Raw genomic sequence first — 144,179 nt, 5'->3', positions numbered from 1 at the left:
ACTGCTTTAAAACGGTCTTCGGTGATCCAGTTGACCAGTAGGTATCCCTCAACCTGGCCTAGATGCAATTCCCAGCATTCGGGATGGCTGACGTCGAATTCGCGGATCTGACCAAGTTTTGCCATGCTGTGCCGGTCCTGTAGATGCTGCTTCGGTAGAAGGAAATTGGAGGAAGATACTCATTTCCTAGTGACTTCAGCTAGTGATTTCAGCTAGTGATTTCAGCTCAGAGTGAAGCAGCATCCCACCTTCATCACCACTATTGTGTAGTGGGTTCTGGACCGCATGGAAGACAGCAGGCAGATGAGTACAGCAACAGCTCTTTATTGTGGGTAGGACTGTACTGGACAAAGGGGGTTACCTGTACCTCTTATATACCTTGCCAGGTACGCTCTCGGCCAATCCGTTCATCTGAATCTCCCGCCGAAAGCTAACCAGCCAATACGGTAATGGTACAGTGCCACCTGGTGGTATTTGCTGAGCTGCTGCCCAAACCCCATACATAACAGTTACCACCGGTTGAAAAGCCCTGATTTAGTAGATGTATGTATGTATGTATGTATTCATTAAAATAAACCAGCTCAGGCTGGTTTATTTTAACGCCAGATCCGTCGTTAACAAGGCTCCCCTCATTCATGATTTGATTAAGGAGGAATGTGCGAATCTGGTGTGCATTACGGAGACTTTGCTGGAGGGAGGGGTGCCTCTGACCGAGTTATGTCCTCCAGGTTTCCGGGTGCTACACCAGCCACGGGCTCAGGGCAGGGGTGGTGGGGTGGCGGTGGTTGTTCGGGAGACTCTATGCCCGCGGGAGGCCACCATTGTCCAGATGGCCGGGACTGAATCCCTCCTCTTGAGATGTGGTCCTCGGGCTCAGTTGGGCTTGTTGCTCACATACCTGGCGCCCAGCTGTGTGGCAACAGCCCTGCCTGAGCTGCTCGACACTCTCTCAGGGTTGGCGGTGGAGTTCCCCAGGCTTATAGTTCTGGGTGACTTCAACCTGCCTTCACTGGGAGGGTCGTCTGAGTTAGCTCGGGAGTTCATGGCCTCCATGATGGCCATGGGCCTGACCCAAGTTATTGAGGGCCTGATCATACTCTCGACCTGGTGTTCCTATCTGGACAGTGGTTGGATGATCTGGGAGGGGGTTCACCAACCATTGCTCCCCTGTCATGGTCAGATCATTACCTCCTGCGGCTGGTCTTCCGTTATGCCACCCCCCGCCGCTGGGCTGCGGAACCGACCAGGTGGTCCCGCCCCAGGCGCCTAAGGCGCTTGGGCCTATACCCATCACCCTTACCCACAGCCCAGTCGATGCCCTGGTGGATGCCTGGGAAAGGGCGGCCGCCGGGGCACTTGACTGTGTTGTACCCTTGCGACCTCTGACCCGGTGCAGATCCCGTTGGGCTCCATGGTTCTCTGCAGAGCTCCGGGAGATGAAGCATCGGAGACGGGGTCTAGAGAGCGGTTGGAGGTCCAGCCGATCCGAATCTGACCGATTGCAGTTAAGAACCTTTATAATGTCTTATCTTGCGGCAATAAGGACGGCGAAGTCTAACTACTTCGCTGCCTTTATCGCGTCCGCAGATAATCGCCCGGCCGCCCTGTTTAGGGTAACTCGCTCCCTCCTTAATCAGGAGGTGAGGGAGGATCCCTTACGGGGACGAGCCGAGGAGTTTAGTCATCATCTGGCAGACAAAATCGCTCAGATCTGGACCGGTCTGGACTCTGACTGGGCAGAGTCTGATGTGGAGGAATCGGACGGTCTTGAGCATGTTATCTGGACTGAGTTAGATCCTGTTTCCCCTGATGATGTGGACAGGATCATGGGGAGGCTGAGCACCACCACCTGTTTGTTGGATCCGTGCCCCTCCTGGCTAGCTTATGCGGCCCGGGAGGAGACACGAGGCTGGTTCCACGCAGTAATAACTGCTTCTTTGAAGGAGGGTGTCTTCCCTGCCACCTTGAAGGAGGTGGTGGTGAGACCCCTCCTCAAGAAGCCTGCCCTGGACCCGGCTGTTTTAAATAACTATCGTCCAGTCTCCAACCTTCGCTTTTTGGCGAAGGTTGTTGAGAGTGTGGTGGCGCATCAGCTTCCTCTGTTCCTGGAGGAAACTGATTATCTGGACCCGTACCAATCGGGTTTCAGGCCCGGATACAGCACGGAGACGGCATTGGTCGCGCTGGTGAATGATCTCTGGAGGGCTCAGGACAGGGGTTGCTCCTCTGTCCTGGTCCTATTAGATCTCTCAGCGGCTTTTGATACCATCGACCATGGTATCCTACTGCGGCGTCTCAGGGGGTTGGGAGTGGGAGGCACCGTTTTACGGTGGTTCTCCTCCTATCTCCTGGGCCGTTCGCAGTCGGTGTTGACGGGAGGGCAGAGATCCGCCCCGAGGCCTCTCATTTGTGGAGTTCCTCAGGGGTTGGTTCTCTCGCCCCTCCTGTTCAACATCTATATGAAGCAGCTGGGTGAGATCATTCGTGGTTTCGGGGTGGGGTATCATCAGTACGCTGATGATACCCAACTTTTTCTTTCCACCCCGAACCAACCCAGCGATGCCCTCGCCGTGATGTCCCGTTGCCTGGAGGCGGTCCAGGTCTAGATGGGGAGAAACAGGCTTCGTCTCAATCCCGCCAAGACTGAGTGGCTGTGCATATCGGCATCTCGGGTCAACCAGACTATTCCATCTCTAACGATGGGGGATGAGGTGTTACCCCCCGTTGATAGGGCTCGCAACTTGGGCGTCCTCCTGGATTCATGACTCAATTTTGAAGACCATATAGGAGCCGTGACCAGGGGGGCTTTTGCCCAGGTTCGCCTGGTGCGCCAGTTGCAACCCTATCTGGACCGAGATGCCCTACGCACAGTCACTCATGCGCTCGTGACCTCCCGTTTAGACTACTGCAATGCTCTCTACATGGGGCTGCCCTTGAGGACCACTCGGAGGCTTCAGCTGGTGCAGAATGCGGCCGCGCGAGTTGTGATGGGGGTTTCCCGATACTCCCATGTAACACCTCTACTCCGCGAGCTGCATTGGCTCCCGGTTGCCCTCCGGGTGAGATTCAAGGTGCTGGTGATGACCTATAAAGCCCTAAATGGCTTGGGTCCGGGTTATCTGAGGGAATACCTGCTGCCGGCATCAAGTTCCCTTCGTCCAGTGCGCTCCCACAGGGAGGGTCTTCTCAGGGTGCCACCGGTAAGAGATTGCCGGCGGATGACACCCAGGGATAGGGCCTTCTCAGTGGGGGCGCCTGCCCTTTGGAACCAGCTGCCAGTGGAGCTGAGGACTGCCCCCGACCTCCGTTCATTCCGCCGGGACCTGAAGACCTGGCTCTTCGAGCTCTCTGGCCCAGGCTGAGAATTATTTTTAATTTTAACTGGGGTTTTATTTATGCAGGGACAAATATAATTTTTTTTAAAATTTGTTTTTAACTTTTGTATCTTGGTTTTTTAATCACCCTGTAAACCGCCCTGAGTCCTTCGGGAAAGGGCGGTATATAAATGTAATAAAATAAATAAATTAATTCATTCTTTCATTCATTAGATTTATTTATTAAATGTATTTGTTTATTTATTATATTTTAACTGGCTTGCTTTGAATATTGCCTGCTCTTTGAGAAGCCTTTAAAACTGCACTTTTCAAAAACAATGAGTAGAGAGGAAAGACACAATTGCAGCTTCTCCAATTTACTCTTTAAAGCTGTTTTTGCCCTAAGTTTCAGGAGAGTGAAACAGATGAAAAATATTTCTTCTCGGTTCAGTACAGCCCTGGTTTAAATAAGCACAGGAACGCTTTGTTAGCCCCAAATCACACCAACAGACACTGGGTGAACAGTTGCAAAGGTAGTAGCTGCCTCCAGGATCAGCCGTCTTTGCAACACCAAGACAGCATAAAACTTGCCTGGGTGCAATCTCTGTACAATATTGACAATGCACCATTAGCTCCCTGGATGTAAAATCAATGAATCCTGTTTCAAACCACACCAGCACATTTGGGAAGAAGAGGTGTAAGGATAACAGCTGCTGTTAGCTCTCTTTGAAGGATTATAACTGCAAAAGATTTTACCCGATGAAGCCCTTGTGCTCCTAATTGCATCACTTTGCTTCCTGGATTAACAAAATATTGGTCTGGGTTGAGAGGTTGATGCTACTGGATGACTCCATTGAGCTGGGCACGTACTTTTGAGGGGCACTTCCGATGGGTCACCTTGTTTATTTTTATGTACAAGGATTGAGGGAGTACTTTTTATCAACCTTTTCATTGTTTATTTAATGAATGTCAATGATATATTTCTAACCCCCCCCCCCGAGTCATTGGAGCTGAGTGGTCTAGACTCTAGAAATTTGACATATATCTTGTGATCGTGGTTTTACTTGGTTTTATTGTCATTTTGTTGGGTGTGGAATATTTATTTTTGATGACGTTGATGTTTTTATGCTATAAGCTGTCCAAAGTCGCTTTGAAATGAGCTGGATGGCAAACAAAACAAAACAAATACTAATTTTAACTCTTCCTTGGTTGTAATTGTTTTGTTTTCCTTTAATTGCTGTAGGCTATCCTGATAAATCACAGTGCTTTGTCCATGTGACTTGAAGGCATGCACATGCAACTTGATAATTAAAAAAAAATAAACAAATGAATTTGTATACTTACACAACACAGTTCCAAACCTATGATATTCTAGGCATCTTTTCTGCATTTCTTTTTACATCTAAAAATAGAAACATATCACCTCTGGGAAGAATGCCCACTTACTCAGTGGTTTCAGTTGAAAATTGCTGAAAAAAATGGGGAAATTATAAAATTGATCATTAATCCTTTCGATTTACTGTTTATATTTCCTAATGCATAAAAAATAATCCAATACAATACAATTAAGTTTTCTAGAAAATTCAAGTACATTTCATTAGATCGGTGGTAAATATAAGTTTGGGAAATTGCTCTGGCTAGAAAATTAACAGAGCCTTCAAAATTCTAAAATGAATAACAATTTCAGTGAGGGTTAACCACCATTTATTAAGTATATTAATAATGTATACCCTAATATATTGTCATCTGTACAAATATTGTTTTGGGCAAACATATTGAATATAGATATTTACAGGGATTGAGTATCTCCTCAAGATTGTGTTTATGCATTTCCCAATTAGTATTATTTTTAAAAAATGTGTTGGCTTGTTATTTTATATTTATTTTTGTGAAAACAGAGGAAACAAAGTATCACATGACTTCCTTTTTAGCAAACTATGCTTCATTTTATCTGATACTTAAAGATAATTAGCGCTAACCATAAGGCTTTGGCTACAGAGTTGCATACTTCAGCGGGTAAAATAGCGATGCACATAAATCAAGCATTTTGCCTTGGCGTGCTATGCAAACCATCTGTGTTACATCATTCGTGCATCCAGGCTTGTACAGTCAACCCAGCCTTATCTGCCACTGCAAGTATTTATGCTATGACTTTATAAATGCAAATAACTGTGGCCCTTAAGACTTGGCTACTGTGAAAACTCCCCAGGGTGTCTGCAGGGAATGTAGAAAAAGCTAAGATGATTGTCAGAATGTTTAATCAGAAGTAAGTAATAGTTGGATGGGACCTTGGAGGTCTTCTAGTCCAAACCCTGCTCAAGAAGGAAACCCTATATGATTTCCGACAAATAGTCAAATGTCTTACAAACCTCTAGTGATGGAGCACCCAAAACTTCTAGAGGCAAGTCGTTCCACTGATTAGTTGCTCTCACTGTCAGGAAATTTCAGTTCTGTGTTTGTTTTCTCCTCAATGCTTTTCCTATTTTTTTATGCACTTTGCACGTACAACCCAAAGAGACAAGCCTTCAATTATACCATCATAACCTCTTTTTTTTAGCAGATTCTGTACAAGACTGCTGCTTGTGGGCCTAATTTTATTGGGATATAGAAAACATTTAACAAAGGAAACAAAATCATGGGTTTAACCAGATTAACCTCTTTCCAGAAAATCTTTACAGTACAACTAAATGCTGCTGGGGGGAAAAAAATCCTAACAGAGAATGTTCTTCCAAAAAAATAATTCTAAGGATCCTTTAAAAGAACTTATATGACAAACTGTGACGTTTAAATCTATAGAATTTGTTTAAGAAGGTTCCATCTCAACACTGGTGCAGGATGATGTGATCACATGTCATAACCGGGGGCTTCTAATGCAAGTATTTTCTGTATAAGCCCGGGGTGTTCGGCAATATGTGCATGGATTTGAAAACAACATTCCAAGGTTGTTTCAAGATATAGCAAGGAATCAAGCCTTGTGCCTGTTCAGATGAGGTATACTGTATGCTCATGGAAGGGGATTTCTGACTTTTCTGCCTCCTGTGTCCTGTGATTTTGCAGCAGTGGGTTTGCTTAGCAAATAAAAATAAAAGCAAAGTTTTCCTCTGTCCAGTCATTTCCGACTCTGAGGGGCAGTGCCCATCTCCGTTTCTTAGCTGAGGGAGCCAGTGTTGTTGTCCAGCATAATTATATGCCAAGGCTCACGGAACACTGGTGTCTTCCCACAGAAGTGGTACCTATTTATCTACTCACATTTGCATGCTTTAAAACTGCCACGTGGGCAGGAAGTGGAGCAAGCTCACCCCACTGTGCAGCATTCGGATCTCGAACCTGGGGTCTCAGCTGACAAGCCCAGTTTCTTTAACCACTTAGTGATTTTTTAAAAATAAAAATAAAAATCACTAAATGCAGAACTACCAGCACCACAGCTTTAGGAGTCTAGAAAACTAGGTAAATTTGCTACTTCAGAACCACACAGCAAAATGACAGTGATGGATTACTTTATTGTTCTGTAAAAGAGAAATAAGTGGATTTTTAGGCACAGATACACATAGAGAGGATAAAAAGCCAGCAAGGTGTAGACTTGAGATGTTCCACAGGGGAGACCTGGACAACTCCATCCTCAACCACGAAAGCTCCCTCAGTGAATTCAGGCCAATCACTCTCAGCCCAGTTTACCAGACAGGTGATTGGAGGGGCTCAATTTATTCTGCCTTGAGATTCTGAACAAAAGGCAAGATTTAAATCTAACAACAAAGAGATAGTTTAAATCACTCTGTTGCTGGAAGACAAGTAGTGGACACGGATTGGTTGATCAATCTCAGCAATTGTTTAAGACAGTGCTGATTGGCTGGCAATTCTTCTGTGTGACCTCTAGATTGCAAAGTGATAAACATGTCCATGCATATAGCATCCTCATGTATGAATAGACATGAAAACAGTCAAAACTGTCTACATCAATTACAGCTGCACTTTCAAGAGAATTCAAAAATACTGAATGGAAAAGCTGGTCAACAGAAAATGCTCCCAGACAAGAGAACAAAGGCATTTTACTACTGAACCTTCTGAATTTTTTATTTGCTGTATTTATAGAACACTACCAACTCTGTACTCAAGGCAAAATACAGAACTCAAATTAAAAACAGCTGTTGAACTAGAATAAAGCCAATACATTTTAACAATACATGAGAACAAGAGCGAGGACATTTATTACGGTGTGGAATGCTTAAGGGCACTTCCTAAAAAGCTTTTACTGTGCAGTTTTCCTGCCTCCAATCAATCATAGAAATTTATGAGGGCTGAAAGGATCCTGATACCTTTATCTTTTGTTTGGAACCCACCTGCATTTTCCCACTGCTTTTACTGTCTTTTTAGCTTCTCTTCAAATATTTATTTTAGGAAGCCAGGCAGAATAACTCGCAATGGCTTCTGAATGATAGCATTGGGGGCTTTCTGAAAGCACCTATAGCCTGGCTTCACACATCACACTAGGCCATATTTTAATTTGCTTGTTAGTATGATATACAGTATAAACCAGCCACTCGGGCATATAAAGCATGGTTAAGGTTTAGTGTATTGGCAAGTCCAACCATAAAAACCAGTGATTTATTGCTTAACGTGCTTATATGAAATTAGTCATATTTTTTCCTGACTAGGTAAAGCATAATACAAGCTTTGGTTTTTGTCTGTTCCATAAGTTCCATAACTGTACTGTTCCATAGCTCCATATGATAGATCACTTCTTTTTTATAGACAAATTATGAAACTCCTTACAGAATCATCCAGATGATACTGCCGTAATAGGACTGAATCACAAAAACTTTGAGAAGTGTGTCATTAAGCAAAGCAAACCTTACCTTCTGAATCCTTCTGACGAAACATAAGGGGGAATGCCTTCCTGCCTCTCAAGTGCTTCTGACTTACCGGTTTTCCTCAGGGTCTGAACCGTATATCCACAAGAAGGATCCATACAGATTTCTTATCTGTGTTTGGCCTGCTAGGGTTTTATTTTTTGAATTATACTTCCGCTTTTGTAGAGTAACACGTAAAAGTATGCTGAAAGGTCCTGAACTCAGCCTTTCTAATCTTTCTTTACAGTTTCTAGGTGCAAGGAAGGCCTTGCAGTAGGGGAAATGGTGGCCCTCCATTTGCTAAACTATAATTCCCCACATCTTTGACAGTTATGCTCTCTGGGTTACTGGGAGAAAACCTAATAAGGGAAAAATCATGAGAGATCCAAATATGCTCTCCAAATAGGAATGGAATCATATTCCTCCCATTTTTTCCATTCATTTACCCAGAAGAAACTATTGTTGATGGGTTCCGAAAGCCCCCCCGACAAGATCCAAAAGAATCAGCAGGATAGTATTCCTGCTCTCTTCTCAAAGACAGTTTCATTTCAAAACGTGATCAAGCTAGTTTCTTTTCCAAATCTAGCCCTGAAATTGGACTGAAATGGCTGAAGAAAAGTAGTTTCATCTAAATGGACCTGAAGCTACTAAGGAACCATGTTTAGATTATTGATAATGAGGCATTTTAAAACGTTTTAAACTGAATTTCCTTATTTCCAAAATAAATGAATATGAAATTCTGTCACTCCTGACCAAATGAGCTCAGTTTTACCACAAGCTCAATACTTCAAATCCAAACTGAGCAGAGAGGGAAAAATATGGGGCCTCAGACTTTCATTTCTGTGAAATTGGAAGATTTGAAACAGGATTCCACGTGCATTCATCTAAGTAGAATATTCTCTATGACCAAGAATTCTGATTTATCAGGATCCTGGAGCAAACACAATTAAAATGTCTAGTTCAGGACTTACTACTCAGTACAGCAGAAGTGAAGAGGCGAAAAGATCATCAGCATTAAAAGATTTTTCTTTGTTTCTTTACTTAACTTGCTGAAAAGTTATCAGCGTCACCTTGGATATGATTTATGTTTTAGATTCTTTTCTTAACTTAGTCCAACCTGCTTCACTCTCTCCCCTCCTTCCCCCCCCTTTTCTCCTGCATTTAACAATAGGGGCAATTCGGCAATTCCTGTAAAGGAATATATGCCCTTCCTCTTGACCTTCCATTTCATTTTGTCCAGAATTTGTACCCGTGTACCTAATAATTGTATTATCACTAAATATTTCCACACTAGGAATTTATAGAGCATTTTTAAAGGTGATACATCATTAACAGAGACAGGTTTTATATAGCCACAGCAATGTCTGGGTGACATTATGAATTACAAGTGGGGATATATTCATTGGTTGTTTAGTTTTTAAACATTACACAAATATTTCACCTACCTTTGCTTTTCAAAAACAGTTATTTGGTATGCTCTTTACTGACTTCCCTTCTTGATGTCTTAAATCTTTTGTGGCACAGGTGGGGTTATTGTCTCTCCTGCTAACTGCATTCCTAAAGGAACCTGTCAACCACAATATACTGGAAATCTACTAGATTTGTTATTGAACACGTGTTTACCAGTAGTAGTCTTTCAAAAGGCCTGTCGATCTGTCTGAAAAATAAACAGAAAAGGGATGGGCCAGTCAATTTAAAAGATGTATTGGTAGTTTCATCCCAAATGAGCATGTTACAAGTTTTCTGCTGATTCTTCCAACAGGTGGATTCGCATGGCCATGCTTTCTATTTATGTACTACTAAAACTCTCATTATCATGATCTTTACTTGGGCAACAATTTTGAACCAAGGCATCTCAGATGGCTAACTAGCAGAATATGTCCAAAATCTGGGTTCATTGACTCCCAAGGAAATGAAATTTGGGGAGGTTGTGGCTGCTTTGGGGTGCTGCTGTGGTCAGGCAGGTGCAGTGGTCACATGATGTTCATTTTGAACATACCATGAGAGTTTCCCAGCCACTCTCACAATCCTTCCCTCCCTCCCGCACCCAGCAGCAGCCACTCAGTTGCCAGAAAGGAAAGGGAAAAAAGGGGGGGAGGAAGGGAAGGAAGAAAGATTTCTGATGCTCTGTGCTAATTTTCCACAAGAAAACTCATTGGGGAAGCCAGAAACAGCTCCTGCTCCCACAGGTTTTTTGCCCACTGGTGGCCGTTCTGTCTCTTTGTTTAGGTAAGGAAATATCTTGAAACAATGACCCAATACTACACAGGTTGTCTGGTTGTATTTATTACTTTGAGAGGGAAGCAATTCAATTTTGCCTACTCTAAGGCCATTAACTACTTCTGACTACTATGGCTGCTCACAGCCAGCTACATCATTCCCTTGGAACACATTTATAGAGTATAGCAGGGAACTGAGGTCCTGCCAATTTCCTCTTTTAACCAAGTGAAGGAAGCCACTGCCCTTAAATTGTTCAGGAGTGAAACTATAAAGATAAGGCCACTCACAGGGATTGTTACTAAAGCAGATTAGACTCAGCTGTCTATATTTTTCTGCCAACTTAAAGACTAGAAGAATGTGCATTAAAATGGCCATAAAGATCCTTCAGACACTTATTTAATGATCTTAACAATACCACTTGCGTACATATGTGTAGTACCAAATTCATGTGGAGACTTATTGTTAGTGATATTCTCAAGATCATCACATCAGCAAATTTTGTAAACGCTGCCACAGATTAATGCCAAGTTTAACTAGATATGGTTGGACACAGAAATTTCAGCACAAAATAAAAAAAAGTTATAATTCACTGGCACTGCCAAGAACTCTTGCTACAACCGCAACACCTGTCAACAGTAGCTTTTGGTAGCTTTTCCAGGGTTTTCAGGAAAACTATCACTGGTGGATTAAGTGAGTTACTTCAATGAGCAATATAATTATAGGTAAAGGTAAAGGTTCCCCCGCGTGCTAGTCGTTTCCAATTCTAGGGGCCGGTGCTCATCTCCGTTTCAAAGCCGAAGAGCCAGCATTTTTCCGAGGATGTCTCCATGGTCATGTGGCCGGCATGACTAGACGCCAAAGGCGCATGGAACGCTGTTACCTTTCCACCGTAGTGGTCCCTATTTTTCTACTTGCATTTTTACGTGCCTTCGAACTGCTAGGTTGGCAGAAGCTGGGACGAGTAACAGGCGCTCACTCTGCTATGCAGCACTCGGGTTTCAACCCACCAAACTGCCGATCTTCTGATCGACAAGCTCAGCGTCCTAACCCACTGAGCCACCGCGTCCCTCAATATAATTATAGTATTGTTGAATTCTATAAGCTTGTCTCAAATGAAACATTGGAACTAATACGATGTTCTATTAGTCTCACTTAACATATGCCTTACTTATTTTTATCTTTGGTTGCTCTTTGAGATTTTGTCTCCTTTTACTCTTAATACAAATGAGTTGAAATGTAATGCTAACTTGGTCATACCACTGAGTAAATGTCTTTGGTTTCCCCAGACATGAAACTGGTAGCCATGTTTTTGTCAAGCATCTGGGTTAAAACCAGAACTCTCCCAAGAATATGCAACAACAATTATATTGGTTTCAGCTTCGAGGTGTTTTTTTTTTGTGAAACTCTAAATCACTTGAGGTTGTTGCTTCTCTTATTACTGCACCATCAATTTAAATATGATATTTAGGTAATCTGGCTTATCTAAAAAAATCTGGGGGAAAAATCTTACGAATTAGAAAAGGTGAAAAAGTAAACAAAAAGTCTGTTTAGAGCAAAAAAGCAGAAATAATAACTTATAAATGCATAAATGAAATATTTCAGCCCCCAAATTTTGGTTGAATGCACATTAGTGCATGCTTTGTTATAGCAACAGTATTACTAGAGACTGCATAATGTTTTTAAAAAATAGAATACCTTTGACTGTATATTGTAGCTGGTCTGTTTTTTCTACTAAAGTAGCCTCATGCCCTACCAGGCTTGCTAAAAATTTTCCTCCTTGAATTAGTAACTGAAGAATATTTTATTAAAATTAAAAGGATGATAACCTTCGTGCAATTTTATCAATAAGCTTCATTTTTAAATGATATACAGTATACTAGATATCAATGTAGGTGATTGAAAATACTCAGTTTCTCTAGGTTCCAAAGGGGAAGTTAGAACAGGATGAAAGTCAACAAAGATGGCCAAATTGAGAAATGACTTCTTCAGGAAAGGATAAATAATCTTGTCAGAGACATTGACTTAACATTCTCCCTCAAATAAGCATTGAGATGTCCTGATGGCCTGTCCATTGCCTGAAGGAGCTATGAGAGACATGGAACAAGCTTACAGGTGGTAGAGCTCTTACCAAAGAGAACTCCAGCTCCTTGTTTATTTTCCACAAGCTCAAACAAATCCCAAATCATAATGCAAAATGCAATCGTGTTCACCTCACTTTACATTGGCAAAGTAGCATCAAAAGTAAATATCATTGACTTCATCCATAAGAAAATATGCAAGGCAATCTAATAACCTGCAGGCACCTTGGTACACCTGTCTTTCCTTTTAACGATTTAACTCTTGAATGGAGCACCTGGTCAGGAACCAAGGGAAGTATTGATGCTTCACTACTCTTATTGCCTTTGAGTAGGTTTGGACCATGAGTTTATACTAGTGCTTCATTGTATTCATTAGTTTCCCCCCCCCCGTTACCACTCTTCCACAGTTTCTCAGGAAAACAGAAAGTCTTTTGTGAAGGATGACTAGAGAGACCAAATGACAACTGCACGGCAAGATATCTGACAATTTGAACAGTTGGGCAAAGAGGAGTGGAATCTAGGTTGAAAAAATAAATTTGCAAATCCTTTTTCTCTTGCAGAAACCTCGCCAGCATGTCTCATCATATCTTCCTCTGATGCTTGTTATTCCAACATCATGACTCCTCAGTTTGTACCCAAGGAGTTCAACCTAAAGACATCAAATAGTCCAGAACTCCCTTTTGGGGGGGGGAATTTTGAAACGATCCTTTCTAGCATTTTACAGATACGCACCAAAGCAGATATCTGGACTTCTCTATAAACTGAACATTGCAGGCTGTTTTTGCATAGCACTTTATTTCCTTTCCTGCTCTGCCACAGAGCAGTCCTCACACCTAACTTTTTCCTCTACTGGTTCTTTTCTACTTTCTGCCTGTGTCACCGCCTTTCTCATTAACCATTTTGGAGATAAGACAGCCACAATCTTAGATCTGGATGTCGGCCCTTCAACCAACTCAATGTCCAATGTGTGTTAGTCTTTGGGCAATAGTGACCAGCACACGCATCTTCTGTCCTCTTGTGGCCAACTGAGTTGATGGCACCCCAGGGCATCTTACTGCCTTTCACCAGCCTCCTTGCAGTTTGAAGTTTCTAAGGATTACTCAGTGCCTTATTCAGGCCAGACTGAAACTGAAATACCTCTTTTCTGGCCTGTCATTCTTTCAAGTACTCCATCTGTCCATTCTTCACAAATCTAACAATTCCTTCACCATCCTCAATCAAAAGGCATCCACCGATTTCACTTACAGTAATCTTCCTGGCAGTCTTGGATTTACATCTTGCGTGTCCAATTATGATTCTGTTATCCTGCTAAGAAAAACCGTGCGTAAACATCTCTCAAACAAACAAATATACCAGCTAAAAATTCTGTAGTCAATTGAGCATCATCATCTCTCTATTTAACAATCAATCACCTCTTGGTCATAGATCTATGTAAGCAAGATCTCAGACCAAAGTAAGTAGTTGATTGTTCTTTATAGAAAGAGGCACCTGGCAAGGATATCCCAAGGTCACTGGCCCCAATGTATCCTCTACTATCACTTATTCTTAAAAGTAAACCTAATTAGGGGGGAAAAAGGTGGCAAGTGGCACTACAGAAGACTAATGGGCTTCGTGAGGTAAGCTATTTTTCTCCGTGGCACACATAAGAAATATTTGTATAGCAAGAGATATTTAGTCAGCAGAGGCAATACATCTTTAATTTAACCCTTCTACTTGTATAGAGAGCCAGGGAGATAGCCTGGAAATAAATATTCAGAAACAATTACGTGAACAAAGAGTACAGAAGCATCTTTAAATTTTCATTTCTTTGAAAAGGGAAGTAATATTAAGAGACTCAGGATGACTCATCCCCGACTCGCTTGGTCTCAGACTTGCACAAGTATATTACTGTAGCCTATTTCAATAAAGCACGTGGAGTGTGTCTCATCTGGTCTGCTTCAAAAGCGTGACATCACGCATGCTTAGAAAAAGTTACTTAGCAAGCTTTACAGATTGCATCATTGTATTGTATTGCATCATTGTACCACTCTTACCTGTGAGCCTTTTATCTGTATCCCAACTTGTAATAATTAAAATACGCCAGCATGTAATTTAATTTAACATCTGGGATAGAGTTTGGGGGGGGGAGAGCTAGGCACAAGAGCAATGGTCAAACACTCGTAATGATTCCCATAAAAATATTTTTTAGCAAAGGGTCACTTATCAGGGTCCACAGATTATTGAGCGGAGATGGTACCAAACTATCCCTAGGTTTTGTCTGTTAGGAATGACGCCCTTTTTTTGGCAGAAAGACAATTATTTGTGTACCCAAGTTACTGACCAGAGATATCACATTGGTTTCTAGGGATCCCATCTTGCTTAAAAATATCTCTTAAAAAGTCTACTGTCTGAAGTTATGACCAAGTCTCTGGTAAGATGTGATATCAAACCATTATCACGTAATATAGTCTGTACCTCCTGTCTCTTAGCAAAAGCCCCCAGGTAGCTTGAACCTCAGAACAAATCTAAAGTCCTGGAAGAAAAGAAATTGCACAACTGTTGGCCAGTTCCAGGAACCTGTCTGCTAGCAGGTTGTGGATTTCTGATAAACTGAAAAGACAAGAATGGGGTACATGTTTCTCTGTAACTCTGTATGAAATCCTTTTTGACATTTTATTCTGAACTTAGCTTATTGTCCAAGACTCCTAAAGAACCCACTATCTCCTAATTGGCTGCCATTAAAACAATATATAAGCGAGAGAAAACGTAACAGTTTAACAAGAGGAGGGCACCTGCATAGGAGGCCTTTCATGTTTAGCCAATATAATCAGTACTTAGGGATGCTTGGAATTGTCATTCAACATCACTGAGATGGACACAGATTGACTACGTTTATGTAAATGTGCTGCTATTATACATTCTTGGGTCTTTGAAGGAATCCTATGCATGATTATTCAAAAGTATGTACTACTATACTTAATAGGCCTGCTATTAAGAGTCCATTGAGTTGGGCAGCCAGTAAATTTGAATAAATAAATTAATAAATTCTGGTTCTAACGAAGAACATCTAGTAGGTCTCCAAAAGATTGTTAACCTATATATAAATTTATCTGGATCTCATTACTGCAGTTACTTTTGAATAAACACATATCTATCAAAATCACTATCTCATTTTGTCACAATGACATCTATGACGTATGAAGCCTTGTTCTTTCCAGACAGAAAGAAACAAAAATCTACATTTCAGAAAATTAAAAAAAAAATCACAGAAAATTTTACACAGCAGATGTGACTAGTAATATTAGAAGAATTGATCAAAACAGTAAGGCTAGGAAACAAGGAAATCTTGAGAAAATTTCCTGAGATTAGATCAAATTTAACTATGTTAATATAAATACATACAGAATAAAACCACAAATTACTTAGAATGTATTATGGCACAAACTTTGGGTATATTTGCACCAGACAGAAGTTTCAGATTATGCTACGTCTGAATAAAATTGGTACAAAATGTTATGTCAAACATTAATTTTCTGTTAAAAATGTATTTGGCTATAATTTAAATATTACAAGACACCAGTCTGTACTAAGACAAATTCTATTTTTGTACAGCAGATTTTAAGGTGCTTTTTTTCTATATTTCCTGAACATTTTGCTAGAACAGTATTGCCCAGTGAATTCCATATTAAAGACATCTAATTATATGTATGAAAAGTAATTGAAAGACTTCTTTCAGCCTAGCAATGCAAAATATTTGAACTCTGTTCCTAACAGCATGTCTCTCTTTCATCATCTTGATTATTCTTTTTCAAGGCTGCCAGATTGAATAGTTCCCCAGTTTGTGGCTTGGAAAGATCACATTCATGATTCAGATACTCATGAGTTCAGCTATACTTACAAGCTCTGACTAGAGCAAAAAAAACCAACCCACATATGTGGCCTAATCTGTATCTGTTCTCAGGGCAATGTAGGAAGGTAAATACCACAAGAATATTGTTATGAAATGACATACAGGAGATGCCGGAAATTCACAAAAGAGCACAAAAATAATGGTGATTACACCCAACTTCTTGTTGTTGGGGAAAAAAACCAGTTCAATATGTTTAAAAACATCAGAGTTCCTGTCAATCGTTTTACCATGGCAATGCATACTAGGATGGCATTCTCTGTGTTGTATGTGCTGTACCTAGAAGACCACTGGCAGATGCAGTTCATGAAATGTTGCATGTGCGTACTGTAGTGTGCCCCCTAATTACAGATAGCGTTGCACTGTGGGCTAGATGTCACTTTAGGATGGCCCTCTAGACTTTCCATGTGGAGTGCACTGCAAAAATCCAGACAAGGGGGAAGTAAGGAATGAATGACCATCAGCTGAGCTTTCCCACCTGGTGAAACTGGCAGAGGATGGAAGTGTGCAACAGCCTTCTGAGTCACAGATTCTATATGTTTTTCAGGTAGGAACTGTGAATTTCAGAGACTACACAAACTGTACAGCGGAGAAGTGTTGTTGTTTTTCCCCCCAGTCCTAACTAGAGATGCCAGAGCATAATCTTGCTCTGCCCGTTTGCATTTCTCAGCTGCCTCTCCCCTATCTGACCAGCTGCTTTGGATGGAAGCAAGTTTGTGTCATCTCTTTTGGTTTATCTACCTGACCCACTTAATCCCTTGCCTACCTAACCTACGGTAGGACCACAATGTTCAAATACCATCCCTTTCTCTCAGTTAAAATTATGCAGTTATTTCCTTCAATTAAAAAAAACAAAACCTTGATTTTGGAATATAGCTGCATAATAGGTAAAGGTAAAGGTTCCCCCGCACATGCGTGCTAGTCGTTTCCGACTCTAGGGGCCGGTGCTCATCTCCGTTTCAAAGCCGAAGAGCCAGCGCTTGTCCGAGGACATCTCCGTGGTCATGTGGCCGGCATGACTAGACACCAAAGGCGCACGGAACGCTGTTACCTTCCCACCGGAGTGGTCCCTATTTTTCTACTTGCATTTTTACGTGCTTTTGAACTGCTAGGTTGGCAGAAGCTGGGACGAGTAACAGGCGCTCACTCTGTTACGCGGCACTTGGGATTCGACCCGCCAAACTGCCGACCTTCCGATCGACAAGCTCAGCGTCCTAACCCACTGAGCCACCGCGTCCCTTAGCTGCATAATAGTAAGAACCATATAGACAGATCTATGGGGCCACTGCAAAATTGTAAGGTTTTGCAAAGGATTTAAAGGGCTGCTTTGCAATGTGCAGGGGCATCAAAGCACTGAGGCACATCCTCAGGGACTGATGAAGCTTCTTTGAAGACTCTCACATTGCACCTACATAGGATTCCATGCATACTGTAGCTACTTTGCTTTGCTGGTATTTCCACCTAATATTTTTTGTATTTCTCTCTCTCTCTGTCTGTACCTGTACATACAGTTTCGCACAGCCTATGAAATTATTCTTCCAAAGGATGTAGCTCTCTCAACCCCCTCAAGAAAGTGGTATTCATGCCAATATGCATTGCAAACTATCTTGAGCGTATTTTATAAGGATCTGCCGACTAATAAAGCTATGAGTCTTTCAGAAACAATTGAGGAGCTCCCAAATGTTTGAAGTGGGAACATAGCTTCTCTTCAAAGCAAGGTTTTATTATTTCTTTTATGGGCTTTTTGCTTTCTGGTGAACTTCAAAAAAGATGCAGCTGCTTTAGTGATTAAGGATCGTATTAAAGATGTGGCTGCTTTTACAAATGGGACCATTAAATAAAACCAAGGGGTACACAAGCCTAAAAAAAGTTACACCTTCTTTAAAAAGTTGCTACACTTGCGCTTCTGCATCTTCCAAAACAGCTCTTCATAGTCATTTTGGAAATGAATCCAGCAGCATTCTGTTCCTTAGTAGCCAGCAAGGCTCTAGCAAGATTGCTATTACAATTGCCCTCCCATTCATTTATACAGAGAAGTGTGCCATTTCTGAGTCTGAAGGTTACTGTTAGGATGATTAGAAGCCAGTCAGTTTCATCCACTACCGATTTGTCTAATCTCTTTTAAAGCAACGAAATTGGTGACTTTTGTAACAAGAATGGCAGCATATTTCATAGTTTAATTATACACTGCATGGATCACTGACAGTTTAGCTTCATTTGATGATGAGGAATAACATTTCTCCCTGTCTGCTTTCTCTATACCATGTGTGTAATTTGGTACTCCTGTATTGTCTCCTCCATAACTCACCAAGATTATCACAGCTTCTTACGGTCTGTTAGGCATGCCAAAGTACTGATAAAATCTGGGCAAGGTGGATACCCAAGTCAAACGTAACTCCGTTAGATTTCTAAAAATAAAGCTGGCATGAGAATGTGTGAGTTATTTTTCACGACTGTCACTTTCATGCACTTTTAAACCCATAGAATACATCGTGGGACTGATGAAATTCATTCATTGGTTGTTGCTGTTTTATTTTCCTGAAGGATTAATAAAATGATATCGCATATAGTGAGCCTTTCTCTTCTTGACACTTTTTATTATTATGTACAACTTTATTACCTCCTCACTTAACAATGGTGATTGAGACCTAGTTAAGTGAGGAGGTCACTAAGTGATGTAATCATAAAGCTTGGTGATGTCATATGACCATGAGGCTTAGCAATGGTGATTCTGGCACTTCCGGTTGGCATCATTAAGTGAAGCTTGTGCTGTCATTAAGTGAGGATTCACACGGTTGCCACTGGCAACCTCCTGCTGGCTTCCCCATTGATTTGGCTGGTAGGAAGTTGGCAAAGAAGGTCACAATGGCATAAGCAGCAATTGTGTGACCGTAGGATTCTGCAACATCGTAACTGCAAGTCGGTTGCTGAGTACCCAGATTGTGATTCTGTGATCACCAGGAAACTGCAACCATCATAAGAATGAGGAATGGTCACCAAATGATTGGTTGTTAAGTGAGGACCCCCTGTAACCTCTATGTTTAGTTTGTGAAATGGTTTATCAGATTGCAAGACAACAATGTAATCAGCATAGAATGGGTGCGTATGAGTGCAATTTAATATTTTAGCCAAGAGACTAAAATTTGAGATCAAGGAGAGCCAGGATACATGCACTACTCCATTCCAATCTCACCACTGGTCATCAATAAATGCAATCCAAGCTATTTGAGTATCTGGTATTTATCTTTAATATCTTTCAAATCTTATGAAATCTTTTGCCTTCAAGTCATTTGCCTAACATGGATAGACAGAACCCAAAGACAAGGAAAACATAGTTGTACAGTTCTGATGTTCTCCATATTTCATGCATTAACATTATACTAATTTATTACTTGCTCTTAATTACTCTTCTGTCACTCGTATTTTAGTCCCCGATGGATTCAATATTTAGGGTTCCTTTTTTCACTTCTCACACAAGAATTAGTTTGAAGCTCTTCTGAGCAGATTTGTAAAATTCCTGATCAACATGTTCTCAGTTATTATAAGGTGCATCTGTCTTCTGCAGTCTTTCATACTGTCGAATGAAGAAAAGATCACTTTTTATTGCTACTGAATGGTTTTATTTTTGCATTTAAGCAAGTAAAATGTTCACTTCAAGATAAATAAATAAAAGCACCTGAAGCAGGCACCATGGATTTGTGATATATATATTTTTTTGGTTATCATACTTTTTAGAAGTTTGGGTAAAGCTAGAATATATACTTTAGCAATCAGTTGGGGAACGCTGTGCAGATACCATTAACTGTTACGGTGTAATCTTGTGCACATTCACTTGTACGTAAATACCACTGAATCAATGTTTATTTCTTGATATCAGCACTTACCACTTGCAGCCTTAAGCCCAAGAAAGACGTGTCTCTTCTTATTCAGCCCTAGTTAAAGCACTAGCCTACTTCGATAGAAAACAACCCAAAACAAATTCATCCATATTATAGTTCATATTCCCTGGGAACATGACAAATGTAGCATTTCTATTTTGGAATCTTTGGAAAACAGGCCATATCAAAGTCATCCCTGACCATTAAACACCGTCTCTAGGCAACCTTAAGGGGATGCGATGTATTTGTTAAAGTAACAGCTGCCACAAGAGAACTTTTCCTTCTCCTGACCATGAAATGGTGGGGTGTAATTATGAAAGGTAGTCATCAGCCCAACTTGGACAGCTGTAAGAGGAAGAAAGTTGTGAATGACAATACATAACCATTGTAACTAGTAGCAATTATCACCAGCTTCACAGGCAATAAACCTTTCAACCACCGTGGCAGGGGAAATAGGATTCCAATTAGAATTTTGAGTTGCAGCAATAAAGTATTCAAGAATTAGCAAGAATCCTGGCTTCTAAAAGAAGCAGGGCTTTTTTTTCTCATAGAACGCTCAGAATGGAGTTCCGGCACCTTTTTGGGATGGAACCTTGTAGGGTAGGCAAGGCGAGTTGTATGACATGTGTGAGTTCTGGCACCTTTTTCTTTTACAAAAAAAGCACTGAAAAGAAGCATAAGGAACTCAGTTTTAAGCATGTTCAAAATTAAGCTTTTGGTTGTTCTTGTTCAATAATCAATTAACTCTAGCTTACTATTTTGGTTTTATACAAGTATGTTTTACAACAATGTATACAAAATAAGCACCCTTGCTGAGGCTTAAACGGTCTTGACTAATTAAACTTACAATAAAAACAAAACAAAACTTTGCCACTTGTAATAAAAAACCAAACAAAACAAGCCTACCAACAAATAAATACAGTACACAGAAATGGCATGCTGGTGTCTTCCCGTGAACAGTTTTGTTGAAGAGTCAAAATGTTGTGGGAAGTTTTCATTTTGTGCCCGGTGTTCCAAATTCTTGCACAGTTTCCACTTATTCTAATAATGTTTTCTCTGAAATACTTTCCACCAAAATATACAGTGGGTTTTGCCTTTTTGTTATTACTGACTAAAATATGTATACATTAAATAGTTTTTTTTAAAAAAATACATTTTTTAAATTTTATTTCCAGCCACTCTTTTCTGTTGTCCAAAAAGTGTGGGAAAAGATATCCTGCATACAATCAATTTACCACAGTGTGACCAGTTTGAAGACTAAATAATATTGGGTAAGTAGATAACAGGCATTAAAATCTCTCCCTGGAAAAATAATCAAAATTATAATCTCAATCTCCCTCCTTCCCTCCCCCAAAATATATTCCACTTCCCATATGTAATGTTTCATTTGTATAAAACGTTGAGCGTTTCTTTGCTACATTAGACTGTTTTAGGAATATTTTATTATATTATTGCAACAGAAAAAACTGCAACACATTTCTCAGAAGAGAACTGTACTATGATCCAACTAAGGATCTTCCAGAGGTTTTACATAGATATTCTGAACAGTTTTAAACTAGTTTAAGGGGGGCAGGGGGGGGAAATGTGACATAATCAGTTTTAGAACCTGGGTTAGATCTACTACACTGTTCCAGCTAAATTTAATTTTGTATTTGGAAAACTTTTAAGTATTGGAATTTAATTTATTGGAATGCATGGTTATTTTCATATCCTTTATAGCAAGAATATACTATTTATTCAATTTCATATTGGACTTCTAAAAATTCCTATACTGGTTTAATTTGTACTAACTACTGGTGTCTTACAATAGAACAATAAAAAATATTGTAAAAAAATCAAAGTTAAAGTTACAATAGCTCAGTTTGCACTTACCTACCATCTTCAAAATATTCTTCAAAAAAGCTCTTTCCACTAGCTTCTGGAAGGCCACTTTGGAAAATAATCTGTTTTAAAGAGATGGCATGATTCCGAATAATGCAACAAATATTTGGAATTTATCTTTATGTGAAGAAGTATAGATTTATGGAGCAAAAAGCAATTACTTTTTTACAATAAAATACAAACTTAGATTGATCATACGTGTTTGTTCTCAGCTTATGAACTGACTCTCTACCGAAGGAATGAAAAGATTGATCAATAATACTCTATATGGTCAAGATTTAATGCTGTGTTCACAACTGGCCTATTTTTATATGCATGGTTTTGGATCATGCTCTTTTTCCTTTATTTTCCCTTGTGTTTTGGGGTGTTTTTGCTGTGTTTTGTATATCTAAAGCAAATTTATTTCTAAAGCAAAAAATAAATAACATGTGCTGGATTTCTCTTCCAAACATAATCATAATATGGTCTTACAGTGACAGTTAACACCTTTCTTTAAAATGACATAGCTTAATAGACAAACATTGCTTTTTTAAAATATAGCCTACAGTACATAACACCTGATACTATGCATGTCACACCTAAAATTTATAAATTCCTTAGTAGCTTTTTTATTTAGTAACTTGTTTTTTTAAATTTAATGTTTCTGTTTATGGAGATAATGTTTGAGTATTTGACAGTCTATAACTGCATAGACTAGTATTGATGATTATGGAACAGGAGAAAAAATGCTTTTTCAAATTAATTTATAGGTAGTCCCCAATTAATGATTGTAATTGGGACCAGCAACTGTGTTACTAAGTAAGGTGGACATAAACCAAAAAAACTATAATCACATGACTGCACCAACTTACAAGGGCAGTCCCCAGTTGCAGTTGTTAAGCAAATCACATGTGGTTGTTGAGTGCAACTCCACATGAACGTGAGTTACGACTTCTTGCCAGCTTCCCCATTGATTTTGCTTGTCAGAAGCCAGCTGTGAATGTCACATGGTGATCATGTGATGGTGGGACATTGCAATTGTCATAAGTATGCACTGACTGCCAAGTACACAAAGCTCAATCATATAACAGTAGGACTGCAAGCGCCACAACTTTGAGGCCTGGTTGTAAGTCTCATTCAGTGCTTCTTGTAACTTTGAACGGTTGCTGAACGAGTGGTTGCTAAGCAAGGATTATTTGTATGACACTTTCACGATATCAGTATGCTGCATATGAGACATAAAGGTAGATTCATGTCTTGTTTCAGGAATATGTACCTTTGTAAAGAAAAATAACTTTGGAGTAGCAAGTTAATTTCTAGAGTGCTACTTCCAAACAAATATTTTGGAGCTGTGCCAGCATACAAAAATCAATGGTAATATTAATCTTCTTCAATTAGCATAATTCACAGAAAAGAATGCTATATTACAAAGTATATGACAATCATCTTGTCAGCTGTCATTATTAGTTTTTATGGATAATGATTTAAGTAAAATATTTTCTTGTATCTTTAAAACGGATGAGTAAATGTTGTATATTATAAGTGTAACTGTTGTTATTTATTGGGATTTTTAAAATTCTTTATGAACTTCATACTGTTGAATATGCTAAGGCTGTGAGTTAATTTTATTATGGATGTTCTATTATGTTGTAAATTGCTAAGGAGGAAGAGGAGGAGGAGGAAGAAATAATAAAATCTGACTGGTCTACACTCATTGGTGGAGCAGTGGGCTAATGCCTCCTTAAGTAACACCAGCCGCCTGCAATTAGTGCAGGTTCGCATCCCACCAGGCTCAAGGTTGACTCAGACTTCCATCCTTCCGAGGTAGGTAAAATGAGGACCCAGATTGTTGGGGGCAATAAGCTGACTTTGTAATAATGCTGCTTGGGGGGCCCCCGAAAGCCCTAATAAGCAGGCATATACATAGAATGAAGGCTATTGCTAAGCACATTGATTTGTGCTTAGATTGTAAGCCGCCCTGAGTCTTCGGAGAAGGGCAGGATATAAATGGGATTAAAATAAAAAAAATAAAAATTTGTTGCCAAGCAGTTTAACAACAAATTGCACGGAGGTGAAATTGAAGAGTGGGTAACATCTGGCAAAAGTGGCAGCACCAGGCAATTACAGGCCAATTACCTACTAACCAACTACTTTCAAATTGTTAACTGGTATAGTAGGCTGATGCAGTCCAACAGCACTTAGTTGAAAACAAGCTCTTTCCACCAGAAAGGAAACTGCCTAAACAGCAGAAGAGCAAAAGATGGACTCTTAATTGACAAGATGATTCTGGAAAACTGGAAAAAAAAGGAAGAACAAACCTGAATGTAGCATGGACTGATTACCAGCAGGCCACCTCCAGTTTAAACATCTCGCTGACTGTGCAATGACCCATACTAATAATACTCTTTTCACCTGAGTAGAAAAGAAACTGCCCAAACAGCAGGGAACAAAAGATCAACTCTAATTGACAAGATGATTCTGCAAAACTGCAAGAGAGGGAAAACCAACTTGAATGTAACTTGGATTCATTACAAGAAAGCGTTTGACTCCTTGTCACATGACTGGATAATCAAGTGCCTAGGAATAACAGGAGTCAGTAGAAGCATCTTTGTGCAAAGATCAAGGGCATAATGGAAGACCACTAGCTGGTCAACAGTGATAGACTGGGAAAGGCTATTATCAAGACAAAAATCTTTCAAGGAGACTCACTCTCATTACTACTGTTCATTGTTGCACTGATTCCTCTTCAACAATACTGAACAAGCCAGCCCATGGCTATCAAACATCAAAAACATCTGACAGGCTATCCCACCTCCTTTACATGAAGCTGTATGGAAAAACACCATTCAAAATACAATCACTGTTCAACACTGTTCGTATATGCCAGCCATTTATTTTGCTTGTGAGAAGCCTGCAAAGAGAAAGATGGCGGAGTAGCCAGCAGGAAATCATAGGTCCAAGGCCAGCAGGCAGGTGAGTGTCTGCTGCTGGTTGTGGGAGTGAATGATGGGGTGCAGATTGTGAATGGTACATAGAAATGAGTGAGAGGTGCCATACTGGATGCTAAGGGTGCATAGGTGTGTGCAAGAGATGCTATGTGAGTTGGGGAGGGCATGTGGGTTGGCAGTGTCAGGAAAGGTGCACATGTGTGTGAGAGATGCCATGTGGGTCAGGGAAGGTGTGTGTGTGGAGGGGGGAATGACCACTGAGTCATAATTTCAGATATTTCCTTACCAAATTGCTCAATTCCTTCAATGATGGCTGAACTTCTAATGTATTGGAAAAGTTCTTAAATATTCAGGGAGATATTTAGAGATATTTCCATTGAAATGGAAATGGGCTGGTCACCTAGCAAGAAGAACTGATGGCAGGTGGACCCAGGCAGTCATAGAATGGATCCCACTTGATAAAAAGTGTCTATGAAAAAGACCTAAAACAAGATGGATCAAAGACATCAGCAAGTATCGCAGGCCCAAATGGCAAAAGAAAGCTCAGGACCGTACAGGTTGGAAACATGCGGAAGAGGCCTTCATCCTGGAGTGGATAGACAATGGCTAAAATGATGATAAGGATGACTCAGAGACATATAAGCCTTGAAAGTAGCCCGGGTTGAACTGTATAGCACATCAAACATCAGCAGTTGGCCACAGGAATTGTTTTATGACATTTTATATTACGTCATAAAATGTTTTACAATAATTTGCTGTTATAAAATATTTTATAAAATTTGCCAAAAAATTAAATTCCACAGGAGTCAGTATTGGATTATGGATGCATTCTGTAAATTAACCCATTTGAGCTAAATTGATTGAAAAAGTTTTGCCCTGTGATGCACCATTTCGCCCAGTTAAAAGTTTACAGAAAAGAGAGTTTTAGTAATATATAGTTACATGCCAAGTCAGAAATAATAGCCACTTGCTCTCCTGTAGATGATGTAGTGGATGTATAATTCATTTTCTATACCATGCCTTGTTATTGTGTGTGTCTGTGTCTTGTGTGTGTGTGTGTGTGTGTGTCTGTGTCTTATGTGTGTGTGTGTGTGTGTGTGTGTGTGTGTGCATTCTGCTTAAAAATGTTCATTACCTTAAGCAGGGAAAAGATAAGTCTGAACATAACCCTAATTGTTTAATTAGTACCAAATGCTGATTCATTTCATTGTAATTGTCATGATAGACTTTAAAATGTCAAATCAGTAAAGTTATTATACATTTTAGCCTTGAAGCATTTAATTAGACTATCAAAATATATTGCTAAAAAGCAATGACCAGAAACAGGATTAAAGCCATTTTTAAAAAATTGGCATTGTAATGTTAAGATTTACATGTTTTATTTTAAACCTTAATTCTATGGTTTTGGATTGTTTTTTAAATGGAAAAACATTTCATAAGAAGAGTTTGTATCCCATAAATAAGACATGTAGGTCTGATGATTTCCAATAACCAGTCATGTATTGCCTCTTGGTGGCCAGTATAACTAAAAACACCTCACAGAATATAAACTCTGCAAAAATAAAGAAATCACTACACCAACAGGCTATCATCCAGTAGTCTTGTTTGAAGTTACTAATTCCCTGTTAGGGAAAAATCAATATTAAGATTTCTTGCTGAGCCATTCTGCTCAATTTGCACAGCAGTTTGCAAAAATCACTCGGATTCAGCAGAACCTTGATTCCTCACGGGCAGGAATCTTAGCAGTTACTGGATTCTCTTGTTACATTCCTGGGACGCCTTCTGAACTTGAACTCTGAGAAAGCAGACACAGTGCTCCCTTGAAGATTATCATCTGCCAGTTGCAGCTTGATTGATGCCTAGCCTGCCTCAAGCTGGTAATGTGGATCTGGGACAATGTCAACATCTCTTTTGGTGAGGGAATCTTACCATTAGTTCTTAAAACAATGATACATCACTTCCTGATAAATGCCCCCTCCCCCAACATAGAGTCAGAAGGAAAAATCAGGTCCTGTTCCAAGCCGGGAATAAAAAAATGGAGAGTGCTTAGGAAAGAATGCTTCTGTTCATTGAAGAACAGAACCAACAGCACCGTGTGGTTCTGGGACAGCTGACCAACGGATGGATCTTTATGGGGCTCTGAGACTTTGAAGTGGAAATGTTTCTGGGTTGTGGGCTTTGTGTCTTTTGCTAGTCTGAAGAAGTTGTAGGATTAATCCTATTATGGCTTAAAGGTCATGTTCCTGTCCTTGGAAACGGGTGGGGAATGTAGATTTTAGGAGTCTTTGTTTTTCTAATCCCAGGGAGGCTGAAGGCATTTTGCTTATGAATGGTGTGCCCCAAATCTGCATTTCTAAAAGGTGGCCCGCTCACTTTCTGCCTGGGAAAACTTGAGCTGTTTCTGCTCCACCCCCAAGATTTTTCTCCCCATTATTCCTTTGGGGAAATATAATATTCTGTCTTTTTAATATTACCCAAAATATTTCCTTCTCTTGGAAGGTGGGTGGGTGCTGACTTCCAGCAACAGGTTGCATATAATTATCACCTGATCTCCAACCTTTCCTTTTTTGGAAAAGTTATTGACATGGCAGTCACAGATCATCTGTAGAGCACCCTGGATGAAGTAGATCAGGGGTGTCAAACTGCTAGCCCGTGGGCTGGTTGCATCATACGGAGGCCACGCCCAACTCCTGCAATGCAAAAAAAAAGTCACGATACGTCACGACACGTCATGTGATGCGGCGCGTTTGACACCTGTGAAGTAGATTATCTGAACCCTTTTCAGTCAGGGTTCATGCCTGGGTATAGGATGGAGATAACATTGATCACAGTGATGATTTCCATCAAGATCTGGAGGAGGAGAATGCGTTTTTCCTAATCTTCTTAGTTATTTTGGAGGCCTTTAATAGAAGGTGAAGATTTGTATGATCTGAAGAGAAACCATAAGGTGTGTTGGGCCCTTCAACAAATGTGTTGAGTTTTGAAATTCTGCTCAAAGAGTAAAGCCTCCACTCTTGCATTAAAAATCTACATGAACCCAAATAAGAAGTATAAAGTTGCTTGGAAAGACTTTATAAGTCTCTGTATTTTAGACTAAATTAATTGACCTAATTCTCAGTGAGCACTTGAAAGGATATTTATAATTTCCTCAATATTGGTTTTCATAACAGCAGGAGGAGAAAGAAGAAGAGATTGTAACTCAACACAAATAAGCACCAGGAAAAGTCTGAAGCAGCTGTGGATTGATGACTTGGTCCAGGAACAAGGCACTAGGGCTGTAGATGTCACTGATTCATTCCCATTATGTAATTATTGTGACTGCCTGGTCATTTTGCCTCCACTCTTGCATTAAAAATCTACATGAACCCAAATAAGAAGTATAAAGTTGCTTGGAAAGACTTTATAAGTCTCTGTATTTTAGACTAAATTAATTGACCTAATTCTCAGTGAGCACTTGAAAGGATATTTATAATTTCCTCAATATTGGTTTTCATAACAGCAGGAGGAGAAAGAAGAAGAGATTGTAACTCAACACAAATAAGCACCAGGAAAAGTCTGAAGCAGCTGTGGATTGATGACTTGGTCCAGGAACAAGGCACTAGGGCTGTAGATGTCACTGATTCATTCCCATTATGTAATTATTGTGACTGCCTGGTCATTTTGCAAGATGAGTTAGTACTGGAGTGGGAGGGAGAGAACACAGAAAGTGAGAATGATTCAACATCTTCTGTCGTATTAAAACCTTGTATTAAAAATCAGGATAAGAAAGGCCTTCTTTATCAACCGCCTGATTATGTCTCTGAAGAATTCCTGGCTAGGCAATGTATGGTAACAGCAGACACTGTCTACTTAATTTATGAGGAATTGAATGTAATTAATGATAAATTGGACTCTGGGTCTACTACAGCCATGCAAAAGTAACCCCATAATGACTAACAAACATCAAACATACTACCAACAATTCAAGAGACATTCAGTACTTTCTCCACCATCCCAAATGACCATCATTTCTAATAATAGACTGAATGCTAATATTTGGGATACTGACAGAAAAATAATCCTTTCCTTCAGCTTATTGTTGCGTATTTCTCTCTGAGGTGAACTTGAAAACCATGGACTGAGTACAGTTTTACTTACGTGTTATTTATTTATCTTCAGCTTTTATTATTTATACAAATAACACAAGGCAGCAAGCCTATCTAAATGCATCTTCCTACTACTACTTTCCACCCGGTTGGGCTGAGAGAGAGCAACTGGCCCAAGGTCAACCAGCTGGCTTTCATTTAATATATGCACAGTTCTATCTATGCTACTTAAAATGAGAAATTATTTAGCTTTATTTCATTTTTTCCCCCAATCAAGTTCTCAGACATACTAATTACACCTCAGCTGTCTCTCCAGGTCTGGGCATGTTGCCAACTGTAATCTTGCAAAACAAAACTTGGATAAGAACTGGCCTTTCTGCCTGAAGATGATGTCCTTGGACAGCTGAGAGCAGACTGCTTTTGTGAATGACTTAACCCTTCACTTTCTTCAGTTTTAATGAAAGAAACTGATATCATGGGTTCTTTTGTCTTTCTGTCCGAGAATGAATAAGTCATTGTTCTTCAGAGACTGGAGGAGCTAAAAGAAGATCTCGCTATTTTACTCAGCAGTGGACATGATACTGCTGTTTCTTGCTGAGACTCCTAAGAAATGCAAAGCATATCCTGATCTGGCTGAACTTAGTCCTTGGCTTACAATCACAATTGGGCTCCAAATATCTGTTGTTAAATGAGACATTTGTTCCGTGAGTTTTGCCCCATTTTATGACCTTTCCTTTCACAGTTGTTAAGTGAATCACTGCAGTTGTTAAATTAGTAACAAAGTTGTTCAGCGATTCTGGCTTCCCCATTGAATTTGCTTGTCAGAAGGTCACAAAAGGTGATCACATGACCCTGGGACATTGCAAGAGTCATAAATATGAACCAGTTGTCAAGCATCTGAGTTTTGATCATGTGACCATCGAAATGCTGCATTTTATTTTTTTTAATCTCATTTATATCCCGCCCTTCTCCGAAGACTCAGGGCGGCTTATAATCTAAGCACAAACCAATGTGCTTAGCAATAGCCTATGTATATGCCTGCTTATTAGGGCTTTCGCCCCCCCCCCCAGCGGCATTATTACAAAGTCAGCTTATTGCCCCCAACAATCTGGGTCCTCATTTTACCTACCTCGGAAGGATGGAAGGCTGAGTCAACCTTGAGCCTGGTGGGATGCGAACCTGCACTAATTGCAGGCAGCTGGTGTTACTTAAGGAGGCATTAGCTCACTGCTCCACCAAGGAGCGTGAAAAACAGTTATAAGTCACTTTGCCATGTGCCATTGTAACTTTGAACGGTCACTAAATGAACTGTTGTAAGTCAAGGACTACCTGTAATATGAATTCTTGCTCTCATTAATGAATGAATTCTTGCTCTCATCCTGTTACCAGTCAAGCTGGTAAAATTTCTATTTTTCATAAACCCTGAACAGCTCCAATTAATAATTATTGGGACTGTTTTGAAATTTGGCTCAGTGACCTAATAGTGCAGCATCCCAATTTTACTTTGCTTCGACTTGTGATTTTAATGTCAGAATGGGGCCAAATGGTAAGGCTTTATTACAACAGTTAGATGCCCCATATTCTTCATATTGCCTTTACCAATTCCTGAACAGTGAGTATTGCCCATTCTGGACGTCCCTGTTCCCACTGCAGGCTCAATTCATTTAACTACAAATGTAGTCAATATATACTGTAACAGACAATCATATTGATTGTCAAAACCCACCATTTTGGCCACACAGACTAAGCCCCTTCTCCATTTTCTCTGCAAACTGATTAGAATTTCATGAGCTCCTGCAGCAATATTGACCAAGTTTCATGATATCAGTTGCCTATTCCAGATAAGCAGCAGAAAGTGAGACTTAGCTACTACAGCCAATTATGCTGGAAGCTGTATCCAGTGCTATCAGATCTTGAAAATAAGTTCTACAGCTGACTTGTTTTATTTTTCAGCTGGTGTTTCTTCCTAGCTCCTTTGTCTGGAAACTTATTATGAAAACACAGTTTAGTTGATTCCATATCACAGCATGCTATGTGGAATCAGTTCAATCAAAGAGCTTTGGCATTACATTTAACCTCCCTGAGGTTGCTTAATTGGGTCAACAGAACCCTAATTGTTGTTCCCACAACACACAAATCCATTGACCCACTTAGAAATATAGTGAAAGAGAAAACAATTCAGAATGCTGGTGTTCTGTACCAGCCTGCTACCGGCCCTGCAGAAAAGGCAGGGACAACCCCTCCACAAACGGCAAGAGGCTGGAACTACGCCTGCCAAATTTATAGCTACAAAAACAAACAAGACACGAACCAAGAAACCGGAGCTTTAAGAAACATGAACCATCCGAGCGGTTGCCTTCAGCAAACCAGCCCTCCCAGACATTCCCCTTATATAGAGTTCAGGGCGTGGCTTCTCTCTGCCTCCTTCCGAGAAGCCCCATTGCCTTCCTCTGTTTACTCCTAATTGACTGCCTCCTGCGTCGGGTGTCCTTAAACAGGGCCAGCTGTGGGTCATCTTCATCCACACTGTCAGGCTCACACAGCTGGGTCTCCATGGTGACCAAGTGGGAGGGGCCTGGCTGAGGGCTATCATCAGCAAGATCTTCAACCCCCTCAGCAAGGTCTTCAACACCCCCTCCTCCTCTGAGTCGTCCGACCCAACTGCCGAACCCACAGGCTGACCCTGAATGACAACAGCTGGTTCTGACCTTCAGAGTTTGGAACCTGGATAGCCAAAGAGTTTGGGAGACGGATAACCAAAGAAGCACAGAATCCCCCTCAACTAAGGTTAGTCTTGTTATGATTAAAGTTGAAAACCTTTTTGAAAAGCTATGACATTAAAACTATTTTTAACATAATGCGTCAAATCTGTCAATGTCCTTAATTTCTCAATGTTATACCAATCTAATAGTTGGTTTATTTAGTAAACATTGGTAGAATTAATCATAAACATGTATGCAGAGATTATCAATACAGCCAATTTAAAGTATCTCATAATATGCAAAAAAGACTTTAAATAGTGATTTTCTTCCATCATTCCACATCAGACCCTATACCAAAAGGTTGCCTATATCAAAAGGAAGAGAAATAAGTCCATTTTTTCCCCATAACGTACCATAAAAACCAAAATGTGAGCATCCAGCGGAGGATGGGAGAGGTGATAGGTAAATAACGATGCCATCAACCAAACTCTGCATCTTATATATAACGAACACATTTTATCATTTGGGTTTCATTAGTTTTCTGCAGAGCCAAAACTCAAGTATTAAATATTTTAACTAATGAATATATTGGAGTATGTATGCCTCCAAGTCAGTCTTAACTTTTAGTATGTGCCTGGACATGTCTCTGAAGGTTTTTATGGCATGTTTTTTTTAGAAATGATTTGCCACAGCCTTCTTCCAAGGACTGAAAGAGACTGGTCCAAGGTTACTTAGCTGGCTTTGCACCTAAGTCAGGACCAGAACTCACAGACTTCCAGTTTCTATCCTTAACCACTACATTAAAGTGACTCTAATTAATACAGCCAATTTTATGTATTTATGTAGCTACCCAACTCTTTAAGATTAAAATCTACAGCAGTCTAGCACGTTTCATTCACCAATCTAATCATTGTTCACATCAAAGCTCCTTCCTGTGCAACTTTCCAAATGCACAGAATCATAAGAGATTCCCATTCCTATCTTGCTAATTATACAAGCAGATGCTCATACCTGCTACTAAAATCACCACACAGCCATCTCACCTCTAACTCAATTGGATTTTCTACAGAGAAGCCAGGAATATAACATCATATGTACACTTTTACCCAGTGCTTTTTTTGTAAAAGAAAAAGGTGCCAGAACTCACACATGTCATACAACCTGCCTTGCCTAACCTACAAGGTTCCATCCAAAAAAGGTGCCGGAACTCCGTTCTGAGCGTTCTATGAGGAAAAAAAGCCCTGCTTTTACCGGAATAAATGTTACAGTAGGTTGCCTCATGGCTGTCTACTCCATGGAGTATTAATCCAAAGATGCTCTTTCACGTGGCAACTGGACTTTCTTGTTTTTCTTTGAAGATGTTTCGCTTCTTGTCCAAGAAGCTTCTTCAGCTCTGACTGGATAGTGGGGAATGGAAGGATTTATACTCTTTAGACAGCTGGTCATTTGCATTCTTTTAAAGCAGGGGTGTCAAACTGGCAGCCCGCGGACTGAAGGCGTCATGTGCAAGCCACGCCCACCCCAGCTCCACAAAGGCAAAAGTCGCAACACATCACAATGTATCACATGACACAATTGAGTTTGACACCCGTATTTTAGAGAGTTGTTGAGGCCACCTGAAGGCTTATCTGTGTCGTCAGGGTCACCCGAATAATCCGAATGGGTGTGGAGCTTTCTTAGAACTGTTGAAAGGACTGTGTTGTAGACTAGAGATAGATGATGTCGTATCCCTCCCCTCTGTTGAGAGAGGGCTGTTCAATTTCGACGTAGATGGCCTCTTTGACGAAACATCTTAAAAAAAAACCAGAAGAAAGTCCAGTTGCCTTGTGAAAAAGCATCTTTAGGGCTTCCGGGTGGCAAGGCTCCGTTGCCGGCAGCCATTTCGGCTGTCAGCCCCGTTGTTTCCGTAGAACCGCCAAAAAACAGTGACGATCAGCTGTTTTGGTGGCTCGGAAGCCCGCTCCTTGGGAGAAGAGGAGGGGGTGAGCGCCCAGGCAGGAGTAGAGCTCTCCCAGACTGCCAGAGTTCAAACTCTGGTGGTTGAAGGATTGAGCCCCCCCGCAGCCTGAGTTTGCTCCGGACTTCGGGACGCCTCTGCTCCAGGGCTTTGGAGCAGAGCAGGACGCAGCAACCATCCCTGCCAGCGAGAGTGAACCTTGGATTACTTGGATGCAGGCAGAGCTGTACAGGAGAATGTTGTCAAAGGAAGTATATGAACTTTAACTCAGTAGATTTTGTGGAGACTTTTAAAAGTGAAAGTGCGCAACAGAATTGAGTGGGCAAAAATGGCTGCCAAATCATCTAAAGTTCCTAGAAGCGCGGGGGCTTCGTCAGTTCAGCAATCTTCCTTACAGGCTTTAATGCCCCCCCCGGGCACCTGCACCCGCACCAGCTTTGACAATAAAAGATTTGCAGGATGTTTTGCAAGAGGCTTTGAAAAAGCAGTCCCAGCAATTAACCCAGCAATTAGCTGAGCTCATTGAGGAGAAGAATACAGAAGTGAGGGCAGACATCTTATTAGCATTTCAAGGCATGGCTGTTTGTATCAAACGTTTGGATGAGAGAGTGGAAGAACTTAGCCAAAATAATGTGAGATTAGATGCCAAAATGACGGATGCTGAAACTGTGATGGATAAGATTGATGATGATTTAACATTGGTGCAGTACCGCAAGATGGAATTTGCTGTGAGAATCAGAGGTTTGAAAGAGGATCCTAAGGAAAATTTGAAAAAAGTGGTTTCAGAAGCCCTTGAAGAGGTTTTGGGGCGCTCAGCAGAAAATATTATGGTGGATATACTGTAGATAAAATATTTCGTGTCAATTCCTGGATTGCAAGACAAAGGAAACTACCTAGAGATGTGGTGGTTTATTTTACAAAGAGAGCAATTAGAAATGAGGTTATTCAAGCCTTTTATAACAGCAAATTTGCAATTGCAGAGCAAGAAGTTTTAATTTTAAAAGAGATCCCTCCAAGAATTTTAAGAAGGAAAGAATTTGCTTTTCTGGCAGAAGAATTAAGAAGACGGGATATCCAGTTCAGATGGGAGATCCCAGTAGGTATGGTGGTGATGTATGCAGGCACGAGATATCGTCTTCTCATAGTGTTACAGGCACGTGATTTCTATGCTAACATTTTAAAGGCAGTTCCTATAACACTTCTGGAATCTAAAAGGAAGAATGGTGAAGGAGAGCGTCAACCACAAAGTGAGAGTACACAAGGTGCTGAAGGAGTTACGCAGCTGAAAGATGGAGAATTCCAGAAAGTTATAGGAGTGGATCAGATTTTAGTATCAACGGAGGAGGTCAGAGACCAAAGAATGACACGCGCTGCAGCTAGACGAATGAGACAAGAGCAAGAACAGCAGAGAGTTATGACGGCACCTCAAAAACTTACTTACAGTGAAGCAGTGGGAGGAGCGCAGCCAAAGAGAGTGCAGGTGATTTTGGAAGAGGCGCTCCAAAAGCTTCAGGTCGCAAAAGATGGCGACAAAGCTTCTAACCTGGAATGTTAATGGTCTAAACTCACCACATAAGAGAAAGAATTTCAATATTTAAAGCAATTTAAAAATGACATTATTTACTTACAGGAAACACATATTCGAGCAGCTGATCAAAAGTACTTGGTAAACTTTAGGTTGGGCACACAGTTTATTGCTTCTGTGACTGATAAGAAAAATGGAGTTGTTATTTATGTTAAGAATACCTTAACAGCGAGTTTAATTGAAGCAGATAAACAAAGAAGATATGTTATAATTGAATTACTAATAGAAGGCAAGAAAATGCTTTTGGTTGGACTATACGCTCCTAATCAACAGCAAGGAGATTTTTACAATTTACTACACAGCAAGATTATTCAGTGGGATTATAAATCTTGTATTTTTATGGGAGATTGGAATGGCGTTTTGGATGTACAAATGGACAAGGGAGGTCTTTTTAAAAGCACCCCAAGTCATGCTAGACTGCCTAAATCTTTTTTTGAGATGAAGGATGACTTGGAATTGAGAGATGTTTGGAGAGAAAGGAACTTGCAAGAAAAAGACTTCACTTTTTTTTCCGATAGGCATCAATCTTTCTCCAGGATCGACTTTGTATTAATTACTAATGATTTTTTTCCTAGGATTAAGAGGATCAAGATTTGTCCAAGAACTATATCTGATAATAGTCCAGTATGGTTAGAGATAGAAAAAGATAATGGAGATAGATGGTCTTGGCGTTTAAATGAAAATTTGTTTAGATACCAAGAAAATGTGGAAGAGTGTAAAAAACAGATGAAAGAATTTTTTAAAATTAATATGCATAAAGGTACTTCTATTGAGATGGTTTGGGATGCAAGTAAAGCTTATATGAGAGGTGTATTAATATATTTGAATAATTTTTTTTAATTTTATTTTATTTTAATTCCATTTATATAGACGTAAACTGGAATTTAAGAGGAAAGAATTAGAGGATGAAATTAAGGAAAAAGAAAAGGCTTTAATTTTGAATCCATCTGATGGGAAGATCAAAGAGGTAATTACTTTATTAAGGGGTCAGTTTGATACCTTAATGGCAGATCAAGTGGCAACTAACTTACGGTATGCTAAACATAACACTTTTTGCAATGCTAATAAACCGGGTAGATGGTTAGCTTACTTGTTAAGGAAGAAGCAAAGAGCTTGTAATATAGATAGAATAGAACATAAGGGTAAAGTAGTGTATCAACAGAATCTTATTAAAAAGACTTTTGTTGATTTTTATTCTAAGTTGTATGCTAGAGATATTAGAGATTTAGATATAGATGAATATTTGATAAATGCCAATATTCCTGTTCTTACGCAAGAACAAAAGGAAGGGAGGAACCAATTGATAACTGATGAAGAAATTTTTTAGCAATTAAACAATTAAAAGTGGGTAAAGCGCCGGGAACTGACGGTTTGACTGCCGTTTACTATAAGAATTTACAGTTAGAAATGGTGGAACCTTTAAGGGAACTGTTTAAGACAATTCAATTGGGAGGAGGGGTGCCTCCATCGTGGAAAACTGCTTTTATTTCGTTGATCCCGAAGGAAGATCAGGATGCTACCCAAGCTAAAAACTACAGACCAATATCGCTTTTAAATACTGATTATATTTGCAAAAATCTTAGCTAACAGATTAATGAAGGTAATGCAACAAGTGATTCATAGTGATCAAACTGGATTTATAAGTGGTAGACAAATGAAGAATAATGTGATACACATTGTAGATCTATTGGAATTTTTGGAAAGAAATAATCAGATCCCCGCAGCGCTGATCTTTTTGGATGCTGAAAAAGCCTTTGATCAATTGGATTGGCAATTTTTGAGGAAAGTATTAGAGAAAATGGAATTTGGGGAAAAATTTTTACAACCTATTAGAGCAATATATCAAAAGCAAACAGCCCGTATAATAGTAAATAACAGTTTGACGGAACCATGTAATATTGAAAAGGGTACAAGGCAGGGGTGTCCACTGTCACCTTTATTATTTGTTTTAACATTGGAAATATTACTGATTAAAATACGAGATTCGAATAAAATCAGGGGAATCCAAATAAGAGATCAGGATTATAGACTGAGGGCGTTTGCGGACGACCTGGTTATTACAGTAACTCAGCCGGATTATTCAGTTGTAGAATTGATGGAGATAATAATGTTATATGGGAAAGTTTCTGGATTTAAGATAAACATACAAAAAACCAAAATATTGTCTAAGAATATGACTGTATTACAAAAGGCTGTTTTAGAAGAGCTAACGGGATTTGAAATAGTTAAAAAGATTAAATATTTGGGGATATATCTGTCAGCCTCAAATGTGAAGTTATATAAAAATAATTATGAAATGTTATGGGGAAAAATACAAAAAGAATTAGATGGAAAAAATTACAATTATCTTTATTGGGAAGAATTGCAGCAGTGAAAATGAATGTTTTGCCAAAAATTTTATTTTTATTTCAAATGATACCTATACTTAAAAAGGATTTAAATTTGGAGGAATGGCAAAAAGGAATTAATAAATTTGTTTGGGCAGGGAAAAAGCCACGAGTTAAATTTAAGATAATGCAAGATACGCGTGAAAGAGGCGGTCTTAAAATGCCTAATTTTAAATTATATTATGAGGCTGCTGCTTTGTCATCGATAAGTGACTGGTTTAATTTAACACAAGGGAGATTATTAAATCTTGAGGGTCATGATTTGTTATTTGGTTGGCATGCATATTTATTGTATGATAAGAAGGTGGATAATGTGTTTAAGATACATATTTTAAGGTATGCTCTGTTGCGAGTTTGGAAAAAGTATAGGCATAAGTTAAATTACAAGATACCAATTTGGGCAATACCTAAACATGCAATAGAAAATATAAATGTGGGATTTAAACATGATGAGACTACATATAAGGAAATCTTAAGTTTAGAAAGGAATGTATGGCAATGAAAGCCATATAATATTTTAAAAGAAGAAAAGATTGTACAAACTTGGTTCCAGTATGGGCAATTACAGGCAAGATGGAAAGAGGACCAGAAAGTTGGTTTCTCGATGATTGATGAAAATTTGGTAAAACAAATTAGAGATCAAGGTCAAGCACATATAAAAAGGATATATAATGCATTGATTGAAATTGATTCAGAAATGGAACTTGTTAAAGATTGTATGATAAAGTGGGCCCAGAATTTTCAAGAAGTTATAACAATGGACATTTGGGAAAAGATTTGGGTTAGAAATGTAAAATTTACACAGGCCCAAAATTTAAGAGAGAATTTTTATAAAATGTTTTATAGGTGGCACTTAGATCCTAAAAAATTAGCAAGTATGTATCCGAACTGCCAGCCCAAATGTTGGAGGTGTGGCTGTGAGGATGCAACGTATTTTCATATATGGTGGACTTGTAAAAAGGTTAAAGCTTTTTGGATTAAAATTTGGTGGAATATGCAAAAGATATTTAAGAAAAGGATAAAGTTTTCTCCGCAATTGTTTTTATTGGGTATTATTACAGATACTACTGTTATAGATACAAAGTTGATGTTGAATTTAATTATGGCAGCGAGACTTTTAGTAGCACAATATTGGAAGAAGGAAGAACTGCCAACTATAGAAGAGTGGACTTTGAAAGTTTCTAATTTGGCGGAAATGGCAAAGATTTCAGCATATTTGAAAGACCAATCGCAACAGAGATATATTGTGGAATGGAGAAGGTGGATTGAATATATTCAGAATAAATATGGGACTAAAAAAGTATCATTTAGCATTTGAATAAGTAGCGGATCTTTATGACGTATAATTAGTTAGTAGTTATTTTATTAATATTTTGACTATGGAGAGTTAAAGTGTGATAGAATTTGATGTTTTATTATTGTTGTTAGCATATTTTAGTTTATGCTTGTTTGTATTATTATACCCTGTATTCAGCTCTGGGAAGTCGGGGAGGGGGGAGGGGAGGGTTGAGGGGGGTTGGGGCGAGGGGAGGGGGAGGAGGGGTTTTTTTGTATTCAAAAATGTATTGTAAAACTTTTCAATAAAAAAAGCAACTTTAGGACAACTATGACCTGGATGACAGAGAAAACTCCACAGACAATGGAACGTTAAGTTCTCAGTCTACAGTAGTCAACTGAGTAGGATGCTCAATTCTCAACCTACTCCAAATGCTGATCTTTGTCCTCTAATCTTCAGACCAGGCCAGCGGACGATTATCGGAACTGAACCCCCGATATATGTGGAGAGCACCAACTTAGGAACCCGTGCTTCTACTCAGAATTTGGCAGCAGCCTGTGGGGCACGCAATTGGTCAAGACTGCTAAAAAGTCCATGGAAGAGGAAATCTGTTAACTCGGGGCTGAACAGCAGAGTCCTTGGTGCTCTCTTGAGCTTGATTGTTTACTTACACACGTTTCATTACCCAACTAGAACCGATGGCGTTAATCCAACTGGGCAATGAAACACGTGTCAACTGCAACCAAGTTCCAGAGAGCACCAAGGACCCCCCCCCCCCAGATTTCTAGAGCGCTTCGCTCAAACACGAACAGGACCAGTAGATGGAAGTCAGCACATTCGAACTGACAAAATAACTACAAAACCTTTAGGAAGAAGCGAGCTACGTCATCCGTCCAGATTTTACATAGACCTTTGCTTATTTCCCGGCTCCCTAGATCCGCCGCCGCCGCCGTTTCCACCTCCTGCTCTGCCCCGTTTCCCCTCTAGCGGGCGCGCCAAGCCTCACGCAATTGTCCCGCGTAATCCGGGAGAGCCGCCATGGTACTCCCCGGAAGCCCCGCCCCTTCTCTTCCCTAGCTCCACCTCCCCCCCCCCAGCAGTGGGAGGAGCGACGACGACGACGTCCCGTCGCGGGCTTGGCCGCTCTCTAAATCCGCGAGCCTCGGCTCGGCTTATTCGCCCGAGGGAGTCGGAGGCGGAGTTTCTTTGGGTGACTTTCGGGGCATGTTCCGACCTACCGTCCTTAAGTTCTTGAGGCCGAAACCGCTGCGTTTTTGCAGCTCGCTTTGTGGGATCAGGTGAGAGCGGTTCCCAGGGGGCAGCAGGGCTCCCTAAAGGGGAGCGGGAGGGGAGAGAAAGGGGGTCTCAAGCGGATGAGTTGCCCTCCCCCCCCCCAAGAAGAAGCCGTGCCCGAGTATTTATTTCTGTTTTCTTCCTCGGGAGAGAGACCAGCCGGCTAAGCGCCGTTGCTTCTTTCCGTGTTAGGATTCTGTGCGTTGTATGCCAACCGATTTCCCCGAATTGGTGCTTTCCAAATATATGGGATTACAATGCTGATCGCCGCCAGCTTCCTTGGTTTTTTAAGATGTCGGATTTTATTTATTTATTTTTTTATTTTATTTTAATTCCATTTATATCCCGCCCTTCTCCGAAGACTCAGGGCGGCTTACAAGCTTAGCAGTGCTTGCCTGCAGGTACATGTTTCCCTTTGCAGGTGCTGTCATTTTTATTTTCCATAATACCGTGGAGTAAAGGGGAAGAAGTTCTGCTGGATGCCGGAAGGGTGTTTTTAAGAGATGGCTTAAAAGTAACTCATAGGGGCGAGTAGGGGGTTACTTATTTGTATTGGTAGATAAGACAAGCAAAAACAGCGCTAACAGTTGCACTGCTTCTGCGTATTCCAGGGATTTAATGTGAGATTCTTTGAGATTTTCACTATTTAAAGTGTGGTTGCCTGTTGGAAAGTTTTCCGGTCAGGTGTATATGTACTAAATATGTGTTTTAGAGTGTGGAATTGTAGAATCCAGATCTTCTTGGACTCTACTCAAGTGTTAGTATTTCACCACACTGAAACATTTGGTGATATTGTTACCCTGGACCAGTTTAGCTCTGTCGAAGCAAAAGGGGCAATAGAAAGATGAGATTCAGGAATAGTTCATTCTTTACTTTAAAATCTCGTCTTTTTCTCCCATCAGTTTTTGGCTGCTGTATTTCAATGAACCTACAAATACATCCAGGGATCAAAAAGTTATCTCTATTACTTATTTGACAGTACATGTTTGAAAATTTGATCTCAGCAGTGCTCCTGAGTAGTTAAGTCAGTCAGAGCCTGATTCTCAGTCCTGTTGTGAAAGCTATATTTGTCCACTTTAGGATGAGGTGCCTTATTGTCTGCATGGTACACCATGCAAACCGATAACTCTAGAAACAAAATACAGTAATCTCTTTTCATAGAGGGCATAAAAAGGTAAAGGTAAAGGTTCCCCCGCACATGCGTGCTAGTCGTTTCCGACTCTAGGGGCCGGTGCTCATCTCCGTTTCAAAGCCGAAGAGCCAGCGCTTGTCCGAGGACGTCTCCGTGGTCATGTGGCCGGCATGACTAGACGCCAAAGGCGCACGGAACGCTGTTACCTTCCCACCGTAGTGGTCCCTATTTGTCTACTTGCATTTTTACGTGCTTTCGAACTGCTAGGTGGGCAGAAGCTGGGACGAGTAACAGGCGCTCACTCTGTTACGCGGCACTCGGGATTCGACCCGCCAAACTGCCGACCTTCCGATCGACAAGTTCAGCGTCCTAACCCACTGAGCCACCGCGTCCCTTAGAGGGCATACAGTCAGATAAATAAAATGCATCTTGCTGTGAAACAGTAAATAACACGGTGTGCTTTAGATGGCCATTCTGTTAGAATTACAGTATGTTCCTGGTGGGCGTACTGTACTAAATATGAAGCATTCAGTGACTTATCTTTGTTCCATCTATGCATACTGTATATTCCAGGGACAATTTTGCAGTTTTTACAACACTATTTCTGGACTATGGACTGGCCACGGGTTTATAATTGTACATGCTTAAAATCTCATAAATGTGGAAGTATACTGAAAAGATCAGTTTACATTCCAATTCCAAAGAAAGGCAGTGCCAAAGAATGTTCAAACTATCACACCATTGCACTCATTTCTCATGCTAGTAAAGTTATGCTTAAAATCCTACAAGCTAGACTCCAGCAGTATGTGGATCGAGAACTTCCAGAAGTACAGGCAGGATTTCGAAGAGGCAGAGGAACTAGAGATCAAATTGCCAACATACGCTGGATCATGGAGAAAGCTAGAGAGTTCCAGAAAAACATCTACTTCTGCTTCATTGACTATGCTAAAGCCTTTGATTGCATGGATCATAACAAACTGGCAAGTTCTTAAAGAGATGGGCGTACCAGACCATCTTATTTGTCTCTTGAGAAACCTATATGTGGGCCAAGAAGCAACAGTGAGAACTGGACACGGAACCACTGATTGGTTCAAAATTGGGAAAGGAGTCCAGCAAGGCTGTATACTGTCGCCCTGCCTATTATATGCAGAGCACATCATGAGAAAGGCAGGGTTAGAGGAATCAAAAGTTGGAATTAAGATTGCTGGAAGAAATATCAACAACCTAAGATATGCAGATGATACCACTCTAATGGCAGAAAGTGAAGAAGAACTAAAGAGCCTCTTGTTGCGGGTGAAGAAGGAGAGTGCAAAACTTGGGTTGAAACTTAACATTAAGAAAACCAAGATCATGGCATCCGGCCCTCTCAATTCCTGGCAAATAGATGGGGAAGAAATGGAGGTAGTGACAGATTTTATTTTCCTGGGCTCCAAGATCACTGCAGATGGGGACTGTAGCCAAGAAATTAAAAAACGCTTGCTCCTTGGGAGGAAAGCCATGGCAAATCTAGACAGCACACTAAAAAGCAGAGACATCACCCTGTCAACAAAAGTGCGTATAGTCAAGGCTATGGTCTTCCCAGTTGCAATGTATGTCAGTGAAAGCTGGACCATAAAAAAGGCTGAGCGCCAAAGAATTGAGGCCTTTGAACTATGGTGCTGGAGAAGACTCCTGCGAGTTCCTTGGACTGCAAGGCGATCAAACCGGTCAGTCCTAGAGGAGATCAACCCTGACTGCTCTTTAGAAGGCCAGATCCTGAAGCTAAAACTCAAATACTTTGGCCACCTAATGAGGAGGAAGGACTCACTGGAGAAGAGCCTAATGCTGGGAAAGATTGAGGGCAATAGAAGAAGGGGATGACAGAGAATGAGGTGGCTGGATGGAGTCACTGAAGCAGTAGGCGTGAGCTTAAATGGACTCCAGTAGAGGACAGGAAGACCTGGAGGAACGTTGTCCATAGGGTCGCGATGGGTCGGACACGACTTCGCAGCTAACAACAACAATACTGACCTAGCCATATTTAGGGTTGTCCACTCAGTCATTTAAATATATCAATGTGCATATCTGCATAGAATCTGTATTGATATACAGATTGCAGCTAGCATATATTTTACAATCACAAAATAGATATCTGAACTGGTTTCTGAACCAGTTCCTATGGAGACATGTAATACTGTAAACTCTTGTGCAAGTTATGCACTAGATGTAAATTGATTCTTATGCAATCATTAGGTATATATTCGTACATAATTTTACATGCACTGTGATTAAGGTGTGAACATATATAGTATGATGTGTTCTTTTTATACTGTTCAGCCAAGTCAGCTGTTAGCATAATTTGAGGGCTACAAACTGGGTATCTGTTTTGTTTCACATATGAAAAAAATTATGGTATCCAGAAAGTTCAGTTGAATTGGCTGCAGCTTGAAGAAACAAAAATCTTTTGCCCTTTCATTGTTTTGTTAAAACCTAACAATTTCTAGTGTTGTGACAATAAAGGGAACTCAGAGCGAGCCTCTTGGGCTGGAAAATTGGCTACCTTCTTAAAGTTGTTCAGATTTGCTACTCCTGGCTTTCGCTAAACATGTTTGTTGACCTCAACCTGAATTTTTCCCCCTGTGCCATAGCTTTGGCACAGTGTCAAAGATATGCAGCTTATATAAAAATTTTGCAGATGTGGCAAAAGCTAGCAAAAACAGGTAAATAAAAATAATTTAATATAGGACAAATTTATCACATTCAGCAGTGTGGCAGGGAACTCAGATGATCTTGGGCAAAACTAGGATGGAAGAGTGATTGTCCTGATCTTTAGTTATGCTGACCATGGTAACCTTCTGTATATAAAGATTTGGAGTATGGTCACCATGCAGCACTGGTACCCCCTTCCTAGGCAACTGATAACAGTCTGTGGTAGTGGGTGAAGAGAAAATAAGTCCACCTTGCTATTTTATGACTACAGTAGAGTTCAATCCTTTCCACCCTTACTTTTCAATTTCTGTATGGAGCTGCTAGGTAAATATCAATGCACAGATAAAGCCTTTTCACCTCTGGTTGGAGAGGTCTTGCAGTTGAGATACCTGATTTGGTGTCCAGAGACCATTAGTATAGCATTGGGCAAAGTCCACTTTCCATAGTGATTGTTGGTGGAAACCTTTGAGCTGTTAGCTTTTGCCCTGTATGTTTCTGGCAATTTAAACAACTGGTACATGCCTGAGCGCTATGAAAGATGCAGGTCACACTGTAGTTTGGCATTTTCATTTGTGTCACCCAACAAAATTAGTAAAAGAAAAGAAGAGGGAGAGTTTTGGAGATGCGGTCTGGGGTAGAGATAGTTCTGGGAATGAAAGGAGAGGAAACTAGAAGGAAATGAGGTGATGGGACAAGGTAACCAACTATGGATGAAAGCAAAGAAGAGAAATCCTACATATCTATTGCAAAAACATATTACAAGAATAAGGGACGCGGTGGCTCAGTGGGTTAAGACGCTGAGCTTGTCGATCAGAAGGTCGGCAGCTTGGCGGGTCGAATCCCGAGTACCGCGTAGCAGAGTGAGCGCCTGCTACTCGTCCCAGCTTCTGCCAACCTAGCAGTTCGAAAGCATGTAAAAATGCAAGTAGAAAAATAGGGACCACTATGGTGGGAAGGTAACAGCGTTCCGTGCGCCTTTGGCGTCCAGTCATGCCGGCCACATGACCACGGAGACGTCCTCGGACAAGCGCTGGCTCTTCGGCTTTGAAACGGAGATGAGCACCGGCCCCTAGAGTCGGAAACGACTAGCACGCATGTGCGGGGGAACCTTTACCTTTACCTATTACAAGAATAAAAATTCCTCAGCACTGGTGACCTGAGACAGGCTAATTTAGAGGCATGGCTCAACTCTGTGCTTTGCCTTAATAATTTCAACCCAATTTATAATGCCTGAATGTGTAAGGACTAGGTCACTAGGGAAACTGATGGGCAAAATCAAGATACTGACAACTGTGTAGTAGTGATGTAAGCCTCTCCTTTCCCTGTTCACAAAAGAGAGAAAAGAAAAAGGAAGTAGGAGTGGGGCAAGTTTGGGAGGGCTTCTTAGAGCAGGGCTTTTCAACCGGTGGTACACGTACCACCTGTGGTACTTTGCCATGTGGCAGGTGGTATGCAACTGCCAGCCAAGTGTAGTAGGGGAGGGGAATGAGCCTAAGCAAGCCAAGCCTGAGGGAGAGGCAGCTGCAGCTGCATGACTGTTGGACTTGGCAGAAGCCCTAAGAGCTGGCAGGGCTCCAGCTGATTGGTGCTTCCCGAAGCAGCTGGGAACTGGATGTGAACTGAAGAAAAAAAAGGGGGGAGGAGGAGAGGAGAAGCTATAAGAGGAGGTTGTTTGGGCGGGGGAAGGGAAAAAAGGACAACAGGAAAGGTTTAATCCCTTTTAATTGAGTCTGGCTTTTAGAAAGTTTTCTTTGAATAAAAAGGCTTACCGTAATTTAAAGCTTTTCATAATTGGCAGAGCCTTTCAGTCTCGGATTGCAACATTGTGACAGCCTGGGGCAGCTTAAAAAGAAAAAAAATGGAATTTGTGTTTCTTTATTGCTTTGCACTTGATTCCTGTGTCTTTAAGAGTAGAGGGAACGGATTGGTGTGTGTGTGTGTGTGTGTGTGTGTGTGTGTGTGTGTGTGCATTCTTACTACACTGTGAAAGAGCTCAGAAGGGACCAGCTAGCTCAGGAGTCTACAAAGTTAGCAACTTTAAAGCCTGCGGACTTCAACTCCCAGAACTCTTCAACCAGCCATGAGGGCTGAGGAATTCTGGGAGTTGAAGTGCACAAGTCTTAAAAGTGCCAGGTTGGAAGACCCCTGAACTAGCTGGAAGTGGTGCATATTAATTGTTGTTGTTAGTTGCGAAGTCGTGTCCGACCCATCGCGACCCTATGGACAATGTTCCTCCAGGCTTTCCTGTCCTCTACCATCTTCTGGAGTCCATTTAAGCTCACGCCTACTGCTTCAGTGACTCCATCCAGCCACCTCATTCTCTGTCGTCCCCTTCTTCTATTGCCCTCAATCTTTCCCAGCATTAGGCTCTTCTCCAGTGAGTCCTTCCTCCTCATTAGGTGGCCAAAGTATTTGAGTTTTAGCTTCAGGATCTGGCCTTCTAAAGAGCAGTCAGGGTTGATCTCCTCTAGGACTGACCGGTTTGATCGCCTTGCAGTCCAAGGGACTCGCAGGAGTCTTCTCCAGCACCAGAGTTCAAAGGCCTCAATTCTTTTGCGCTCAGCCTTTCTTATGGTCCAACTTTCACTGCCATTGCAACTGGGAAGACCATAGCCTTGACTATACGCACTTTTGTTGACAGGGTGATGTCTCTGCTTTTTAGTGTGCTGTCTAGATTTGCCATGGCTTTCCTCCCGAGGAGCAAGCGTCTTTTAATTTCTTGACTACAGTCCCCATCTGCAGTGATCTTGGAGCCCAGGAAAATAAAATCTGTCACTACCTCCATTTCTTCCCCATCTATTTGCCAGGAATTGAGAGGGCCGGATGCCATGATCTTGGTTTTCTTAATGTTTAGTTTCAACCCAACTTTTGCACTCTCCTTCTTCACTCGCAACAAGAGACTCTTCAGTTCCTCTTCACTTTCTGCCATTAGAGTGGTATCATCTGCATATCTTAGGTTGTTGATATTTCTTCCAGCAATCTTAATTCCAACTTTAGATTCATCTAGCCCTGCCTTTCTCATGATGTGCTCTGCATATAAGTTAAATAGGCAAGGCGACAGTATACAGCCTTGCCGGACTCCTTTCCCAATTTTGAACCAATCAGTGGTTCCGTGTCCAGTTCTCACTGTTGCTTCTTGGCCCGCATATAGGTTTCTCAAGAGACAAATAAGATGTTCTGGTACTCCCATCTCTTTAAGAACTTGCCACAGTTTGTTATGATCCACACAATCAAAGGCTTTAGCATAGTCAATGAAGCAGAAGTAGATGTTTTTCTGGAACTCTCTAGCTTTCTCCATGATCCAGCGTATGTTGGCTATTTGATCTCTAGTTCCTCTGCCTCTTCGAAATCCTGCCTGTACTTCTGGTAGTTCTCTATCCACATACTGCTGGAGTCTAGCTTGTAGGATTTTAAGCATAACTTTACTAGCATGAGAAATGAGTGCAATGGTGCGATAGTTTGAACATTCTTTGGCACTGCCTTTCTTTGGAATTGGAATGTAAACTGATCTTTTCCAATCCTGTGGCCACTGTTGAGTTTTCCAAATTTGCTGGCAAATTGAGTGTAGCACTTTTACTGCATCGTCTTTTAAGATTTTGAATAGCTCAGCTGGAATACTGTCACCTCCACTAGCTTTGTTGTTGCTCAGCTTTTCTAAGGCCCACTTCACTTCACATTCTAGGATGTCTGGCTCGAGGTCAGTGACCACCTCATTGTGATTATCAGGGACATTAAGCTCATTCTTGTATAGTTCTTCTGTGTAATTTTGCCATCTCTTCTTAATCTCTTCTGCCTCTGTTAGGTCCCTGCCATTTTGGTCCTTTATCATGCCCATTTTTGCATTGAACGTTCCCTTCATCTCCCCAATTTTCTTGAAAAGATCTCTGGTCCTCCCTATTCTATTGTTTTCTTCTATTTCTTTGCACTGTTCATTTAAGAAGGCATTCTTATCTCTTCTAGCTATTCTCTGGAATTCTGCATTCAATTGGGCGTATCTTTCTTTTTCTCTCTTGCCTTTTGCTTCCCTCCTTTCCTCAGCTATTTGCAAAGCTTCCTCAGACAGCCATTTTGCTTTCTTGCATTTCTTTTTCTTTGGGATGGTTTTGGTTGCTACCTCTTGTACAATGTTGCGAACCTCTGTCCATAGTTCTTCAGGCATCCTGTCTATCAGATCTAATTCCTTAAATCTATTTGTCACCTCTACTGTATATTCAATGGGGATATGATTTAATTCATACCTGATTGGCCTGGTGCTTTTCCCTACTTTCTTCAGTTTAAGCCTAAACTTTGCAACGAGAAGCTCATGGTCTGAGCCACAGTCAGCTCCTGGTCTTGTTTTTACTGACTGTATAGAGCTTCTCCATCTTTGGCTGCAGAGCATATAGTCAATCTGATTTCTGTGTTGACCGTCTGGTGATGTCCATGTGTAGAGCCGTCTCTTGGGTTGTTGGAAAAGAGTGTTTGCTATGACCATCGTATTCTCTTGACAAAATTCTATCAGCCTGTGCCCTGCTTCATTTTGTACTCCAAGGCCAAACTTGCCTGTTATTCCGGTTATCTTTTGGCTTCCTACTTTAGCATTATTCCGGTTATCTTTTGGCTTCCTACTTTAGCATATTAATAAACATGGATAAATTTGTCAGTGCAAAGGGAAAATGATTCAGCAAAGGAACAGCCACCAAAGAAATTAAAACTGGTACTTTTTAAAAAAAATTCTACAGTTTGCAATATTGTATTAGATTATAGAATAATCTAATTATAGAATAAAATACAAAAATACAAAAGCACAGTAGGACACAGTGGGGAGGAAAAAAGGGGAAAAATGAGGGGGAGAAGGGAAAAAGAACAGATTTCCTCTGTTGCAGTAGAAGGAAGCATTAACATTGAATCTCAACTTTTTACTTTTCTATAACATTATAAACTAGCCATTTCTATAACAACAAATGAATCCAATCAGTAAAACCCAAAATCCCCCCCCCTTTTTTTTTAGTCATCAAGTTTTTGACACCTTGCTAAGCACTGGTGGTACTCAAATATTGTCATGTCCTAAAAGTGGTGCCATCTGTGAAAAGGTTGAAAAGCCTTGTCTTAGAGTACATTATCCTAGATATGAGCTTACAAATATTACAACTTATTACTCCAATATAACTAAATTTGGCATTCTGATTAATGAGTAACGCTGCTATCCAAGCAGCCAAAGTCCTGTTTCCCAGATGTTTCTCATGAAACATTGTTTTGCACTGTTTCTTTGTTTATTATTAAACAAGGTTGTTTAATGACAAACCATAATACTTGCATTATTTTTGACTCTAGAGACTTTCCTGCCAATGTATGGAGTCAAACATTGCTGCCTTCTGTATAACTAGTGATTACACAACACATATGTGAGCATATACATATAGCGCTGTTTGTGTATGTGAATAGCTAGCTAGAGATATGTAACATCAGGTAGGAGAAGAAATAGTTTTGTCCTTTGCTTTCGAAAGCCAAGTAAGTTGTGTTCTATTTGTGGTTGATTTTTAAACCTTACAGTGTCCAGATTCTTTTTAGTAGCATCGCAGTGATGTTCACAGCATAATGTTTAACAGAAGAATGAATAAGAACCAACTTAATGAGTTTTATTACTTCTTTGTAGTAAATTGATCTTTGGGACTGTGAATGAAGCACATCAGAATAGTAATGGGGGACTTTAATTACCCTGATATCAACTGGGAGACAAACTCTGCACCAAGTGGAAGATCAAACAGATTCCTGTCAAACCTAGCAGACAACTTTCTCTCCCAAAAGGTAGAGAAGGGAACTAGGGGATTAGCCATATTGGATTTAATTCTCACTAACAGAGATGAAATGATAGAAGGTGTCGAAGCCACAGGAACTTTGGGGGGAAGTGATCATGCAATATTGGAATTCAACATTCTGGAGGCACAAGCAATAGAACACAGCCAAACTAGAGTCTTGGACTTTAAAAGAGCTAATTTCAACAAACTTAGAGAGACCATGGGAAGAATTCCATGGATGAGAATCCTAAAGGGGAAAACAACTCAAGAAGCTTGGGAAATTTTGAAAAGTGAGATAATAAAGGCCCAGTCTAGTACAATACCAACAAAGAAGAAAAATAACAGCTCTCAAAAGAAACCAGCATGGCTGCATAAAGAACTCTCTGATAAATTGAAAGATAAAAAGGACAAGTATAAGAATTGGAAAGAGGGGCACATAACTAAGTCAGAATATCAGCAAATAGCCCGTGCCTGCAAAGATGAAGTGAGGAAAGCTAAGGCTCAAAATGAACTAAAGCTTGCGACCAAAGTCAAAAATAACGAAAAATGCTTCTTTCAACATATAAAAAACAAGAAAAAAGTTAAGGAAATGATTGGTCCATTAGTGGGGGAAAGTGGCAAGAAGGTGACAAGCAATAGGGAGAAAGCAGAACTATTTAATTCATTTTTTGCATCTGTCTTTACACAAAGGGAAAAAACAGTCCAACCTACCCAAACCAGTGCCATAAAAAACAGAATAGAAACGCAAGTTAAGATAGGCAAGAAAATGGTACGTGAGCACCTGTCCAGCCTAGACGAGTTCAAATCACCAGGACCAGATGGATTACACCCCAAGGTTCTCAAGGAACTGGCAGACATGATCTCAGAACCACTGAACTATATTTTTCAAAGATCCTGGAGCACTGGGGAACTACCAGAGGACTGGAAAAGAGCTGATGTAGTTCCCATCTTCAAAAAAGGGAAAAAATAGATCCAGGAAACTACAGACCTATCAGCCTGACCTCAATACCTGGGAAGATTCTGGAAAAGATAATCAAACAACAAATCAGCGAACACCTTGATGCAAACAAAGTCATCACTAAAAGTCAACATGGGTTTGTCAAAAACAGATCGTGCCAGACAAATCTTATTACATTCTTTGACCAAGTGACAAAACTAGTGGACCAGAGGAATGCTGTAGATATAATTTACTTGGACTTCAGTAAGGCATTTGATAAAGTAGATCACAACCTACTACTTGATAAGATAGAAAAATGTGGGTTAGACAGCATTACCACCAGATGGATTCGTAGCTGGCTGACCGGCCGTACTCAGCATGTGGTCCTCAATGGAACCGCATCTACATGGAAGGAAGTGTGTAGTGGGGTGCCCCAGGGCTCTGTTCTGGGCCCAGTGCTCTTCAATATCTTCATTAATGATTTGGATGAGGGGATAGATGGGGAACTCATCAAATTTGCAGACGACACCAAGCTGGCAGGAATAGCCAATACTCCAGAAGATACGCTTAAGATACAGAAGGATCTGGACAGACTCGAACACTGGGCACTATCTAACAAAATGAAATTCAATGGTGAAAAAAGTAAGGTTCTACATTTAGGCAGGAAAAATCAAATGCATAGGTATAGTATAGGTGGTACCTTGCTCAATAGTAGTAACTGTGAGAGGGATCTCGGAGTCTTAGTAGACAATCACTTCAATATGAGCCAGCAGTGTGCTGCAGCTGCCAAAAAAGCCAACACAGTGCTAGGCTGCATTAACAGAGGGATAGAATCAAGATCAAGTGAAGTACTAATACCACTTTACAATGCTTTGGTAAGGCCACACCTGGAATACTGCATCCAGTTTTGGTCACCACGATGTAAAAAAGATGTCGAGACTCTAGAAAGGGTACAGAGAAGAGCAACAAAGATGATTAGGGGGCTGGAGGCTAAAACATATAGGGAACGGTTGCTGGCATTGGGTATGTGTAGTTTAATGAAGAGAAAAGTGAGGGGTGACATGATAGCAGTGTTCCAATATCTCAGGGGCTACCACAAAGAAGAGGGAGTCAGGCTATTCTCCAAAGCACCTGAAAGCAGGACAAGAAGCAACAGATGGAAACTAGTCAAGGAGAGAAGCAACCTAGAACTAAGGAGAAACTTCCTGACAATTAGAACAATTAACCAGTGGAACAACCTGCCTCCAGAGGTGGTGAATGCTCCAACACTGGAGGTTTTTAAGAAGAGACTGGACAGCCATTTGCCTGAAATGGTATAAGGTTTCCTGCCTGAGCAGGGGGTTGGACTAGATGACCTCCAAGGTCACTTCCAACTTTATTATTATTATTATTATTATTATTATTATTATTATTATTATTATTATTATTATTATTAGCATGTGACAAGTCATTCAGTTTTTATTTTATTTTATTTATTATTTGTCTTATTTTTTTCCTTTTTTTCTTTTCACAGTAAAGTGCATGGTGTTCATTTTCCTGTGCTGCAATTACATACAACTAATTCTACCATGCAATTTAGTCAGGAAGATTTTGAGAAAGCCAAAGAGCAGGTGAATCTTTTGCAAGATGAGCCAAGCGATAACATTAAGTTGAAGCTTTATGGATTGTATAAACAGGTATTCAACCATTTACCTTCTTAAATGTGTGAATTTGTTTTTGGAATCTCTCTCTCTCTCTCTCTCTCACACACACACACACGTTTTTATACTTTTGATAATTTTTCCTGAAATATAGCAGAAGGTTTCATATTAGTTTTAGAATAGACATAATTTGAATAAAAATAAATATTAATTTATACTTTGTAGTCTAGTTGCAGTTTTAGTTTCACTTGATCATTATCTAACTATTTTAAACTTGATTTGTTTTAACACAGGCTACTGTGGGCCCATGTAATGTTCCCAAACCAGGTATGTTAGATTTTGTCAACAAAGCCAAATGGGATGCTTGGAACTCACTTGGCAGTATGACACAGGTAAGCATACTTCTCAAAAACCTTGGTTTAACACTTTGGGTGGGGGAAGTCCTTTAAAACCAAATATCCATTATATCCATATTAATATAATAATGTAAGTTACATAATTTGAGATATGTAATCTGCATGATCCCCTTCATGGATTACTGCCTTGTCGTGGCGAAGGGGCTTGCGTAATTCAATGAAGCTATGAGCTATGCCGTGCAGGGCCACCCAAGACGGACAGGTCATAGCAGAGAGTTCTGACAAAACGTGATCCACTGGAGAAGGAAATGGCAAACCACTCCAGTATCTTTGCCATGAAAACCCTATGGACAGTACCAAAAGGCAAAACGATATGACGCTGGAAGATGAGCCCCTCAGGTCGGAAGGCGTCCAATATGCTACTGGGGAAGAGCAGAGGGCTAGTACTAGTAGCGCCAGAAAGAATGAAGCGACTGGGCCAAAGCCGAAAGGACGCTCAGCTGTGGATGTGTCTGGTGGTGAAAGGAAAGTCCGATGCTGTAAAGATTTTTTCTCCATAGGAACCTGGAATGTAAGATCCATGAATCAAGGAAAGCTGGACGTGGTCAAACAAGAGATGACAAGACTGAACATCGACATCTTAGGTATCAGCGAACTAAAATGGACAGGAATGGGTGAATTTAATTCAGATGACCATCAGGTATACTACTGCGGGCAAGAATCCCTCAGAAGAAATGGAGTAGCCTTCATAGTCAATAAAAGAGTAGGAAAAGCAATACTGGGATACAATCCTCAAAATGACAGAATGATCTCAGTTCGAATCCAAGGCAAACCATTCAATATCACAGTAGTCCAAGTCTATGCCCCAACCACCAGTGCTGAAGAGGATGAAATTGACCAGTTCTATGAAGCTCTACAGCACCTTATAGAACTAACACCAAAAAATGATGTTCTTATCATCATGGGGGATTGGAATGCTAAAGTAGGAAGCCAAAAGATAACCGGAATAACAGGCAAGTTTGGCCTTGGAGTACAAAATGAAGCAGGGCACAGGCTGATAGAATTTTGTCAAGAGAATACGATGGTCATAGCAAACACTCTTTTCCAACAACCCAAGAGACGGCTCTACACATGGACATCACCAGACGGTCAACACAGAAATCAGATTGACTATATGCTCTGCAGCCAAAGATGGAGAAGCTCTATACAGTCGGTAAAAACAAGACCAGGAGCTGACTGTGGCTCAGACCATGAGCTTCTCCTTGCAAAGTTTAGGCTTAAACTGAAGAAAGTAGGGAAAAGCACTAGGCCAGTCAGGTATGAATTAAATCATATCCCTGTTGAATATACAGTAGAGGTGACAAATAGATTTAAGGAATTAGATCTGATAGACAGAGTGCCTGAAGAACTATGGACAGAGGTTCGCGACATTGTACAACAGGTAGCAACCAAAACCATCCCAAAGAAAAAGAAATGCAAGAAAGCAAAATGGCTGTCTGAGGAAGCTTTGCAAATAGCTGAGGAAAGGAGGGAAGCGAAAGGCAAGGGAGAAAAACATAGATATGCCCAATTGAATGCAGAATTCCAGAGAATAGCTAGAAGAGATAAGAATGCCTTCTTAAATGAACAGTGCAAAGAAATAGAAGAAAACAATAGAATAGGGAGGACCAGAGATCTTTTCAAGAAAATTGGAGAGATGAAGGGAACGTTTAATGCAAAAATGGGCATGATAAAGGACCAAAATGGCAGGGACCTAACAGAGGCAGAAGAGATTAAGAAGAGGTGGCAAAATTACACAGAAGAACTATACAAGAATGAGCTTAACGTCCCAGATAATCACAATGATGTGGTCACTGACCTCGAGCCAGACATCCTAGAATGTGAGGTGAAGTGGGCCTTAGAAAAGCTGAGCAACAACAAAGCTAGTGGAGGTGACAGTATTCCAGCTGAGCTATTCAAAATCTTAAAAGACAGTGCAGTAAAAGTGCTACACTCAATTTGCCAGCAAATTTGGAAAACTCAACAGTGGCCACAGGATTGGAAAAGATCAGTTTACATTCCAATTCCAAAGAAAGGCAGTGCCAAAGAATGTTCAAACTATCGCACCATTGCACTCATTTCTCATGCTAGTAAAGTCATGCTTAAAATCCTACAAGCTAGACTTCAGCAGTATGTGGATCGAGAACTACCAGAAGTACAGGCAGGATTTCGAAGAGGCAGAGGAACTAGAGATCAAATTGCCAACATACGCTGGATCATGGAGAAAGCTAGAGAGTTCCAGAAAAACATCTACTTCTGCTTCATTGACTATGCTAAAGCCTTTGATTGTGTGGATCATAACAAACTGTGGCAAGTTCTTAAAGAGATGGGAGTACCAGACCATCTTATTTGTCTCTTGAGAAACCTATATGCGGGTCAAGAAGCAACAGTGAGAACTGGACACGGAACCACTGATTGGTTCAAAATTGGGAAAGGAGTCCGGCAAGGCTGTATACTGTCGCCCTGCCTATTTAACTTATATGCAGAGCACATCATGAGAAAGGCAGGGCTAGATGAATCAAAAGTTGGAATTAAGATTGCCGGAAGAAATATCAACAACCTAAGATACGCAGATGATACCACTCTAATGGCAGAAAGTGAAGAAGAACTAAAGAGCCTCTTGTTGCGGGTGAAGAAGGAGAGTGCAAAACTTGGGTTGAAACTTAACATTAAGAAAACCAAGATCATGGCAACTGGCCCTCTCAATTCCTGGCAAATAGATGGGGAAGAAATGGAGGTAGTGACAGATTTTGTTTTCCTGGGCTCCAAGATCACTGCAAATGGGGACTGTAGCCAAGAAATTAAAAGACGCTTGCTCCTGGGGAGGAAAGCCATGGCAAATCTAGACAGCACACTAAAAAGCAGAGACATCACCCTGTCAACAAAAGTGCGTATAGTCAAGGCTATGGTCTTCCCAGTTGCAATGTATGGCAGTGAAAGTTGGACCATAAGAAAGGCTGAGCGCCAAAGAATTGAGGCCTTTGAACTGTGGTGCTGGAGAAGACTCCTGCGAGTCCCTTGGACTGCAAGGCGATCAAACCGGTCAGTCCTAGAGGAGATCAACCCTGACTGCTCTTTAGAAGGCCAGATCCTGAAGCTAAAACTCAAATACTTTGGCCACCTAATGAGAAGGAAGGACTCACTGGAGAAGAGCCTCATGCTGGGAAAGATGGAGGGCAAGAGAAGAAGGGGACGACGGAGAATGAGGTGGCTGGATGGAGTCATTGAAGCAGTAGGCGTGAGCTTAAATGGACTCCAGAATATGGTAGAGGACAGGAAGGCCTGGAGGAATGTTGTCCATAGGGTCGCGATGGGTCGGACACGACTTCGCAGCTAACAACAACAAATCTGCATGATTGCAAATAGTATAAATAGATGCCGATGATATTGCTACATCAGTTACTTAATTATGCAAATGATGAATTATGTATGTGGCTTCAAGATTTTAGTCTTAAATTTTAAAATAGCTTTCTCTGGTACAAGTTTTTTTTACTCGATATCAAAAGTTGTGGAGAAATCCCATTTTAAATATTTTGTTTAATAATCTTGGAAAATATTATAAATACCATTTACATTATTTCATATATTTTTATATGAAGATGTCCATGGAACACACATTGTTAGTTGTTATAAAAAATGCAAAATTACAGGAAGCAAAAGGAAAACGTTAATTTCTATGGCGCCTTTAATAAAAAGACCACCACCGGAGGGGGGGGGGAAGGAACGTCTTGTTTTATTCAAGGTAGTATTGTAAGATCTTTCATAAGTAACGAAGATTCATAACTGATCTAAAGTGAATGAATTCTGTTAAATTAGAAACAAAATTAATCTAGAGTATTTCTTGATGAGGATTCATCTGTATTGCACATCAAAAGACAGCATGCAGTTTTTCTGTAATTTCCAAGTGGTCTTCAAGGGGAATTCAGTGTAGAGCACATTAGAGCAGTCCACTTATGAGATGGCGAGTGTTCTGCTTCAGGAACATTTGTTGATTGTTTTTGTACTATAAATTACATTTGACGGTGATTTTGAGCCAGTCACTCTCTCTCTCAACCCAACTTACCTCACAGGGTTGTTTTGGGGAAAATAGGAGGAGGAAGGAATATTAGATATTTTCACTGCTTTGAATTATTTATAAAGTAATAAAATCAGGATAAAATCAAGTAAATAAATAATAAATAAGGTAGCAAATTTTATGCCAGCATATTTTTCTGCTGTCTTAAGTACTAGCACATAATACTTTGAAGAATCCTGGGACTGTGGTATAATTATGCTGCAAACAGGCAGAGGGAGAATTTGATGTCACCGTATGCCATCAGAATAGCCCCCGCCCCCCAATTTCCATTGCAGCATCTATTGGTAAGTAGGGGACGCGGTGGCTCAGTGGGTTAGGACGCTGAGCTTATCGATCAGAAGGTCGGCAGTTTGGCGGGTCGAATCCCAAGTGCCTCATAACAGTTACTCGTCCCAGCTTCTGCTAACCTAGCAGTTTGAAAGCACGTAAAAAATACAAGTAGAAAAATAGGGACCACTACGGTGGGAAGGTAACAGCGTTCTGTAAGCCTTTGGCATCTAGTCATGCCGGCCACATGACCACAGAGACGTCCTCGGACAAACGCTGGCTCTTCGGCTTTGAAACGGAGATGAGCACCGGCCTCTAGAGTCGGAAACGACTAGCACACATGTGCGGGGGAACCTTTACCTTTTTTATTTATTGGTAATATGCACTTTCTTCAGGAATGTAAACCACTGTGTAGAATTATTAGTAAAAAAGTACTCAGCTCAAAGTCAAATTCAAAATGTAATAAATAATAAATTAAAAAACATCAATTCCCTGGCACATACTGAGATTAAATAATTCCATTTAGTAGCTCCACAACTACTAGGAATTCATAATATTGTAGAGAAGAAGAAATGTTGAAATTTGCCACTGAAATTAATAGGATGTTAAAATGCTCAATTTTGCTATACCATGTCAAATACCTGTTTTAATTGTTTCATTATGATCAGTGCAAATTGTATTTTTAATAACAACATTGCACGTATTTTAAAATAATTTAAAGTATTTGTATTCTAATTCTGAAAAAGCCATAGAAATAATAGCATTCAACATATACCAACAAAGAATTTTCCAAAGATAAATTAATAAAAAAATTAAAAACACAGCAAATAGATTTGTACTTTTTTGACATTTAAAAGGTTGAAGATAAAATGTGGCATTTTAATTTTGAATCCTTCACTTTGTTTATTTTTATTCATTTTATTTATTCAACCTCTATAGCTGGCCCATGCAACCAAGAGACTCTGGCAGCTTACAGTTCTAAAATTATAAAACAGTTTAAACAATTTAAAAAACACAAAAAGAATAGAAATAAAATAAACAAAATAAGTATAAACAGCAGTCAGGATGACTAATCGATTAATAGCAACACCAAGTAATGGGTTTACATTTTCTATCTTGATATCATTTATATCAGGGGTGTCAAACTGCCAAACCGCGATCCGGATGCGTCAGGCTGAATATTTATATATTCTATTTTAACTACTGACTTCTCATTACAGGACAATGCCAGGCAGAGCTACATTGAGCTTGCATCGAGTTTGGTTCCTGCAGAAACTTCTCCAGTCAGTGAAATTCCCCCTGGTAGCAAATCCATCTATGAGACACTTGAGGTTACTACTAAAGACAACATCACAAAGATCATGTTAAACCGGCCAAAGAAGAAAAATGCTATCAGTATCAAGGTAAAGCTTGTAGATTTTGTAGTTTGGGGGAGCAAATAAAAACAGAGAAGGGAAGCAATTTTTTTTAAAAAAACCAAAAACACCCATCTATGGATCATTTAAAATATGAATTTTAAATGATTTAAATAATTTCACAAAATGCTATCTGTGTAGGTTTACTAGTCACCCCAGACATCTGAGGGAAAATTGCCCCAGCACTCTCTTAGGATTCTTTCCCTATCTTCTCTTTTCTTCATCTGTTTCAGATCTTTTTTCCTCCTGAATCAGGTACACGTGTATGTTGCTTTGTATTCACCTGGGATCTACAAAATTTCACCAAGAATGCTACGCGCATCCATTATGATAACTACTTGTCCCCCTTTTTATATCTAAACAGTTATTTTATTTATTTATTTATTTTTTATGGGACTTATATGCCGCCCTATCTCCCGAAGGACTCAGGGCGGCTCACAACAATAAAACAGCAATAAAAAACAGTAATACAAATATTAAAAAAAAGAATTAAATTACAAAGCCCCATAATTAATTACTAAAACCGATAAATTAAAACAATATTAAAAAACCCCCATCCTTTAAAAATGGAAAACTGCCAAACGCAAAGAGGTCTGGAGATACAGATAAGTCCATAAGCTTTTCAAGAAAACAAAACAAAACAAATGGTGCCTTTGTTTGGAAGTGTATCTTTCTGTCCATAAAAAGAAAAAAAGATTTGTATGTTGACTAGACAATGTCTTTTAGGTTACAGAAACTAATTGGAGCAGCAAGCAGTATGCTCGTGGGTTGGTTACTTGAAATCATTGATTGATATAATCAGTAACCTATAACTGACAAATATTATCTCAGCAGCCATTTAATAAAGGTAAAGGTAGTGCTAGTCGTTTCCGACTCTAGGGGCCGGTGCTCATCTCCGTTTCATAGCCGAAGAGCCAGCGTTTGTCCGAGGACGTCTCCGTGGTCATGTGGCCGGCATGACTAGACGCCAAAGGCGCACGGAACGCTGTTACCTTCCCACCGGAGTGGTCCCTATTTTTCTACTTGCATTTTTACGTGCTTTCGAACTGCTAGGTGGGCAGAAGCTGGGACGACTACAACCACCCAAATGTTCTTAGAACTCCAGGTACTCAAAACAATTGGGTTTGTTTGATTTTCTTTTGCTTATGATGCCCATTCCTGTAAGTTCTAGGCAGCTAATAATATTTACATTCTACTAAAACTCTTTTTTTTTGTAAATATTTTATTAGAATTTTTTAACATAACATAAATCATTATAAAACAGAATGTTGTCTGGGTAACATTTATAAGACAGTCCTTAACAATTAATTTCTATAGTCTATATTCCATATGTTAATTATTTGATTTCCCCTTTCCCCAACGTATTTTTCTTTGCAAAACATTACATTAAGACAGTTTTATTTGCTTAACAACAATTCAATATATAGTTCCAATAATCCTGTGTATCGTTTTAGTTGCCTTATCATAAATCCTGTCACTATGTTTATTTCAGCTTATTTCTCCCCCCCCCCCCAATTTCTAAATATTTTTACAAGTGACAGTCTTTTTAACACTTAACTATATTTACCTTGGTGGATTTCATTCTGTTTTTTCCATACCCTCTCATATTTTTATATTTCCCAATCAATAAATAGAAAGAAATAAAAAGAAACAAAAAAAAGAAAGGAGAGCAGCTTATTTCTCCCTCCAAATTTTAAATGTTCTTACAAATAACAATCAGTTCAACATTCAACTGTATTTACATTAGTGGATTTAAGTACTAGACTACAAAAAATAACATATGAAAATATGTATTTCCCCTAATTTAATATATATTTATTCCCTCAATTTCTCATTCTTTTTAACCATAGCTAAGAATGTATTTAATCTATTTAAACTTTGAACATTCCATTCAATAGTTCTAATCATCTAATCCTTTAAATCTCATTCAAAACACATTTTTTATATTTTTCTTATCACATTTCAGTAGCTAAAATGTTTGCTTTTGTTTAAATCAATTCAACTCAGAAGAATAGAAAAAACAAAAACAACAAAAAACAAAACAAAAACAAAACAAAAACAAAACACAATTATATTAATTGCTAAGCTTGTAAGCCGCCCTGAGTCTTCGGAGAAGGGCGGGATATAAATGGAATTAAAATAAAATAAATAAAAAATAAAATAAATAAAAAAAAATTAGAGGAAGAAAAAGAAGAAAAAATTTCACTCTAAGAGTAGTATATTTCAAAATTTTCCCATTTCTTAGCCATATTGAAACAAATGTTTCTTTTTGAAGTATTCTTTCTGGTAAATTCCATCTCTTTCCTGATATTTCATTTTAATCTTTTTTCTCTGGTCGTTGTCTTTTATAATCAACATGTTTTGCTGCATCATTTGTTTCCCTAAAGGGATTTTTTTCTCATTCTTTTCCTTATCTTCAAAGTTGTTTAGACGTATTAAAATATTTCCCAATTGAATTAAATCACAATTTTTTATTTTATATGATTCCATCTTCAAGTCTCTACCCTCAAAATTATATTTAATCATCTCTGCTATATTTTCCTGAGAAAGTTCTTGAAGTGAAATTAAGTTGAAAATAAGTTGATTCATGCTCTCAAAGTTCTTCTGCATTTCCTTGTAATTTAAAGTCATTGTCCTTTGAAATTTTTGCTGCTTATCACATACTTTCTTTTTTGAAATGAGCGTTTTATAAGGTTCCTTCTTTGAGTCTCTGTCTTCAGAATCTTGTTCAGTCATCTATACTGTATTTTCCTGAGAAATTTCTTGGAGTGAAATTAAGTTGAAAATGAGTTGATTCATACTCTCAAAATTATTCTGGATTTCTATGTAGTCATTGTCCTTTGGAATTGTCGCTCATCATGTTTCCTTTTTTAAAGTATTCATTGCTTCAGCTGTGTTAGCTTTGTTTAAACAGGTGCATTTTCTGAAAGCTTAAAAGTTCAAAGGGAAGAAAGAAAAAGAAAAGAAAAAAAATCCTCATCCACCAGCAGGTGTCAGCATTTGCTCATTTTTCATGTCTTTCTAGTTGTTTTCTTTCTCTAAAGGGTAAATGTCGCCGCCCAACTGAAAGGGAGGGAGTGAAGTCCCCCTCCCCCTTTCCTTCTTCGGAGATCTCTTATTTTGGAGATTTTCTTCTTCAGGAAAGTAGGTAGGATAGAGAAAATCAGTATTCTTACCCATATTCAAGCATGCTGTTTATTATTTCGCTTATTTATTTATTTTTAAAGAAAAAGACTTGAAAAGTTTAACAATATAAGTATTGGATCTAAAAACTAGAAAGTGGCATTGATGACATCTAGTGGTGAATTACAGCACTACAACTTCTTTATGCCTAAAAGAAACCTGGCTTGAAGCCCAGAACAAGATAGGATTTTGGCTGGCCTTAGAACTATGTTTTTATTGAGAATTACAGTTCAGAGAAAAAAAGAACAGGCTTGGGGGCTGCTTATCTATGTGGCAGAGATGATAAACATTTTAAATTTAAATTTAAATTTTTGAACATACAGTAAATACTGATTTACAGACCTGCATTGTGGATTTTTTAAAAACACTTTGGATTATAAATCTTGATTGTTAAACAATCCTGGACAGAAAGGATATATTTTTATTGGACAGAAATATTTGAACTTTACTTATGTCTGCTTAAGGGAGATTCAGGAACAGACAGTCAGTTGGATAAATCTATAAAAGCTACTTATAAAAATAAAATAAAATGGATGTTTCACACTCAGCATTAAATTGTAAAACATCATCTTTAACATCTGTTCCTAGCAGCCTTAACTTGCCATATCATCGAGAAAATACTAATGAAACACAGAAAGAAATTCTCTCCATGCTGAAGTTAATACAAAAAACAATTATTCTAGCTTGTGAGACAGTTACTAATAACACAAAGGAGATAAAATAACAATTTTCTAATTCAAATCTACAAACTCAAAAGACAACTACAGAGAAGGAACCAGCAACCCAGAAAATAGAAGGAAAACTAGAGAATGCTGACACAAACACTGATGAGCCAAAGGAGGAAACAAATGACCAGATTCAGATAAATGAAAACTCAGAAGATATAGCGATAATATTAGAAAAGGAAAAGACATTTTATAAACCAAGTTTTCAGAACATACTGGATGACAAGGAAGGAGAACTGATGGAATGGAAGATAAAGTTGTTATTAGAAATGTGGGGTAGCAGAGGAGGGAGGCAGTTTAATGAATATCAACGGGCTAGTTCTTCCAAAACCATTTTAACCAAATGATTTCTCTTGTTCCAAATAATATATATAAAAATAGAGGAAGAATTATTTGATGATCCAAATGCACTGACTTGGAAAGTTAGTTGGCAAAGAAAGAAAGCTAAAATAAGATTGAAAGAAACAGAAGCTTTGACCTAATAGAGGAGATGCTATATTATTGATTAGAGGTTTGAATATGGTTAAGAGTAGAGAAATAGAAGCATTTTTATAACTAGATAGCTAGGATTTGTAATCAGAATATTACATCTTGGTATGAAAGGGGTTACTAATTAACAGCTGCAGGTTACTAATTAACAGCTGCAGTGATTCACTTAACAACTGTGGCAAGAAAGGTTTTAAAATGGGGCAAAACTCGCTTAACAAATATCTCCTTTAGCAACATAAATTTTGGGCTCAACTGTGGTTGAAAGTCAAGGATTACCTATATTGATAACTGTGTTTTATATTCTTATTTTATTGTATTATAAGCCATCGTCACTTGTGATAGCAAAATGATAAATAAATAATAAAATAATAATTAGTTTTATTTTTATGTATAAAAACCTTTAGGTAGTAAAAGATTGATTGACTGATTTCTAATATCTCTAACCAATTCAGATAGTTTATAATTCTATGATGTTCAATATGCAGTAGAACTGAAAATTTATGTAATCATTTTTTTTTAATCCCATTTATATCCCGCCCTTCTCCGAAGACTCAGGGTGGCTTACAATCTAAAGCACAAATCAATGTGCTTAGCAATATTTAGTATTTAGTATTCATCCAGCTTTACAGTTAATTAGATGGGTGAAATAAAAAAAAATGTCTGTTCCCTTCATCTTAAATGGGAAATTGATTAATTGATATGTGGTGCTCCTTTTTAATAGCAGAAATAAATTTCAACAAAAGAGAGCTTTTCGAAAGCTGATAATATTGTATTTCTTTACTGAGTATTAATGTTGTACTTTATTTTTTATTGCCTTTGTACAAATATCTGATGATAAAATTCGACTCTGTGGTCACGTACATACCAGAAGCTTGCATCATGTTATAGTCAAAAGACAGCATGTGTTCATTGCAAAAGTCATGTTTTACCTTTCCATTTCTGTCATATAAGAAAAACGTTAATTATTCTGAAACACAAATAAAGCACAATTTGATATTTTGTATGGTTCATTATTCTCAATTTTATTGCTTGGAAACGTTCTGTGTCTACAGTCGATCTAAAAAAAATTATTCTTTTGAGTCTTTGCTTGATATTGATAATCTGGGGATTCGGTAGTTGTAGCTATCAACATTTTCCCTCTAACTTTCCGAATTATAGAATGGGAATTTTATTTTCATTTGTTAATTCTCTTCTGCAGATGTACCATGAAATTATGCAAGCGCTTGAGGAAGCCGCAAAAGATGATTCTTCTCTAACTGTTCTTACAGGTATTAGCTTTTACCATGAAAGTGAAAATCTGTGCTAATGTTAATTAGGAAAACAGCAACACACAAGATTGTGTCAGCCTGTATGCATAGTGAATTTACAGTTGACAATAAAGAAGTGAAGGTGTTGGATAGTTGGATTTTCATAGGTTTAAAGATGGTTTCAGAAGGACAGCATGCTGAAAAATTAAAGAGGATCCTAGGAGAAAAGGCAATGAGAAACAGGCAAAATCATGAGGCGTAGGGATATTTCAGCGATAACAACTATCAGAAGAGTGAAAGCAAGTAAGCAGGAAGAGCTAATCATATATTTTGACCATGTGATGCACGTGGATGATGGACAACCAATCTGACTGCTTGGCAAGGTTGATGAAAGCTGAAACGGATGGATGGACGGATGGATGGATGACAGGGATATTACTGGGATGTCTTTGGAGGAGCTAAAAGCAATTCAAAAAGCTATCTTGTTCAATCACGTTTGAGTTAGCGCAGGGGAGAATATGTTTTCTAGATGTAATAGTTACATATAACAGCATCTAAGATTCTTCAGAATGATAGTGCTTCGTACTGCTACCAAAATTATTGCTCCTGTTTAGGTACTGATTTCTGGAAAGAGCTACGCATGAATGCCAGCTGAGTGTCTCTGACCCAGACACACACGGCCAACACCTCTCATAGGGTTGTTGTGGGGGAAAATAGGACAAGGAAGGGGCATCGTATATGTTTATTACATTGAGTTAGTTATAAAGTAATAAAGGTGAAATTAAAAATAAATATGTAAAGTTAATATTGCTAAGCACATTGATTTGTGCTTAGATTGTAAGCCGCCCTGAGTCTTCGGAGAAGGGCGGGATATAAATGGGATTAAAATAAATAAAAATAAAATCAAATAATAATCCATGGATTTCAGTGAGATGTCATAATCTTCAATTAATCCTGAACCCTGTTCAAAATAAATTGATTACTTTGGCCTAGTGTGCTCTTTTCGAATTAATACAAACACAGGCAGTCCTCTGTTAGTAATGTCTTCATTCAGCAACTGTTTGAATTTACAAAGATACTGAAAAGGCAGATTTATGAGCAGTCCTAGAATTTATAGCTATTGTGATGGATATTTTGGGCTCAGTTTTGTTTCGTCAGTTAAGGACTATCTGTATGTCTCAGGTTGTGGTCATATGACTTCATGTTTAACGACCACGGGTGATTTGCGTAATGACCACAGAGGAACTAACGTGAGCTGGGTATGGTCCCAATGGAGCTGCTGGTCCAAATTGTGGTCATTAAGTGAGGACTACTTACATTAATTTCGTTCTTTTTTAAAATTTGCTTCTACATAGGTAACGGGGACTATTACTGTAGTGGAAATGACCTGAGCAACTTTGCCCAGGTTTCACCTGGTGATATGGAAGAGTCTGCAAAGAATAGTGCAGCCATGCTCAAGTATGATTTGGTTTCATTTTGTTAAAATGTATAACGAATATATACAATGGATGATAAGGAGAAAAAAGACCTATCAAGTTCAATTACTTCCTCCTCGATAGATAAAATATGCATAGACTTGTCAGAAATTAGTGTTTTAATCACATTTTTATATACTTGAATAGTAATGAAAATTGTACGCCTGCAGCATGTAAAGTTAATATAGAAAAATCATTGCACAGAGTGCAGCATGCGGATCAGAACTGGAAAGAGCGTCCTCTTCTGTTTAGTTTTTATCAGAAGCCTCTGCCTCAGTAAATACCTGTCTTGTATTTTCCCCCCGTTTTTTCTATTGCCAGTTACATCCTGCTCCCTCCCTCACTATCTTTTAGTTGTTATTTTTATTTTTATTGTATTAGACATATATTTGTGTACATGGTTTTATTGCTTTTGTTGTTGTAAGTTGCCTTGAGGCAAGATGGCTGGCAAACAATAAATAATAATTAAGAAATATTTCTGCACAAGAATATTTTACCATTTGGAAGAGAAGGTGTTATCTCAAATTATTTCTTAAATACCTGCCAAAATGAGATACAAACAATTAAGTAAATAATAGATGATAAAGAAGCCAGTTTCCATTATTCAAAATCGACACCTTAGTTCTTTTTTGTGTGCATAGCACAGAAAGGTCTGTCAAACACTTTGCACATCTCGATCTAGAAATAAGTTAATTGTTACCAAGACTTTTTTTAAACAAAATCTTCTGATGCACTTTTCACTCATTTCGTAGTAGAATGATATAGCAGTAAAACCAAAGGCACTTTACACAACAATTTAAAGATAAATATTGTGTATTTAAAACTCCGGAATGATATATTTTCTCAGGAAAATTCAGCTGTAGGAATATCCAATAAATGGTTAGGGCTTTTTTTTCTGCAGAAAAATTGTTCACGTGTGGTGATATTCCAAAATATTATCTTGTTTGGAGATTGTTTCCTGTTCCTTTCTATTTGCAGAAAGTTTGTCCAACATTTTATTGATTTTCCAAAGCCATTAATTGCTGTGGTAAATGGGCCAGCTGTTGGGATCTCTGTAACTGTGCTTGGGCTGTTTGACATCGTATATGCTACTGACCGGGTAAGTTTTCACTCTTGATTCCTGTCCCTAACATTAGATCATTGTGAACTTAAGACATTTGTTGGAATAGCGTTTATTTGTTCAAGATACAAAGTTCCTTTTTTCCTACTTGGAGAATAACGGTATGGCGTAGTGAGATGCTATATATGAGAACTGGATTTTTTTTCCATAAAATTGAATTATATTTTTTTACTGCAAGTTGTCCTACTGGGATGCAAGGATATAGACATATAGGCATGGAATTAAAAAAAACCTCAAACGCCTGCATCTGAACCTCCTGGGTCTTGCATTGTATTATTACTTAGTCCAAGGGTGCCTTTTCAGGGCTGTTTTAGTTTTACTCCTTTGTCTGTTGCAGAGGTCCCCTAAAATCCTTCCTGTTGATAAGTTGTCTGAGCTTCCTACTCATCCAGTTACCTCACTCACTGGCAGCATCTCTGGCAGAACCTAAAAGATCTTCCCTCCTCCCATCTTCATGCAACACTGTTTTTGGTTTTTCTTACTCCTTCTCTTATATACCTTGTTTCTTACATTGCCAGCTTGCAGAGGGATGAGTTTTTGTTGTTTTTTTCTCCCTGCCTACGTGGCGATTTCCTGGCCTCCACCATCTGCTTTCTCAGAAAGAAGAGTCTTTAACTAGGCAATTTCTTGGCCTCCACCATCTGCTTTCTCAGAAAGAAGAGTCTTTAACTTGGAAGAGTCCACTCGTGCGAAGAAAATTCCTGTTTTCATATATATATATATATGCACCTCATCCTGTAACACAAGGGAGCATCGCCATCAAATAATAAAGGAGACATAAAGACCATCAAGGGACGCGGTGGCTCAGTTGGGTTAGGATGCTGAGCTTGTTGATCAGGTCAGCAGTTTGGCGGGTTGAATCCCGAGTGCCATGTAACAGAGTGAGCGCCTGTTACTCGTCCCAGCTTCTGCCAACCTAGCAGTTCGAAAGCACATAAAAATGCAAGTAGAAAAATAGGGACCACTACGGTGGGAAGGTAACAGCATTCCATGCGCCTTTGGCATCTAGTCATGCCAGTCACATGACCATGGAGACGTCCTCGGACAAGCACTGGCTCTTCAGCTTGAAACGGAGATGAGCACCGGCCCCTAGAGTCGGAAACGACTAGCACGCATGTGCAGGGGAACCTTTACCTTTAATGACCATCACACTATTCCTTTTTTCATTTAAGCAGTGTTATATAACATCAATACTGTGGATAATTCTGGTTTAAAGAACATAATACTACTTCATTTGAGTAGAGTTTTTACTTTAAGGGACACTTTAAACCAGATTAAAGGGACACTTTAAACCAGATTTAGGGAAACTTGCCAGTTTCCATTTGGAATAGCATGGCTCAAAAAAGATTTGTCATATAATAGTCCATCCCTGAATCATTGAATCTTACACAGCTTAGTGTAAGAGTCTTGCCACTTGTACACAAAACCTGTAACTACAGGAATATCCAGTGCATATTAAAGTTACTCTTGTTGTAGGTAACTATTATAGTGTAACTGGATCAGAGAAGTTCACAGAGCTACGTAAGTGTTACAAGAATATTTATCATATCATTTGAAGATGACATGGCTATATTCTTTCTTCTAAGGAAAAATAAAGTCTCCATGATGACAATATTTCTTCCCCCCACAGGCTACATTTTATACTCCTTTTAGCAACCTGGGTCAAAGTCCAGAAGGATGTTCTTCATACACATTTCCCAAAATAATGGGGTTAACTAAGGTAACGTGTACATTTTATCTGCTTGATGGTTGATTTGGAGAAAGTTTCTCTTAGATTTTGCCTAAGAAGGAATATTTGTTAAAAATGAAGAACAGGGTCAGTTTATGTAATGATGGGCACTTATGTGGCATATGGGGCATGATCAGGACTGTATTTTAATAACATTTTAATGTTCAGAGCAGTTAGCTGACCAAAACATACGAAAGTGGTAATAATATCATGGGGAACTGCCTTGCCGCATAACAATCACACATTGATCAGTCATGTCCAAATTGCCTACCCCTGCTCCGCCTATCAAAGTTGTGGGTATATGCCAGTGACTGAACCTTAAGATAGTTGATGAATGATATACTGAAGGATTCTTCTATTTGTTATATATATAACATATGCACTAGAATTAGGGGAAAGTCAGAATGAGCAGTTTCTTTTCTCATTTAATCAGGCCACTGAAATGCTGCTTTTCAACAAGAAGCTAACTGCTGCAGAAGCCTGTTCGCTGGGACTTGTGACTGAGGTTTTTCCTGACAGCACATTCCAAAAAGAAGTGTGGGCAAGGCTGAAGGCTTATGCCAATCTTCCCAAAAAGGTTAGTCAAAAAGCAACCGATCAGTATTTTATTAGTCTTTATGTCTATGCAACCTTATGAGTAGGAGCCCTGATGGTGCAGTGGTTAAATGCAGTATTGCAGGCAAATTTTGTCTACAACCTGGAGTTCGATCCTGACGGGGCTCAAGATTGACTCAGCCTTCCATTCTACCGAGGTCAGTAAACAGCTTTTAAAATATCAACAGCCATAATTTAACCAGGTGTACCAGCAAGGATGGAGCTGTAAGCAAACTTTTTTGTGCTCAACTTCTATTTTTCTCTTAATATTCCAATCCCTTATTATTCCAACCAAGGTAAACCAGAAGCAGCAGGAACAAGACAGGTTCCTGTAGCAGTACTGGCCGAAGTGGAAAGAGTAAAAACCCCTAATCACAAAAGGACAAATTACAGGTAGTCCTCAACTCACAACTAGTCACTTAAAAAATGTTTACAGCAAACCTTTCCAGAGCTACCTATGACCTTTTTTTGTAGCTGGGAGGGTTGCAAACCTCCCATGGTCACAACTGCATTTTAGGCATTTGTCAATTGGCTCACTTTTATGACCATTTGCAGTGGCCCACAATCATATGATCATAATTTGCAATATTTTTTGCTGATTTCCGGTTTTTCCTTTTGTTTTCTGGCATAAGATGCCCATTGGGGGGAATATATTTGTTTAACAGCTGTGGCCTCCACTTAATGACGATTGTAAAAAACAGTTGTAACTTCAAATCTGGTCACATGATACCTCCATTTACAACCGCAATGACCTATGGCTGCAGTTCCAGACTTAATTACAGTTTAAGTCAAGGGCTACCTGTAAGAACTTCAGAACAAATTGTATACTTGAAATGACACCACTTGAAACAAACATTTTGTTCTTGGAGCTATGTGTGTTTTCTTTGGAATGTTGTAAGACTGGAATATTTCATACATTCCTAATGCTATCATCCATTCATAGGAGGGAAAGTATAAGGAAGCCCAGAAGAAAGTTGCAAGATAACAAATAAACTAGAAAAGGGGGGGAAGAAAGGAATGTAAGGGTACTTCCGTAATCATCTCGTTGAATCTGAACTTGCTTGGTACCCACAAAATATTGAAAAAGTTACGGAGGTCCAACAACAAAATAGGAAAGAAATATAATAAATATAACAAAAATATTGCCCATTTATTTTGTTGCAAATCCTACTTGTGGATAAATATCTGAATTTGCATCCTTTCCCAGTCAGAAATTATTTTACTTACACTATATTGTGTTCTCTCTGTTGTGGAACTCTATAAGGTAGATAATAGTGACAGCTTGAAACTATCCATTTAACAAGCATCTATGTCTGTTAACACTTTTTCAGACATAATCATGACCTATGTATCTTACCCTTGAAACAAACCATGAATTATATCCATGCTACAGTTCTATACAGCCCTATCTGGTTTAAAATCTCTTAAAACCAATTATAACTTATTTCTAAGTACATATTTGTGATGATGTCGGTGGGGGTGCCACAACTATTACGCCCCTGTCATGGACCGATCACCACCTCCTGCGGCTAGACTTCCCCCTTGCCACCCCCCACCGTGGGTGCACGGTGCCAGTCAGATGGTACCGCCCTAGGCGCCTAATGGACCCTGATAAGTTCCAGGCAGCGCTTAGGGACTCGCATGCACCCCCTGCTCACAGCTCGGCGGAAGCCTTAGTGGAAGCCTGGGAAAAGGCAGCCACGGAGGCTCTGGACCGAGTTGTACCCTTGCGGCCTCTGACCCGGCGCAGATCCCAGCGAGCCCCATGGTTCACTGAGGAGCTCCGGGAGATGAAGCGTCGGAGACGGGGCCTAGAGAGCCGTTGGAGGTCCAGTCGATCCGAATCCGACCGATTGCGACTAAGAATCCTCACCAGGTCTTATCTCACTGCGATAAGGGTGGCAAAATCCAACTACTTTTCCACCCTCATCGCGTCCGCAGATAATCGCCCGGCTGCCTTGTTCAGGGTGACTCGCTCCCTATTAAACCAAGAGGTGAGGGAGGAACCCTTGCAGGGTCGAGCCGAGGAATTTGGTCAATATCTGCTGGATAAAATCGCTCGGATTCGAACTGGTCTGGACTCCAACTGGGCTGAGATGGAAGAACAAGACATGGACAGTCTTGTCGACGTCATCTGGGAAGAATTTGATCCTGTAACTCCTAAGGAAGTGGACAGGATTATGAGAAGGTTGAGCTCCTCCACATGCTTACTGGACCCGTGCCCTTCCTGGCTGGCCTATGCAGCTCGAGAGGCGACACGAGGCTGGTTCCTTGCGGTCATCTCTGCTTCTCTGAGTGAGGGTCACTTCCCCACCGCCTTGAAGGAGGCGGTGGTGAGACCTCTCCTCAAGAAGCCCACCTTGGACCCATCCTCTTTGAATAACTTTCGTCCAGTCTCCAATCTTCGCTTCCTTGCGAAGGTTGTTGAGAGCGTGGTGGCGCACCAACTTCCTCAGATCCTGGATGAAGCGGTTTATCTAGACCCGTACCAATCGGGTTTCAGGCCGGGCTACAGCACGGAGACGGCATTGGTCGCTCTGATGAATGATCTCTGGAGAGCCCGGGACAGGGGCCATTCCTCTGTCCTAGTCTTATTAGACCTCTCGGCGGCTTTCGATACCATCGACCATGGTATCTTGCTGCGACGCCTCAGGGGACTGGGAGTGGGAGGCACGGTTCTGCGTTGGTTCTCCTCCTTTCTCCAGGGTCGCTCGCAGTCGGTGCTGACAGGGGGACAGAGGTCGACCCCGAGGCCTCTCGCTTGCGGAGTCCCTCAGGGGTCGGTCCTCTCGCCTCTCCTGTTCAACATCTACATGAAACCGCTGGGTGAGATCATTCGCAGTTTTGGAGTAGGGTACCATCAGTATGCTGATGACACCCAGCTTTTTATCTCAACTCCTAAAAATATCAGTGATGCCCTAGACGTGATGTCCCGCTGCCTGAAAGCGGTCCGGGAATGGATGGGGAGAAACAGGCTTCAACTGAACCCGGACAAGACTGAATGGCTGTACGTACCGGCAAGCCAGGAGATTCAGAACGTCCCACTGCTTAACATTGGGGACAAGTTACTTCCCCCTGTTGATAGGGCCCGCAACCTGGGTGTCCTCCTAGACTCGCAGCTCTCCCTGGAAGACCACATTGGAGCTGTGACCAAGGGGGCCTTCTCCCGGGTTCGACTAGTTCGCCAACTACGGCCTTATCTGGACCTGGATTCCTTACGTACAGTCACCCATGCCCTTGTGACATCTCGCCTAGACTATTGTAACGCTCTCTACATGGGGCTGCCCTTGAGATCCACTCGGAAGCTTCAACTGGTGCAAAGTGCGGCGGCACGGACACTCTTGGGAGCCTCCCGATACTCCCATATCACACCTCTCCTCCGTGCGCTGCACTGGCTTCCGGTTGCCTTCCGTGTGAAGTTCAAGGTGCTAACAATGACATTCAAAGCCCTACATGGCATGGGTCCGGACTACCTACGGGAGCACCTTCTGCCGATATCAGCACCCCACCGTCCTGTGCGCTCCCACAGAGAGGGCCTCCTCAGGGTGCCACCGCTCAAGGAATGTCGGCTGGTGGCCCCCAGGGGGAGGGCATTCTCAGTGGGTGCGCCAGCCCTCTGGAACACCTTACCAACCGAAATCCGGATGGCCCCTGACCTCCGTACCTTCCGTCGCGACTTAAAAACTTTCCTGTTCCAGCAGGCTGGCCTGGCATGATAACGTTAATTGGGGTCCCAGTTTGTGTTCATTAGTGTTTCTTATTATTTTATTGTTCGGTCTGTATACCTTCCTTCCTCTGTACACCGCCCCGAGTCCCTCGGGAGAAGGGCGGTTTATAAAAACTAATAAATAAATAAATAAATAAATATTTATAGAGAAAGACTGCATACATGTGGAGGCAAAGAGAATTGCAATTAGAAATCTGTTGTATTTAAACCATTGTTATAGCTGCCTGACTCTATATGAAAGACTCTTTATGTTAAAGAATACAGATCTCATTAAAAAAGGCTTTTACAGCAGTTTTTGACACTAAACAAATGTAATAAACTAATTCAAATTGAGAATTTTTTTTGCATTGTGGATGATTTAGACATATACTGAGAGAAATAAGTATTAGAGGGAGAAAGATATGGAATGACCAATTTTATTTGTCCTAATTACCTTCTTCCTGCTTTTCACTTGTGGTGTGTAGAGGGACAGCTGTTGACCATCTATAAACAAAGATAATTTTCACTATAATTTCTTCAGTAACATAAAGATAAAATCTATCATGTAGCCTGCTTCATTTATGAAACAATACCCAGGTTTGTCACTGTTAATTGTTAATGTACAATGCATGTAATTTTAAGTAAATTTGTAATCCAGCCCTATCCTTACCCTAGAAAACTATGTAGCATAAAAATTTGGGAAATAAGTCCCTAATTATTCCCTACATCCATCACTTGGGATTGCTTGGGGTTTGGAAATCAGAAGGGAAAAGGGTTGAGCAGAGAGAAGACAGAGGGTAGGCCCTGACTTTGTGCTCTAGCTCTCTACTTAAATTCTCTCCTTGATCCTGGGTTAGCAATTCCAGCCAAATGGGCTTGCTGTGGTCCATATTAACCAGATGTTGTTTATTTCTTTACCTCTTCAGACTTTGGCCGTCTCCAAGCAGCTAATACGAAACATGGAAAAAGAGAAGCTCTACGAAGCTAATTCTCTAGAATGTGAATGTCTCATAGAAAGATGGCTATCTGAAGAATGCATGAATGCTGTAATGAGCTTCCTGCAGAAGAAATCAAATCTCTAGTCCCTACCCAATCATGCAAAATAAATTGCTGTAAGTTGTTTCTGTTCCCTTACTACAAAAATTGTCATTAAATGAATACCTTGGATATATATCCAGATGGTCCCTTCATTCTGGCTAGTAGAGCTTACCTTTTTTTCTCTTTTAGAATTTTGTATTTTGACATGAATTTATGATGCCAAATGCACTGGAGATGCCTGTTTGGGCCATGAGGCGGGAAAGCACTCACTGCTTTGCATGCAGAGTGAATTTCTTTGAATGTGACAATGACCGTTTGTCTTCCACAAGGGATAAGAGATTCAATGTCACCAAAATTTGCAAGCTCTTGGAGAGCTGATTGATGATCATATTGAAATGACATGGTCTTTGGTATCCATCTATTGTGGAGAAAGGGAAAAAAAACACACACAAAATAATGGCACTATCTGTATTAGAAAAAGATTATCAAATATCTGTTTTCAAATGCATGCAATAAGGATTAATACTTTACAGATAATACCCGAGTTACGAGCGTTCACTTAATGCTCATTTGAAGTTATGCCATAAGCACCTCCTAGTGTTTATGAGAAAATCCCAAAATTACAAACGTTGCAGCACCACGGCAGTTGTTCGCCCTTACAAATGACTGCAGAGGCTCTGCAACATTCACCCTATTCCCTCCCTCCCCCCCCGCTCCCCACAACTGCTTCCCTCTCTCCTCTCTGCCGCGATTTCTGCCTTTGAGGGAGAGGAGAGTCAATGGAAGCTCCTGGATGCCATAATATCGCGCAGGTTCAGGCACCCATCCTCTTTTACAGAGAATGGGAGCCTGAACTCTTGCAAGATCACGGACCCCAGAAACTTTCATTTTTGGTGCAAACTCTGTGCTGCTCACCCCCCCCCCCAAAAAAAAACCTCCTTTCCTCCACCACTGGGACACTTTTTATCTGAACGGAGACCTTGAGGAGATGGGGAGCCCCATCTGTGTACAAATTGAATGCTTGAAAAAGCAGCGATTCGCTGTGTTTTCAAGCATTGCATTTGCTCACAAAGTGAACTCCCCATCTCCCAAGATCTCCTTTCGGATAAAAGGTGTTTGAGTGCCTAGGGGACCCTTGGAAATGCAGCGGATCCCTGCATCTTGAATAGCCCGATAGGCGCTGAAACAGTTTTTATCCGAACGGAGACCTGACAGAGATTGGAAGCTCCATGTGACTGCCAATGGGGCGCTTCAGAAAGAGAGCAATCCTCTCTGTTTCTGAAGCACCCCATTGGCAGTCACACAGAGCTTCCAATCTGCCAGGTCTCCTTTGGGATAAAAACTGTTTCAGTGGCAGCGGCTTGGGTTTCTCAACTCCGTCCAAGTGGAAGAAAGCGGAGGCACAAAGCAGGATTGCTCTCAATAAGACCAGCAGATGTGAGTGAGCAGCGTACCCACTTCTTTTTGAGAGCAATCCTGTTCTGTGCCTCCGGTTTCTTTTGGACAGAGTGGAGAAACTCAAACCGCTGCCGCTGGTTGAGTTGCGAGGACAACAAGGAGAAGAGCGATCAGGATTGTACTACAGGCTGGTCAGGCAAGGAGTAGGTTAGGCTGGCTGGGTGGGTGGGGAGGGGAGATGGCCACTCAGGTGGCTGCCACCACCGCCACCAGAGGCTTGGGTTTCTCCACTGTCCAAGTGGAAGAAAGCGAAGGCACAGAGCAGGATTTCTCTCAATAAGCCAGCGCACATGACTGAGCAGCGCACCCACGTCTTCTTGAGATTAGCAAATGTGTGGGCAAAAGCAGGGAGTGATCTCATTCGAGGTACGAGTTTCACTCCCACGAGTTACGAATGGGATGGGCAGGCTCCATTGCATTCGTAACTCGAAGACGACCTGTACAACTTCATTATACTCTGATGCATTTTGCACAGTTTTTATGACATTATATTAGTATGTCATATGAATACAGGTTTTTTTTAAAAATAAAACTATGGTTGGCACATATGCCATTCAGATTTTATTGCGGAGCCAAGAAAATATCTCCCAGGTTTTTTTCCCATGGTGGCTTCTTTAACAGTAAAAACTGAAGATAATGTGAGAAGAAAAGGCATGAACAAGGTTGTCATTGGTTAAGAATAAGTATGGATGTATGATCAAGACTGAGATCACATGCAGAAAAAAGGAAAGAAGGACTCTTTCTACATGTAGTATTTTCCTGGTGAAAATCTCACTTATCTTGTTATTTTTTGCCTTACTCACTTCAATGCCTTGAGTCAAGTTTCTGGAAGATAGCGCTGCTTGGAACAAGAGGCAGCTCAACCTAATAGGCCATATTGTTGCTGATAGACCCACCATGTTAGTAGTAAAGTAAGTATTAAAGCGGCCACTACCAGGCGTGTTTCTTCCTGAAGTGCACAACCTTTCTTCCCCCAATGCCTACAAAGTATTGTTATGAGCTGCAAAAAAAGACTTGGAGGGATGAGACTTTGAGATGCCAAGACAGACTGGTTCTGTGGGAAAGAGGAAGACTATTGGACAGCTTCATTTTTTAATAGCTAGCATAATTGCAAAGCTCTGACATACAATTCTGTTTTACTATTTTTGAAAATAATTCAATGTAATTAATATATATTTTATTAAAATGTTTTATTAAAATGACCCATTAAAATAAACAATGGTATATGACAGTATTCTTGTTTTTGACCTGTTTGTATTTATCTTAGTAATGTTATTATCCAAAATATTATCCATTCCCCATATCTACTACTGTTGTCATCATACCAATTCCCCAACCTATTCATCCTGCAAAGAAATGAAATATTTTTTTTAGCTTCAGCAGTTAACGATTTGTTCATCTTTCTTGGATTAGGCCTTGATGCTAATACAGGCATATCTGCTCAAGATATCATCACTTTGTAAAAATGCCGCTGGGGGGGGGGGCGAAAGCCCTAATAAGCAGGCATATACATAGAATGAAGGCTATTGCTTCTTAGATTGTAAGCCGCCCTGAGTCTTCGGAGAAGGGCGGGATATAAATGGGATTAAAATAAAATAAATAAATAAACTCTGTGAACTTAGGAAGAATCTGAAATATCTATATCACTCAAAACCAAAAATGTTAGGAATTCTTCGGAGTTTTGTATTGTGATAAATCAACCATCAACAGACAAATAAAGCTAAATTCCACGTGTGCACCATTTAAAAGATAAAACCAAAAGTCAAGGGAAAAAAGTCAAATAACACTGTCCTTAACAACCAGCACCTGGTTAAACAAAAAATAGCCCAAATAAACAATGAAAGAAGAAACAGTTTTCTAATCAAGGAAATTTCAAGCAAGAATCTACACTCCAACCAAGACTAGCAGGGCAAGCTGCTACATGGAAACAGTCAGCAAACTTTACGTACTTTTCTAGTCACTGATGCTGTTATTTAGCTGGTAATGAAAGGCTGCAGAAAGACAGCCAATCTCAGAGAAACACCACATACACAACAGTTCAACACTGAGCTATACCTCAATATTCTCTACTTTTGTCATACTATATTTTGTAGAGGTTAGTAAATTCTGTTTCTCTAATACTGTTTGGTATTGGAAAATAAATTGTCTGTGTAGCAAAGTAATAGGGATTTTGGAGTAACAGTAAACTTGGAGAAAAAGAACAATAGAGACTGAATGGACTATAGGAGATGCAATGATAAAAAGAATTGTTTATTTGTATCTTACCTTGCAATGATAGTTGCTAGTGGCAAATCTTCTCTATACACTCCAAAAGCTCTAGGTTGATTGGCAATCTGGTTAGAAACCCTTCTTTTAGATAGGGGCATATGGTTTGGCGGTGGTGAACAATATGCCTCTTTAGGTATCAGATTCATTGAGAAATTGTCAAAGTAGGAAACCTTATAACCTGAAGAGAAGGGGAGAATTGCCTGCAATTTAAAATGCTCTGGTAGTTTGCTTATTGTTGTTGTTGTTAGCTGCGAAGTTGTGTCCGACCCATCACAACCCTATGGACAATGTTCCTCCAGGCCTTCCTGTCCTCTACCATCTTCTGGAGTCCATTTAAGGTCACGCCTACTGCTTCAGTGACTCCATCCAGCCACCTCATTCTCTGTCGTCCCCTTCTATTGCCCTCAACCTTTCCCAGCATTAGGCTCTTCTCCAGTGAGTCCTTCCTTCTCACTAGGTGGCCAAAGTATTTGAGTTTCAACTTCAGGATCTGGCCTTCTAAAGAGCAGTCAGGGTTGATCTCCTCGAGGACTGACCGGTTTGATCGCCTTGCAGTCCAAGGGACTCGCAGGAATCTTCTTCAGCATCATAGCTCAAAGGCCTCAATTCTTTGGCGCTCGGCCTTTCTTATGGTCCAACTTTCACTGCCATACATTGCAACTGGGAAGACCATAGCCTTGACTATACGCACTTTTGTTGACAGGGTGATGTCTCTGTTTTTTAGTGTGCTGTCTAGATTTGTCATGGCTTTCCTCCCGAGGAGCAAGCGTCTTTTAATTTCTTGGCTACAGTCTCCATCTGCAGTGATCTTGGAGCCCAGGAAAATAAAATCTGTCACTACCTCCATTTCTTCCCCATCTATTTGCCAGGAATTGAGAGGGCCGGATGCCATAAGTTTGCTTATTACTGGCCTTTAAACTCTGCCTTTGTTGGGTCACCATTTGCTGGGTCACCATTCAGCTGGATACAGTAACATGTTCTACATGGGGCTCCCCTTTGGAGGCAACCCGAAAGCTACAGCTGGCACAACACAGGACGTTTGGCTGACCAAAGTGCTGGACATCAATCCCACCAGCACCGGGTAGCTTCTATTTGAAAATTACTATATTGCTTACTACTCAGCTTCCAAGTTCAAAGTACTAGCCATCCCTTTTTAAGTCTTGCAGAGCGCAACTCCAGTTACATCATTATTCCATAATGTATGACGTATATACATCATGCATCTGCTTGCCATTGCAGAATTTACACACCCAATTTATTCATTGCAGAATGACCTGCTGACAATCCCTCCACTTCAGAGGTACATCAGGTGTGAACAAGTCCCTCCAGCAGTAGCCCTCCCAATTTATGGAATTACCAGCCTCTAAAAGTACAACATCTACATTTCTAGTCTTTTGAAAATAAGTTAAAACATTTTATTAATTGTGTCATTGTGCCTTTGGCATAAACTGAAAATGGGTGTCTTGATTCTTTAACAAAAAGCAGGTTTTTTATTGTATTGAATGTTTAATTGGCTGATATGCTATTGACTGCTCAGAGTAGGTGGCAGAAAGGCAGGCAGGAAGGGATTTAATTTAATTTAATTTAATTTATTAATATTTCTATATCGCCCTTCTCCCGAAGGACTCAGGGCGGTGTACAGGGCAAGAATAAAACACAGAGTTACAAAAATTAAAAAGTAATTAAATACATGCCCATAAAAACAGTTGATACATTAATAAAAACCCCAATAAAATGATAGTAAAAACCCCACCAATCCCCCCTCAGGCCAGGCCGGCTTGTTCGAACAGGTATGTTTTCAGATCACGGCGAAAGGAGCGAAGATCGGGTGCTGTCCGGAGCTCAACCGGTAACTGGTTCCATAGCTCCGGGGCGCCCACAGAGAAAGATCTCCCCCTGGGGGCCACCAATCTACATTCTCTGACCGGTGGCACCCTGAGGAGTCCCTCTCTGTGGGAACGCACAGGGCGGAGGGAAGTTGACGCCGGCAGCAGGTGTTCCCTAAGGTACTCCGGACCCCTGCCATGTAGGGCTTTAAACACCATTACTAGTACCTTGAATCTCACCCGGAAGACAACTGGCAACCAATGCAGCTCACGGAGCAGAGGTGTGACATGGGAGTATCGGGAAACTCCCAACACAACTCTCGTGGCTGCATTCTGTACCAGTTGGAGCTTCCGGGTGGTCCTCAAGGGCAGCCCCATGTAGAGAGCGTTGCAGTAGTCTAGTCGAGAGGTCACGAGCGCGAGTGACCGTGCATAGATCATCCCGGCTTAGATAGGGCCGCAACTGGCGCACCAGGCGAACCTGGGCGAAAGCCCCCCTAGTCACAGCTCCTATGTGGTCTTCCAGGGTGAGCCGTGAATCTAGGAGGACTCCCAAGTTGCGAGCCCCATCTACGGGGGGTAATAATTCGCCCCCCATAGCGAGAGGTGGAATGTCCGAATAAACCTGGGATGAAGGTATGCAAAGCCACTCGGTCTTGTCGGGGTTGAGTTGAAGTCTGTTCCTCCCCATCCAGACCCGAACCGCCTCCAGGCAACGGGACATCACGGTGAGGGCATCACTGGGGTGGTTTGGGGTCGAAAGGAAAAGCTGGGTATCATCAGCATACTGATGATACCCAACTCCAAAACCACAAATGATCTCACCCAGCGGTTTCATATAGATGTTGAACAGGAGAGGCAAAAGGACCGACCCCTGAGGAACTCCACAAATGAGAGACCTCGCGGTCGACCTCTGCCCTCCTGCCAACACCGACTGCGAGCGTCCCTGGAGATAGGAGGAGAACCACTGTAAAACCATGCCTCCCACTCCCAATCCCCTGAGACGCCGCAGCAAGATACCATGGTCGATGGTATCGAAAGCCGCTGAGAGGTCTAATAGGACCAGAACAGAGGAATGCCCCCTGTCCCGAGCCCTCCAGCGGATGTGCCCTTACATTTAATTGTATGATAGCTTTTTTATTATACACTAAGGATGAATGTGAAAGACCCATATTTTACCCTGCAGTTAACTAACTTAAATTTATAATTTATAAATAAGATTTAAAAAACAGGAAAGGAAGGATTATAGTAACTTGCTATTTAGATCCTTCAAGAAAAAATAAATAAATGTCATTTGCTGTTGGTTTTCCCATTTCCTTTTTCAATCTAATTTCAAATATTTTCTTTCTTATTCTGCTATTAAATCTTTTTTTAAAAAATCTCTTAATCTTTTGTTCCAAAGCATTGAATTGGATTTTCCAGTTGGGCACTATTAAAAGCTCTCCTTGAAAGAGAAGATTAATTTTATTGAAATATAATTCTTTCTTTATCCCACTTCAGACATTTTTTTTTCTTCTAAAATGCTAGCATTTAAAAATCGATGCAACTTTTCAGACTGCAGTTATTAAGAAGTTAGCACTTATGACAGGCCAAACAAACTCAGTGCAGTCACTATCTCAGAATCCAAGTCACCCAAATAAAAACTACAACAATGCAATTTTGAAATAGTATTGTTTTGCTTTAAGCCATATCCAATTATAGTCAATATGAACTCCATAATAACAACTGTATCTGCCTTACACCCAAATTAATGCAATAGTACCAATCTTCATGTACCATGATCTCATACCTCTATGATTTCCCAATTAGGCTACTACAAGGTGCATTACATGGTGCTGCCTTTGGAGATGATCCAGAAGCTAAGTTACAAGTCACATCATAACCAACATCAACAACAGGCAAAAAGTTGCCTCAAGATAGGCATCCCATAGCCAGTCAAGTGAGGCCCAATGTTACTTAGAGCAGAATTTTGAATTGCTTCTGAAACTTCAACACATTTCTGCGGATGCCAGTGCAGAATTGTGCCTCTATTAAAACTGTTGCCTTGGGACATAGTAGGCTTCTGAAGCCAGCTGAAAATCCTGCTGTAGTCAATTTCTTCAAAATCCTAAGTCAGGGGTGTCGCGACGTATCGTGATTTTTTTCCCATTGCCGGCAATGGGGTGAGCACGGTTTTGTTATGATGCATCCGGCCCGAGGGCCAGCAGTTTGACACCCCTGTCCTAAGTGGTGCAATATTGGGAGGATAAACCAGGCAACACTTACACCAGAACTAAAACCACTCATATGGTTCAGTCATCCAGAGAAGCCTTCTGAAACTCCACTGCTTCACGTTCAAGGCACATAGGAGTATGTGGGAGAGACAGTGCCCCTATGGTAGTTTCCATTCTATTGAATTACATTTCCATCCCATCCTTCCAAAGTATGTAAAGGTACCACTCTGCTGGTATTTTGGAAATAAAGCAAGTTTTATTTCAAGGAGAATTGGGGTCCGTTTGACTGGTTGTGGCATGCTTATCTTCAGTTTAACTTTGATTTTGTGTTTTTATTGTGATGTTTTCTGTTTTTATTCATTCCTTTGCACCACACAGAGTCCTCCAGGCTTGGAGTGGGTTTTAGATTCCATTAAATCAAATTTAAAAAATAAAAATAAAACTTTGCATCTGCTAGATTTTCTACCTCACCTGTTTCCTATCCCAAGAAGCGAGTTGTGTTCACAGGTAGTCAAGTTTCTTTAAAATTGAGAAATTGCAATCTATACAAATATTGGCAAACATATTTTTATGTAGAAATGTTCTCTAAAATGGATATATGTGATACAACTTACACTTTTGTTGATCTTCACATGCACATTGAAGCAATATATCTCTCAGTGGATCAGGCAAATTGTTGTAAAGCATAGAGAGCTTTAGGAACACTTCATTTATCTCATCCATCTTATCACAGTGTTTCAGCTTCTGAGAGTTGACCAGTGGTGGTAAGTTCAAACTAGATCTTGTCACAGGCCTGATCCTTGAAGCCAAGCTTCCTTTCCTTAATATTTGCTGATTTGTGGCTGGTCGTGGGAGGTGAAGACAAGATCTTTTCCAAAAAAACATCCTGAAAAGCACTGATTTTTAATAGTTTTTAAAGGAAAGCAGTTGTTATCAATACAGAACACAATGGCCTGACTTTCTCTGCCTATCAAACTCTATATTGGTGGTAAAAAGCCATTTTCCCTGCCCCTACCACTATGTGATCTGGGTGTCATAAGAGCAATGTGATGTCACAGACAAAGAGACAGAAACTATACTATCAAAATATACTTAATGGCACTGCTGACTTTGACATGATTAACTGGGTTTTCAAGAATTAGCATGACATTTCAATGAGTAAGCCAGATGAAATGACTAAGCGTATTAACCCGGAGAGTATTAGCTTTACTCCCAGACAACCCCCCATCCTGTTTGGAGTTAAATTAACTTCCTCCAGTGAGTTGTATCATACCTTTCCTTTCCATAATCATAGAGAAATCCTATAATGTCTCCATAAAAATAGGACCTCATTTGGAATTCTGATTGTGTAGCTACTTCACTTTTCAGTTCACATACAGTACATATACATGTCCATACTGGAAGGAGACTAAATAAGGGCAATAAGGAAGTGAGTATGGTCCTTTGAACCTGTCCACAGTGTTTTAAGCTCTGATCATACCACTGTTTTTTTTTTCCTAAAGTACCGGTAACAAAAATAAGAACATGGGGTAATGGGAAGGAAGGTGAAGTGAACATCTAGAAACTAAGTCTTTAAAGCCTTACAAAAGACAGGCAGATCACCACATCCTTGAGCGTGTGCTTACCCATAAATCATTCTCTGCTCTTCCCCAAAGTCATGGCTCTGATTAAAAAAAGGCCTAGTTAAGTAGACGAATAATTTTTGGAAGAAGCTTTTTGTGCAATTTCATGACAAACACTGAAATGTTTTTCTAGCTTGTTTTCTAGAAAACCAATGTATGCTAGTTCTTTTAAAATACTTTTGTTGAAAGAAAAATCATCATCAGGGTCCAGTCCAAGTTGGGAATAAAAAAAATGGAGACTGCTTTAGAAAGCAGATTGTATTTTACTGAAGAGCAAAGCCAGACAGGAGCGTGGCTCTGGGAAAGCTGATCACATGGAGCAGGGAGTGGTGGGTTTTTATACCTTCTTGGGCTTTTGTGTTTAGAGTTGTTCCTGTGGCATGAACTTTGACCTGAGATTCAGTGTGCCTTTCTGTTATTCTGATGGTGTTGGGTTAATCCTATTATGTCCTAAAGGTCATATCCTGCTTCCCTGGGACGGTGACTGATGGCTATGTCCTGTGTTGGATTTTTGGGGGGTGAGGAGTTGTTAGTTCTAGGGATCTTTGTCTTTCTAATCCCATCAACTCTAAGCTTCCTGGTACCAGTCTTTCTGAAAGGATTGTGATATCTGCATTTCTACAGAGCTGGTTTCTGCTTGGGGGAGGAGACTTGAGGCTATTAAGAAAAACTGGGCATGCTTTTCTACCTTTTTAAGATCCTTTGAGGAAATATAATATTCTGCCTTTTTAATATTTCCTTCTCTGGAGCGGGGGGGGGGGGGCTGACTTCCCACACTTCAGTACTCTTCCCTTTTGCAAAAAGACTTCTAATCATTAGGTTCAAATGCAGGATTTCTCAACCACTGCAATAGGTACCCAGGGTGGTTTCAAAAGATGTGAAAGGTGATTCATCTCCCCAAATCTAAGGCTTCGGCTAGTTGGTCAAACTACTGCAATAAGTTTCCAACTGTGTGTGCTGAGGCAAGTTTGCTTCTTGATCATGTGGTCAGGAGGAATGAAGGGGAGGGGGCTGCTTCTCACTCTAATTGTTGGCAAATGCTTTGCCAGCCTCCCCACACACACATACTGCCTCCTTTTGGTGCTTATTTTGGCAAAATTGAAGAGCAGGTAAAAGTTGTTGAAATAAATATAAATATGGCCATGATCCAACATCCAGAATTTGTACAGTTCTTTTTTTTAAATCCCATTTATATCCCGCCCTTCTCCGAAGACTCAGGGCGGCTTACAATCTAAGCACAAATCAATGTGCTTAGCAATAGCCTTAATTCTATGTATATGCCTGCTTATTAGGGCTTTCGCCCCCCCCCCAAGCGGCATTTTTACAAAGTCAGCTTATTGCCCCCAACAATCTGGGTCCTCATTTTACCTACCTCGGAAGGATGGAAGGCTGAGTCAACCTTGAGCCTGGTGGGACTCGAACCTGCACTAATTGCAGGTTCTTAGATGGATTCCATGCAAATGTGTTGTTTTTCTGTTGTTAGATGACTTTGTTTCTATGAGGCGAGCAATTTTATTTCTTTTTGGCTGAAAGAAACACTTACATATGCTCTTATTTAAGGAGTTATTTGAGATTCTCATCTGTCTTGTTAGTGGAATAGAGCATCAGCCTTCTCTCAAAATTAGCATGTATTGTTTTTCTAAATAATGCAATGATTGGTGTTTTACAGCTCTAACATTGTTATCTAAATATGACCATGTAATTAAGATTGACCATAACGGATAAACGTACAGTAATAATAGCAGTTTTCAAGTCACAAAAACTGCTAATTTCACTTTATTTTGGTTGCTCAGACTGTATCTACGCTTTGTACTCTGCGTCATAATGTCCTGGTGATTGATGACATATTAACACTAAAATGCAAAGGTGATGCTTAGCGAGCTTAGAGACTAACAGTATTGATTTTCAGTGCTCATCAATTTTCTAGTATTCTGATCCTTTTTTTGCACCTTTTTATCTAGGTTCTAGGTTAACTAATTAGTTTTAAAGTTTATTAACATTAGTTAGTTAAGTTTAGATTTTGTGGGTTTTTTATAACAAAATTACATATAGTTAGATTTATTTAGTTAGATATCTAGTTTTTGGCCACATATTCATTTCTTTAGAGTTTGGTTGGAAACATGACGGCATAAACCACTTTATCCCCCAAAAGAAACTACTGCAAACTCCTTAAAGTGGTAAACCTGTTGGTAATAATATCAACTGGACAAAAAGTTTTTTAAAAGCTCAGAAGAAAAACATGGAACATGCACTACTTATGGCACCTGACTTCACTCCAGTCTGTTAATCTTGACGAAAAAAAACCCCACTATTCAGTAAATTTTATGCTGCAAAGCTATATTCTGGTAACACTGTTATGTAAGTTTTAAAAATGGTGACAAAAGCTTTTAAAAGTATTAAAACTAATTGTGCTTTTTGGCAATATTTTATTGACCAGCTACTGGACTCGCTAAATGCTAAATTGCACATATGATTGGATCTAACTCTTTAGGACTCTTTCTCATGGCCAATGCCTTTCTTCTGGACTCAGTTTGTTAGAAAAATTATGCCAACGTACACTGCCGGGCTTTCAGTGTTTTGCCTTGGTGCATGGAGCGGTTCTGTTGTTCTTTCTGCCTCTCTTGCCATACCTTGTGAGGCTTTGGTAGTCCAGGGATAAAGTATGAATGCTGGACAAGGTAGCCAGAGATGTTGGGAGTGGCATAAACTGCCAGGAATGCAAAACAGCTCTTTGTGATAGGAGATCTAGTAAGGAATCAGCTCCACCACTGCTTCTCTTGCCACCTTGAAGGGGGGAGGGGGGGGAGAAAGACAGAGAGAGAGAGAGAGAGAGAGAGAGAGAGAGAGAGAGAGAGAGAGAGAGAGAGAGAGAGAGGAAAGTGGGGAGAGAGAGGGACATTGACCTCAGCATGTTTTAAAAGGGGGGATACAAATACTTAGAAGCAACCATGGATGCTTTAGTATGTGTGAAGTCTATCCCTTTTGCCTTAGCAAGAATTACAGAGTTATTAGAACAAATATTTGGGTACTGTGGCATTTTGCCAGATTATTTTACTTTTCCTTTAATTTCTTGCTTTTTATTAGTATACATGCCTAGGATAAGAGGGTTAAGTGGACCAGTAGCATCAGCTTTGATTAACATAAAAAGACGAGTTTCATGCTTTTGAAAATAAACCCTCTATATCACCTTTCAACACATCCAGTTCACGTTTTATGGCCGAGAACTGCTCAGATATTGAGATTTGAGCTGTGAGCAGGCATTGTTTCGCCAATGTAAGCTCCCCAGAGTTGCTCAACAGTGAGATGGGTGGCATATAAATTTAATACAAAAATAAATAAATAAGAACCCAGAGGAACCTCTCCTTCTGATTTTGGCTTGTCTTTAAGCTTGTTCTTAATTCCCCAGAGGCTGGTAGATGGACTAATTAGTTGTAATGATGACACCCAAGTGAAGACATAATGACCCCCCATTTAGTTCTTCCCGAACAGATTAAGGAAAGGTCTGACAGCAGTTGTTTTTCCAACTCTCTCTGAAGGTCTCATTCTAACACATCAAATTTGTTTGAAATAAAAGCAACATTTATTTTACTTACAGATCCTTTTCATGCCAAGTGTTTTTCTATCTTTGGTTGTTTAGCTGCTTTTGGTAAAGGGAGAAAGTCCAGGCTGCTGACATTTTGATTTTAAAAAACAAGGTTGGGAGGAGAGGAGAAAAAAAACGACATACCTACATCGGGTTTGCATAAACTAAGAGCACGAGCTAATCTGTTGTAGGAAAAAGCAACGAAACATTGTCCTGTTTCTCCCCCCCCCCACAAAAGATGATAATAATAATAATAATAATAATAATAATAATAATAATAATAATAATAATAATAATAATAATAATTAATAATTATTATTATTATTATTATTATTATTATTATTATTTTATTTATATACCGCCCTTCTCCCGAAGGACTCAGGGCGGTGAACAGGGCACAGACTTTAAAAGACTTCCCTGCCAAAGGCAGATAGGCTCCCCAAAGATGTAGGCGCCTGTAAGACCTCGCAATGAACCCTCTCTCCCACCGCACAATTTCCACACTGCGTCAGGACCACACTTGCCTCCATTATGACCCCCGCTAACCAGGCAAGGGGGAGCATTTCACACAACCCGAGCAGGGCTGCGTCGGCCCGAGAGAGCCTACCCTTTTGCCATTGCTCTTTTCTCCCGAGAGAGGCCAACTGGATGCGCCCCGTCAGGACTAGGAAAAGAGCGAGCGGCCAGAAAGGGGCGCGGGGGAAAGCGACGCCAGGGGAAGGAAGCAGGCGAATGCCTCGCCCTTGAGAAACCCGAGGGTCCTGGCGGGCTGCGGCGGCGACGGAGCTATTTCCATGGCGAGTAGCGGCCCGCAGCGCACTCTGAAGGCCGAGGCGCAAGGCGCTAAGCCCAAATTTCGCTCCGCCGCGTCCTGCCCCAGCATGTACCCAGCGAGTGGGCGGTCTGCGCCCTCTTCTCCTCCTAAGAAAGAAACGCAGCGAAGTTTCACAAACTTCCCAGGGTAGGGAACGCGGGCGAAGGCCGGGAGGGCATCCCCGACACCCCAAACAAGCGCGCTGCGAGCAGTGCGCGCTTGCCTGTCTCGCGGCCGGGTCGGGCCGCCCTTGCTTTGCGCTTGCTCTATCTAGGTTTCTAGATTTTTGTATTATTATTTTAAATTTAATGCTTTTCTATTACATAATATTAGGTAGGTCAAAGTAATTTAGTTTAAAACTGAGATTGTGTTTTTTTTGTTATTTGTGGTTTTTTGTGCATCGAATCTGGGCTTTATTTGCATGTGAAAATTAGGTAAAAAATTAATACAAATGTTGGAGTTTTTTTTATCTGAGGGGTTTTTTTTGTCAGTCTGGGTTCATTTGAGCATGAGACCCTGATTAAATAGGTAAAAATAAATTAGTTTAAAACGGATGTATGGCGATTTCTTTGCTATCGTGTGTGTGTGTGTGTGTGTGTGTGTGTGTGTGTGTGTGTAGAATCTAGGTTTGTCTGAGCATGAAATCTTGGTGGGTTTTTTTAGGAAGCACTGCTGACTTGGAAGAGGGCAATATGTGTGGGAATTGACAATGCTTTCTCTCTGGCTTTAAGGGGGACTTCAGCCACTACCTTGAAAGGAAACTGACATCTCTTGTCCTTGTAGTGTGTCTAAGGACCACTTTTTTCAAGCACAGTGCAATCAATCAGGGTTGTAAGGAGGAACAGGTTTAATCTCAGCTGCTCCATGCTATACTGTACACTTTCATGTTTTTACATGTGGCATGCATATTTAAGATGCATCTATATAGACAAACATAAATGAGAATGTAAACAAGTATTTTGGTGAGAAAGTACATTTAATCCCAGTTTACCGCTATTTCATAATTTGTGTTTTAAAAATAGTCACAAATATATTATAAAATTAAAAGTTTTACCTTTCCACCTGATAGGCAACCTTGTGCTTTCTGCATATTTGGAAGTATAGCTAATCTCATTTCTAACAAGCATGCAAATATTAGAGGATTATAATCCCAAATATCTTGGCTGCTGGTTTGTTATCTTGGTACTTAACATGCCATATTGTTCTTTCTTTTCTAGCTCTGCCTCTTCCGGTTAGTATGACCACTGCAATCTAAATTTTCTGAATGAATTCATTTCTAAATACAGTAATCTCTTTTTCACTCTTTCAAGCAGCCATGGAAATCAAGTAGGATTTGTACTTTTATCACAACTCTTTTACTTCTTTAGTCTACCATTCACACAATATAGTGTCTTTTATTCCCAATTCATTCCTAAACAAATATACAATCTATTTTCAGCAATTTCAGGAGAAAGCAACAGCATATCTTTACAGAAGCCATTTTGTTGCAGGGTTATAATTTTCCAATCCTTTAATACACTTTCAATGAAATGTCCATTGAATTTTTACCATAATATCCAATATGACTATTTATATTCTATGGAAACCAATTATCAAATGTTACGTTTTAGACAGCATCTGTGTTTCTCTGTAAGGCAAAAACATATATCCTCCCACTATTTTGGTATCATTTATAAGATTATGATTTGCTTGATTCATTTAAGTTTCTTACAGCCCGACTGGTCATCCATTACACTACCTAAATACATTATTGCCTTTAAGAACAAACACTAAGAGCTCTGCTTCTTTTTCTGTCCAAAATAACTTCCAGACTTTGATAACCCTTTAGAAATGCCTTTTTACTTCTTGAAACCTGACTTTCTCCTCTACTGTGCTCAAATACAAAAACTGCCAGGGTTTTGTGTGCTTCCTGAAGAAATATGACATGTCTCTTTCGGAGGGCTAAAGTAAAGAATATCTTGGTTTTAGGGGATAAAACCCCCAAACCTTCAATTTTGCCCATTTTCCCCTTTCATCTTTAACAACTGCTCTTACTGTTGCTTTGCAGCCTGTCATTCCTGTCTACAATTTCTCCAAATTCTCTCACTATTCCAGAGGTGGTGTTTTTTTAAATTTAACTTTGGCATGCTAAACCTTGTAAAATATAATTTAGCAGAGCTCTGTCCTTTGTTCCTATATTAACAATCTATTATTATTTTCATTTCTTGCTGCTCCTGATGTACATATTTTTTGTGTCTCCTAATCCTCAACTGCATACAGGCTGGGTGAAAAAAGCAGGGTTGACAAACCTGCCTATCTGAAGGAAAAAAAAGAAGCCATTCCTGGTATTTATGGGACAACGCTGCCAATCAGCACCTTGTCTCACCAGGTACATGAATTTCTTTATTAAATGAATCTAATCCTATATGCAGCACTCATTCTATACCATATCTGTTGTTTAATGATAAATGGATGGTTTGTCATATAATTAGAGCTATTGTGCTTCAGAAAGATGTTTCAGAAAGTGATTGTACCTTTAGGAACACACCTCTCCCACCAGAACTGCCATGTGATACTAGGAAAAGATGTGGTTGTTTTAAATACTTGCAGGCAAATGCTACATCTGTACTCTTAAATTTGCTGGAGCATCTTTCCTAAAACTGAATTCAAAGTGCTGTATTGTATGGCCTTATAAATATACTTCATTATCGTTTTGAAGAAGCAAAATATACCCAAATCTCAAGTCAGAACACTATGCAAAGAAAGACCCAGTCAAATGTTGATTAGAATAAACAGTGACGCATGCCATTTTGATACATACTAATATCAATCACAATTGAACAAAAGTAGTCACAACAGAATACTTTTCTATAGTGCAGGCGCTGATATACTGAACCAAGCACATTGTTCTGAAGGCTTGGGCATTGTTTTTAAAGAAAACGTTTTTTCAGAGGTACCTATCATACGTTGAATATTTGTTGATAGCAAGAAAAGTTATAAATTATAAGAAAGAGAAATAAAATGAAGATTAAGATTGAAAAAAATATGTTGTCACATTCATAAGAATAAATCAAATTCATAAGATTAAGTCAAATTCATTTATGTGCTGTATTTCATGTGACATGCACATGAATATAATTACATGCACATGTATTATCACATTTGAACTCTCCCATTTATAGAATAATCTATATGTAATTAGACTGGGAAATAAAAAAAATAAAAGAAAATCCAGAATGAGGCCATTTCTGTATTCTTACCCCACAAAAGGACGTCTGCATATTGAGTCAAACTCAACCTAAGGTGATATAATTAGGTAGGGTTAGCTTTACATTCTAAAATAACCTTTCCTAAAATGTGCTCTCAAATGGACTGTTTAGTGCTTTTCAGAATGCACCATAGCTATTGGAGCAGCGTTTAATTTATAAGAGTAACAAACTCCAGGGTAACTGTGGATGGCATACAGTGATAACATTATTACCAAAATAATACAAGTAAAAATGTATAGTTCGTTTATATGCAGTTAGTAAAACTAAGGTAAAGGTAAAGGTAAAGGTTCCCCCGCACATGCGTGCTAGTCGTTTCCGACTCTAGGGGCCGGTGCTCATCTCCGTTTCAAAGCCGAAGAGCCAGCGCTTGTCCGAGGACATCTCCGTGGTCATGTGGCCGGCATGACTGGACGCCAAAGGCGCACGGAACGCTGTTACCTTCCCACCGGAGTGGTCCCTATTTTTCTACTTGCATTTTTTACATGCTTTCGAACTGCTAGGTTGGCAGAAGCTGGGACGAGTAACAGGCGCTCACTCTGTTACGCGGCACTCGGGATTCGACCCGCCAAACTGCCGACCTTCTGATCGACAAGCTCAGCGTCCTAACCCACTGAGCCACCGCGTCCCTTAGTAAAACTAAACATGAACTTAATTACAGGAATCGAATGTCTGTGGTCTGGAAACTGACTGTTCTGCTGAAAAGAAATTTCATTCACCAGAAGGTAAGCTTTCCACAGGAGGTGAATTCAAGTGTAGATATTCTTTTATGTAAAGAAATTAAAAAAAACAATTTATATAGATAAATAAAGGTCACTTTTGGTCTTTTGCAGGCATTTTTACAAGCACATTTTACAAGGTAAGGGTAAAAAATATTAAACTCCTTTAATAATCTTATAGTGGCCTATGCTAAATTGACATCATTTTTATTTCAAAGGAAGTATTGCATACATTATTCAGTTGTGAGTTGACGTCAGTGTTCTCTAAACCATTTAAATCATGGTTTTCCAGTTCTTCCACAAAATAGATTAAGCTTTTAGTTATCCACAAAATAGTAGTCCCATGCATGTTTATTTTGAAGCCTGCTTCCTCTTATTGCAGACAAGTCAAACACAAGGCCCGAGGGCCAGATCCGGCCCGTGAAGTGGTTTCATGCGGCCCGCGAAGCCATCCTGGAAACAGTAAGGGAACGGCCCCCACTGCCTTGGCCCTGGCCCAGAGACCATCCTTCTGCCAGAGACCCTCAGATCTGTCCCACTCCTGCCCAGGCCCCATAGGCACCCTTGATGCGACCGATGTAGAGCTGGCCACACCCACCCAGTAGGCTATATGCACTCTAGCCACACCCACCCAGTAGGCCAAGCCCACCCAGGCCATACCCACCCGGTCCCCTGAGGGCAACCGCAATGCTGATGCGGCCCTCAATGAAATTGAGTTTGACACCCCTGTCTTATTGGATCCCAGGAGTCATATGTCAATTCTCCCTTTCAGTGAATCCAATATTTTAATGCCTCTTTAGTCTGTATGCTAGCCTTTGACTCCAACTGTTTTGAAGTCTGGAAAATTCCAAAGAGGTGGGGTGAGGATGGAGATAAGCAGTACAAACTAAGCGTTCAATGTATTCTAAGCCTTTGCGTGCCCCCCTCACTCCCCCAATCCTGTTTGGAATTTAGAGCAAAGGGAAGCTTTGAAGAAGATGAAAAGACTCAACCTTAATTTCATCATAATTTCTAGCCAGCTGGCAAGGAATCATATTGGACACCGTTCAAAACATTATGTGATTGGAACTTTCTGCTTTAGCAATAGAATTGTTTTAGTATTGGGATTAAGGTTATGTTAAGCTGATTCACCAGTAAATAGGCAATCATCGTAGTTTGCATGTAAGTCCAACAATTTCAGCAACAATTGTTATGCTAAGTCTACAAAAATATTTAAGTATGAGTTGCACATCTGTGGAATTTCTCAGGCCAACACGTGGAATTGTGTATAGGCTTGAGATGAAACACATAGCTCAAAATAGTTACTGCATTTTATAATGCATGTTTTGTTTTATATTACGGTGACTGTTCTTTTATAGGACCACTATAAAGCTGCCGTTGAACAGCTGACAACTCTTAACATGTCAAAAAATTCCAGGGCAGCACAGGTAGTATAAGTTTGCAAAACCCTTTTCATAATACAATTTACTTTCAACTGCTTAAATTTCAACTATTTTTCCAAGTTGTATACCAATTGTATTTTTGTTAAAACTGTTTTGCATTTTTCAGCTGAATTCCAATAGCTACAAAAAAGGGCAATTCCATTCCTGGAAACATATTCCTAATCAAGGCAATAATTCAGTCAGCAGGTAAAAAAAAATATTGCTTTTTTTGGAAAAAGAAATTAAATAGAATGAGGGCACAAACAAGATGCTTATGCTTGCCACTCAACGTCTTCATTAATAAACTGCCAAGCATTGAATACATTTTAAAACACTCTTTGGAAATTATTTTTCTGGGTGGATTGGTATATGCAAAATAATGCCAACATATGTCAGGATTTTTTTAAAAAATTAATTGTGAAAAAACCAAACAACTATGATAGACATTGAGAAATGTCTGCTTGCAAAAAACAATTCTCTGTATGAATGGCTGCTATTTATTAATGTTAACTATTAATAGCAATTTTTAATAATTAACAACAATCTTAAAAGTCCCTATGTTCAGAAGTTTGAATTGCCATGCTCTCAGGGCCAGTTTAAGCAGAATTTGGGAGTTCAGGGTCTCCATTGGTGACTATTCATACAATCACTTTTGTTTGAGAGCAGGTATGTAGAAAGTATGAGTATGAGGGACATTTCTATATATATCTTTTGTGGAGGGCAAATCACTTTCTAGTTCAGACGAAACTGGCTACTCAAGATCTCCACAGTACCAATAGCCTGATTAAGATGATTCAGCCCAGGTGGTTTCTGTACCTACCTGGTGTCCTGTGGGCTCTTAAGAAATTTCTAGGCAAGCTTGCAGCAATTCCCTTCATCCTGGTGACACGCGAGAGTTGAAGCAGTAGAAAACGATGTTAGAGCACTGCTGGAAGAAGAGAAAAAGTAGATTTAACTGAGCACAAATTTGAAATCATGTTCAAACTTAACTGGGGCAGTAAGACAGGAGAATGTCTAGTTTAATGAGGAGAAGGACGAGGGGGTGACATGATAGCAGTGTTCCAACATCTCAGGGGCTGCCACAAAGAAGAGGGAGTCAAGCTATTCTCCAAAGCACCTGAAAGCAGGACAAGAAGCAATGGATGGAAACTAACCACAGAGAGAAGCAACCTAGAACCAAGGAGAAATTTCCTGACAATTAGACCAATTAATTAGTGGAACAACTTACCTTCAGAAGCTCTGAATGCTCCAACACTGGAAGTTTTTAAGAAGAGACTGGACAGCCATTTGTCTGAAATGGTATAGGGTTTCCAGCCTGAGCAGGAGGTTGGACTAGATGACCTCCAAGGTCTTCCAACTTTTTTATTGTTGTTGTTATTATACTATTATTATTATTATTATTATTATTATTATTATTATTATTATTATTATTATTATTATTATTATTATTATTCCCTTATGACTTTTCCTTCATTCTTTATAATATACCTAGATTGTTATCCTGCAATGCTGTTTAGAGAGGTCAAACACCTTACTAAAAAAATGAAAAACAAGTTGCTTTCTGACCTGGATATTGTGACAGAGGAGCACAACATTTTGCTGATAAGAGTCACTCAGATTTGCCAAGTCATGTTTTTTTTTATGGGGGGGTGTCTGTAGGGGTGACTGGAGCAGCATCCTGCCCTGTGATCAGAGTTCTTTTGATCCGTGAACTTTGATAAAAGTTAGATGGGATGCCATATATTTCCAGTCACTTATGTGCTTGGTTCTTGCCCCTTCTGGGAAAAATGTAATTGATAAGTGTCACTCTTATTTCAGATTATTCTGTGTGGCACTTCAGATGCAATTGCAGTTTTTCACACAGATTTGGTGATGCTTTTTCGCAGGAGGACAGTGTGTAAAGAACAATTTCAGCTTCTTTCATTTTCTCTTCAGAGACTTCAGTAAACCTGATGCAGAACTGTCATCTGGCTCCAGTGATGGTCTTATACATTTAGCCATTACTAATCCGGTGGTACATTCTTTTACGAAGAGATATCACCCTGTTTCTTATCCAGAAACTAAGAAGACCACATTAGGAAAAAATTGCAGAAATGATGATGGAGACTCTCTCAAAAAGGCCAACGAAGTTACCACTTCAGATTTTTACCTTGCTACAGATAGTAGTAGTGATGACATACATTCAGCAAGTAAATGGAAATTGGGGAAAAGAAGTGTTAACTCAGAGAACAAGCTTTTAGCAGAAGAAAAGGAAGTGACCGAGAATGAGAAAAGAAATATAGCTTTGCTGAAATATTTTAAAAATCTAAATCTTAACATAAAGACAGACTCTTTCATGGACCAGGAAGATGCTCCCTCTTTACTTGAAAACGATAAGTTCCCATACCCTGATTTTCTTCCTTCACCCTATAATAATTTGGATTTTAAAAAATTGTCCTTATCCAAATCAGATAGTTGGAAATCATCTATAAATCCACCTCTTAATGACTCACTTGATAAAATTGTCTCGCGTCTTGTAGAAATGGAAAGGTTACAGCATTTAACTATCTTAAGAGAAAAGAAAAAAGAGGCTGTTTCTGCAGCTGCGACTGCTAGCAGTCGTTCGATTTCTACAAAAGAGTTACACCAATCAAAACAGTCAAGGCCACTTGATTGCTTATGTTGCCTGTTTAGGCCAGAAAGAGACATCAAATGCACTTGCCAACACTGTCACAGTCACAAAAATTCTGCAATCTCTATGCGTTCATTCTCAAAGCCATCATAAGCATCATGCAATAACTTTTAAATGCATCAGCATTGTGACGGGGGAAAGCAAACAGGATGATGGTAGGTGAGTAGGAATGAGGCATCTAGAATGTTGAACAGAAACATTTTTGTAGCAATAGATTTAGTTGCTTGTTTCTTCCATAAGATTATGTTCTTTGATGAGCTACATGGGCCTCGTTTCCACAGAAGAAATGATAAGACATTACTGTTAGAAATGGTCCAAATGAGTAGCAAAAACAGGTGGCAAAGCTTTCATGGACATTACTGTGTTGGACTACTCTATAAATCTAGAATCACAACCCGTCTGAAAAGTGTGTGTTGCAGCTTAGTGATCGTCTCATTCTGTTTCAAAGAGGGAATAAACCATTAAGTTGAAGAGTAAAAATTGCTGTATTTGAGGAAAAGTGCCATTGCTTTACTGACAGATGTTGTTATTCCTTTTTAAGAATCATTTTACAGCCAGTGTATTAATTATTTAAAATTGTTGGGTCTCAGTAGTGTTTATATCTGTATGACCCTTAGGTGACTCTGAATCTGCCTTTGAGCACAGAGAAGCCAGGAATGCTTAAAAAAGCATCTGCAAATTCTTGGTTTTAAAGAATGAATTAAGAACAAATTAAATTAAATCAAATTAAATCCTATGATTGTTTCAGAATCCCTTCAATAAAAGGCTTGCTTAGCATAGACCCAGAACACACATACTGTGGGCTTCAAATGACAGTGAATACACAACTCTACATTCTGAGAAATTAATACTGAATATGTATGAAGAACAGTAATCATTAAGTCTATATAAATGCACTTCCAATTAAACATTATAGCTACTCTCTATTTGGAAACGTACATATTTATTTCCTAGAGAAAACTCAAGTATTATGCCTTTCTGCTACTCATTAGAATTACAGTGCTCTTCAGACTTTTGCAGTACAGGTAGTCCTCAACTTACAGCAGTCCATTTAGTGACCGTTCAAAGTTACACGGCACTGAAAGAAGTGACTTATGGGCCGTTTTGCAGTTACAACCTTCGCAGCATCCCCATGATCACATGACAAAAATTCAGTCACTTATCCAACTGGTTCATACTGATGACCGTTGCTGTGTCCCAAGATCATGTGATCTCCTTTGGTGATCTTCTAACAAGCAAAGTCAATGGGGAAGCCAGATTCACTTGACAACCTGGCTACTAAGTGATCAACCGCAATGATTCACTTAATAACTGGCAAGAAAGGTCATAAAATGGGGCAGAACTCACTTAACTAATGTCTCACTTAACAATAGAAAACTTGGCCTCAACTGTGGTTGTAAATCGAGGATTACCTGTAGCCTTAAATGTGGCTACTTCAACTGGGACCAGAATTGCCATTGCTTGCAATGCGGTTGCAAAGTGCAACACCATGACTGCTTTGCTTGGGTGGCAATCCCAGTAGTCCTGGCTGTGGTTGTAACCTCAGAACTGCAGGAAGAGATGTAAATCCCAGGCAAGAATGGCTGGAGGGGTGCAGATGCCACAGGAAATGCTGTGGGCAGGTGGCGAGAACAGGGTGGAATGGGTGCTAGGGGCGTACCTTGAGTAAGCACTATGGCACATAAGATTAAAGGGGGCTGTGGACAGGCTACACCATGTGTGTTGGTTAGTGTTGCAGAATGCTATGGAGTACAAAATCCCTGGGAATTTGTAATCCAGGGGTCAACCTCTGGGCTGCAGCCCATTACCAAGCAGCAGCCTATTCACAACTGGGCTGTGTAAGCAGCGGGCCAGTGTGCGCACAGCTCAACTAGTGCAAGCGGCAGGCCAGCACTCATTCACATGCTCAACTTGCTTAAGTTGAGCTGCACGCTGACCCACAACTCATGCAAGTTGAGCTGCGCACACGTGTGCGCACACCGGCCCACCGCTCACTTAGCCCAGTTCCCCTCCCCCCCCCCAAGCCAGGCTGCTAAGCCGCAAAGGTTGGGGATCACTTTTGTAATCCGTAGCAAGTCCCTTGGGAGAAAAGTTGGCAAAAGCGACTTGCAAACTTTTGTGCTAGCTTCCACTTAGATTTTGCTTTTGGGCAGATGGCAAGGAAGATTGCAAGTGACGATCACGTGATTCTGGGACCTTGCAACCATTTTACTGCAAGCCAGTTGCCAAATCACAATCATGATTGTGGAGGTGCTAAAATAACTGGAACTTTGAGAACCCATCTAAGTGTCACTCATTCAGCAGTTACATTTTTGAACAGTTGCTATGAGTTCATGTGTGAATTCTGTAGCACTTATTTTCACAGAATTGCACTACTACTATTTTCATAGAAAACTGTAATAATCATTTCTACACAAGGGGAAAAAATAATTGAGCCGGATCTTTTTAGTTAATTTTAAATAGACTGAAAAACAGGAAGTGAAGATAGTGTTGTGGCTTTAAACCTTCCAATTAAATAGAAATTGGACTATCCCATTTTTCACTAACTGCTATACCTGGAGAACATATCTGGTGCTCCTGATGTTGCCAAGATGCAACTATCAGCATTCTTAACTACTGGCCATGTTGGAAGGCTATGTGGAGAATTGTTTAGAAATTCCTAAAAAGCCATGTCATCAAATTTCTACCAAAAACCCCTCCAATGTTTGTAAGTACATTTTTTCCTATATTTTGTATTCAAGTTGAGCATTAGAAAAATGTTAAATAAGGCGGCTTATAGCACATTTAATACATTGTGGTGATGTTCATGTTTCATGAACTGGAATCATGTACCAGATAGTACTGTCATGCTTAAAAAAATTATTCAGAAGAGATGTTTGGAAAGACAAGCTCACTTTCTTAAAATGCTTGCATCCTTTTACAAGCTTCTTTGAAATTTTGAGTGACCCAATACCAGTCACATCTGTTTCTACTGAGCCTTGTCATCTACATAAAAATGTAATTTTATAAGGTAAGATTGGCCTTCAGGCATATTTTTCTTCAGGTACTTAGTTGCTATTTTGAAAACAGTAATTTATTTTCAAAATCTCTTCCATCTTATTTGAATTTATATAAATGATAGTTAACAGCCTTGAGTCTTCCCAATATTTGGATTTCAGCTCCAAAATTTCCCAAATGTGTCACAAAGCCCGTGCAGTATAGTCAAAATGTTGAATTGCTCCAAGGAGACACAGATTCTAGGGCATCTTCATTCACTGAAACTCACTGGGCAACAATTCTCAGTCCAACCTATTTCACAGGTTGTTTTTGCTGTTGAAAAGCAAAAAGCTATTCTATATTCCTTATGCCGTGCACCCTGAACACCTACCAACATAATAAATAAATACTGGCGGAGCACAGATTAAGGAATAGTGAGCTGGCGAGCATGATTAGTTTGTAAAAAAATCTCAATTGTTTCACTGAGGAGTGGAGAAGCAATCACCAGAGAAACAGTAAATCAATAGCGTGACCTGTCTTTCTTTTGTTGTTAGCTGCGAAGTCGTGTCTGACCCATTGCGACCCCCGCGACCCCCATGGACAACGTTCCTCCAGGCCTTCCTGTCCTCTACCATCTTCTGCAATCCATTTAAGCTCATGCCTACTGCTTCAGTGACTCCATCCAGCCACCTCATTCTGTCGTCCCCTTCTTGTCTTGCCCTCAACCTTTCCCAGCATTAGGCTCTTCTCCAGTGAGTCCTTCCTTCTCATCAGGTGGCCAAAATATTTGAGTTTCAGCTTCAGGATCTGGCCTTCTAAAGAGCAGTCAGGGTTGATCTCCTCGAGGACTGACCGGTTTGATTGCCTTGCAGTCCAAGGGACTTGCAGGAGCCTTCTCTAGCACCATAGTTCAAAGGCTTCAATCTTTTGGCGCTCAGCCTTTCTTATTTTCACAGCCATACATTGCAACTGGGAAGACCATAGCCTTGACTATACGCACTTTTGTTGGCAGGGTGATCTCTACTTTTTAGTGTGCTGTCTAGATTTGCCATGGCTTTCTTCCCCAGGAGCAAGCGTCTTTTAATTTCTTGGCTACAGTCCCTATCTGCAGTGATCTTGGAGCCCAGGAAAATAAAATCTGTCTCTCTTTACCATCCATTAATAAATTGGTAGTGTATTACTAGGCTGCTGATACAAAGTGTTACCTATTAGAATACAGAATAAACAAAGAAACTGAAAAATAAGCTTTATCAGAGGCAATGTTAAAAATAAAAAATAAAACTTTATTAAAGAAAAATTCTGTCTCATGGCGATTCAAAACTTTGTGTTACAGCTTGTCAATTTCAGTGGCAAAGACATTATCATCTTGGATTTTCAGACTGGTTCAGCTTCTTGAGCTCACATCAAGCCACGTAAATTTCTGTCACAAATTTTTCACTTACCCTATATAGGAAGGGAAACATATTATTAGCAGAATATTCAATATCATTTACCAAAATTGTTCCTAAACATTTTTTGTTATAACAATCTATGCAGTAGCACAAAATACCAATAAACAGAATAAAGCATACAGTACTTAAAATGTATTTCCAACTCTAACATACTATTACAGAAATTAGGAATTTTAAACAACATTTATGCTTCTTCACAACCTCACTTTGAGGATCTTTTGTTAAACTTAGATTGGCCTCCATGTGAAACCACCTTGTTCATAATATCTAAATAGGATTGTTGGACAAGGCAGAAACTGAACTACCAGTACAGTATGGATTGGATTCGATTGCAGAGTTTAACAAAACCAGAATCCAGATGGTTCTTCATACAGATATCCAGATTCACATACTGGGTTTCTGAAAACAATACAAAAGGACTAAATAATTTATGTCACTTTAATAGAGTGTCACAGAGTATTAATAGTTGGCAGCCCAAATATATATTTAATATATTACCTCTAAAACTGTACCATTATAGTCTTAAGCAGTATGTCGGCAATTCTATAACAACATTTGATTAATATTTTGAATGTGTGCATGGAGACCCTATAATAGACTTAAAATATGATCAGTTGCCTATCTCAGTTTTACTACAATAAAAATCTTATCATTCAAAAATGGAACATATTTTTGTAAAGAAAACAAAAGCCAAAAAATATCGCCACAACAGTAGTATGCTAAGAACTGCCAGCATGAGAAAGCGTAAATGAGGTCTATATTTGTCAGCTGTGAACAAAAGAACTTTTTAAAAAAATACGTAAGAATGTTTTGCATATCTTTTAGAGAACAGAAACCTTTGTTCATGTCTTCTGGTTGCCATCATCTTCATTTGAACGGCACCTATAACACAAAGAATAAGTAAACAAGCAACTTTGTTTTTTTTTTAAGGAAAGTTTACAATTTTTGTAGCCATAAGTGTGTGTGTGGGGGTAGCTGCTACTGGAATTGCCATGACAACTGTCTTTATTATTTGGAAGCTGGGACATGAACAAATGGAGAAGACCATCACATTTTATGACGTGTCATATTGCCACTAGATGTGCAAGGGAGGCTGATAGTATTGTCAAAACAGCATGCCCCTTTACTGTGTGTGCAAAAGTCTATCAAGTGATATATATCTTCCTTTCAGTGAAGTTGTTTTCTGTTTCCTGCACAAACAAGAAACATTTTAAATAAGTTGATAATCACATTTCCTATTAAGTAACATTAGAGAGACAGCGTTGAGGTTCAAAATAGATCATATGATCAACTACTGTTGCAGTTTGTTATTCCATTATAGTAGGGAACAGCTCCTAGGAAGTGTCCCATTAGAAAACAATAGGTTTGGCTGCACTAAATATAGCTTCATTTTAAGAACATGCCTTTTGGATTTTTTTTAAAAAAATCCTACTTACAAACTTCAAAATGTTATAAAGCATCTAGGTTTTAGCTAGGCAACATATATGAATCATCTGTTGTATGAACTGCTTTTAATAAAACTATTGGGTTGACAAAACATTCATTGATTCAGTTGGGTATCTTCATGATGAACAAACTATTTTTAAGTGGTTGCTAAATGTTTATCTACACATGCTGTCAGAAATAACCTTGTTAGGAAGGTGAAGATGGTGTCTCAGCAAACCAGACCCCCTGGAGTAGGCGTTGAGTGGCCTGTGACTTGCCTTCCTTTGTCTCTCTCAGCACCATCAAAAAGGAAAAGTAAGAAAAACAGCACAAACATTAGTTAAAACCCACATCTAATTCAATAACCTACAGGAATAAATTTCTTAACACTGAAAGCAGATAATATCTGCAGGGGGCTTGGGACATTTACCCTGAATTGTCAACAATTAATAATCTAAAACTTCTTTCAGGGGATCACATCTTTTAGTAATTGTTTTAATTAAAGGTCTATCAAAAAAAGAAAGTTCTTATGGTTTACCTGAGTCGGCAACACTGGAGACAAAAATCTTTTAAAAAGGGCTACCAATGCCTTGTTCACAAAAGACTTTATTATCTAATGAAGCATACCGAAAACATACAGAAATCTGCATGGTCCACTTTACATGCAGCAGAACAATCTTCACTTTACAATAAGTGAATGTCAACTATTTTATGCAAGAGACAACACTTTAAAGTCACATTTCTTAAAGTTTCATTTACAAAAGAAATAAAAGGTAAAGAAGCAATTACCGCTTTTAAAAAGCAGCTGCTTTGTTCAAGAGTGGAAGGTTTATGCCTGTATTGAAAGACAACATGATCACAAATAATGAAAACAATGAACAAATGAAAACACCTTTAGCATAAAGCAGTACATTTTCAAATGACATACAAACAGCTAAAAAAATTGTGGTGCTTTCTATCTGGCCAAGAGGAGATAAGGACTTTTGGAACCAGAGCTTAGCATTTGTTGTTAGTAAATGAAAATGACTTAAGTACTGGTTTTATGCCATCGTGAACTGTATTTAACAAAAAGTATAAAGTCTATGTAGCAAGTTGATATTTTTAAAAAAGTAATATAAACAGTACACTGAAGGCGCTCTCTCCATCAAGTGCATACTCCTCCACTTTTTTCCATGTGATGATCAAACACAAGCTGGAATTATGCCACAGTTGTAATGCCAGAAAATAATATATGTATATATATATATATATATATATATTTATATATATAGGTATATCTCCTTTATAAAGCATGCAGGGAATTCTGCTACAGAGTGACCGACTCTTTGTTCGTCAGTTGATCCAGTACAATTAACATCTTAAACACCAGTGATGTTGATGGTTTAGCTTACCTTCAGTGTACTGAAAGTTGTACGCAACCTGCTTTAAAAGAGGAGACCATCCCTGTGGGCAGGCTCAAGAAGAAACAGACCCCCTTCGGCACTGACTACACCAAGGGCATGCTGCTGTGGCCTGCACGCACACACCTAGGAAAATGTAATATAAACAGCATTTATGCTGGCCATTTTTCAGAGACAAAAATGAAGCCAAATTTCCTAAAAACCAAAATCAACCACCCAGTCTTACTGATATTTCATCAGATTTTATATATATATAAATATGTATATATATATATATATAGTCCATGTGCGCATGTGTGCATGTATTACTGAGAGGAACTGCAACTATATATTTTAGCACTGTACTCCTGTGCAGTCTTGGCAATTAAAATAATTCTACAGTGAAAAAATCTTCACATGAGAGACAAACAGATTTACTCTAACATTTCTAAAAGAAATAATCCACCTTTGTGTTAATTGAAATATATCATTCTTCCTCAATTTTGCAGGGGAATTATTTATATGTTATTATGTACATTTATAAATTGCAGTGAAACTTCATCAGTCTTTGTATATTAACTATTCAAACCCTTTGAATATCTTCACTGGATTTAAATTTTCTCCTGGATGAAGGCATGCTGTAGGGCCTGGTTGATACTAATCCGTTTAGCTGGGTCTAACATGAGGATCTGGTCCAACAAGTCCTTCAACTGGTGAACCTTTTTGCGCTGATCTTCAGGGAGGCGTTGGCACCCAATTAAATCTGCAAGCAGGTCCTTTGTTGGATTAATGGTGCTCATCACAGTCACTTTTTCCTACCAAGACAAGGGCATCCAGCGTTTATTTTCAAAATAATAGTAAAATTATCAAGAATACGAAATGGCCAGTCCAGTTAAGAGTTTTTGAAATTTGGCTTTTGAAAGCAAAACACTTTTACCAATAATAACTGTACCATGGTCCTAGTGTTGTTAACTGGAAGAACAGGAAGGGGAAAACAAGACTTCCACAGTATTATAACTACAGGTAGTCCTCGACTTACAACAGTTCATTTAGTGACAATTCAAAATTACAATGGCACTGAAAAAAGTGACTTATGTCCAATTTTCACACTTATGACTGTTGCAGCACCCCCAAGGTCACGTGATCAAAATTGAGAAGTTTGGCGGCTAGTTCATATTTATGACACTTGTAGTGTCCTGGGGTCATGTGATCAGCTTGTGTGACATTTTGTGACAAGTCAATGGGAAAGCCAGATTCACTTAACAACCGTGCTACTAACTTAATTCATTTAACAACGGTGGCAAGAAAGGTTGTAAAATGGGGCAAAACTCACTTAACAAATGTCTCACTTCGCAAAATAACTTTTGGGCTCAATTGCGGTTGTAAGTTGAGGACTCCTTGTATTTGCTTAAACCCTAAATGACTAATATTTTGGGCCTTTAATCCATTCTCTTTAGTCCAATCTATTCTTTCCAAATGTATTCTACAGGACTATGGTCCATAGAGAACCAGTGCTACAGACCAGACTTTAATAACGCATCCTTTTTCCCCCTTGGATAGCAATGTTTTCAGAGTCTAAGTGCAGCACTGGAACTTCAGGAGCGGAAGCATAACATAAAATATATTTTCTTGTAGGCTAGAGATATAGCTACCTGTTTCCTATAATGTCTGGGTTAAAAAAACTAAAACTTTAATAATAGCATGAAGAAGACAGAAGGATCTTTTATAAATAAATGCAACAAACCAAATAAATCTTTTGGTCAGTTTAAGTTTACCCTTCTAATAACATACACACACACAGTATATTTTGAATTCTTTATTATACCTCACAATTTTCTGTAAACCAAAGAGCCTTATTTGTGGAAGATACTTATACATCGTAACACCTTCATGCAAAATTTTAATTAAGGATGCCATAGAAAGCAATCTTGCTTACACTATTACTTACCCTTTCTGTTACTTTATCTACCTCTATGTACATAAAGTTGAGGTTTTGATCGAAGTGCTGATCTTTGAACACCCCTTTTCGGATCATCTGGAAATAATGGCATTAAAAAACTTTAAAAATGCAAGTTTAAATCTTTATCATACAAACAGTAAACCCAAGAGGACATTTACTTCAATGACTGGTGAACACAAAAATGAACTTCAGTACATTTTCTTAGAATGAAGTTTCATTCATTCTGTCATACACTATAAGTTTAACTCCAGAAAACTGAAACAAGTCTATCCCATCCTTCCAGAAAGTATTGGATATTTCAAAGGGGAAAAAAACCCACCTAACTTTGTTGATTTTTATAAGGATTTCACTTCTTTACCTTGTTTGGCATCTTTCCTTTGAGGTCCATAGCAAGTTTCAACATATGATTATTGGTTTTCCCAGCAAATAATATTTTCCCAGTGTAAAGTTCATACAATGTACAGCCTACAGACCACATATCTATACCGTAGTCATAGATTTTGCCTATAACTGAAGGAGAACAATTTTAGATTACAAGCTATTGGTCATATTAAACTACAATGAATATCATTACTTTTTTAAAAGGTGCCTGGCAGAAAAGAGAATTATAATATTTAAAGTATTTCTGTATGTTAAGTGTCTTTGTGTCACTAACAGTAACTTTCCTCATGTTTCTTCCTTATTTTGTCATTTACAAGTAAGTGAAGGAAATACTAGCTGTCTTTTGTAAAATCAACTGCTAAGTGATAGATGAAAAGAGGTTGGGTAAAATACTACTACATGATGTAGCAAAGTCTGAGTCACATTATACTGTTTCAAATATGCATCTATGACTTTCATTCAATCAGAAAAAACAGGATGAGTAAGAATACATTAACACACATGCAAAGTTCCATGTTAAATTCCTAATGTCTCAGGCATACTCGTATATTGGATGATGCAGGGACTTCTCCAATGAACAGAAAGAAGGACCAAAAAGGATAGATTAATCAAGTTGTGAGGAGAGAATTAACCAAGAGGGGAAAAAAGATTGGGAAGAACAAACTAAGGATCCTTAGAAAAAAGATAAAAATGGTGGCATAATTCTCAACAAAGAAAAAAAAATGTCTTAAGGAGATTAGATAGGCTACACCCCCCAAACCAAGAGATTTTTTTAAGTGGCCCCTACCTTCCAATTCAGCTGTAATCTAAGCTTCAAATTCCAATTTCTAAAGACATTTTCATATTAATTAAGGATCATACCTATTGATATCGCACCAAAATTATCAATCAAAACACTCCAATAAAAGTTAAATTAATCTAAATTAATAATATGAAGCTAAAGTCAAAGTAAATCAACTTACTAATTTCAGGAGCACGGTAAAATCGACTAACAAGATACGGTGTTATATCATTGTCAGCAACATGTGAAGCTGATCCAAAGTCACAAAGTTTTAAAATGGTTTTTGATTCATTCACCTGAAAGAAGCAAAAGCAATAATGATGGATAAAAGTAGCAGGGTCCACTTGTATATGTGCATGCTTGCGTGTGTGTGTGCATGCGCATAGATGTGGATATCAAAATATTGAGAAGTTGATTGTGTTACCATGTATTAATCTTGTTGAAGATTCTACATTTCCTATTAAAGAGGTGTTTGTAGCAACATTATTGAAAACAAGTGGAATTTTATGCATTTGATAATTCAACGGAAAAAATGAAGTCGCGATACTCTAAACCATAAGCCATTCCACATTTTCCACTTTGAAATACAATGGGCAAAATACTCTTCTATTTTATCATCTGATCAATGTTCTGCACTTCCATTAGAAATCCCTCTTTTTGGGGTAATTAATTTATTATACAAAAGGGATGTAGAAAGTTGACTGCTATTGGAAAAGAACACTCTAGAAAACTCAAACATTCTGTTCTTCCTTTGGCCTATGCCAATTCTTTTTCTTTTTTGTAGGAACTGTCCAGCAGTTTTCTTGAAAATATTTCTCTAAACAAGAAGCAAAAAGGATATATATTTTTTAGAACACTTATGTCCTGCTTCTGTTTTGAAGGATTAATTTCTAGTAAAACCTCTGGACTCCCCCCGCCAGAGTGGTGTGCACAATCTGAAGGAAAAAATAGGTGGGCTGGTGGGCTGGTGGTGGAGTTTCTCTGGAATGCTCCACTCCTAGACTAGTACATTCTACACATAACCATTACCCTAGTTTCAGTCTCCAAGACGTTTTAAATATGCAGGAGGCTGAATATCACACTCAAAGACCGAATCTTTATTAAATTAATCAATGTATACAATATACAATTAAAATTTAATAGTGCTTATATATCTGAATATAAGATCGATACACTTAGCATATTTTTATAACATAAACATATGTTTTTGTCCAATTCTTATTAAGATTTTTAAGAATATATTCTAAAATATATTCCGCTATTCTTACCAAGAATAGAAGGTACTCCTTATTTTATAGATGCAGAAAGTAATAAGAATCATTGTTTCATATGCGCTTGACTTGCAAAACTATTCAAAGAGTGGTAGAAGTGTTATGTACAGCTTTTAATGTAAAGAATTGTTATCATTTCTTCACTGCACGCTATACTTCAACTATGCATTAATAAATGATAAATAAAAACAATAATTGGCATGTAATAGGAGTACATGCACTCATATCTGCATCTGAAAGAAAATCATCCTGGATCAAAATAAAACAAGTAGAAAAAAGGATTCTTTCAAGTATTTTTAGAAGACTATTGAGACACACAGACAGACACACACTGATAATCCTAGTATCATGGGACCACAAAAAAATGACAGTATGGCAATGAGAGCAACTGATATGGCAATTCAGCTGTAATGTTACAGCTAATGGAGGAAGAACCATCATTCAAAAGTTATTTTAAAGAACTTACATAATACTCATTAAATTCAGACCAACTGTCAATTGTAATGTATCTTTTATTGTATTAAAATATTCTGAATCTTTAGATATTTTTCAGGATAAAGATTTTTCATTCTCAGAGAAATTGAAAATTAACATAAATATTATTTCTGCTTCCTTCAAAGAAATTGGTGTAGAACTATAACTGAGATTACCTACCAAAATATTGTCTGGTTTGATATCAGCATGTAAAATGTTGCATCTTTTCAGAAGTTTCAATGCCAAGAATAACTGCTGACTGTAGGATCGCACAGCCTTGATATGGAGACCAACGTCTTTTCCATATTTCTTTAGAACTTCTCGTAAATTCATACTAAATTGAGAACCAATACAATGAAATTTGAAAAGAGATAGAATTAGTACTTGTTAAAATTATAGCATAGTGGATTTATAAATATTTTGCACAAGCAGAAAACACTTCTGATTGCTCCAGGTGTTCCCTACTGAATTGCTTTCCTTCTTATTAGATAGAAAGCCACACTGGAAACACACTGGAGGGATCCCCCCTTTTTTTCTGATAAAATGGTAACAAAAATAGAACGGAATTATGAAACATTTGCTAATAAGGTAGATAAGGAGAGTGTTAATATATTGCTATTGATACCTTACTCCATAAAATGATTTTTTAAATCTATTAAATCAAAAGACTCCTACATAGTATTTATAGCATTTCAATTCCTGAAAACACAGGGCAAACTACAAAAGGGAGATTTGAATGAACCATAAATCTGTTTTGTTTCAGGCTCACAACAAAGTGAGCATAACCTTCTACAACTTACGACTTGGTTAACTTGGCAACTGTCTGAAGTTATGACAGACCTCCAAAAGCTACTTATGACCAGGTTCCAAAGTTATAAGGTTTGTCCCTGTGACATGGCCACTTGACAACTGGAATGTATTTGTGGTTATTTACAGCAGCCCACGGTCCCATGACTTTTTCCAGAACCCAGAGTTTACTTCCAGTTTCCAGAAAAAGAATTAAACTTAATTTCTGCAGTATTTGCCTAACGACGTCCACAAAAAGGTTGTAAAATCTGGTCCAGTTACAACAGTCATGACTTTTGACTGTAATTGCCAAGCTCATTTACTATCGTAACTTGAGAGCTGTCTGCACTACAACCTTGTCCATTGGACAATGAAACAAAATTCAAGAGATCAAATGTTCTGCATCTAGACTTCCCAGAAGTCCTTTGAGAACTCCAGCCATAGAAAAAAGGAAATGAGAACAAGTTATTTGCTCCTTTATTTCCCCTGTCCTCCAGGCCAGTAGAAGTGGTGACAGTTCTGATTTTTTTACATATACAAAAACTGCCCAAGTGGCTTGTTTTTAATCATAACACTGAGAAACACAGAGGTCTGCAATTCTGAATATATCCTGAAGATTAAAAACAATAGGACCTACGAGATATACATGCAGAAACCATGTTCAACAAACCTGTACAAAACTAATAAATTTCCAGTTTTAGATGCATGCTGAAGCATCTCATACACACACACACACACAATCAATACAGCACAAGAGAATACAAGTAGTCCTCAATTTATAACCACAATTAAGCCCAAAATTTCTGTTGCTAAGCAAGGCAGTTGTTAAATGAATTTTGCTCCATTTTATGACCTTTTTGCCACAGTTGTTAAGCCAATCACCGCGGCTTTTAAGTGACTTATTCAGTCATTAAGCAAATTTGGTTTCCCCTATTGACTTTGCTTGTGGGAAGCCAGGTTACAAACGGTAATCACATGAACGGGACAATGCAACTGTCATAAATATCTGCCAGTTGCCAAGCGCCAGAATTTGGATGATGTGACCATGGGGATGCTGCAATGATTAAGTGTGAAAAACAATCATCAGTCACTTGCTTTAGTGCCATTGTAACTTTGAACATCACTAAATGAATGGTTGTAAATCAAGGACTACCTTTATGTAGTTTACATATAAAGAAATACAACACACCACTTCATAGGTGGGCTTTGTTTAACAACTGCCTTATTTAGTGACCATTTGCAGTTATGACAGTGATAAAAAAATAACTGCAACCGATGTCCGCATTTATGATCTTCACAGGTCTGCAAAGCAGAGCTGAAATAAGATTATAAATACAGTTATTGTTCTCAATTGTGGTCGCTAAATGAGACCTACCAGTACTGGCAGCAATCTTCACATTTACAGCTTATAATATCAGCAGCATTACTAGTATTCATGGCAATAGTCATTCTCCTTTCTTCACCAAGCAAGCATGTTATCCACTGTGAACTTTCAGCAGTATACTTAAATAACTGCTGCTTTATCCTAGTAACCCTCCCATTCCAATCATCCCCACTCAATCTAAGCCCATAATATTGGGAACATTAACGATCTTGTGCTTGGCTATATGGGAGGTTTCTCTTAAATCACAGCACTTGTAAGAACTCAGAATGTATAAAATGATGCTATTAAAAATGGCTCCACTACTCTGGGAATGGGATAGACAATGGTATCAGCATTGATTTATTGATTTATATCTGTATGTATTTTGATTTTTTTAAAGGATTGTACATATTTGGATGTTTTTACTTATTTTTCTAGGAGAAAGGCATTTCCCTCCAATTGCTTCAAGCTTTCAAGAAATTTTCCATCTTTAGTTCTGCTAAATCTTTCCCTACTCTGTACTAATTTCATGCTGATCTGCAAGGTCAATTAATCCACAAGATGAACTTTTGGTAGGCAGGGTGGACTGCAATAAATGAATGGATACTATGCGAGATGGCCAGCTGTACAAATGTGATAGATACTTTATCTTCTTTGACACTAGCATGGAACCTAATATGCAAAATTCATTTTTACAAAATAAAACATCATATTTTAATTAAATAATATTTTCTGCAAAATAATATTTTAAAAATCTTGGTATAAATATATTTTAAAACATTTACAGTGTTTTTTATTCCTCAAATTACTTGCAAAGGACCAATGAAAAGAGCAGGTGTGCTAAGTTCATTAACTGGGTTTCTATGAAAACCAAGCAGCTAAGCAACAGATGGGTGATTATGAAAACTTATTTGCATTAATTACAGTATGGATGTTTCCTAGCAACTGCAGAGTGTTATTCTTCAATGTCCACTTCAAATGAAACTGAGCAGAAATTTGATGCTAAAAAAACAAATTATCCTTTCAAGTTGACAAACTGCTTCTATATTTGCACACAAATGAAAGGATGTTAAGTGTTTCAAATGCACATTAGAAATTTTATGTCTTCCACTAGTTTCTTCTCTGTCAGAATTCACTACTTTAATATTATTCAAATATTACAGCTATTAGATAAAAAACTACTAAAATCTGAAAGTGATTATAACTACATTCAACTGAGCATGTTTATTATCTCCTACATAATACTAATGATTAAAGCTGCCTATGATAATATCCTCTATATTAATCAATAAGTTGAAGACTTAGAATTCTCTTAAATTATTGCTGATTGGAACAGGGAAGTTGGAGACCAGCACGTATGTACCCTTAAACTGTTAATACCATTAAACTGTGAATACATGAACAGATTTATACTCAACCTCAAATATATTTATGAAATATAATAATCATCATTAAACTGGGGCAATAACTCTTTCTGAAGCATTATAACAGTGTAAAACCTCATAAATCATTATGTTATGAACGAAGAGGTTTTAGCTTTATAAAAACCTATTTTTAAATGGATTAAATTTACTTTCTGATACATACCTGAGAGGTTCAAATACTAGACAAAGGTGCTGCTTATGATAAAAATGTCGGAACAAACGTAGACAATGAAATTTGTCATCAGGGTCTGCATCATTGAGCTTCTTCAAGAATTCCAGTTCTTTTAAACCAGTTTTTTGCCTGAATAAATATAATTTATCACAATAACAGAACACAAAAAGCAAAATCCTATTCCATCTATATTCAATCATGTAATTTTCAATGTTATAGTTTTCCATCAATATTTCAAAAACTTGAGATTTAAAGTTCATATCCATTCAAAACCAGATCAATTAATAAAAATGCAAATTCTGGGTACGCCTGTTTTGTTTTTTGTTTTACCCTGAAACTACGAGAAATAATGTTTTAATTCTTATATATTCTTTTCCTATTATATGTAGCAAAATCTGGGGGCATATGTAAAATGTTTAGGCGTACAGTGTTCCAGGCATAGAAATTGTCTGAGATGAAAAATGCACGTCACATTTTTTTTTTGCTCCATAGAATGGAATAGGACTGCTTTATTCTGGTTATCAACGAGAACAGGCTGTTCCAGATAGAGGTGGCAGTGTGATTAAGTGGAGAGGAAAACAAAGGCTAAGAGCATTGCTTGCAATTGAGGGGAGACAGGGGAGGGAGGAGAAGATTGCCAAAAGTAAGGGTAGGAAAGGTAATGAGATATGTCATGCTGAGAATCTGCTCTTTACTGAGCACAGCACTAGTGGTGGCAATAGCTGTGGGAGTGATGGGAAAGAAGACACTGGAAGGTAAAAGAAGCAGATCAGTGAAATCTGGCTTGCTAGAAGCTGCTGAGGATAGCAGGGGAAGATATGTACTAGTGTTGCCCCACTTGCCCTGTACAGTTAAAGCAGGATTCCACTGCAACTTGTCATGGAAAAAAATAATAACAACTATAAAAGTCAAGAAATTTTCAATTTACCAAACTGCAATTGACCCAATATGGCTCGATCAAGCTTCTAGGAGTGATGGTTTATTGCAGGCTTGGAACAAAATATAACCTCCATTCTGTGCACACCTGTAGTAACATCTTACTTTTGTTGCATTTTGAAATCACTTATTTCTGGCTTAAATACTAAGAAAGATAAGAAAGCTGCCAAAGGTTCCCATCAAACGCCACATAAATTAAATGTAAAGAACAACTGAAGTTAAGGAAATAGAGAACATTTCAATTTTTCCTATAACATGTGGCTAAATCACGATCTAGTGAATAAATTAAATGTCAGAAATATTTAGAGGCCAAACAATTCCCATTTTCCCACATGCTACTTTGTTAAATTATGGAAAACATTTTGATATATTAACAACTTAAGCATGGAGCATATGAAAAACCCGTTCTCTAGCGACTAAACCTTACAGCTGCAATCTATTAATTTCAGTTAATTATACACATAATTGATAAATGTGACACTTTAAATAAATAAATCCGTCTCATCAGGATTTCTGTTGCATTTGTTAACATTTGCTACTATTATCAAATGTCTCAATAGAGTTGAAAGCATTTGAACTTTCTCACTTACATAAGTTCATTGTTTCTAATGATCTTCACAGCCACTTCTTGGTTTGCTCTCGCCATATCTCTGGCTCTAACCACGTTACTGAAAACTCCTTGGCCAGTGTAACCATATACATTGTAACGTTTGTCTAGCACTTCACCTATGTTAACACCTGGAAGGGGGAGGAGGGAATGGAAAAGAAAAGCATGTAAGATGCCTTGGATATTCAAAACAAAGCCCAAGAACCGGTGGGAGCACTGCAATTTACACAAATCAGTTATGCAGAGTGAAGAAAGACACTTTAATAATGAAACGCATTAATTTACCATTTTATTCAGCAGATAAAAGTAAAGGAAATTTAGCAGCTGGACTTACGGTAATATCCTTCAGCATCTGTCCAGTTGTCCCTGAGATTTGGATTTTCTTTGAAGTCTTTTCCAAAGCCAGCGGCTCTAAGACGTGCACTCTGAAATAAAGACTTCTTTAAGCTTTTTCATCGCGTTTTAAATATCTGAATAACTGAATACAATACATATAAACATAAGCATGCATTAACTGTACCCTTGTAATAAATATTAAGCAACCTACACTATCACATTGTCTTCTACTAACCTAAGAGTAAGATAGCAGTGCATATTTAAATTTAAAAATATTTTAATATTTACCAATTTATATGCCGAGAAATTGAAAATAGCCCCTTCAAGATGGTAACAAAAATGGTTGAAGAATCATAATCTAAACTGTTTCTGAAAATAATTTAGTGAGTTTTAAGAGGTTTTTATGTATTTGTTTCACTAAGACTACTGCATTCTAAAACTGTGATAAAATATATCTATTAAGGCACCTACATCAAAATATGCAGCAAACATATCATCTGATTCTGTAAACATATCAGGAGCTGTGATTTTCTTCTGAGATGAACCTTAAATAAATATTTATACAATTAGACTTAGAATTAAAGAAAATGAAATGATAAACAATTGTATATAATACATATTATTGTAGTTGTACATATATATAAATGTACAACTAATTTGAGATCATCTTGGATGACATATACACAATTACAATCCATAAATAAACACTACCAAGATGGTCAGTTAAAAACTATGGGCTTGAAATGACTGAAAAATAAGCTTTTCATTTAGCAGCAAAGTTAATTATTTTTACTATTCTGAATGGAGAAAGTTGTGCCACCTCAACTCAAGAAATGATAGGAATTAAGAGATGAATCTCCCAAACAGTTTTTCTTACAGTTTAAACTACACAATACAGTTTCAACTTTTAGAGATACCAAAATTAAAATCTGCAACATATGAACTACTAAAGCTCTCATCATCTTGAACTGAGCGAAATGGTGCATCATAGGGTAACAATTTTTAAACCAAGGAACCTCAATTGGGCTAACTTACAGAATTTGCCCCTAATCCTGTATACATGACTCCCAAGGGAATGAAACTTGGAAAACCTGTGGCTACTTCAGTGCTCCTGGCTGCTGCTGCACTGCTGCTGTGGTCACATAATCTTCACTTTCAATGTTCCATCACAGTTTCCCAGCCAGTCTTGCAATCCCTCCGTCCCTCCCCCACTTAGCAGCAGCCACTTACTTGTCTGTCGGGAAGGGAAGGGGAAGGGGAGGGGACGTTTTCAACATTCTCTGCCAGATTCCCACAAGGAAACTCAATGGGCAAGCCAGCAGAAAGTTGGAAATTGTTCCTGCTCCCACTGCTTTTTTGCCTGCTTTTGGTCATTTGGTTTCTCTGTTTAGGAAACAAAATACCTCTGAAACAATGACCCAGTGGAACATGGGTTTTCTAGATCTTATATTTTAAACTAGCAGGATGTTTTATATACACAGATATGGTCAATAAAACTAGGTAAATCAATCTACTAATTTTCTACTTTTCCTTTAACTGTAAGAAACACACGGCACTATATTTATTATTACAGTATTAAATAAACTTTGAAATGCTAATACATGGTGTTGTTTAGATATAATATGTACACTGTGTACATATTGTATTAAGTGACATTAAACTAGGTGAAATTCATTTGTTCAATTCTATAATGTTTGCTAGGAGAAACAAGTAGTAGTTTCCCTTATCTTCTGCAACCCTATATGCCACGAAAATGTGCTTCAGAGGTATTCCCATCCAGAACATTTTTGAGGACAAAAAAAAAAAATGCAAGAAGGGGAGAAGACTGAAAGGAGAAAATCACACTGCAGGAACAGAAGTCTCTTCAGCACCATACTGGACTTCATCTATTGTGCTAAAGACTGAACAGGAATCTTGAAAGTCTATGAACTTGGTCTATCAAGATGAATATAATTTTGTCAGTGGCTTCAGTCACAATTTTTAAGCTAATTTTCTATTTAGCTACAAGTAACAAAAATGTTGTTTATATTCAGTTATAAAGTAAGAACATAAATTGTTTTACTTAGCTGTCCTATTGCAAATATCTTATTTGGTAATTATTCTTTCAGAATGTATTAAAAACTCTGTTAATTGTTACCATTATTTTGCTCAACTGCCATGAGGTTGTGTTTTGCCTTCACTGAGGCTTCAAAAGTGTCCACATTTTCTCGTTCATACTCTTTAACATCAGCTGCTACCCGTTCAAGAATGCCTTCTGGTGAGTTCGAACGACTGCGAGTACTGCTTTGAGGGCTGCTTGGTTCAGATGGCACAGACATATTACTATCTTCCGTTAAGTACTTATATTTCTAAAAAAGAAAAAAGCCATAATTTATATTGCATTTGCTAATGAAATAAATAAAAATGCTATTTACATTTCCTCCAGCATTATGAAAGAATCTATTCACCGACCCTCCTGCATGATATAGCCATATTTTATATCTCTCTGTTTTTTGTGAGTTTCTGAAGCCCAAGAGCAACCTCCCAAGAGTTAAGATTCTGCTACAAAAGCAAATCAACTTCATGTTGTGCACAAGTTACATCCCTTCTTGGATAGGGAGGCCCTTTCAGCCACTCATGCCCTGGTCATTTCCCACTTGGACTACTGCAATACAGTCTACATGGGGCTACCCTTGAAAAGTATCTGGAAGCTTCAGCTGGTACAGAATGTGGCTGCGAAAGCAAATTTGGGCACCTCAGGTGGTGCACGTAATTCTTCATTATGTAAGTTGCACTGGGTGCCAATTTGCTTCCAGGTCCAAATCAAGGAGTTGGCTATGTGCTTTAAAGCTCTAAATGGCAGATACTCTTTTGGGAGTGTTTGAATCTGGCTCTTCCAACTCACTTAGAGCATATAACCTTGAAATTTGTTAGGACCTTAAAGCCCCCTCCCCCTGACTTTTAACTTTGTTCTATTCTTGTTTTAACTGGCTCCTCTTATTGAAATACATTATTTTTATTTTTAATTGTACACTGTCCAGAGTCATTCTGTGACTGAGATAGGTGGTCTCTACATTTGATATACTGTATGTTCCGGCGTATAAGACAACTTTTTAACCCATGAAAATCTTCTCAAAAGTCGGGGGTCGTCTTATACGCCGGGTGTTAGGGTTAGGGGCGGTTTTATTGTCCGATGTTACAGGAAAAAACAGAGGCAACACCCCTCCACACATACACACATGCAGGCAACCTCGGCAGCTCATTGATAGGGGGGGAGGAAGGGGGAGAGAATCACAAAATTGCTGTCTGTTGTCGAGCCCTGCAGGCCCGACACTACGCATTGGGTCTCGTTCCAAAAACAAGCCCTGCTTCACCTACTCACCCCCCCACACTGCACACGGCTCGCTCCATGACCCGGCGCTCCAACAAACAAGGGAGGAGGTCGCCCATAATCAGCAAGCCCGACTATCAGCTGATCGCCGGTTCCTGGCTCTGCAAACCTGACGACCAGCTGCTCCACGGCGTTTGCACACGCCTGCATCGCAGGGCTTTGCTGAGGACCCCGCAGGCACTCAGGAGGACAGCCCAGTCTGCCTTGCCGTACAGGGAGCCTGGGCACTACAAAACATGCTAGCTGTTCTCTTGCCTGCCGACGGACCTGTGCCGGGACTGCATGCTATAGCCTGCGCGCTGGAGGCAAGGGCCGGCTATTTTCCGTCGGTGTCAGATGGACCGGAGCCGGGGACTGCTGGAGGGCGGCCCTGGGACATGTGGACGAGCCCGCTGGAGCCAGATACGGATGGGGGGGCAGTTGGTTGGAGAGGGATAGGCACACACTGGGAGCACGTTAGCGTTTTCACCCGGGTTGGGGTAGAGGGGGTTTGGAGAAGAGTCACCCAGGATACTAACAGCAGCAAGGTTTACAACGCTGAAGTTGTCGAGAGTCGGAAGCATGTGGAGGTTAAAGAAACGCAGGCAGGCTCTGGATGCCGGAAGTGTACTTTGTACATTGCTAAGCACATTGATTTGTGCTTTAGATTGTAAGCTGCCCTGAGTCTTCGGAGAAGGGCGGGATATAAATGGGATTTTTTTAAAAAAATTGCATCTTGGAGACAGGGAGGGCTGGGCAGGCAGGGAGGGAGAGAGAGCTGACCCACCCAATCCAAGCAGACTTTGTATGCAGTGGGGTAGTCTTATACGGCGAGTATAGCCCAAACCCTATAATTTAACAGGAAAAGTAGGGGGTCGTCTTATACGCCCAGTCGTCTTATACGCCGGAAAATACGGTATAAAACAAATTAATATCTATCCAGCTAATTCTAGACTTAGAAATCCATTTAATACTGTATACTCCTGTATACAATAGCCTGGCATTTACTATGCAAGCCCTTTTTTCAGTGTATTTCTTCTTCTGCTTTCCTCTTTCAGCTACCACATATGTGGGGAGATACACAGTAGCAACCAATTATGTCAGAAAATGTTTGGAAATCCAAGGCCATTTTAGCATCTGTACACACTCTAGCAAGTATGAATTATCAGTTTTGAAGCTCACTATATTACTCCACTGGTTGCAATAACATACAGCAGCTGGTTGAGTTAACGTCCTGATAAAATGAATAAGACAATGATTCAACATGGAAATAGGCTTCTTTTCTATCCATAATGGGTAGACATCTAGCTCTACATACAATAGTAATATAAGTTTAATTACTCAGTTTTCATTAATTGCTTAATTTCTTTTGTGCAAGGTTACCTTTTTAAAAAAGGACCTACATTATAAATGTTTTAACAAACGTCACCCAGAGCCATTACTACTTTGAACAGTATGACTATTTTAACACCTGACAATTACAACCTAGTCTACATGACATCTTGAATTTACAAAACACTTTATTTAAAACGTTTATGTAGCTGCTCGTCTTATAGCAAACTCTGGACAGTTCCCAGATGATGCAAGTAAATGACATTTCTTCCAATACGCCTACTTAAAATTTTAGCCTGGTTTGAAAAGAATTAGCAATATAACAAACCTGCACAATTGCTTGCCTCTGCAATCTTCTTTGCTCTATTAGAGCTTCCTCATCTTCTTCTTCAACATCAAAGTCTTCAAGGCTATTATATAAATTAACAATTTGACATCTCAGGAGTACATGTACTGATACACGAACGTGTATTTCCAAAATAACATTCAACTTTCCTGGCCTGAAGTTCACAGAAAATTTCATCTCTGCCTTCAGGCAACAGCTATTTGTCTTTACCATATCTTAAAAGCTTCTTAATCAGAAACTCTTCCTGAAGAAAGCTGGTTAGAGGGAAAAGTGGATTTTCTCCACTATGGATGCATGTCCACTTTGGTAGTTCTCAACTCCAACACTATCGGGAAGTTCTACACTTGTATGGACAAGAATTGTTTCTTTTTAAGGAATTCCAAGGAACTGGAAACACTTTCCCCCTTTCATAATGAAATGTAGCTGCCTAGGTAAATTTGGGCTAGTCACACTCTCAGTCAGCTCACCTTACAGGGTTACTGTGGTGGGGAAAATGGAGGAAGGAAGGAAGATTAAGCGTGCTTGTTGCCTTGAGTTATTTATAAAAATAATAACAGGGGGAGGGGGGTTTAAGAAAAATACAATAAATATAAATTATATGACTTAAATTATGTTTATTCAGCTATTGTATGGGGAAGTCTAGTAATTCTTCCTGAATTTTTGTCTTAGTTCAACTGTGGTATTTCTCCCTCCCTCCATCCAATATTTATTTTCTGTATTTTTCTTCCGTGTGTGTGTGTGTGTGTGTGTGTGTGTGTGTGTGTCTTTACAAGTTTTACTCCTAAATATAAGTCAGTTTATATCACAAGAAGGACCTGTATCTCCTTTTAGTGGTCCTGGAGCCTCCTCCTATCATATGGGAGAAGGAACCACAAAGAATGGCCCCTACCTGTTCTATATCGTTATTCTGCATTAAAAAAATTTCCCTCAATTTTTAATGTAGTTCAAAAAGTTTATATCAACAATGTGCAAAGATCCTTCATTTCTGCAATATTTATAATATTAAAAACACTGCTTCTTATATAAGAAAACATTTTATTTAGAAAGTTGCATTACCAATTTTCTTTTTTATTATGTTACTATAAATCTTAATATATTGTGTTACTTCAATACATAGACATTTGTGTGTTATGATTGAAAACTATTAGCATTCTATATTTAGATAGCTTAGAATATTGAGAAGTGAGGGGAGAAAGAAAAAAATATTCTGTCAGTGTTAATTCAATTCAATTACGAGCATAACATTATTTGACTTCTTTGTCCAATGTTCAGTATAACATTGAAAAAGAACCGCTACAAGTCAGACCAAATTATTCATTATATAGTAGGTAAGCTGATTACCTTTAAATCTCCCTTGTACAGATAGTCGTCAATTTACCCTAGAACTATGGTTGTAAATCGTGGTAGTTGTTAAGCGAGCAACCCTATTTTATGTTTTTTTTGGGGGGGGCAGTCGCAAAGCAAACACAGTAGTTATCAATATTTTGATCAATCTTCAATAAAATCAAGATATATTCAGTTTGTGGCATTTTTAAAAAAATTAGTAAGGGGGGGGAATCAATGTAAAGTAACATTAGTCTAGCAAGAATTGTTCTTGACAGATCCATGCCGACCACTGCACTGCTTTTAAGGCGCTTACAAACAGCTCTCCTTATGATCTACTCTAACGTTTTCCCAACGTATTGATTGATACAGATATCTAACCTCCTACAATCATCTGGTACTTCACCTGTTTCCAGGACTTTTCATAATTAATATGTAAATATTCAGTTACATTATTAAACCACTCCAATACCAATCCAGAGTTTCTAGAGTTTAAAATAACTGAAAAAAATCATTTTCCCTAACATGTTTCTGTCCCATCCCACAACTACAACACTGGAACAGCATGACTAATGCAACAGAAGCAAATCCATTACAAGATACTTTACGTACTAGCTTGAACTCACAACTTAAGGCGTCTTATCATTCCAGCGTATCCCGCTATATATTGAGATATTGAAATACTTACTTGTCGTCAGATGAAGATTCTTGCTCAACCTTCATTCCTTCTGAAAGGCTTCCCTTAAATTTATCTTCTATTTTGCTCCTGCTCCGTCGTCTACGGCCACCTCGTGATCTGGATCGCCTTCTCAAACGAGATCTACTACGTCTACCCCTGTCTCTGAAAATGGATTTAACAAAATATGTACTTTTATAGCTAACATATTCATTTTGTTTGATACTATTATTTTACAATTCAAAGACTAAAATTGTTTAAAAGAGAGCACACATATGTATCACTGTTAAGATACCATAGTAAAGCTTTTCTGATATAGCAGTTACACCAGGGTATCATGATGTCTTTCAAAAATTTTCAAGTACAGTGTGGCAATCAGAAACTGCAGAACCTATAGAAAAACATGTAGATTAACAATCATATCTATTTTGCCAACCTTATTAGGATAACGTACTTTTTTATTCAAACATTTATTGGTAAAAGGAATATAGAGTAATCTGAAATGAAGTTTCAGCTGTGAAGTTGGAAAAGGTAAACTCACCTAGAAAGGAATCATTATTTTTTAGCATACAGATAGCACACAGTATTGCATCATGTAACAAAAGATAACACAACTCTTTCTTATTGCAGTGCATTACACATTCTCACAATCTGCTTCAGACAGACAAGAGATTTCTGGAAACAAACTTATTGTGATGGCAGGTAGAAACCAGATGGGGAGAATCCACTCCCTAATGTTGATGGAAAATACCACTTGTACAGTATTTATTTTGCTTATAAACTATACAGATTATATACCTCCTTCGAGGAGATCTACTTCGCCTTCTTGGAGACCGGCTACGTCGAAGTGGAGAGCGAGACCTTCGTCGAATTGGAGACCTGGATCTTCTTCTTGAAGGAGACCACCTAGGCGGACTGGCATCTTTTGATCGCTCTCTTCTAGAGAGGATGTCATCTCTAGTTCGGGTTCTTGAAACAGGTAAAAAAAGAAAAAGGAACTATAATCTTACATAAAAGCCACTTTAAAAGTTCAATCTGAATTAAACTAGAAAAGAATATTTAACAGATGAATTTAAAACAGAAGAAAAATGTTAAAGAATAGGATGATTTAGTTACCTAATTCAGACTTAGGATCTCATCTTCTCTGATGATTAACCACCTAACTGAGTTTTGACAAAAATGTAGTTCAAAAGCTTTACAGGTTATCAGGCTGGAAAGTTTTTCACAAGCTTTGAGGTAAGGAATGATATATAACTCAAGACTTATTTCCTATTTTACATTCTAAAACCAAGAATCTAGAAAATGGAAACTTAAATAACATTAAAGTGTTATTTCTAAAGAATGAAACAAGATTTATCAGCACCTAAATTTGCATGAAATATTTAAACTGCATGTTCATATACATTAATCTGAACCTTCTGCACTAGTGTTTATGTAGGTTTTAGGGGAAAAGGGGGACATATTTTAAAAACATACAATAAAGCAAAGATATCACTACTGTATAGATTCTTTCTCTGAAGTTTACAGTGATGCCAACAATACTAAAATTATTAATGTGTGTGACAGACCAGAGGAGGTATGTCTCTTTGTGAATTTGTCACGAAGACCCAGACAACTAAACAATCACTTTGTTTTAATGATAAGCAGAACCTGAAAATAGAAGTTAGCTTACCAAACCAAATGGGGGGTGCTAAACAGATAAAGAAAAAAACAGAACTCCATGAAAAGAAACAGAAAGACTCTGATAGAGGACACTTGTGGCTAACAAAATGGATCTAGAAAGTCTGGCAATATTGGCTGATCCTGAGATGGAGAGGCTGCATCTATATCAGCAGTTTTATTTTAAGAGAAGCTTCTCAAACGGAGCATTTACAATCCAGAAACCTATATTGGGGACTAGAACATACCTGCACAAGGTCCAGGTAGAGAAAGACCAAGTTCTACCAGCCAGAGACTAAACAAAAATGTAATTGCTGAGTATATGCATTTAAGCAGCATAACATTCACTAGAAAGTTCCCTTTAACATGTATTTTAAATCTCAAGCAATGGTTTTATTCCATCACTACTCACAATATATTTTAAACTTCCAATTGTGATTTTATTCCTACCCTGCTGGCTACTAGTAAAAATGGGCAACAGAAGGAAGAACCCCTTCCTTAGTTTACCTAATTGTAGATTATAGTTGTAAAATTAATCTGGAAATAATAAAGTGAAAATGCACAACAGGCTGCACTGTTATCCAAATAATTGTACAAAAATATTTTTAAATGTTAAGAATATGGTTTTTTAAAGCTATGAAAGTAAAGCCAGACTTTATTATCATAGCTTTACAATGATTACAATAATTTGGTTTCCCTAGAAAAATGAAAAAAGAAGCTATTTATGATAAATCCCAATATATAGTTTAGGGGTGGGGGAGACAGCTGAGGGGGCAAAAAAGTAACATTCCTTAACTATCACATATTTTGCTTTCCTCAGCAAAGAAATCTATTCTTTTTTGTCAATATATTGCATTGCATTTCACCAATATACATGATTCTGAAGATATAGTATAAGCATATCTATATAAGCAAAGAAGTGTGAACTTTATCCACTACTTTTCAAGACATAAATGGAACAAAAGTAGCATATATTTGAAATGTAGTACACTAGTCAATGTAAAAATAATATTTTACTTACACAAAAATGAGGAAAAAGATTCTTGCAATAAACAAAGCATATTATCAGCAAATTTAATCTCCTAATCATATAATACCTCCGTCATATTATACAACATATTACAGCAGTCTTAGGTTTTAGCAAAGCATTAGCTGCTGTCTACACTTAATCCTCACCTATTTTATTGCCTCTAGCAATACTGCAACTAATTCAACAGACATTAGTTTGCTTTCTCACATTCAGTATACTTAACCTTAATCATACTGTATAAAATACGACATAAGGAAAGCCTGAACATTTTGTTTTCCCCAAGTTTCAAAAGCTTCTCATCCCTGAGAAGTTTCTTCCTCTACAGTAACTTCCTTGAAGTTACCTATAATCCTAGTCAAGAGAATTCCTCTAGCATTTATGTTTATTTATGTCTACTTTGTACTTAACCATTACTATAGCTTAGATGTAAATTAAACTTAGTGAATTGGATCCAAATTTCTTATATTGGTGAAATGGACTTCTACATAAGAACAGAGCTGCCCTGCTAAATCAGACACTTGACCCATCTAATCCAACAGTTTCTTCTTACAGCAGCCAACCAATTGAGCAAAGTAGTTTAATAATATCCCCACACAGCAGATGGCCTTCAGAGGCAGTCACATTGCCATCAAGGTTAATATAACCTGTTTCCTGTAACTTCAATGGATTGGTTCAATCCTTTATGAAGCCAGCCAAGCTGATAGCTAGTACAACTCTCAAGTTGATGATTTTCTAAATTTAATTATGCACTGGGTTAAAAAAAATATTTTCTCTGTGCAGATTCTTCCAGTATTCCAATTTCATGATTCTGATTCTAGAATTTTGGGAAAGGAAAAATAACTTCTTGTCTATTTTATTCAAAATATCTATAATTCTGTATTCCTCAATCGTATCTCTTGTTTATCTCCTTTCTGTAAATCCCTAAGTATCACAACAGTTCTTCCCAGTTTAATTATTTAATAACGAATTAGTAAAATCTGATTTAAAAGTTATCATAAAAAGTATACAAACAACATATGGATAAAATGCATTTCTTATGGTTATTTGTAATCCACACAAATACATGAAAATCTTAAACTATAATTAAAAGATTACTGATATTGTTTCTATGTTAAATATGAAAGTTTTAGGTCAACTCAGTATTTTAGATTTGACCCTGTACCTATGCCTACATACATCACCAAAGCTCAGTCAAGAGGTTCAAAATCTAAGAATCTGTTGCTTCAACAGATTTTCACAGTATTTTCATGTACTTTTGTGAATTACATCTCACAACAATTATATACATAGAAATGAATTCCACTGAATTTGAAAATGCAGAAGACATATTTACATATTCAAAGACTGCATGCTAATGTAAGCATATTGACAGATATCACTGAACTAACTCCCAAAGTATAGCAACACAAACACTAATTAGATTCCAATTTACTAAGCAGCCTGAGGTTTATTTACTAAAAAATATTTTAATTTAAACTAGTTATCTAATCCATTTAGTTTGCTTATAAACTACAAATACAGAGGAATAAAGAGGACAAACCTAATGTCTTCTCTAAGAAAAGGTATGTCAGTAAAATTAGAATTCTCAAAATACAAATATATTTATTACTATATTCAGTGTTTTTCCGTTCTGAACAATACAACCACACCTCAGATTATAATACAACCTAGCAATTTATCTGCCAATTAGGACCAGATCAGGTGCTTCTGATACCTCTCTTGTTAATCTCTGAACTGTGCTGCCTCTGCAATTTGCCCTTATCAAAAAGTGTGGCTCTTTTATTATAACCATGTGCATTCACCCCAAAATATGAAAACCAGCACAATCCAAACATCACAGCCTATCCTTTCTACAATCGTTTACACTACCTTTGTTGACTGCGGGCATAGGGAAAGAGAACAGAATTTTTATCCCGATTCCTTAAAAGAATTTTCCTTCCCATCCAAATGCATGTACAAGTTACCTTAGACATAACCTTAAACATAACTAGACTTGATGACAGTTATATGATATACATTGCTCTTAATCCCTTCAATGTAAACTGACTCTTGCCATAGATACGCAGCTTCTTGAGTTTGATTAGCAGAATATATTCTTATACAAAATTATCTTTAGTCTGTTGATTTTTTTTGTACAGTAGCCATTAGGCAAGCAGTTGTTACTGAAAATAACAGAATAGTGCTGTAGCAGAAATCAATGAAAATGACTCAGTTCATAGTAATACAAGCCAGACTGACACTACAAAAATGAATAACGTGCTTACACATTCTAAGGTTTTCTACTGACTGCCAATTCACCCATTGTATTGCGTCCTATAAACAAATGTAATTGTTAAACTAAAACCCAGAAATAATAAATTAGTGTTCTTCTTGCAGCTTCCATCTTGGTATATGCCAGATCAAATATATCTTAAGCATTTATTCTTTATTGCACATTCTTTAGGTCCTCCCAGAATTCATCTTCTACAAACAGGACCCTTTATTCATGGACAGCTTGAAATATAACAAACGGCCCAAGAGGTTATATGAATTTTGCTGATTTCTTACATTCCAATATAATACATACCATCCTAAAGACAGATTTTTGGAGCATGCAAGGAGGAATATGGACAAGTTATCCTCCACCCACTCCCACTGTCACAATTGTGAGTGAAGTCTAAAACATTTATTTTTTTCATTAGCATTACCTGGGAGAAGAAAAACGTCTCCTTTCTGATTCTCTTCTTTTTCTGTCTGCTGATCTGCTCTTTGCTCTCCTACCAGGAGACCGATTTCGAGATGGTGATTTACTCTGTTTTGATCTCCGATCATTAAGCGGAGGTGATCTGCTGCGTCTTAGTTTGTCTCGTGGTTTCGGGGATAAACTTCTTCCTTTAGGACTACGACCAGGTCTTTTACTAGGAGACCTGTTTTCTTTACCTGATGACATATCTTTTGAAGGTGATTTGGTGAGCTTCTTTTCTTTTTCAGTCTCAGATCTCCTGGATTTTCGATCTTTCGATCTTGATTGTCTATCTTTGGATTTGCTTCTTTGTTCTATTGGGGATCTGGATCTTTTGCTACGATCTCTAATTTTATTTTCATTAATAACTGGAGATTTTTTACGGTCTCTTGATTTGATCTTATCTTCTGCTTTAGTTTTATCTTCAGGAGACCTTGATTTCCTATTTTTTTCTTGAGCGCGGGTTTTAAGGGTGGGAGATTTTGACTTTCCTATTTGATCTTGAGACTTTGTTCTTTTAGATGGGCTTTTAGTTTTTCTTTCTTTTGATTTACTTCTAGTAGCTTTCTCTTTTATACCATCAACTCCCGACTTGCTTTTCTTTTTATCAGACCTGTGTCGAGTTCGTTCTTTTGATCTGCTCTTACTGCGTTTCTTAGAACTCTTATTGTCTACAATCTCAAGCTTTCCCTTAATGTTTGAGGATTTATTTGCAGATCTAGTTCCATTTCTCACCTTATCATTGATTTCTCCTTCTTCTTCTGAACCTGACTCGTATCCTTGTAATATTAATCCCATCCCAGATTGAACCTTTCCTTCCATTAGCTCATTTTCAAGTTCAGCTTTTAATAATGCTCTTTGTTTCTCTAAATCTTCTAGAGGAGCTAAGAAGTCAATTTTAGCTCTTTTTGCCGGCCCATCTTCTTTATCAGAGACATCAGCAACCTCCTTTCGTTTATGTTTCTTATGTTTGTGCCTATGTTTATGCTTTTTGTCCTTATCTTCTTCTGAAGAATGTTTATGTTTCTTATGTTTGCCTCGATGTTTGTGTTTCTTTTTTTTATGTCGACTATGTTTAATTTGTGGCTGGTCTCCTTCTGAAATATCTCCATTTTCTTCATTTGCACTTCGCTCAGAAATATCAGCTTCTTCAAGTCTGTAAATATATTTCAAAAATCAGAATCTAAATAAATTTAAATCAACAAAATATTTTTATGCTATGCTTACCAATAAATTTTAAGATATTTAAACAATTTAAATCATTTTTAGGCAGAGATAGCAAAATGATCTGCTGGACATACGTATGTTCATTTCTACTGTTTAGATAAATGAATGTTATATGATAGAATTCAAATGACAAACTATGCAGAAAATGGGTGGAAATTGTTTCCAGTTATATAGATGTAATGATTTTCACACAAAAAGTATAAATGACAAAGAGTAAAATGAATTGCCAGGGACTCAGGTTTGATATCTTGTGACAGTAAAAATATTCTCCCTCTGACCAGTCTTTAACAAATGTTGATGGAAAGTTTTCTGGAAACAATATGTTGTATTTCAGAAAAGGCTGGTGCTTAAGATGTATGGTCCTTCCTTTACAGGTGATTGTTCCTGACATATTTAAAATACTTTGCAACTGCATATGATTTAACTGCTTATTCATCTCTTGTTTCTAATATTGAAACACAGGTTGCAAAATTCTTATAACATTTTTTCTCATCAGTTTTTATTTTTGAATTTGTATCTCACCTTTATTATTTTTATAAACAACTAAAGGCAGTGAATGTATCTAACACTCCTTTCTTCTCCTATTTTCTCAACAACAATCCTGTGAGGGCTGAGAGAAAGTGACTGGTCCAAAGTCACCCATTTGGCTTTCAAGCCTAAGGCAGGACTAGAATAGATATGTAGTTTACCCTTTTAAATCAGAAATCTCACTTTTATCAATATCTTTACCACTTGAGAAAACAATGAGGGAAATGAATAGGCATCCCCTCCCCCCAAATATTATATTTATGCCATCCTGCCATCAGATAAATTTTGTTTGACCAAATGATTGGCATGTGTTATGAAAACAATAAGAATCTAGCTTTGAATGAGAAAGTAGCAATTAATTTAATAACTGTAAACATGTCCAATTCAGCATGCACTATCCATGCATAAATTACTTATGTCTAATAACAAATCAATCTAGCTTGATTTTTTTAAAAACAATCTTTGGAAAACGGCCCCGCTTCTTGCAAAAGCTGCCGCGGCCCGTCTGCAAAGCTACCGCTTTCGGCAGCTTTGCAGACGGGCCGCAGCAGCTTTCGCAAGAAGCGGGGCCGCTGCCCGTTCGCACGGAGGTACGGAGACCTGCCAACGTTTGGGGAGGTGCGCGCGCTACCCATTCCGAGAGGTGCGCGCGCACCTCCCCAAACCTCCCCAAATGTCGGCAGGTCTCCGGACGGCGGCGGCTTGGGAGAGGTGCACGCGCACTCTGCAAACCGCCGCCATCCCATTTGCACAGCTACCGTGTTCGTCAATGTTTGACGAACGTGGCAGGTCTCCAGACAGGATGGCGGCGGTTTGGCGAGTGCGTGCACACTCTCCAAACCGCCACCATCCCGTTTGCACAGCTGCCGTGAACGCGGCATCTCCGGACGGGATGGCGGCGGCTTGGAGAGGTGTGCGCGCACCTCCGCCCTTCGGAAAGGTGCGCGCGCACCTCGGAACGGGCGGTGCCACTCTCCATTTGGAGAGGTGCGCGCGCACCACTGCCCGTTCGAAGAGGTGCGCGCGCACCGGGCGGCTGGGAGCCGCAGGAGATGGCTCAAAGAGCCGCATGCGGCTCCGGAGCCGCGGGTTGCCGACCCATGGTCTAATCAAATGGAACAGAACTTTAAAGAAGCTGAAGTTTAACATTTAGACACCATACTTTACTATCTCACTGTCAAAATGTTATTTAGTATGTCATCTTTATATCTTGAGGACCACTCGGAGGCTTCAACTGGTGCAGAATGCAGCCACGCGAGTTGTGTTGGGGGTCTCCCGATACTCCCATATTACACCTCTGCTCCGTGAGCTGCATTGGCTTCCGGTTGCCTTCCGGGTGAGATTCAAGGTACTGGTTATGACCTACTAAGCCCTACATGGTATGGGTCCGGAGTACCTTATGGAGCACCTGCGGCCGGCATCAACTTCCCTCCGCCCAGTGCGCTCCCACAGAGAGGGCCTCCTCAGGGTGCTGCCGTTCGGAGAATGCCGTCTGGTGACCCCCAGGGGGAGGGCGTTCTCTGTGGGTGCGCCTGACCTGTGGAACTGTTTACCGGTTGAGCTCCGGATGGCTCCCGACCTTCGCTCCTTCCGACGCGACCTAAAAACCTATTTGTTTGAACAAGCCGGCCTGGTCTGATGGGTTTTGTTTTAATTATTGTTTTAATGTAATTTATTTTCTGCATTTGGGCACTAGGGTTTAATTTGTTTTTAATTTCTGTATTTTGGGTATTTTGGTATTTATGTCCCTGTTCACCGGCCTGAGTCCTTCGGGAGAAGGGCGGTATACAAATCAAATAAAATAAATAAATAAATAAAATAAATAAATAAAATTGTTTATAGCTACAGAAATCCAGTCAAATTTAAGTTAATTTGGCAAGTTTTTATACATAAGATTGTGCACAAAGCACCTTAGAATCTAATACTAGCCAACTCATTATGCTTTTGAAGTCCAACTCCATTAATCTTAAGTGGGATAATATAGACTGGTCTCTAACACACTTCTTGTGTCTTGTGTAACTTGTTAAATCAGTCATGGAGAAGGATCAAATTCCTCTAATCTTACACAACACTATTGTAGTCCCCTATAGTTTTCAGGGAATCCAATTTGTGTCAAACTTTCATAAAGAGTAATATTTTTCACTTTTCAAGCAAACTGTCACCTGAAACACATTAGAATAAGCAGGGAAAAGCAAAATACAGAGATACAATATATCAACCTTACAGCTGACTAACAAAAAAAACCCTCTTTAAGTTCCTGGAGGCTCACATTTCCATGGCACCCAAGTCCCATTTACCTCAATCCTTTTTTTCCAATTTATTTTGAAATAAGTGTGCACGGGAACATTTAACTCGCTCTCGATTTTTGTTGTTGTTACCATCTTCCCTCTGTATAGAAGAAGGCGGCCGATCGCTCGTCAGATTATTCCTTCCGTGCATTTTTTTGTAGGTACATATTTGGGGATATCTTTGGAAAGGGACCCACGCACGCACCATGCTTCTACACAAGATTTAAAGAGGACAAAGACGACTTTCTTTCTTGAGTCGTTTCTTTCCTACACTCTCTTCCCCCCCCCCCTCCACTCTAGTCACAAGATCCTGAGGAGGGCATTAGAAGTTAGCAAGCCCGTGCAGGCGAAAGCAAAGACTTGGACGGAGACTCCAAGTATATTGTTAAGGTCTTCATCTCCCAACTAAGCAGAGAAACGATAAAGCGACAGGAAGGTCTGAACCGTATGACTAAAGATGACGGGCCGGGCAAAGGGAAGGCCGGCCTCCGTACTTGAGAAGAAGCCAGAACTCCGGGATCAGGCCCAAGGCAAGGCCGCCTCGCGACCGTTATAACAGCTCGTCGTTGGCGCGTTCTAGGCCCTCCGCTCGCTTTTCGCCTCTCGTTTCCTCCCATTTCCCCGTAAGCGAAGCGCGGCTAACGAGGCCAGACCTAGTTTTCATCTTCAAAGAAAGCGTAGCCTTACCCGTGCCCCCGCATTCCCAACTCCACCAACGTCGGGGCAGCCATTTTGAACTCCCAAACTCCTTCTTCGCCGCCACCGCACAGGGCCCGGTGAGGAGGTTGGAGTGCGGCGCATGCGCACTAGGAACACAACCCCCCCCCTCGGGCGACAGAAGGGGAAGGCGGAAATACTTGCTGGTCGTTTCAGAAACCGGAAATAAGGTAAACATCGCGAGCCTGGAGATAGGGGAATAATTTCCGAGGAATAGGAGATCGGACGACTAAGGGTTTATTGGTGTCTATACTTCCGGCTCTTTGTTCAATTGACAAAAGTGCGGCATGTCCGAGGCAAGGAAGTACCCCGAGACGCCGTTGAGAAGAATGAGCATTTTTCTATTTCGCATATAATTATGAATGTTCTTGTCCCGGACATGGCAGAATAGAATAGAAATAGGAATAGGAATAGGATAGAATAAGGAATTGGAATAGGAATAGAATCTTAGAGGTCTTCTAGTCCAGCCCCTGCTTAAGCAGGAGACCCTATCATTTCAGACAAGTGGCTATTCAGTCTCTTCTTAAAGTCCTGTCATGACTTTCATTAGGCTCAGCTAATCTCAATGTACACATGTACTTTGACAATAAAGGTTTATTATTATTATTATTATTATTATTATTATTATTATTATTATTATTATTATTATTATTATTATTATTATTATTATTATTATTATTATTATTATTATTATTATTATTATTATGCATCCACGAGTTCTGACGGCAAGCTGTTCCACAGTTTAATTGTTCTCACTTTTAGGAAGTTTCTCCTTAATTTCAGGTTGCTTCTCTCCTTGATTAGTTTCCATCCAGTGTTTCTTGTTTTGCCTTCTGGTGCTTTGAAGAATAACCCTCTTTTTTGTGGCAGCCCTTCAAAATGCCAGGATACTGCTATCATGTTATTCCTAGTCCTTTTCTCTAGACTGGCCATATCCAGTTCCTGCAACCCTGATCCAATGAACACAGAAAGCTAGAAAATACGGGGTTTTTTTTATACATCCTGGGCAATAGTGGGACATTCTGTTTATAGGGAGCATCTATAAAGGGCATGCTCTAGCAACAGGCGTAAGTCATGTGCAAAGCAAAATACAATTGTGGTATAGTTAACATGAATTTAATCCCCACTTTAGTAACAAAAGTTTCTGCTGCTGATTATCGCCTCAAGGGGTTGATCAGTCTTTATCTGGTCTGGGGATGACTGAAGTGATAGTATTTTTTTAAAGTGTCATTAAATCATTTTTGACTCCCAGCAACCACATAGATTGCTCTATGAATGTCGATTAATAAGTACAGTAAAACTCCAAAGGCCCCTTGGACTAACACAGCCATAAAATAACCTAGTATTTTTTAGCAGCTCTGTCTGTAGGATGTGTTTTCGGTGTTTTGGACTTATATATTCTTCAAATATATAGTAAATTTATTTTGTGAAGAAGGCACAAGTGATGCTTAGAATTCAGCAAAAGTTAAACAATGGGATGTTGTTAAATCATGAATTTAATTGTTTTATTAAATCATGGATGCAAATGTACATTTGGATTATCAACGTATTTTTTTTTAAAAAACCTGAATTTTAACAGTAGCTTGCTGTGTTAAGATTGATATAAAGATTACTTGCAACCCTGTTTTGAAGCAATTTCTACTCTCTCTGTTAAAACTTTGATAGGCAGTTCTTCACCTGCATGCAGTTTTGGATTTCTAAATTGGAAAACGCTGGAAAGCCCTGGTGTAAAAGCAGTAGGAGACCAGTCCAGTCCAGGGGTTCTGGATGGCCTCTCCTGTTAAACAGAGTGGAATATCCTTTTCTGTCTCTCTGCCCTGGATTATCTTGTGTGCATGATATTTTAGAGAGTATCCTGATCTGTTTTTCAATATAAAGGAATGATTGAAAAAGGGTGAAGAATCAGCGCTGACTTTGCAAAGTGTTTTAATGAATTCTGGCTTTAAGAACAATGAGCTATATCTAGTACTTGGGTTCTTTAATTAAAACAGTTGTGTTACTAGTTGACAAAATTGAATTTTTGGTGGTTTTGTGGATTGTAAATGAATTCATATAAACAGGCCACCAATATATTAAGATACTAGCACCAGAAATCATGAGACAGATTATTCTTTTTTACTTCTGGTAGACTTGTTTACTTTTCTGCCTTAAAGAAGAGTGAACTTAATTTCAATGTCAGATGCTTCTCTCTGCAATGTTAAAGTTATGTGAATAAAAAAAATCAGTATTTGTTATGTCTGTCTTTAAAAGGATAAGCTTTTGAAAATAGTTCAACCTCATAGGAACGTTCTTATTTAAAATTGCACATGCAAGTATCAAAGTGAAATGGTCCCTATAGCGTAAAGAATAAGTCATAAACATTTTTTTAAAAATAGGTTAAAAGTTCTACTATTGCCTGGGCAGCAGTTGTTATGTAAGCTCCATATATGTAAATATTAGTCCATATTAATATGAATAATATATGCTCTCCAAGGCAGATGGGCAGTTAAGAAATATGAAATATAAATAAAGCTTATTCTGAAATATTAATTGGAAGAGTAAAATATTTACTTCTTTTTCACAAATTCCACTTGTGTTGTAACCATTTCATTTTTAAAAAATTGCATAAGTGTTACTGTCATGTTGGATGATTTCTACTATGAATAAATAAATGTCTGTTTCCAAATAATTTTCATCCTCACTTCAAGATTAGTTTTTAATGATAGAGAATTAATAACTTTTGCACAGACACACAATCTTCTGTGGTTAAAATGCAGCTTCCTCTTAGTACTTTTATTGCAATTGAAGAAATTTTGGGAAAATGCCACTGACATTTGTCAGATGGTACCAAAGACATCTGCTCAGAGAAATTTACATACTGACCAACTCTCAAAGCCCTCTGCATATTAGACACACACACACACACACACACACACAATCCAATTTATCAAGTACTCATGAAACACCTACTAAAACGTTTTAGTAGTTCTGCAAAAATCTAGTAAGGGATCTGGTCTATCTCTATGGATAAGGTGTTCAAAAGCAAGAGAGGCAGGCACTATGGTTCCGCACACCCACGGCGGGGGGTAGCAAAGCGGAAGTCCAGCCGTAGGAGGTGATGATCGGTCCATGACAGGGGCATAACGGTTGGAGAGCCCCCACCAAGATCATCACGCCACCGTCCAGATAAGAAAACCAAGTCAGGGGTGTGCCCTCCCTCATGAGTCGGTCCTGAAATTACTTGCGACAGGTCCATGGCCGTCATGGAAGCCATGAACTCCCGAGCTAGTTCAGATGATCCTCCTAGGGACGGTAGGTTGAAGTCGCCCAAAACTATGAGTTTGGGGAATTCAACCGCCAACCCCGAGAGGACATCGAGTAGCTTAGGCAGGGCTGCCGCTGCGCGATTAGGTGGAAGGTATGCCAGCAGCAGGCCCAACTGCGCCCCAGGACCGTATCTCAGAAAGAGACTCACACCTGACTATCTGAGGGACGGTGATCTCCCGCGGGCTTAGGGTCTCCCTGATAATTACTGCCACTCCTCCGCCCCTACCATGAGACCGAGGCTGGTGCAGCACCCGGAAACCAGGCGGGCAGAGGTCAACCAGAGGAACACCTCCCTCTGGGCCCAGCCAGGTTTCTGTGATGCAAGCCAGGTCCGCGTGCTCACCCTCAACTAGGTCTCGAACGAGGGGAGCCTTATTAGCAACGGACCTGGCATTTAGGTAGACCAGCCTGAGCTCAGGAGGCTGCACATCTTCGCTCCCGGGTCCTCGGGGAAGAGACAGAGGGTCAGAGCGTCTCACCGCTTGTAGGAAGCGGAGATGACCCTCCCGGTGTCGATACGGCCCTCTGCTTGTGCACCTTCTGCCATTCCCCACCGTTCTGGGAATTGGTAGTCCGTCGGCTCGCCTCTGGGCTTCGTCGGCGACCGAGCCCCGCTCCTCCCCTTCACGAACGGTCGTAGGCCTGGCCTGTGCTATGGTTGTTGGAAGACCCCCTTCGTTGAACAACCATAGTCCACTCCCACCCCCCTCCCTAATCCCACAAAAAATTTAGCTAAGAAGTTAATCAGGGGCCTCTTGTTGGGTTTATGTTGGAGGCCCCTGACCCTGCCCGGCCATCTCTCAGAGGCCCAGTGGTCGGGCCCTTCATCGAGATTGGAGGTGGTAGCGAAGGCGGGTCGCACCCAGGAGAGGGGGGAACCCCTGAGGGCGTGCAGGTCCGTGCTGGAGTAGTAAAGGAGCATAAGGTCACGGAGGATTCCGGGAAGGCAGTCCCCTAGATGGTGTTTAGCAGGAGGGTCGAGTCAGGGTAGGTGGGTATCTGGACCGTCACCCAGCCACTGCCACTTGGCTGGGTGAACCCCAGAAGCAGGCCACTCCCCATCCTCTCATGATGGGTTGTGACTCTGTTTCCGGGGATGGTTCAGAACGCACTCTGGGTGAAGCATACCCCATAGAGCTCCCACCTCTATGGGGCTGCAGGTCTAAGGCCAAGCCACTCTGCCACCGTGGTTTGCACCCAGGCCCATCATGTCCTGTGGGGAGAGGGTGGGCAAGGAAGGTTGAGAGTGGGCAGATGGCAAGGTGGTGATATTCTCAGCTGGCGTCGGTTTCGGTGGTTCAGTCGTCCCTACAGCTCTCGCTGTACTGATACTGTGGGCGTTGTTCCCAGCCGCAGCTCCATAGGCCTCTACTGGTTGGGGCCGTCCAGAGCGCGGCCTCCCAGAGGTACGGGAGTCCCAGATGCCATGTCGCCGCTGTCGCCGCCTTCGTTGTAAGTGCCTCGAGAGAGAACGGTCCGTGCCGCGGCCCAGGAGCGGCCTGGTTACATCGCCGTCGTCTTCTTTGCCGACAAGAGTGGACCCAGGAGGATTTGAGCAGCAAGAAGATGGAATGGGTTTTAAACGGCCGCGTACGGCCCGGGCGCTGACCGGAGATGCCATGCCGTCGCTGATACCGCCGCTGTCGAGGCTCCCGGAGAGAAATGGTGGGAGGCTCGGGGATGCTGTTGCCGCCGTCGCCGCCATCGTCACTGCTGTCTCCATTGATCAGCTGGTCCGTGGTGTCTCCTTGATGAAGGTCCGCTCGGAGACGTCTCCGCCACCCAGGAAAAGGTAGAGGCGGACGAGGTGTAGAGGAGACGTCGGCATCCATTCAAGACGGCCGCAAACAGCTCAGGGGGCGGGCCGGAGACGCCACGCCGCCGCCGCCACTGCCACCGTCGAAGGCCCCTGGAGAAATGGTCGCCACCGCTTCCGTTGCACAGCTGATCCGCGGCTGATCCGCGGCGTCTCCTTTGATGTGGGTCCGCTCGGAGACGACGCCGCCGCCCAGGAGCAGACCAAGGTGGCCGAGGCAGAGCGGAGACGCCGGCACCTACTCACAACGGCCACAAACGGCTCAGGGCGGCAGGACGGAGATGTCACGTCGCCGCTGCCGCCGCCGCTGTTGAAGGCCCCTGGGAAAACGGTCGATCGGGGCCCGGAGAAGCTGTCGCCGCCGCCGTCGTCCTCGCTGCCACCGCAGCCGCTGCACAGCTGATCCGCGGATCCGTGGATCCGCGGCGTCTCCTTTTGATGTCGATCTGCTCGGAGACGCCGCCGACGCCCAAGAGCAGATCGAGGCGGCCGAGGCAGAGCGGAGATGCCGGCATCCACTCAGAACGGCCGCCAACGGCTCAGGGGGCGGGCCGGAGATGCCCTGGCGTCCCTACGGCCGGTCCGGGGAGGCAGCGGGCGGCACATTGCCCAACTTAGTTGCCAAAACCTCTGACCCCACCACAGGGGTCCAGAGACATCCCTGGGGGGCTCCTTGGGGGGCACCTTGCCGCTGGGGCTCACAGAGCTCTCCCCAGCACGTCCGCCATCTTTGGCAGTCACCAGGAAATTATTATTATGCTCTGTTAGCACACAAGACATTCAAAGAGAATTCAGAGGGACAAAAGCATCTTCATAATGAATGAATAAATGTTCTTTCAGAACAAAGCCTGTAAAACTCCACTAACTTTGTAACTCCTCAAATAAAAAAAAGCATTATCTGACACTAACAATTTATTTACTGTTCAGCAGGGCAAGAGGCAAATAATGGAAACAGTTTCTGTTCCTTTTATACATATGTTCACGATGTTGCATACAGTACATATATGAAGGGGGTGGAGCTTGCAGGATGACAATTTTTGTGCGGCTTGTGTTATGCTGTGCAGCAAAAGATTTGATAATGATATTGGATAGACCTGCGTTTACTACTTTTAACTGGTCTCAGCTCTTTTTGAATCGTCATTTCTCTCCTTTCTCTTTCCCTCCTTGAGCCAATGAACCTCTTAAAGAATTACCCCATTGTCATGTAAGCAAACAGACTTTATTTACAGTCCAGACAATATCAGAGTTAACAAAGAAAAAGGAGAAAGGAGTTTTGTGTGATTATGCCATGGGAGAAAGATGGCAGGTTAAGGGAATTTTCCAGAACCTAACAACCACAATGGACTACCTAACATACATATTGGCAAGGTAATAAGTGCTACAATGCACTCTCCCCTGTACTTATAATTTGCTTAGTCCAACAAGCAAAACACTTTATTTTGTCATTTAATGAAAATCATGTATTGGAGGAAAAATCAGGTCCGGTTCCAAGCCGGGAGAAAGACGCTGAAATAAAATGGAGGCAGGTTGCAGGAAAGAAAGTTTCTTTATTTGGTAGCTAGAAACTTCAGTGACAACAGCATGTTTCTGGGGTGGCTGACAAAATGGGGTTGAAAGTGGGTGGGTTTTTATACATTCTTTGGGACTTTGTGGTTGAGATGCCTGTTCTTGTATAAGAATATGTCCTTTAATATTTTAATGGCTGTTGCCAGATTCCTATGGGGTCATTCCTGTGGGGTCATGGCTGGATCTTCAGACAAGAGGGGGAAATGCAAATTCTAAGTGTTTTGTTTGTCTGAGCTAACCTTGTCACTTTGAGCTCCTTGCCTATTGTGCTGCTAATTTAGGGTTTCTGGCTGTACTTTGTTTATGAATAGTGTGGCCCAGCTTTCTGAATAGATACAAAATATCCAGTCCTAAAGACTAGCCTCTTCAAGCTTCTGCTTGAGGCTGTTTTCCTATAGCAGGAAGACTGGGGCTGCTTTCTGCCTTTGTTAAGATTTTTCTCTTCTTTTCCTTTAGGGGAAATATTCTATCCTGCCTCTTTTAATATCCTGTAGAATATTTTTATTCTGGGGGGGGGGCTTCCCACACCTGCAATGTCTTTGCTCTTGTATACACTCTGCACTTTGCTCCAGCAAAAGAAATGCCCTGCTATTTTCAAATGTTGACATCACCATTACATTAATTTACTATGACTGTAAGGATCAAACTGTATTTTGTTTGCTATTGCCAGCTACATCATACTAGCAGCTAATAAAATAATTCAATATTTAACAAAGTAATTAGACTACAACATCCCACAACTTATAAGGGTGCCAAACATGTTGATTCCAAGAGAGTCCATGAAAGCAAATGTCCAGCAGACTAAATTGCTATCATATATTATTATCCTGAGAAAAATGTTATGTCTCATCATACAGTTTTATCACTGCAAAATTAAAGCTTTCTTTTCTGACCATTGAAACTTCCTCAGTGAAAAGTGAGAGGGTGCCTTACCCCAAGTGAATCTTCAAAACAAGGCATTGATTTTCTAAAAACCTGCTTTAAGCATGTCTTTCTTAAAATAGTTGCAAGATTTTTCTGAAATCAAATGTTGGTTTACTTTTCTACATGGAAGTCTCATTTTATTCCTTCACAGCCAAAGTCATCAGTGCATTTAACAGTTGATATACAATCATGGAGTACAAGCCTCTTTGGACTATACCCAAAATATAGTTCTGCAGGGTGGGAGGAGTAGGCTTCAAAAAAGTCAAAGGTTCAATCACACAGTTGTGACTGCCTTCTTGTTCCTTCCTCCTTCTCCTCTCCACCAATATGCATGTCCTGATATCCCTTTCTGAATGGAGGTAAAGGAACTACATACTGGAAATTAGAGAAGTGTTAATGTTTTTGTTTTCAGCCTAATCTTGCTTATATTCAGTCTGCTCACTTCCTTCTTAAGAATGTAAATTAATGTAACAACACACAAAAAACTCCCATTGAAATCACTACATTTCGTATGCAGCTAAAAGCAATCTTTCTTCTATAATTCCATCACTAAAGTTTTTTTTATAAAGTAAATAACCTCAAGGGTAACTATTGCTGTACTCAAACAAATCTATTTGTTTAAAAATGTAGCTCCTACAAAGCCCTCCCTGATCAACTCCCTTCATGTCAGAAAGAAGAAAGTGTTCTGTACCAGCCTGCTACCGGCCCTGCAGCAAAAGCAGGGACAACCCCTTTACAAACAGCAAGAGGCTGGAATAAAGCCTGCCAAATTTATTCACATAAAACAGAGCAAGACAAGACACCAACCATGAAACAGGAGCTAAGAAACAGGAACTATCCAAGCGGTTGCCTTCAGCAAACCAGCCCTCCCACACATTCCCCTTAAATACAGTTCAGGGCATGGCCTCTCTCTGCCTCCTTCCGAGGTGCCCCATTGCCTTCCTCTGTTTACTCCTGATTGACTGCCTCCTGCGTCGGGTGTCCTTGAACAGGGCCAGCTGTGGGTCATCTTCATCCACGCTGTCAGGCTCACACAGCTGGGTCTGCGTCGTGACCAGATGAGAGGGGCCTGGCTGGGGGCTCTCATCAAGCTGTCCAATCCCCTCAGCAAGTTCTTCAACACCCCCCTCCTCCTCCTCCTCTGAGTTGTCCGACCCAACTGCCGAACCCACAGGCTGACCCTGAATCACAACAGAAAGGCAAATTTTGCTATTTGCTTAGGAATCAAATCTGCTGGGAGGATTTGCAACGGGAAAGGAGGCACGGGAGCTTCAGCTGAAGGAGAATCATAAGCAAAAATAGACTCACAGTGAACACTGAGAGGTGGAGCAAGACCACAAAAGTTTAGTCTGTGCCATGTGGCATCTCTAAATGGGCAACAGCACAGGGTGTTCTTGGAAATACAGATGCAAAAAAAAAAAAAAGGAAATAGGTTTCTCATCTGGGCAAGAATTCTGCCTGGAAATTTCAGACATTCCTTTTAAGTTCGAAGGGTGTAATTTTTTTTTTAAAAAATGGATCATGTTCCAAAAGATTTGGGAAAATTGCCTGAGAGATGTTGCGTAACAGAAGGAAAGGGAATTTGTGTATCTATTCCCCCAAATGCTTCTAAAGCATCCTGTTCTATTCAATGCAATACCAGCTCTGATAAATATCCCATAATTACCATTTTTAGCAATATTCTATGCCTCTGCTTTTTCATAATTGAATTTTCTATGATAAAGAAATGCTGACCCTCCGGGTATACCCTTATGCTGTTGACACAAGGGGTCAAATGACAAGCTTGCATTGCAACATTATTATCTAATGCCCCTTTTGTAAATGCATTGTGCAATTTTTTTATGTGCCTGTGGAAAGTCCTGTTTGCACTAAGACATTTCAATGCACATTTTATTATTCTCATGTAATTGCAGCTCAGAGTGGGGATTTCTGAGTAATCTCAGAATGGAAAAAAATGGTCATGGAGAATTAGTCTCCATCCTTTTTCCGCTGTTTCAATCATCACACTTAAGTACTTAGCTACAAATCTCATTTACCTGGAGGAAGGATGTCTATTTAATGGATAGCAATGGTTTTGTCTTTCCCATGATTTGCCAAAATAGTACAGCTCAGTGCTAAAAATAATTCATCTGGATTTTCAGCCAGATCAGTCATAATGTTATGCAAAAAGCGATGGTTCCATCATTTGATCCCCCAGCTTGGAGTCAACAGTTTTTTTATGCGCCCCCCAAAAATGAAGTTGGAGGTTTTTTAAGAAAACGTGGTTTTTTTTGTTCCCAGCCATTCTTGGATTTACAGGTTTCAGCAGGCAATTGAAGTACATATTTTCATACGTCGAAGCCTCACTCCCACCACTGATGAAAGCAGAGCCGTTTTTGAGAAAAGACAGTTTTGGATAAGACAACATATTTTATACTTCTTTCACAACCCCCATCCATCCTAGCAGCTTGTTCACAAGTCTAACTGAATATAGATAGAGGAAGAGAGAGAAAATAGATGATGATAGGCAGACTGAGAGGCAGGCAGACAGACAGACAGAGGGAATATGACTGTGGCAAGGAGGTATAGAACAGCCTCAGAATTTGATCTGAGTTCATGTAAGTGTGGAACAATACAGTATACAGCAAATGTATATTTTTATGCTATATGTAATGCTGATGAAATAGTACATTTTAATTGTTTCTAATTATTCACTTTTAATAAATATAATTATAGTTTAGCCTTTCTGTCAATTAGATCCAGAGTTTCTTTGGGATTGTCTTCCATTATATAAACACACACCCATACACATGCACAAATATAGTATGTATAGTATACACACATACATAACTTCTGTACCTCCTTTGCAATAAAGAAATAAGTTCCACAAAAACTGAGAAATTTCCCAGATGGCAAAAGCTTCAGAACCTTTCCTATACATACACGGAGTTTTCATCCATTTTTAGAAAGTAAGTTTGCATTGCTTTTTTAAATGGGAAGAAGATGGTATTCATTATTTTGTTCCCTTTATTCCCAGTGGGAAGGCAACAGGTTCCATCCTCAGCTTCCATCTTAAATTCTTGCTGATGAGAGAATGGAATTCTTACAAAATTAGCAGTATTATAACACCACAAAAAGAACATGCTCATGTAAATAAACTAAAATAGGATAAAAAAGGCCCCACTCTCAAAAGCAACCAATGTAATGTGATTGCACAGGTCTGCGGTTGACTCAGTTGCAATTGGTATGATGCTTACAGAGATAGTGGTCATATATATATGAGTGGACTGCTTAAATTTAGTTGAATCAGTGGGATTTTAGGAGCCATCTTTGTGCGATCCTGGACAGAAGCTTGCAATAATCTTAAAGTATTAGACAATTATATGTATGATGCCTTTTGTCTGCTGTCATGTTAATTTGGCCATAAGTACTGCTATGCTTTTCTAGCATGTACATACCTGACTGTAATGAGAAATGACAGGATTTATGAACTAAGAATCATTTATTAAGAAAGCATGTTTTGGCTTGCCCCTTTTAATTTGTTCTACTAACAGCTGCTGGTATGTGCAGAAAAAAAAACTGATTTTATTATAAATAGTACTTTTAATTGTTGCAGTGATTGCAAATATTGAAGCTTTGGGTTCTTACAAGCACTGGTTTATTCTTAAAACAAATATCATGCTATACTCAATTATGGTTGTTTCAGTATTCATATATTTTTAAACTTGATCCAACAAGGCAATAATACAAGTAAACTGAAGACAGGAATAATCTCCTTAAATAAGAATATAATCTGTCATGCTTTGAGACAAGGAAAGTGCAGGATGGAAGAGAGTTCTGATGCCTAGAATCTCATGCAATAATTTAATATGGATTTGCTAGATTGGATTTGCTAGATTAGAACCTTATTTGCCTTTACGAAGAGTGATATCTCTGCTTGAGACATTGAAGGTGAGTCAGCTTGATTCAGAGTCTAGTTCAGGTTGAGGAAAATGGGTCACAGCAGCAGCAGCAGTAAGGGAACGAGGTCCATGATAGTCTAGGAATCAAATACCAGAGAGGCTAGTTGGTTGGTCCAAGTTGAAGAGTCAAGAGTCAGAACAGGAGTAACAGAATAACAGAGTTGGGAGGGACCTTGGAGGTCTTCTAGTCCAACCCCCTCATCAAGCAGGAAACCCTACTCCATTCTGGACAAATGGCTGTCCAGTCTCTTCTTGAAAACCTCCAATGATGGAGCACCCACAACTTCTGGAGGCAACTTCTGTTCCATTGGCTAGTTGTTCTCACTTTGAGGAAATTTCTCCTTAGTTCTAGGCTGCTTCTCTCCTTGATTAGTTTCCATCTATTGCTTCTTGTTCTGCCTTGAGGTGCTTTGGAGAAGAGTCAAGGAGAAGAGTAGGAAGCATGGATACAGGGATCTGGATTTGACATTGGTGAGGCCTATCCAATAAAGGGCCTGTTACGGGTGGTTTCTTCTTAAATTAGGCCAGATGCAAGTGTGTCTGATTTCTGGTTGCTGATGTCTCTTCTGTCAGATGCTGCCGACAAGTCCTGGGGCATGGCAGTTTGCCAGGATCGGTCTCTTTCTGAACTGATTTCTCCTGTACCTGCTGAGTCAGCCTTAGGTGGTTGATTGACTCTGAACTCCTGAGGTTGGCACCTTGCTAGATCCACCCCTGAGAAGTTCATAACACTAGGTGCACCATGCAAATTTCGAGCTGATACATTCTAAGTGACTTCTTCCAAACTGAACTGAAAACTTTGCTGTTGTGTACTGGGTTCTTGCTGGAAAGCAGGTGACGAGGCGAGAGAGTTCAGGCAGGAACATGCTTTTATTGAAAGGCTGGAACTGAATTGAGAAGCAGGGCTGCAATGTAGCTATTTATACTCTGGCCACTAGGCGGCGGCCAATAGGTTTAAAGCAACCTATTGCCGCCCTAGAGCCAACCAATGGTGGTCCTGGAGACTGACTGTCTGAGGAGCTGGCGACCATTACCCAGCTCCCTGCTTAAGCAATCTCACAGCAACCAAACCCACGTGGTACAACTTAGTCAAACTAGGCCCAATACATTACATTTGCATTGCCTTATTACTGTGGCTTTCCATTCAGCCCTAGGCAGCCTACTCAGAAGCAGGCTACTCTATGTTTAACAGGGGAAAAAAGCCCTCAGGAATTTTCTGTAAAGTTGATTTCAGTCTTTGTTTGATGGGGAGGGGGGCTATAAGCCTGAGTAAATAAATCAACAGATTTTTATTACATAAGAGAAAAATAATGATCAGCCTTCCATCCTTCCGAGGTAGGTAAAATGAGGACCCAGATTGTTGGGGGCAATAAGCTGACTTTGTAATAATGCCGCTTGGGGGTGTGTGTGTGAAAGCCCTAATAAGCAGGCATATACATAGAATGAAGGCTACTGCTAAGCTTGTAAGCCGCCCTGAGTCTTTGGAGAAGGGCGGGATATAAATGGAATTAAAATAAAATAAAATAAAATAAATAAATAAAATTAATCCTTATGTAAAATCTCAGTATTATTATCAGTTTGTAATGCTAAAATACACTTTTTTATTTATGCAATTAATATCTGGATGTCAGAGTTACATCCTACCTTTTCTCTTAGAGAAAAAGGTGACTAATATAACACTCCCTTCTCAAATGCCTTCCAACAATAACCCAGTAAAGTAGGCTGCACTGAGAGAGGGTGATTTATCCAAAGTCAGTTACTGAACACCCTTGGTTGAGGGTGGAACTGAACATAAAGGTCCTATTTGAACACTAGCCACTTATACCAGACTGATTTTAAAAAATTATTATGCCCTATGCACAGTCACTCATGCGCTCGTGACCTCCTGTTTAGACTACTGCAATGCTCTCTACATGGGG

General features: G+C 39.6%; 4 protein-coding genes across 12 annotated transcripts; 2 read left to right on the top strand and 2 right to left on the bottom strand.

Moving 5' to 3' along the window:
- Positions 1-40,219: 40,219 nt before the first annotated feature.
- On the top strand, positions 40,220-74,199 carry ECI2 (enoyl-CoA delta isomerase 2). The gene is made up of 10 exons (XM_081325941.1): positions 40,220-40,321; positions 52,364-52,526; positions 52,784-52,882; positions 58,448-58,630; positions 64,238-64,307; positions 65,642-65,744; positions 66,740-66,860; positions 68,512-68,601; positions 69,044-69,187; positions 73,837-74,199. The coding sequence occupies exons 1-10, from the start codon at positions 40,248-40,250 to the stop codon at positions 73,990-73,992; spliced, it is 1,203 nt and encodes a 400-aa protein (XP_081182067.1). The 5' UTR covers positions 40,220-40,247; the 3' UTR covers positions 73,993-74,199.
- LOC308666689 (testis expressed protein 56-like) lies at positions 74,117-82,598 on the bottom strand (the record flags this gene model as incomplete). Its single annotated transcript, XM_081325583.1, has 3 exons — positions 74,117-74,366; positions 77,672-77,852; positions 82,328-82,598. 3 exons carry the CDS (start codon positions 82,596-82,598, stop codon positions 74,117-74,119), a joined length of 702 nt encoding a protein of 233 aa, XP_081181709.1.
- A 10,075-nt stretch (positions 82,599-92,673) lies between these two features.
- On the top strand, positions 92,674-96,582 carry FAM217A (family with sequence similarity 217 member A; the record flags this gene model as incomplete). The annotated part of the gene is made up of 4 exons (XM_081325582.1): positions 92,674-92,718; positions 93,055-93,123; positions 93,245-93,324; positions 95,053-96,582. 4 exons carry the CDS (start codon positions 92,674-92,676, stop codon positions 95,879-95,881), a joined length of 1,023 nt encoding a protein of 340 aa, XP_081181708.1. The 3' UTR covers positions 95,882-96,582.
- A 3,444-nt stretch (positions 96,583-100,026) lies between these two features.
- Positions 100,027-130,814, bottom strand: PRP4K (pre-mRNA processing factor kinase PRP4K). Of its 9 annotated transcripts, XR_014025878.1 has the most exons (20): positions 130,678-130,814; positions 125,913-127,103; positions 121,335-121,505; positions 120,549-120,701; positions 118,520-118,601; positions 115,648-115,858; positions 113,982-114,055; positions 113,509-113,599; positions 113,158-113,305; positions 111,623-111,760; positions 108,067-108,220; positions 106,323-106,437; positions 105,338-105,489; positions 104,968-105,054; positions 103,739-103,834; positions 103,032-103,166; positions 102,430-102,475; positions 101,844-101,928; positions 101,052-101,097; positions 100,027-100,207 (listed from the first exon to the last, which is right to left on the bottom strand). XR_014025878.1 is itself a non-coding variant. In XM_081323260.1 (16 exons), exons 1-15 carry the CDS (start codon positions 130,719-130,721, stop codon positions 103,631-103,633), a joined length of 3,015 nt encoding a protein of 1,004 aa, XP_081179386.1. In that variant the 5' UTR covers positions 130,722-130,814; the 3' UTR covers positions 103,054-103,166; positions 103,609-103,630. The 9 variants fall into 9 exon arrangements, 1 of the variants encoding a protein (XP_081179386.1); XR_014025875.1 differs by having other exon boundaries at positions 103,032-103,834; XR_014025877.1 differs by having other exon boundaries at positions 101,844-102,475.
- Positions 130,815-144,179: the final 13,365 nt, after the last annotated feature.

This window comes from Vipera berus (genome assembly GCF_964194415.1).
Source record: "Vipera berus genome assembly, chromosome: 3".
Taxonomy (NCBI): domain Eukaryota; kingdom Metazoa; phylum Chordata; class Lepidosauria; order Squamata; family Viperidae; genus Vipera; species Vipera berus.
This window is presented reverse-complemented; position numbering and strand designations above follow the sequence as displayed.

What these genes read in the sequence shown, in the direction of transcription:
- ECI2 (XM_081325941.1), top strand. Translation starts at nt 40,248, where the DNA reads ATGTTCCGACCTACCGTCCTTAAGTTCTTGAGGCCGAAACCGCTGCGT. An exon ending in TTCTCTAACTGTTCTTACAG is followed by an intron (nt 64,308 to 65,641) that starts GTATTAGCTTTT and finishes GCTTCTACATAG; the next exon opens with GTAACGGGGACTATTACTGT. An exon ending in ATGCCAATCTTCCCAAAAAG is followed by an intron (nt 69,188 to 73,836) that starts GTTAGTCAAAAA and finishes TTACCTCTTCAG; the next exon opens with ACTTTGGCCGTCTCCAAGCA.
- PRP4K (XM_081323260.1), bottom strand. Translation starts at nt 130,721, where the DNA reads ATGGCTGCCCCGACGTTGGTGGAGTTGGGAATGCGGGGGCACGG. An exon ending in AGACGTTTTTCTTCTCCCAG is followed by an intron (nt 121,506 to 125,912) that starts GTAATGCTAATG and finishes ACCTGTTTCAAG; the next exon opens with AACCCGAACTAGAGATGACA. An exon ending in AGATGCTGAAGGATATTACC is followed by an intron (nt 113,306 to 113,508) that starts GTAAGTCCAGCT and finishes TCCCCCTTCCAG; the next exon opens with GTGTTAACATAGGTGAAGTG.